General features: G+C 39.4%; 5 protein-coding genes and 1 non-coding gene across 7 annotated transcripts; 4 read left to right on the top strand and 2 right to left on the bottom strand.

Annotated features, from left to right (window-relative positions):
• The first annotated feature begins 23,633 nt into the window (after positions 1–23,633).
• On the top strand, positions 23,634–23,740 carry LOC113180715 (U6 spliceosomal RNA). The gene has a single exon (XR_003300504.2). It is a non-coding gene; the product is annotated as a U6 spliceosomal RNA (small nuclear RNA).
• Positions 23,741–27,199: 3,459 nt separating this feature from the next.
• On the top strand, positions 27,200–41,052 carry Chgb (chromogranin B). Its single transcript, XM_026385853.2, has 5 exons — positions 27,200–27,248; positions 31,693–31,739; positions 32,171–32,264; positions 38,397–40,162; positions 40,975–41,052. Exons 1-5 carry the CDS (start codon positions 27,200–27,202, stop codon positions 41,050–41,052), a joined length of 2,034 nt encoding a protein of 677 aa, XP_026241638.2.
• A 5,221-nt stretch (positions 41,053–46,273) lies between these two features.
• On the bottom strand, positions 46,274–59,227 carry Trmt6 (tRNA methyltransferase 6 non-catalytic subunit). The gene is made up of 11 exons (XM_026385803.1): positions 58,983–59,227; positions 55,103–55,230; positions 53,491–53,600; positions 52,723–52,814; positions 52,509–52,592; positions 52,118–52,242; positions 50,670–51,025; positions 50,214–50,299; positions 49,553–49,655; positions 49,363–49,449; positions 46,274–47,796 (listed from the first exon to the last, which is right to left on the bottom strand). The coding sequence occupies exons 1-11, from the start codon at positions 59,108–59,110 to the stop codon at positions 47,605–47,607; spliced, it is 1,491 nt and encodes a 496-aa protein (XP_026241588.1). The 5' UTR covers positions 59,111–59,227; the 3' UTR covers positions 46,274–47,604.
• An 80-nt stretch (positions 59,228–59,307) lies between these two features.
• Positions 59,308–93,848, top strand: Mcm8 (minichromosome maintenance 8 homologous recombination repair factor). Of its 2 annotated transcripts, none has more exons than XM_026385799.1 (19): positions 59,308–59,639; positions 60,606–60,758; positions 61,052–61,135; positions 62,767–62,849; positions 63,277–63,426; positions 66,172–66,275; positions 67,256–67,454; positions 69,392–69,477; positions 72,735–72,886; positions 73,577–73,772; positions 76,200–76,230; positions 76,767–76,907; positions 79,476–79,617; positions 84,128–84,323; positions 86,692–86,911; positions 87,282–87,491; positions 88,375–88,451; positions 92,899–93,088; positions 93,624–93,848. In XM_026385799.1, the coding sequence occupies exons 2-19, from the start codon at positions 60,611–60,613 to the stop codon at positions 93,714–93,716; spliced, it is 2,502 nt and encodes an 833-aa protein (XP_026241584.1). In that variant the 5' UTR covers positions 59,308–59,639; positions 60,606–60,610; the 3' UTR covers positions 93,717–93,848. The 2 variants fall into 2 exon arrangements, with proteins under 2 accessions (XP_026241584.1, XP_026241583.1); XM_026385798.1 differs by having other exon boundaries at positions 59,308–59,665.
• Positions 93,849–96,334: 2,486 nt separating this feature from the next.
• On the top strand, positions 96,335–116,184 carry Crls1 (cardiolipin synthase 1). Its single transcript, XM_026385787.2, has 7 exons — positions 96,335–96,818; positions 99,419–99,556; positions 104,045–104,174; positions 110,618–110,703; positions 111,535–111,603; positions 112,986–113,077; positions 115,190–116,184. The coding sequence occupies exons 1-7, from the start codon at positions 96,513–96,515 to the stop codon at positions 115,275–115,277; spliced, it is 909 nt and encodes a 302-aa protein (XP_026241572.2). The 5' UTR covers positions 96,335–96,512; the 3' UTR covers positions 115,278–116,184.
• Positions 116,185–119,205: 3,021 nt separating this feature from the next.
• Positions 119,206–127,177, bottom strand: Lrrn4 (leucine rich repeat neuronal 4). The gene is made up of 4 exons (XM_077799373.1): positions 126,520–127,177; positions 125,025–125,229; positions 121,961–122,098; positions 119,206–120,403 (listed from the first exon to the last, which is right to left on the bottom strand). Exons 1-4 carry the CDS (start codon positions 127,175–127,177, stop codon positions 119,206–119,208), a joined length of 2,199 nt encoding a protein of 732 aa, XP_077655499.1.
• Between the last annotated feature and the right edge of the window lie 17,002 nt (positions 127,178–144,179).

Genomic DNA, 144,179 nt, shown 5'->3' with positions numbered 1-144,179 from the left:
CTGCTCTTTCTATTGTGCTACAGGCATGTGGCTTGGGTTCCAGCCAGACATAAGTATGAGACTCAAAATGACTTCTGAAGAAACAGCAAAGCATGGAACATCCATTTTGTTGAGAGTGGAGGAAATGGAGACAGCAGATTTCTGAGGTTAAAAGGGGTGGCAAGGGGCTGGGGTTGTGGCTCAGTGGTAGAGCGCTCACCTAGCATGTGCAAGGCTCTGGGTTCGATCCTCAGCACCACATAAAAATAAATATGTAAAATAAAGGTACTGTGTCCAACTACAACTAAAAAATTAGAAAATTTAAAAAAATGGTGGCAATATCTTCTTGACTGAGGCAGCTGCAGTTGACTCTGAGCTTGCAGAGGGTAAGGGGAGAGATTTGCTGACCATGGTTGAGAAGCCTGGCACAGGAGTGGGACAGCCATAGCTCCCTAGTTCTCTCTAGTTCTATGGTATGAGGAGAGGGATTGTTGCTAGAACCCCCGTTTATAGCTTATTCCCCCAGGCCTTGCTTGATTTTGATTCATTTGTAGCAAATCCCATTCTGCTTAAACTAGCTGGAGTGGGTTCTGTTTTCTGTACCTTGTAATGCTAATGGATAAAATTCCTTTTTGAATTATCAACCATATGGCCATCTTGCTTATTCAAAAATAAACAAAAATGCAATTTTAAAATAAAAAGTGTAAAATAATGTGAACACATGCTTTTTCATAGAATCCCCAGTCCCCAAGCATTTCCTCTCTCTCCTGACTTGAACCTGTCCTCTTGCCCCAAGGCACAATCTTGAGTCCTGGTTGATCCATATGGAATAATCATTGTCATTGGTCCAAATAGCCACATTCCTGCAATTCCATAGAGTTCAACTTCACACATGCCATTCTTTTTGAACTGATCTTCTCGAAAAACTTCAATTATCATCTCTCTGCCAATTTTCTGGTCTTGAACAAGCTTCTGTCTGATGGCTCTAACTTCCAATGAGACATTCTACTCAGATGTGTCCATGCCACCTTAAATAAAATGTATATAAAAAACCAAGTGTATCCGCTTTCCCACAGGCTGATATTCTCATCAGATGTCTCTAATTCATCACAGACATTAATATTTCCTATGTCACTCAGGCTGGACCAAGTGTAGATTCATTATGACTGCCTTCTAAATATCTCACCATCAGTAGCACAGAGTGGTGGTTTAGAGCAGAGACATGGGAGCCAGACTGCCTGGGTGTGAATTTTGGCTCTGCCATTTATTGATGTGTGTCCTCGGGCATGTTATATCCTCTTATTGTGCCTCAGTTTACTCATCTGTAAAATAGGAATGTCAGTAGTACCTAATCTAGGAGGTGCAGATCAGTTCAGATTTGTTTGTCACCTGGCATGTAATGGTGTGATTTTTCACATCTTAAGAAGATAAAATTGTGTTTGTCTTTTCTTTCCCTTCCAACTGTCATCACCTGCTTCCGGTTTTCATCTCCCTAATTTTCTCCCTGCCTCCAGCTCTTCCTATTCCAGCTTCTCCTAAACACCGTTGCTACTACATTGACCTTCCCAGATCACTGAGGGGACCCCATCCAGTGTCCCACAGAAACCTCCAAAGCTCCTTAATGCCAACAGCACAAGGCACAACCCAGATATACGTGGCTGTAACCCAGGTGATCTGTCCTTTCCACATTTCTGGGACCCGACCTTCCAGAACATTCCATTCTTTAATCCCCAGGGCTCTCACCAGTATTTATTTGCATTTTTAGTAGCAGGATCACTAGCTATTCACATGTGTATGCTTTCCTTCCCTGAATAGATAGAAAGTTCCTGAAGATTGGAGAGCTTCCCCTACAAGGCCAGGCATGGATCAGTGCTGGGTAAATATTGATCTTGACTTGAATTTGCTCTTTAATCATGTCTCCTGTGCAGCCTCCTGGTAGAGCCAGTTTGACAATTCTTTCTTTCTAAAATCAGACAATTTTAAAACCAAAAACAAGCGCCAGAGTAGGAGGTAGGTTTGTACCCTCTGAGAGAGATTTCTGCAGAAGGAAGAGTCCAACTGTAGGCGTGAGAGGCAACAACATCATCATTAACAAGCAGTGTGTCCAGCGAGGCTCATATAATACCTTTGGACCTCATTTCTGAATCTGCAAAATGAGAACACCAACCCAGCTCCAAATCCCCATCAAGCTCAAACACTCTGTGACAAATCTCCAAGAGGGTGGATTCAGGAGACTGATTTTCAAATTGATTGAGCAGCATAGAGTTACTGCATGAAGAATTAAACTGCTGTTCCTAACAATTCATTTCCTGAGTTCAGCCTATCAACCAACGTTTATTAAGCACCATTTACTTTGCGATAGCCTGGGCTGAGTGCTATGGAGACATAGAAGTGGTATCATACAGAATCCATCCCCTGGAGGAGTTTGTTGTGTAATCAGAGTTTATTATATAATAAAACCTTACCAAGCTCATGATCCAGCAAATTACTTTTTGTTTACCTAAAACTTGTCTGGAAAACAAAGTTTGTTTAAATAATTACATGTCATCTTTATGTGAACGGTAGGTTCTGCATGTCATTTCTGTTATTTTATTTGAAACACACATATATGTACTTTATGTTTAGATATAAATATCTAAATATAACTTTATATATGCTTAAATATATGATACGTTTAAGACATACCGACTTAAAATAACTTCATTGACAGGCTGTTTTTTGTTGTTGGTTTTTTGTTTTTTTTTTTTACTTTTTAATCTACCAAATGATCTAGATTTTCAAATACTCACAAAAGTAGAGGGAAGAATGTTGAGCCCCACATGCTTATCACCCAACATCTGGACCTATGCACCTATGCACAGTCATCAACTTTCTGCTCCTTTCTTCAGTCTCCCACCCTTTTTGTGTATGTGCCAACGCATTGTTTCTAAGGCTATCAATGGCAAGAGATGTTTTCGGTTGATTTTCAGTTTGCCATGGACCCATACCAGCACACATCTCAGGCCCATGCCACACACAACTTAGCACCTAAACTAGCTTCCATCCTGGTCAAGAGATGAGTCCACCAATCACGGCTTGGATGCCATGGCAATGTCCATGTGTTACAACCATTTCTAAATACTTATTGTGAGTTCTATACTTATTACAGTTCAAGAGAACACAGTTTGCAAACTGGCACCAACCCATGGACCACACTTGGAATAGTACTGCTCTAGAGTATTCTAATGCAAACCTTGGGCGTTCTTTTATTGCACCTGTAAATTGATTCTGTATCTCTAATGGATAAGGACTTTTAAAATAACCAAAATACGTGACTTCTCCCAAGGAAATCATCAATAATTTCTTAACATCATCTAATATTTAGTCCATGGTCAAGTTTCCCCCAATTGTCTCAAAAATGCCTATTTAGAGCTGATGGTGTTTGCATCAGGAGCCACGTAAGGATTTGCCATTGCATTTGGTTGAAATACCTCTTATGCATCTTTCAAACTACAGATGTCCCCCACTCCTCCAAAAGCTCTTTTACAAGCTCCCTCCAAATAGATTGGTTTGCCCTTAACCATAAAAGTTTTCCTGACTCATAATGTTCCCACTGGTTTTTCCTGCATTTGCTATCGTGTGATCTTCCCTTTGCTTACAGGAAGGCTTAAAAATAAATGACTTCCCTGTCTCCCATAATATATGCATGCTAACAATCACATTCCCACTCCTCACCTTTGTTTTAAGGACCACACAACTATTTAGATTTCTGTGATGTAAAAGTGCCAGTCTCTCTCATTGTCCTATCATCTCTGATTCTCTTTGTCTTCAGTGGGCCTATTTGCAGAACAGTTGTCTGTGAACTTTATTAATTGTACCATGGATTTTCTCACCTTTGGTATACTAGAGTGATGTTTAGCAGGTGTGTTCACTGTTGGGGGGACCTATGCACCTATGCACATATAGTGACTAAAGACACTCGAGTGATTTGATTTGGACTCAATCCAACTATGGTTTTCACACAATGAAATGTTTTTCTGTATTCCCCCCCGCCCCATTACCACTAAGGACACAGACTCTTCTGCATCCTTCAAGTTTCTTCATCCTTCATTGGTCAACTCTTCATGTAGAGTCAAAGAATTTTAGAGTAGGAAAGTCGCCTTAGCAATTAAGCAGTTAGTCCTGCTAAAGGGAAGGAGACAAAGTCCTCCCTAACAACATCTAGATGCTCTCTGGACAAGATCCCAGGTCTCTGACCTCCAGAGGAGACTGCACATGATGGAATATCAATTTCTGTGCCTGTCAGGATACTGAGTTGTACATTAGAGAACTGAACTCCAAGTTCTGTAATGGAGAGGCAGTGGGTAGCTGATGGAATTGACTAGAAGAATGATAACCAGGTTTTAAAAACAGGATCTGAGGGAAGCTGGGCAGCACGGACACAGCCAAAGTCATGCTTCAAGGACAATCAGGTTAGAATGTCTCAAACTCTGACCCTGCTGCCACTGTGGTTGTTGGACATCCCCACACCTGAGCAGAGAGCCAGATGCCATGGTTGCTATGGAATTCGAAACTGTCCCTGAGACCAAATGAAAAGTCCTAGTGTGAGCAAGTGATTTGCTGAGTCTGGATTATACGACTGTCTTCTAGTGGCTGGGGACCAGAGAAAGGGCATCTAGCTTGACTCCCATCTATAGTAGGAAGTAGATCCTGCCTTCCATCATGATCCACATCACCAAAGGAAGGGCATTAGGTTGCTAAATAACCACCCATGATGACAAATGACCACTCCAACTCCCCACTTGAACTTTTATTAGCATATAGACATAGGCAACATTTGCTCTCCCCAACAAGCCCAAATGCATATACCCCCAAACAGCACTATTCTGAGTGCTGAATTTGCAAGGGCTTTAACCTCATTAAGGAGGAAACAGTTTCTCCGTGTGTCTTCGTGATTCTGTGATTGTCACCTGGCCCAATCTTGGAGGAGGACCAAAAATCAATCTGTCCACTTGACTTGTGCTGAGGTGTTCAGTGTGAGCACATTAGCTTCCAGGATCTTTAAAACTTGTTCTCTAAGGGTTCCATTAGTGATTCGACTTGCACTTAAAAGTGTTTCATGCACTTTCATATCAGATGGGGTCAGGGATGAAGTGGCACACAGGAGATTTCTTGAGGCAACAACAAGGATTCTGCCACCAGTTTTTCAGCGTTTTCCTGACGGCTCTCATATTCCATAATGGGAGGTGATGGTGTGTGGTTCAGTAATACGAGGCCAGAGCTGACACTGTGACAGCTATTCCCCAAGGCGCAGGGTTTCTTTGGTACGAGGAGAAGATGCCCTTGAATTTTCTGGGTGGGGGAACAGTGCTTGTCAGACCCCATTTACTCTGCTTTCTGATAGCCTCAGTGGATTACAAGATGGAAAATAATGAGCCAAAGGGACCTTCGGATTGTTTATTCACTGCCTATGTGTCTAGTTTCGATTCCCTTCATAAAAAGATTCTGAGGCACAAATTCAAGTGCAAATAGTTTATTTGAATAGAGGAATGAGGAACTGAGACAAAGGAAGGAAGGAAGCTGGTAGGAGGAAAGTTATCAAGCAATCAAGCAAGTTACCATTGTGGACTACTGGAGACTGTTTTTTTTTTTTTTTTTTGTACCAAGGATAGAACGCAGGGGCACTCACCACTGAACCACATCCCAAGCCCCCTTTATTTTCTATTCTAAGACAAGGCCTCACTAAGTTACTTAAGGCCTCACTAAATAGCTTGGGCTGGCCTCAAACCCGCAATCGTCCTGCCTGAGTTGCTGGGAACATAGGCATGTGCCACCACACCTAAACTGGAGATTGATTTTACTGGGAAACTGCAGCCAGTGCAGAATGTGAGTCTTTGTTATCTCGCACAAGGAATGAGGGAGCTGAGGCATATAAACACCAATTTCCGTCAGTCTTTGGTTGAAAGCTGCGAAGAGCAGGGTGCTATTTCTCCAGGATGGTTGGCCTACTATGTGCATGGGTAGAGCAGTCCTTGGCCACTAGACAAAGCCCTGATGCAAAGAGGCAGATGCTGCCAGTTGGAAGTGAGGCTGACCTGCATAAACTGCTAAGGCCCAAGGGCACCAGGGACTCCCTCAGCATCTGCTGCACTGGCACCCTCTCATCCTCCACACGTGGACAAACCTTCAGTCCCCCACTCATTCGAAGCCCAGCATAAGCCTCCCCAGAATCAGTCAGGAGGTACACATCCTCCGCCACCCCCTAAACTAAATTTTCAATTGGTACAAATTGCTTATCTCATATTTAGTCCTCTCCACCACATTTCAGGATCATTCTGCAGTTTAGTCGTCTTTCAAACCCACCCAATAACTCATTAGCAGCCCACAGACTCTGACCTCAGCCCTGGAGTACCTGAATAAATGCTCGCTGGCTGACTAAATCCCACTTTCTCCCATTTGGCTAATGTTCTGCCCTCTTCAAAACCCTATAGTCCACAGCCTATGTGCTTTAATTTGGTCCTTGTCAGCTTTGACAGTTTTGAAGAGATTTATGATTTGCCACACATGATGAGTTTCAGAGAGGTGGAGAACTGTGATCTTGATAGAATGGTACTTGTGCTGCCGAAGTGAACAGATCTTGATGGAATGGAATATGTTTCTTCTCTGGGGAAAGAGGCTGATTTCCTTCAGGATTCATTTAAATAAATGGTAGCATTTATTTAAACCAAGGGTCAGCCAGTTGTGGGTTGGAAACCTGGCAAAGCCTGAGAGAGAGGCTGAGATGTTGGTGAATGCAAACACACTTGCTCAGTGCTCACGTACGTCTGGTGTATGAACAGCCAACTAACATTTACCAAATGAGTTGAAAGGCCATCTGAAGTTAGCTATGTGATCTCATATTAGCGAAGAGGTCTCTTGAAATCTAATGTCTTTCTGGTTTTCACTATTTCTTTTACCAAAGTATGAGCTGTTTGTATAAATTGAATATTTCAGGATTGGGTGGCTCTAACCAAAAGGGCCTTTGTAGATCATCTCAATCAACTTCTCTTACTGCAGGCAACAGCACACTTAAACCATTTCGGACATGTACTACTTACCCATGGTTTGAAGACTCTCCCAAAAGAGGGTTGGAGATTTGCCACAGCTTGCCTATTCTCCTTAATAAACAGGACTTATACTGGCTTGGGTTCCAGATTCAAATTTTAAGCAAATACTATAGCAACTTCCTTAAACCTGCAAAGATTTGTTCTGAAGAACATCTTGCTGGCTTAGTGTTTATTACTAACATCACAATATTTTTGCTTATGGGCTCTGATAAGCAACCAAAAGGCTCTCATTGTGACTTGGATTGGAGTGAGAAGGTAAGCACATGCCTGGTGCTTTTCATTCATATTCTCTGCAGGCCTCCCAGGACCAGAGGGCATCTGGTGCAGACACTTTGTCCCACAGTTTATCACACTAGAGATAAAAAACAATTTCCTTTCAAAAGAGCAATCACTGTACTTTGAGAAACTGATATGGTTTGATCACATCTTGTTCCTCCCAGATAGATTTTGGGCTGGAACAAACACAGTGGGTCTGTGGGAAGCTGCAGAACTCGCTATTTCACCCAAGGCTCTTTGGGCCTCAGAATAGTGAAAGACATCTGATTCCATGATCAAAACGGCAACCCAGGTTGCCACCTTGCCTTAAGACTCCTTAGGCAAGTGAGCTGACTTCTTAGTCAAGACCAAAGTAAAATGATGTTTCCAGATGAAACTGAAGATAAGACAAGCAAGAAAAAAAAAATCCCTCTGGCTTCTGTAGCCTGTGACATTTGCTAGATAACGTTTCTTTCCTGTAGAAATCCATTGCCTTCTGGAGACCATTATTTTTTCTCCCAGAACAAGTCTGGCCCTAGGCAAAGTTTCAAAACAGACTCTCCTCACCTTTTTATATCCTCATTCGCTGTAATTTTCCCACATCCTTAAGACTTGAAAGTCAGAAATTTTCTACTCATTATTATAAGTTTCTTAACATTTTTAAATAAATAAGACATTTCTGTTTAGTAGTACTTATAAAGAAATTTAGCCTATAGCAAATATCCAACCGTTGCAAAATGCCAGCAAACATTGTTGAATAAGTTTTGAATAACCCAGCATTTGAATCTAATTTAGCAAAGTTAACAGCATTGCACAAAAATCACATTTCAAAGTCACTGATTTGTGGACTTTTTGCTTCCAAAAGTTATTTCTGGGAACACACTCCTAGGATCTGTGTATGGTATGCTATACAAAGTATGAAGTTATTAATATTTTTTATCTTCAAGTATGACTCTCAGTTAGCAATAGACAGGGCCAGTGTATCATTCTTAAAGAAGAGGTGGACAGAAAAACACTATGTCCCTCAATACTCTGTTCCCTTTTCCCCCCCAAACCTAGACAAATTAATGGAACAATAAGAACAAGCCTGGGCCTGGATGTCCAGATACGTACTATTTTGAAGAACACTGGCTTTCTCTTATGCACACTGGGAACTGGGGGAGATTAGCATTATCTGTAGAAAGCTACTTTCTTTCTTGTACCCCAGGACACTCACTCCTTGTGAAGCCAGAATTAGACAGGCAGATAGGCAAGGGTCAGATCCAGAGGAAGGAGGAATTGAAAGGTTAATTTCCCTTCCTCCATCCTTATCAAGATAACCTGCCGCTGCTCCAACCTGTTGCTAAGGTAACCTGTCTCAGGGATTGTCCCTTTCTACAGAGAGTTGTTAATTATGCCCCCTTCCTGTCCAGATCTCTCCAACTTGGCCCCTCCAGGAGCCCATCTGCTCCTCACCTTTTGGCCATCTCCTGGGCCTAGTCATGTGTGCAGGAAGGAGAGAGATAAGGGGAAGAGAGCAGGAGAACAAAAGAAGCTTAAGTCTTACAAAAAAGGCAGAACACCCTGGACTCTTGAGATACCAGATACTAGTTATGGCCCTCCCGGGAGAAGTCTATGTCACCTCTTTTTAAATAAACCCTGCTTTATATGCTTCTCTCATGTTATACTTCAACAAGTGAGGGAGCAGAACTCACCCATAACCGGTGCTATCACTTGGGATGATGCTCATGCAAGCAAACCAAGCAAGTTAATGCAATGATGTCACTGTTCCTTCAGCCTAACACAAAACCCCTCTGTCAGTGGTGACTCGGGTGAAACTGAGGGCACTGTGAAAAGGATACGTGTTACTCATCCAAGGCCACCCTTGGACCAAACACTCAGAAAGACTTGGAGAAGCACCTTAAGGGATGAGGTGCTACCTGTCCAACCCGCCATCCCTGAGTCACTGCAGTCCCGTATTCCCCAATGAATCATATGTCTTTCCAGGCACTTTCTTTGGCCTTGCAGCCACTTCCCCCATTGCCCTGGCACAACCGAGCTCTGGATATTACAGCCAAGAAAACACACTTCTAATAGGTAACAACTCTGAGCAAGACAGACTGATCACCCCCATGACATCTCTGGGACATTCTCTTTCTCTGGTTCCCAGAAATGTCCACCTCAGCCTTCAACTCCTGGATCACTGTTTCCTGATTTTACTTTCCGTGGATCTCTTCAAACAAGGAGTGTCTCTGATGACTGTTGAGCTTTAATTTTCCCTGGAGAATTATAATAGGTTGAGTTGGGGATGTAATTTAGTGGTAGAGCGCTTGCTTGGTGTGCCCAAGGCCCTGGGTTCAGTCCCCAGCACTGGAAAAAGAAAAAAGAAAGAAAGACAGAAAAGAAAAACCGAGAGAAAATTGAAATACTTTCTTATATTTTTCCCATTTTTCAACTGATTTGTCTCATAATTTGAGACTAGAAAAAGTATATAAATTGTCCAAGAAATTCTGGGAAGGAATTTTTTTCATGACAACACTACCTGTCACTCATCAGTGGGGACTCCCTCTCCCCTAGTTCTGTGTTCTGATTGCTCAAAGTCCTTTTCTACCTGGTCCCACTCAATTTGATCTTTCACCTGCATCATTTTTGCCTCCAAGACTGAAGCCTTCCCATCAGTAAGGTTTCTGTTCCCTCTGAGTTGGTTTTAAACTTGAGGAGAAAAGAAATTCCACTCATCATTTCAGAGGTATGAAGAACTAATGTCTCTCCCAGTAATTAGAAGCAGAATCAAGATAATGAAAGTAATTTTGCAAGTGTGGGGAAAACTGCCCAAAGCCTTCCCTTCAAGATCACAGAAGCTAATGATTTCAAAGGCCTCGTAGGTGACCAACTGTAGAAACTGCATGGCTGGCTGTGAGGCCATAATGAGGCAGAATGTGGTAAACACGAGAGTTTAAGCTGCAGTTGAAGGCTTAAATTCAAAGATTTAAAAGAATCAACCAGTGCAGACAAACATAACCCACCAGAAGGTCATACTTGGCTTTTGAGCTATCAGTTTTCCATCTGCATTGAGTGCTCCAGTGAGATTCAGGCCTGAGACAAATCAATTCCTTCTGTTAAGCAGACTTCAGACTCCAGAGTCTTAAATCACAGATAAAAGATGCTAACTATCACATTTAAAAAATCTAAATAAAACCAGGAGCAGTGATGCATGTTTGTAATCCCAGCAACTCTGAGGCAGGAATATTCATGAGTCTACACAGGAGCTTTTGAGGCCAGCCTCAGCAAGTTAGCAAGACCCTGTCTCAAAATTTAAAAAAAGAAAAAAATGGGGATGTAGCTCAGTGGTAAAGTGCCCCTAAGTTCAATTCCTGGACCCTCCCCTCTCCAATTTAAACCAAATAGGCAAATGTCAGCATTTGAAATGTTAGACTTTTAATAAATTTAGAAATCAGAAGAAATCAGCTACACTGAGATTCCATCTCACTCCAGTCAGAATGGCAATTATCAAGAATACAAGTAACAATAAATGTTGAGGAGGACGTAGCGGGAAAGATACACTTATACATTGATGGTAGGACTGCAAATTGGTGCAACCACTCTGGAGAACAGTATGGAGATTCCTCAGAAAACTTGGAATGGAACTACCATTTGATCCAGTTATCCCACTCTTTGGTGTATACCCAAAGGACTTCAATTCAATATTCAACAGTGATGCAGCCACATCAATGTTTATAGCAGCTCAATTCACAATAGCTAATCTGTGGAACCAATTTAGGTGCCCTTAAAAAAAAATGAATGGATAAAGAAAGTGAGGTGTATATATACACAATGCAATATTACTCAGCCATAAAAAGAATGATTTTATGACTTTTGCCAGTAAATGGATGGATCTGGAGACTATCTTGCTAAGTGAGATAAGCCAATCCCCAAAACCAAAGGTCAGATGTACTCTCTGATATGCAGATGCTAACACACAAAAAGGAGGGGGGTGAAGAACAGAAGTTCAGTGGATTAGACAAAGGAGAATAAAGGGAAGGGAAGGAAGGAATAGGAAAGAAAGTAGAATGAATCTGAAATAACTTTCCTATGTTCATATATGAATACACAACCAGTGTAACTCCACATCATGTACAACCACAAGAATGGGATCCTAAGTTATACGCTATGTAGGCATAAAATGTCAAAATGCACTCTACTGTCTTGTATATCTAAACAGAACAAATAAAATTTTTAAAAAGAGGAGAAAGTCATATCCCATATATAGGCTGTAATTTTGTAAATCAAGTATTATGGTTTGGATCAGAAGTATCCTTCAAAAGTGTTGACTCATGAATATTTACAGGTTAAATTATTGTATTATGCAAACTGTACCTAATCAGTCCATCCTAGTTTGAATGGGCTGGGTGGTAACTATAAATAGGTGGTGTGTGGTTTGGGAAGGTGGTCACCTGGGACTTGCCCTGGAAGGGTGGATCTTCCCATCTCTCTGCTTCCCACCTGCTCTGATTTGAGCAGCTCTCCTCTACCATGCCCTTCTGCCATGATGATATGCCATCACCTCAGGCCTAGAACAGTGGAGTGGACTGACCATGGACTGAACCTGTGAAACCATGAGCCAAAATAAGCTTTCCTTCCTCTACATTGTTCTTGTCAGGTATTTTGGTCACAGCAATGAGAAGCTGACTTACACACAAAGTAAGGTAGGGAATTCATGAAATTATAACTTTTTCTTTCCCTATTCAACTAGTGCACCTGTGTTAGGAAAGCCCTATTTATTAGGTACTGGGTTGATTACTTCATCAATATACAAATTCAATGCAATCCTAATATTATATAACTCAGAGCATTTTTTTTACATGTATCTACCAAGGGGAATCATTGGTGGCTTTTATCAGTTAAATATTTTATAAATGCAATCACAATGCTAACCACAATTGTTTGATGTGATTCCTTATAATTCTAATGGGAACATATCTATTTTTTTAATATTTATTTTTTAGTTTTAGGTGGATGCAATATCTTTATTTTTTATTTTTATGTGGTGTTGAGGTTTGAACCCAGCACCCCATGCATGACAGGTGAGCATGCTACTGCTTGAGCCACATCCCCAGCCCCAGAACATATCTATTTTTTAGTAATTTTTTCTGAGTAAAAAATGTGTAGAATTTTGACTATTGCCTGCTATTCTAAATCTTTTTTTCTTTTAACATGATATGCATTTGTGATGCCAAAGAAAAGATGTCATTTGAGAAAAGTAAAAGATTCTAGCCACCATAAACAGCAGCTCTCAGATCACTTCTGAACATAATGGTGGTTTCCATGTACATAATGAGTCTCAGTTCTCTCAGAGGATTTTTCTTGACATTTCTGTGATGATTCAAAATTCTATTCTTAAATGACTTCTGAATCTTTCTACCAGATTGAGATGATCTTTGCAATGAAAAAGGCCTTGAACTGTACTGAAGTCCTACATTAGTCAGCTTTCCATAACTATAACAAAGCACCTGAGATAATTAATTTACAAAGAGAAAGGGGGGTTTGAGCTCAATGACCTAAGGACCTTCCACTGGCCCTATTTCCTAAAATTTTCACCACCTCCCATTAGTGTCACCTGGGGAACAATCTTTTAACAAATAGGCCTTTGAGGATTGTTCAACATTCAAACGATAGCAGGTCCTAAAATCTCCTTTATGTGTGTGTGTGTGTGTGTTTGTGTGTGTGTGTTTATTTAAGAGTTTTAATATCCCATCACTGACTCCATCATTTGACACTGTTGAGATGACCCTTTCCCACCTGGGAAGAACACCTGCCAGGTAGAGTGTCACAGGGGAAGGAATATGGGTATTAAAAGTCAATGAGCTTGTTTTAGATATCAGTTCTGTCATTAAAAGCTGTGTGAAGAGGGAAAAGAAGAGGAAATGAATGCAAGATGTGCAACTTTCAGTAAGTTGCTTAACTTCTCTTAACTTCGGTATTCTTTCCTACAAAATGAAGGGAATGGCCCTACATCTCATAGGAGTATTTTAAAGATGAACAGAAATGATGTTTACAATATGGGAAGCCCATTGTAGGGATGAAGGAGATGTAAGAAGGCCCTCAATGAGTGCCAACCATTCTTATTCTTCCCTGTTCCCCAGGTATCCCTTACACCTCCCACCTTCCTGCCCCTTTGTCCTTATAAGACAGTTCTGTGTCCCTTTCCTAGGGTGGCTTAAAAACAACAGGAATTTGTCTTCTCACAGTTCCAGAGCTTAAAGTCTGAAATCAAGGTGTCAGTGGGCCTTTCTCCTTCTGGAACCCATCAAAATGGATTCTTCCTTGCCTCTTCCCAGTTTCTGGTGGTTGACAGCAGTTCTTGGCATTTCTTGCCTTGTTAACTGCATCACAAAAATTCCTGTGTCCCTCTTCATGTGACCTTCCCTGGGTCTCCTCTGTGTCTCTGTATCCAAAGCTCCCTCTCCTGTCTCTTATAAAGACACCAGTTGCAGGAGTTAGCGCCTGCATTAATCCAACGTGACATCACCTTAACTGACCACATTTTTACAAACCCTATTTTAAAAATAAGAGCACATTTGAGGTTCCAAGTAGACATGACTCTATTCCAACCAGTATATTCACTTTGACTTATCCAATGTCACCTGCCACAAAGGCCCCGCTCACCTTCTATCACCGGGTGTACTGTCTCTGATTGTCAGTTGTTATAACCATCCTCTAAGACAAGCCACAGTAGCACACCTGTCCTGTGCCTAGGAGTGGGCTAGTAATGTTTAGCAACCCGCTGCCTTGGGCAGGCATGCAGAGAGAAACCCTGATAGTCATACAGCTAGTTTCTGTGTTGTAATTTCCCCCATCATAACAAAATTTAAGCTACCAATGTGCTATTAACCCATCTTGAGATCCCTGAAAATGTATCACTTGGCTCTCCAGCTCCAACACCAGAGCCCCACTGCCTGGAAACTGCTGTTTTGTCTTCAGTGTTATGCATCCTATGAAACAATAAACTCGTCTGACATGTTTATTGAAAAAGCTCAGAATCACCACCATGGAAGCCTTGAGAGCCCCCCTGCCAACCTTCAATACCTCTATTGGCCCTAACTTGTATTTTGTGTTTTCTTCTAAGGTAGCTCTCAAAATCCTGTATTAAAATTACTGACGGTCCCTGAACTCCAATGCTAGTTTGACCTACAATTTTTCAAATTTATGATGATATAAAAGCCACGTACCTTCAGTAGAAAACACATTTTGAATTTTGGTCTTTTCCTTGGATACCCAAGTGCAGTGCAATTCTCTCATGCAATACTGGGCAGCAGCAATAAAGCACAGCTCCCAGTCACACAATCACCATGGAAAACAACTGATTCTCCACACTGGACTCTGTTGCTAATCTGGGGCATTCTGCAGATTGTTTTAAGTGCATTTCCAACTTGTGAGATTTTTCAATTTAGCAGAGGTTTTTCATGAAAAATCCCATCATAAAACAAGGAGCATCAGTATTTATTTGCTTCTTCCAAGTCCTAATAGGCTCACTGAGGTCAGTTACTGTATGACGTAATTGTCCTTGAATTCCAACAATACATGCAATATCAGACTTTCAGCAGGAAGTTTCTTGTCAAACTGAATTGAGCTCAGGGGCTACGGTCCATATCTTGTTTTGTGTGGGTACGAAAGGCCCACCTTTCCTCAAATTACTCAATGTCATAGTTTTGGCTCCCAAACTAGACCATCTGTTGGTGGACTGTCTTCCCTAATGACAGTTCCTATATCTGCTTATATATCATGCATTCATTCAACAACAGGCACTGTGCAGCCACCACAAGCCAAGTCCTGCTCTAGGTCCTGGCAGTAGACTGTAGAATGAGACAGGCAAGCCCCCATGCCCTCATGGAAGATATGGGCAACAGATAAGTAAAACATGTCTGGTGTTTTACTGATGGTGATAAATCCTTGGGAGAACAGTGAGCCAGAAGAAAGGATAGGGAATTTTGACAAAGAAAGAGGGGGAAGGTCTGTGATGGTCTCACTGAAAAGATGACACTGAAGCAAAGCTCTAAAGGAGGTAGGAGGTGATATGGGCCAGCCTAGGCAATGACCAAACAGACTCCATTTTACCCTGAGACTCCATATCATTAAGAAATGCTTCTCCTATGGGAAGGCCGCACCTCTGTACCCATTAATAGTTACCTAGCAGTTCTTATACAATGTAAAATTGTTCTCTTTGCTTTCCATATTTCTTGGACAATGTACCTTGTGAGAGATTAATTGTCTAGACATTAGTAACCATTCTCTAACTTGTACTCAACTAGGGTCATTTTGACCCACTTCCTGTCTGCTTGCTTGCTGCTATGCCAACCTGGAAAGTCCTGTGGGAAATACCAATGTACCCATTGCATTGTCTCATTAACTGCCCAACTCAGCTTCTGTACTTGCTTGTTTACATTGGCTAAACCCCCAAACATCCCTTTTGTGGTTTTTTTGGCTTAAATATGAAGCCAAATGAAGGCGGATGCGTCACTCTGACCATCTCACTTTTGGAGAGTAGAGTGTCCACCACTGGCCAGCAGTAAAGGCTTTACTGGCATAAAACTGTGTGGTCTGAGAGTTATTTGAGAGTCTCAGTGTAATATTAGTTTTGGTAAAACAGAGGGAGCATGTGGAGTTCTGGCCCTGTGTCAGGGCACAGTAAGTACAAAGGACCTGAGGCAGGAAGGTGCTTAGCAGGTATCAGGGATGGTACAGAGGCCAGTATTGCTGGAGAAGTGTGTGTGAGGGGGAGAAGTGGAGGAAAAGTGAGACAGGTAATGGAAACCAGATCATAAAGAGCTGGTGGACACCACAAGGACTCTTGCTTTGTGAGAGAGATGGAAGCCATTGGAGCATCTCCAACAGAGGAGTAGCAATACCTGACCAATCATTCTAGTATATGCCCCTTTTGGCTCCAAGTGGAGGAAAGACCATATAAAGAGACAAGAGCAACACTTTAGGGCTCTAAAGACTTGACATTTTTCAAGATTCATGGGAATTTTATTTTGAATTTTCTGTGAGAGCATTCGCTGAGGAAATACTTTTTGGGGGTGGGTGGATACTGGAGTTTAAACTCAGGGGCACTTAATTCCCAGCCCTGTTTTGTATTTTATTTAGAGACAGGGTCTCACTGAGTTGCTTAGCACCTCGCTCTTGCTGAAGCTGGCTTTGAACTCGTCATCTTCCTGCCTCAGCCCCCTGAGCAGCTGGGATTGCAGGCAGGCGCCACCACACCTGGCTCACCATGGAAATTTTAAAAAGCAACCCAAGGAAATGTGTAACCTGCCTAAAAGTAGAGTCAATAGCAGAAGGAACTTCTAGAAAATCATCAGGTATGAATACCACTGCAACCACCAATGTGATAATCATGGTGATTTTTATCTTCTTACTAGGTAATAATAATAAAGAATAATATTACTATATGTTTCTATCTACCTAATTTACTGATCTTTATATTTATTAAGTAGAATTATCAAATGTATTCTAAACTTTCCTTTTCTATTAGTGGAGTTACTCAATGAATATGAAAGCAATACAATTATATTTCTTCAAAATAAAAAAGAGAGAGAGAGAGAAGAGCAAAAGCAGGGAGACCATGAAGGATAACAGAGACTTGTGGCAGTGATGGCAGGGATGGCCCCAAAATACTTTTAAAAACCCACTTGTATGCTTTGAAATGATATATTTTGTTATATGCAAGTGATATCTCAATAAAGTCGTTATTTCTGAAAACATATTAGAAGCTGCCATGTCTTGAGCACTCCACATACCAGGCATAGTGCTAGAGGGTTTACAAAAACTATCTCATTTGGTGCATAGCCCAGGCCTCTGAGGCTGGCCTTGTTACCCTCTTTTTTTTTTTTTTTTTTGGAGGGGAGTACCAAGGATTGAATTCAGGGGCACTCAACCACTGAGCCACATTTTTTTTTTTTTTGTATTTTATTTGGAGATAGGGTCTCACTGAGTTGCTTAGCACCTGGCTTTTGCTGAGGTTGGCTTTGAACTTGTGATCCTCCTGCCTTAGCTTCCTGAGCCACTGGGATTACAGGCATGCTGTGCCCAGCTTATCCTTCTTTAATAGATAAGGAAGGCAAGTTTCAGCATTAGGTTACTTGTCCACAATTACACAGCTGTAAGTAGCCTAAGTGGGATTTGATTAGAGGTCTAAAACTCTTAACCACACGTTATATAATCTTGGACTAGAATGGAGGTGGCTAGGAACAGGACAGAGATATATCAGAAACAAGGCCAGTTAGTTATAAGAACTCAGACTCCAGATTGGGCCAGACCACATATAAATGTGACCTGATGCTAAATTCTGTGTCTCTCCTAACAGAGACCACAGAAGATTCCAAGTCTCAGATGTGGCTGAGCTCGTAAGTGTCAGGTAAAATGTGTTAGTTTTGGATAAAAGAAAACTACAGAAACAGCCAAGTGATGCTCTGAGATCAACACCCCTTTAACCCTGCTAAGATGCAGACCAACTGATCTAGGCAATCATCTCTGAGTTGGAGCTAGATGCTTCAGAGATAAACAAGAACCCATACCCTCTTCCTAGGAGTTCTGGAAGGCCTTCCAACTTACCACCTATTCTACAGTACTCACTGAAATGTCCACATGAGCAGGCTCCCCCCACCCCCACCGCCAGGCTGTTACCATGAAAGTTATCAATTCCAGGTGATCCAGAGCAGAGCTGGCCCACTCAGTTAAGAACCGTAGGTTATGAGCTGAGGTATCCTAAGAAGGTTCTTAATGGGAAGGGTGTCCCTGGTGGAACCTCTGCCCTGAATCTGAAATTCTACTCATGTTCTCATTCCACTTTGGATGTCTTCTGGAACAGGTTGTTCTGGAATGGCTTCAGGAATAATTTGAGTTTGGAGCCTCCCAGCATTGACTAGCACTTCATAATAGCACATTTTGTGCTGATTACCTTCTCACCTTTGGATATGGTATGGTGGGATGTTAATCAGGTTCTTGAGGGGCAGGCAGATGATGCAGCTGGGCTCCTTTGGATGCTTACTCTGGAGCAGAATGACAAGAAGACAGAGAATAGTCTCTGAGTTACTCCCTCGTCTTCCAAAGTTGCCTTGGTGTCTTCCTTTCATTGAGAAAGGCCAGGGGAAATGGAAGAAAAGAAACAGATCGGGGGACACTGACTGACTTGGTATTTCAACACCTGCCCTGAGCCTTGTGTCACCTTCTATGTGACTCTCAAAGGATGAAGCCGCTTCCAAGAATATCATGTGTGGGTTTACCAAGAGCAGAGGGTGGGAACTCTGTGTGACATTCTGCCTCTTACAAACACTTCCTGTTTCCTTTGTCTCTTCACATCCCCACCGTCCAAAATGTCATCCAAAGTTTTACAATGAAGTCTTGTGGGTTACTGTACAAACACATCATTGCTCTGGCCTTTGAAGAATGCTGTCTGTCCATCTCACGGAGCCTCTGGGTGAATTTAAGAAATGAGGAGGGCACGGGTTGTGGCTCAGTGGTAGAGCACTTGCTTAGCATATGTGAGGCACTGGGTTTGATCCTCAGCACCACATACAAATAAATAAATAGATAAAATAAAAGTAAAAAAAATGTTAAAAAATAAAGAAAGAAAAGAAAAAGAAAGAAAGGAAGAAACGAGGGACTCGGGTTCACTTTGAAGTGACAAGTCTGTTTATTTCCCTAGAGACAACTCCCATCCTCATGCTTCTCTGAACATTTTTTTTTCAGTCCTTCCTTGTGTTGAAATTGGTAGGACTTTATGGTTGCCTTTTTACTTTCTCTTCTATCTCTGGCCTAGAAATCAACTCATCTTCCAGCAGACTCCACATCTGGAGAACCCTGATGATTCTGCTTTAGTCTGTCAAAACTTGTTTACCACTCCACCCCTTGGGTCACATTCCTGAAAATGACCTTGTCCTTTCCAAAGGTAAATTTTCCACTGTGCTTCTGGGAGGTATGGAAAAACCACATTCAGCAAGTCTTTTATTTTTTTTAATGTCTTTTAAGATAACATACCTTCTTAAAAAAAAGAGATTAAGTTAAGATTGCTTCATTTATTGGTCATTTAACAGTTTCAAACAAGACTGTGTTTCTATGGAAGTCTAAAATTATTTGGCACTCTTTTCTGAGCTTTGTGAGTAAATGAAAGAAAGAAAGAAAAGAGAAAAGCAGCTAAGAGAGAGGAACAATCCTTTAACAAAACTTATTAGAAGTGACCCACGGTACATCTCTATTTCTGTTACCCAGAACAAAAATATGGGCAATTATATTGTGGTAGGTTTCAGACTATGAATATTTACTTAACAATAATGGTTCCTCAAGGGCCATTATGAGTTATTGGGAAATAAAATATTCATAGGTGTAAAATTGAAATTAGCCTACATGAAATTTTCCTGGAGTTTACCTCTACAGAAAGCATTTTTGTTGAGGAGAGGCCTGCCTGGGAGTTAGTATGCGCTAATATTCACCATAAATAATGAAAAATTCTGCATCAGTGGAATGCTCCTCTCAGAGCTAAGTCAGCCAAATCTTCCAAAATCACAGAGGCAGAACCAACTTACATTTTATGACTCCTGAGGATGACTGCAGAGAGAAGGGCCAGAGGAATTCAGCAGGCAGAGCAGGAGAGGGAGACCTCAAAACAATCAGCACAAGTCTGCTTCCAGATTCTTGATCTCAGCCATCTTTGACTGTAAGTGGTGTGATTTCAGGATCACAGCCCTCAATGCTGGCTGGGTGCTGCAAATGTGACATATTTAAATACATATTTGGGGATGAACTTAAGTTTCAAAAATCCTTAGGAAGAGTGCCATAGAGAGAAGGTGTGTTTCAGAGGAAGAAAAGAAAGAGGCTGTGAGTTTCAAGGCACCAGAGACACAGAGTAGTAAGCTGCTAAGAGGTGGAAAGAACCAGAATGGGACGAGGGCTTGACACCTTAGGTACTCTCGCTCAGCTAAAGTTGGAGGAAGGAAGAACCACCACACACTGTGCTTCTACCAGGGACCCCAGCCAGACTTCCCAATAGTTACCTTCAAGTCCCCTTCTGCTTCTGGGCTTGAAGGAACCCCAAAGCTCCCCCAATCTTTTGCATTAGTCCTGAGAGTCTGAGATCTTTCTTCTCGAGTATGAACTCATCTGCTTTTATTTTATTTTATTTTATTTTTGGTGGGGGGATTGTCAGAATACTTCCTCTTGTATTGTAGCATCAATATTTGTAAACAATGGGTATACATTTTTCAATCCTATATTATACATATAGCATTTTGCAGATGATGAATTTGGAAGGTACATGCAGGAAACAGCTTCAACTGTTCTCTCACAACTTCTTTCAAACATGTTCTTGAAGGATCTCCCCTCCTGTTCCTGGAACAATGATTCAGGCTTTTCATTAACTCTGGACCATCCCAACAGACTTATCTAGGCCTGGATTTCCATGCAGATGCATGTGTGTGAAGCATCACTCTGATCTCTTGTGGAGCCTAAAGTTGAAGAAGACTGGAACATCCTCTCATTCTGCCACATTGATCTAGTCTTTCTGCTGTCAATTCTAGAAATAAATATTAAAGCAAAAGATGTTAAGGAAATGAACAAAATTAATAAAATATTCTCCCAGTGGGCTTCAGTACTCTTCCTGCATTGACTCTGCATTAGCACTGAATAAACAGGAATAACTTCTGTTTCTAGGTCCAAGCTTTGAGCAAATGTGTGAAGTAAGTGAAATGTGGTTTGCATTAGTCCTTTCTGAGAGTCTGTGGTTTGGTCTTTTTCTACCCAAGACGTCCTGGAATGAAATGTCCCTACCCCCAACTCCAGGGGGTTTGCACCAGGGTGTTACATCACAGAAGAGCAGCATGGGACATCCAAACAATCCAGATTTGAAACCCAGTCTCTCTCTGGTATAGCCATTTTAGAAAACTAGTAGTGTCTGCTAGATCTGCTGAATAAGTGTACACAGAAGTGAATATTCATTAGAAAAAAGTGCCTATGTCTCACATAAGACATATGTACACAAATATTCAGAGCATTATTCATAATATTTCCAAACTGGGACCAATCCAAATATCCACTAGCTGTGGAATACATAAACACATTCTTCTATGTTTATACTACGGCATACTATGTAGCAATTTGAAAAATGAATTTTTGCTATGCATAACAACATGGAGAATTCCCACAGACTTGAAACCAAGTGAAAGTAGTCAGACAAAAAAGAGCACAAAGTGTATGATGCCATTTATACAAAATTTTGACAGGCTAAAATAATTTCTGGTGGTTGACATCAGAAGAGTGGCTATATATGGTGGGAGTGTTGGTGGGGAGACACGAAAAAGCATTCTGGGGTTCTGGGAATGTTCTGGATCTGGATGGTGACTATATGCATGTATATATGTGTAAACTCTAATGATTTATACACTTAAGATTTGTGTGTTTCACACTTGGCTCTATGTTAATACACTCAATTTTTAGAAACAAATTGCAAAAATTATTTTTTAAGAAGTTAATGAAAACGAATCTCAATCCTCTTACCAATATGTGATCATGGACACGATGTTTTGTTTTTTATTTTAACCTCATTTTCCTCATCTATGAAGTGATTATTGGAGACCTAAGCAGTCTGTTTCATCATTTTTTTAAAATATAAAAACCCAATGTGCAATATTAATGAAAGTGCTTTGAAAAACAAAACTACTCTACTTAGTGAGCATGTCTTAGAGGGAGAGACACATAGAAGAACATGAAGCACCCTCCATTCTAGTTCTGTATCATGTGATGTTTTGCTAACTCTAGAGATTTGTCAAGAGCCTGATGGTCTTGTCAACTCATTAGGCTTGAAGCACCCTTCTCCTGCCTACTTCCTAATGTCAGTGTCATATATATATATATATATATATATATATATATATTCATCTGCCACATTCCATTATATGTAAACTTCAGACTGCGAAGAATATTCTCTGACCTGTCGCACTCCAATGATTGTGGTTTTACCTCTTGCCTTCTCTTGAGAAGTGCTAATTTTTGTTAATACTTATCTACATGCAAGTTGCAAGGAGTTACATTATCTACAATTTGGTAGACTAACAAAACAGTCTCTATCCTCTCTTGAGATGAAGGTTTGGTTTGTAATTTTGTAAATACTTCTAAGTGCCTCAGGAGTTTTACCTGACATAAGAAACCAGATTCTAAACGTATGCCAGGACCAAATTACCCAAGGAAAATGATTTGTTGATATGGTGCTATTTATTAGGGAAAAAAACCCTTAAAGTCATAAGAGATAAATGTTTATCTCATTGGTCACAAACACAAGGAATTCTGTGTTTTCAGGGAGGCGGTTTCCATGGTAATGCCATTCCCCCGACATGCCATGCTCTCTCACCCTCCATCACTGGAACTGGAGTCTACTCCACACCTCACCCACCGTTACTCCCTAACTGGCTGCTGGACTCTCCTAGAGCAATAGGAGTGTACCCCCTTGCACCATTAATGTTGGGTTTGACCATGTAATTTACTATAGCAAGAGGAATATGTGTTCATCACGGTATTTGAGACATAGTCAGAATTCATACAGGCAAATAAACTGAACTAGTGATACCTCGACTCCTGGGTGGTTTTGAACTACATGCCATTCATTGTCTGTTTGCTTTCCACTTTTCTCCTCTGCACCATTCTGCATCTCTGGGGGATGGGAGAATTGGTCTTGCAAACTGTATTTTTCAGGCTTTTGTCAGTAGGTCCAAGATAGGTTCAGCCACTAAGAAGCAATAACAGTGAAAAGAAGGAAAAGCCAAGTTGTTTCTCCCTCTTTCTCTTCTTGGGAGGAAGAGGATGCATCTCTAACAGGGGCTGCTTCTCTTCTCTATTTCCAGCTCCCATCAGACAACCCTTCCTCCCCATGAATCTCGCCTTTCTGGCCTGCAGTTCTATGAAGTGGCCTGTGTTTCTGGGAAGCAGGGAGGACACATCCTTCCTTAATCCTTCCATCCCTAGGGGTGAAGCAGCTGGCTGTGGTTGCTAATCTCTGGTTTTCCTTGCCTTTCCCTATTTGCTCTTTTAATGTTTCTAATCCCTGTTATTTCCTGTATCAAATTCCCCTTATTGGTTTCATTTTTCAGGCTGGACTATTTCAGAAGCTATGTACAAAATCAGGCTTTGTCTTAAATTCTGGTCCCTTAAGGAGACATGTTTGTTTTCCTCCCTTTTTTGGAGAGGATTCCTGGAAGATATTTTTCTCTATGGCTTCTTTTCCTGGTATTTTGTACTACTTCAGATAAGACTGTATTCAGAATATTATCAGCAATCAAAAAGCTAACTCTGGTGCTCGATTTGGCAACACATATGCTAAAATCAGAACAATACAGAGAAGATTAGCATGGTCCTTGTGCAAGGATGACACCCAAATTTGGGAAGCATTCCATATTTTTTGTGTGAACTAAATAAACTTTTCTATATTGTTGTACTGTTTTTTTTTTAAAGAGAGAGAGAGAAAGAGAGAGAGAGAATTTTTAATATTTATTTTTTAGTTTTCGGTGGACACAACATCTTTGTTTGTATGTGGTGCTGAGGATCAAACCCGGGCCGCACGCATGCCTGGCGAGCGTGCTACCGCTTGAGCCACATCCCCAGCCCCTATTGTTGTATTGTTGAAAAAAAAAAAAAAAAAGCTAACTGCTCAAAATTGTGAAGATGTCAGCTGTTCATAAATTGATCTATAGATTTGCTATACTTCCTCTCAACATTCTAATGTTTTTTTAAAAAAAATTTTTTTTAGTTATAGATGAACACAATACCTTTATTTTATTTACTTATTTTTATGTGGTGCTGAGGATTGAACCCAGTGCCTCATACTTGAGAGGCAAGCGCTCTGCCGATGAGCCACAATTCCAGCCTTAATTTTTTTTTTAATGGAAATTGACAACTGATTTCACAATATGTATGGAAATGTAAAGAGTCAAGAATAGCAAATACCCACCTAAAGAAAAACAAAGTGATAAGAGCTTTTCCACCAGATAGCAAGACCTATTAAATAATATGATACAGAGAAAGTGTGGTACTGCTTCAAGGAACAAGTAGAACAATGAAATGGAGTGCATCCATGGTCTAGAAGTGTCTAGAAACATACCCATAAATGAACTCTAGATTTTTTTTTTTCAAAACAACATTGAAAAACAGGTAGAAAAGGAAAGTGACTTTAATATAAGATTTTCAGGACAATTTGGTGATGATACGGTAAAAAAAAAAAATGTGACCATATTCCTGTCTCATATCATGTTTATTCTGAACCCTGCTTCCTTAAGGAAATATTAATTTTCCTTCTTTATCTTGTTTCAGAGAATTCTTCAGAAATACTCCTCCTGATAACTTCTTTTCTTCTGGAACAAATAGATATAGATGTAAGAGGTAAAATCATAAAAAGTTCATAAGATAATGAAGAGAGAGGAAAAAAAAAGGAAAGCTGAGTCTGAATGTGGAAACTGACTATCGGCCAGGGCTGCCTCCCCCACTCCATTCCAATTGGCAATAATGAAAAGACCTTTCCAACATGAAGGTTTTCTTGATGAGTAATAAAATCAGCCCAAGCACACTCTGAAAAGCCACAAAATGATGTTAATGTGCTTACCAAGGGAGCAAGAAAAAAGGAAAGCACTGGAAAATCAGAATGCAGATGCTTCTGGAAGGTGGTGATTTAAAGGACTATTGGCAATCAGTACATTTTAAAGAGCAGTTGGAACCCTTACATAATTTCAACAGTGGAGAAAGAATCTCTCACTTATCTACATCAAGGAAGGGCCTCATTTGACATCTCCTTTTTCTGTACCCACTGCTTTACAGACGTTTTGAGCAATATTTTTTGGGCCCTTAACATTCTTTTTCTTGTTTTGAAAGAATTTCAGATTTCAGACAAATATAAAAAACAGTATACATATCCCTATACGTTGTTTATCCCAATTGTCCAAATACTAACATGTTGTCCTACTTGCCTTAGCATTCTCTTCTTCTTTTTTTCTACTTCTGTATTTTTTTTTCCTAAAAATTTGAGAGTAAGTTGTACATATGAGATCCTTTTACTTTTAGAGACCTCAATGTGCTTTTCCTAAAAACAAGGACATTCTCTTACATAATCACAGTACTAATTCTCAAAGCAGGAAATTAACATTAGACAATAAGATGATGTAATTCATAGATCATATTCCAATTTTACCAATTTTCCTACAAATATCCTTTTTAAGACGACTACTCTTTGAAATATTCTTTGGCTCTAGTTTTGGTGAGATAATTCCCAGCTTTTTCAGGAAGATGTAGCCAACCACTCAGCACATGCAAAAAGAATTTGAGCCTCATTATTTTTTAGTTGTACATGCAGGCAATATCTTTCCCCGAATGAAGAGAACCCAAATGAAACTTTGCTTTGTTCCCCAAAGCCTGTGTTATTAGAGAAGATTGTTTCTCTTCTCTGTAGGGTTCTTGCCTCATGTTTTTTTTTCCTGATTCCTCATTAGGCTGAGGCAGTTCATGTAAAAAATACTCTGTAAGATGTTTTCATCTCCTCACATATAATAACAAGATACTTTCCTATTTCAACTTAAAAGAAAGAGAGTATGCACAGGGTGTTCTAATTCCTGAAAGCAGGTTATTCCATAAGCCACCCCTAATTCTATGCTTCTGTTATAAAGGAGTAATCAAAGGGCAAAGGGTAACAACCTAAATAAATGTCCATCATTTATTTGACAAGCCAGAAAGAGAACTGGCTTGTCAGACATGGTGGCACACACCTGTGATCCCAGCGACTCCAGAGGCTGAGGCAGGAGCATTGCAAGTTCAAGGCCAGTCTCAACCTTGTCTTAAAAACAAAACCCACAAGGGCCGGGGATGTAGCTCAGTGGCAAAATGCCCTTGGGTTCGATTCCAGTGAGAGAGAGAGAGAGAGAGAGAGAGAGAGAGAGATGCTTGAATTCCAGCCTATCCTATGTAACAGTGCAGCCATTCAAAAGAAAATGCAGCTCTATAAGTTCCAAACCAAACTAAATCTAAACCATAGAAAGTGACTCTGAAGAGGGGAATTGGGGAACTTGAGAATTGAGACTGAGGTGGGAGTACACCATTTTGTACCCTCTGATTTTTAAAATTATGAGTATATATTATGTTTGGAGGGGTGGGAGAAGTCACAAACGGTAGATACATTCAAAGACCCCACATTGGAAGGAACAGCAGGTCCCATAATCCCTAGCTGTGCTTTCTATTTTTAAAACCATCACTTCCTTTTTCATTTTCCCTGAACGACCATCTAGTACTGTCTCCTTAGCAGGAATCTTTCTCTCAGCTAGGTAGTGAAGTCACAAAACAGACCGAGTCATGCACACACTCTCAGCAGAACTGCCCGCACATGCACACAGCCTCAACTACACGTTTTTAGATTTGGAGGTGTGTGTGTGTGTGTGTGTGTGTGTGTGTGTGTGTGTGTGTGTGTTGTGGGGGGAGAGACGGGAGCAATCTAAACCAGACCCCCTACCTCTCCCGGTGTCGCAGATCTACACTACCTTCCGTCACCCCTTTGCTTCCACCGCCTTACTCCCCACCCCCGCTCCAGACCTCGGAGCCTGGACTGGCGTAAATTTCCGCCTACTTGCGCCACCGCCCTGGGGGGTGCTTGATGACGTCAGGGCCGAGCGAGGGGGGTGCCGCCTTCTGGCTGCCCGCCCCTCCCAGGACTTGCGGCCCCCGCCAGCCCTTTAAAAGAGCGTGGCCTGCGCCAAACGCGCCACACCGCGGGGACCAGGACGCACAGTTGGTTTCCCGAGGCATCTCCATCTCGCCTTCCTTCCGCACCTCGCCTCCCTGGTCCAGCCGCATCCTCTTTCCGCGAAGGTTTGGAAAGTGGGGCCATGCAGCCGGCGGTGCTTCTCAGCATCCTGGGAGCCGCGGTGCTGGCCGGTGAGTGGGCGCGGTGGGCCCTTCAGCACCGCGGACAGCGCCAGCCCCGTTGTCCCCGCAGCTCCAGGCGTCCTGGCTGGCGAATAATGGGAATCGGGGAGGGTTAAGTGCAAGATTTCTCGCTTTACTTGAGGTTATTCATTTCTTCCCATTCCTGGTTGTTTCCCTTAGATTATCCACCCCCGCCAGTGCTCCCCTCTGACTTGGAAAAGCCAGAGGATTCCCTAGCCCAGCCAGGAGAGTCTCGGTTTCGTCCTGTGTGGTCTTGCAGGTAGCTAGAAAGGGAGAAAGCGTGCCGCACCTCCAAGGAAACCCCACATTTTTTGCTCACTTTAAAGCTGTCACACTCTCTCTGCTGGTCTAGAAAGTCGCTGTTGAGGTCTGGATTCTGTATTTGTTTTGACTTTTTATAGCCAGGTGACTACAGAGAGGTGGAAATTATGTAGTATGATATTAGTTGGCACCTGAATAATTTATTTTATTATTATTACTATTACTTCGTAAACAATTAGGTAAAACTGAGTTCCATATCCATAAAAGATAAACCTTTTTCTTAACATATTTATATGTATGTTCACATATATGTGTGTACACATTTAATATATTTCTGCAGTTTGTTTTTTTCATATCTAGAGAGAGGAGATTTCACATTCAGTTAATCCCATTTTTAAGTTATGAATGGAAGCTGCACTAGACCTTTGTACTCCAGAAAAATAACTAGAGTATAAAATGATCACAAAAGTATCTCTGGAGTAGTGGAAAAATATTTTGTTTTAGTCAGGTTGGGAAGATGAAAATTTTAAGTAGTAGATATTTGATAGTTTTTCTTTATGTGTGGAAGATTGTGGGTTCCTCTTTCAAACTACTCTGAACCTCAGAGAAATGATCTTGGAAGATTCAAAGTTGTGTGTGTGTGTGTGTGTGTGTGTGTGTGTGTGTGTGTGTGTTTTGAAGTAAAGTCTCAATGGATAATCAGTCTATTGAGAAGTAAGTATACCACCACCAAATTAAAATAGAGTTTTCTTTAGCTGTTTTGATGACCTATCGGAAATTATTTTCTTCTGAGGTTGATATTCCTGTCTAGAATTGAGATATTGAATATTCATAGCTATACCCATATCCATGAGTATGAAACTCTTATTGACAGCAATTTCTGTGTCAAAAAAAAATGTTGAGACAAAATTAAAGCCAATGGTAATTTATTTTATTGGAAACTACATGCATTCAGGATTTTCTAAAATCATTGTCATGCTTGCAAATTGCTAATAAATGTTCTCAATTTAATTAAAGGAAACCAAATGAATAATTTAGAATTCTTTATGGTCAAAATATTTTTAAAAAGTAATTGCATAAGAGGCCAAAGAAATGCTATCTATTGTGTTATAGACTAAAAAAAAGTGACATTTGTGGGACTTAAATAAGTGGGATCAACTATGATGATAAAATACAGATTTTTCTTTCATATAAGAGAATATTGTAATCAGGTTCATATGTTAATAGCAGCTAAAATGGAGTCATAATATTATTTTTAAATGTCTGTTAAGCTCTAATTCACACATTACAAAATCCACTCTTTTAAAGTGTATAATTCAATGGTTCATAGTATATTTACAGACCATGTGATCATTACCAATATCAATTTTGAGAACATTTTCATCACCCTGAAAAAATAACCCAAATCCCATCAGCAATCAACTCCCCAATTCCCCTCCCACACTCCTGGCAATGAGACATCATATCCTTCAATTGGAGTTTGTTATTTGGAAAAATCACAGGGCTGAGGGGAAACCTCAGAAAGCCATCTAGTTCATTTTCTACCCTTAAGAGCATCTAGAGGAAGTTCCACAACTGTCTATGGTAACTTTTGTGCATTTTAAAAATTAATGTAAGTGAAGTAGCCACATGATCACCATCTAGGTAAGATGGTTTCTGGCATCTAGAGTTTGATTGACTTTCATTTTAGGTAAACTTTGAAGTCTTTGTAGCTTATTAGCAGAAGAGCTTGCCTAATCTGTTTTGCAGTTATATTTTCAATCTGGAATCAAACCTTAATAGTCTTATGCAATATTAACATTTTAGAAGTTATTCTCAGACTTATTATATTATATTATTTGGTATAATTTTTAACCATTTGATTACTTTTAACATGAGCATTAGATTGTTTTATCTTTTGTGCTCTTAGGATCTTATTTTCTACAAAACTAAGTTTAACTACATCATTTTGGCTATAATTTCATTGTCACAGATTCTATTGGAAGAAATACATTGACACTTATACGTCTCTCCAAATGTATAATGTACTTACAAATGGAGTCTAGCTCCTTTCCATCAAAAAGAGTCTGAAGACATTAATACCCTTTGTGGAGTCTAGCTCCTTTCCATCAAAAAGAGTCTGAAGACATTAATACCCTTTGTGCATATATGATTACATGACTGGTGCAATTCTACATCATGTACAACCAGAAGAATGAGAAATTATACCCCATTATGTATGAGGTGTACAGTGCATTCTACTGTCATATATATCTAATTAGAACTTAAATATATTTAAAAAATAAAATAAAGAGTATGAAGAGCCTCAATTAGGGAAACAGGGCTGTTCTGTAATGTCATATGCAAACCCCAATTGTCTAGAATATTGAAGAAACATATCCCCCTCCATCTGATAACTGTTAATACTTTGGTAATGTCAGTAGTTAATAAAAGCATCTATTTTACAGAAGACAGAAGTATTAGCCTGAAGCTGTGTTACCAGAGAAGGTTTACTAAAGCTGAATTTTTAAAAAGGCAACTTCTAGTGTATTAGGAGAGTAATTCTTTCAGTTAGTTCTTTCCAGAGGGTTTTATAGCTTTCAATGAAAAGAGAAAGTACCAGAGTAAGTAAGTATACCAAATAACAACCATTTGGTCTATAAAAGAATAGCCCAGAATATTGGATCCTGGGTACTAAAGGTTGGTCATTGAGATCTGGTGTGACCTGTATTGCAGGAATAAATCAGGGTCTTCATAGCTTGTTAGGCACTTCTCAAACATTTTTAAATAATTCTAATAATCTGGGAAATTTGGGGCCTCTTGAAACACTTTGCATAGACCCCAGGCCCTGTTTTGTAAAGAGAAACTCAGTAAAGTAAGCAAATGAAATAGGTGTTTTATTTCTAGGCTGAACCCAATGATATGTAATTGATTTGATGAGGATGGGTTGATGTTTAAAGAGGCTTGGGGAACAAAGCATTTTGGAAGGAAAGATCTAGTTACTGGTCACAAATAAACTACATATGAGTAGCTCCCATGTTTGGTGTCTGAGGGTTTTGCTCCAGCTAGTTCTTCTTTAGTTTCAGAGACCTAGAATAAATTTCTGTACTGTGTCTTTCATCATAATACCAGGAGTGCCAGAAGAACTGTAGAGATGGACCTACATGTAATAAAAGCATTGAGCTTCTCCAATGGAAAGGGCGCAGGCAAGTTAAAGATAAAAGTGAAAGATAAAAGAATCAAAGCAGCATTGAGAGAGAAAAAATGGCACTGGAAAATTTAAATTACCTGAAGCACTTCCTACGAGTTTTTAAAGCAGTCAAACTCTTGTGAAATTTGATATACATAAAATTAAAATTTTCTTCTTTTAAAATATTCTCATAAACCTATTGTTAAACATCAATTTGCATATGATATTATGAGCTCCATCCTGTACTGGGAGAACTTGATACTTCCCACATTCTTGACATGCTTATAGATAATAGAAAGAAAGGGAAACACAACATTGATAGGGATGCATAAGCAAACTTGTTCAGAAAAAGACCTTGGGTTTAAAAAAAAAAAAAAGCACATGTGGGAATTATTACCTAATGATAATGTTTTTGTAAAGTTAGTTTGAGGGAGGATATTTTATTGGGAACAAGCATAGGAAGAGAGAACCACAGATTTGTACCCATAGGGTATTGAGGAGGGTATATCTTAGACTATATTTTTAGTTATAAAATTTTTAACTGAAATATATAGAAAACTGCAGGAATCGTGAGTATACATCTTAATAAACTTTTTGCAAAGTTAGGACAACTGTGTCACCAGCATCCAGATCAAGAAATGAAACATTACCAAAACCCAAGAAGCTCCTCTTATTTTTGTTCTGGATTTGATATATTCTAGATTCCTTATAGAATTCATTTTGAAAAGTCTGAAGCATTGCTCAGGAAAAACAACTATGTGTGTATGTGTATGTGTACATGTGCACGTATGTATGTATGTGTGGGCCTGTGTGTATGTGTGTGCAATTGCAGTTGGGGCAATTGTGGCCACTGCAGCAATTGTCCCCAGCCGTCTACACTCTGCTCAGTTCTGACTCTGTCCTTCTCTCCAAGTAATGTGGGGTGACTTGGGGAGTATGGGTGTATGGCTTCCAAAAATCAACTCAAACCAATTTTTTTCCACTCTTTTTCCTCCTTCAAAGCTGTCAGCTCTGTGCCAGTGGATAGCAGGAACCACAGTGAAGAGATGGTAAGTCAGATGTCAGTTGATTCTAGCTTCTCCTGCTCTTTAGCATACCAAACCCAACACAGTCTTACAAAGCCAGGTTTTCATCCATGAGAGAATGGTGACAAGGGATGCCCCTCCCGCACTGAGCTCCTACATCCTCTAGGGAAGGTTTAGCAACTCTGAGGATAACTGTGTCATCACAACATTTTCCTTCTGACCTGTTCAGGAAAGGAGTTTATTTCCCTTCTCGGGGTAATCACAATTCAGTGACTTCTTCCATCATTCTGGTGTAGGGACTTAAGGGCTTCATCTAGGTACTGTGAATCTGTTTCCCTGCATTAAGGATCCTGCATCAGTAGTCAAGTCTACCTGACAGCGGCTCTGGGTTGAGTCATCATCCCAATGACACCAGTTTTTCCAACCTGCTTTTGTGTCCTCCCCCACTACTCTAGGTGACTCGATGTATCATTGAAGTCCTCTCCAATGCTCTATCAAAGTCCAACATTCCATCCATCACCCCTGAGTGCCGGCAAATTCTGAAGAAGAGTAAGTATACCACGCTGCAGGCAGACCAGCATCTCTGCAGCGATTCTTACTGCTGCTCCCTCCACCTCACCTGATGAGCCTAGGGCTTAAGGCAGGAGGAGAAATAGTGTTGATTGACCAGACTAGCACCTGGGGATACGGAGATATGACTCCTATTCTCTGCTCTACCACTTGGTAACTGGGTGACCATAAGGGAAGACCCTTTGTCTCCCTATGTTTATTTCTTCAAAGTAAAATGAGGGAGATGAGCTCAAAGATGATCTTTGAGATGTTTATCAGTTCTTTTTTTTTTTTAGTTGTCAATGGACCTTTATTTTATTAATTTATATGTGGTGCTGAGAATCAAACCCAGTGCCTCACACATGGGAGACAAGCATTCTACCACTGAGCCACAACCCCAGTCCCTGTTTATCAGTTCTTAAATTCCTTGGTTTCATATTTTAAAAACACATCTTCATTTGTGTGGAAGGAGCTGTGGGAAGTACTTCTTTCGTGATTAGATGAGGAGGGGTTTGGGGAGATGCTAGATGATAAAAGGGCAGAGCTAGATTTAAAAATCACTTTGCCCTCTACTTTTCCAACGGTGAGAAGTTAGAAACTTAGAAAGGCAATCCAAAGATTTCTGGCCTGTTTACATAACAAATTAGTTAAGACATTTTAATGCAGAGCTTATTAGAGTGGAAGGTACTGCCAAATGGTACAGTAGTTTCAGTTCTGAAGACTGGAAGGGTTTATAGGGCAGAAGCAAAGCATCCTAATGAGTCAGACTAATGGCCTTCTGAGTCAAGACTGGGATGCTTTCTTTGCACTAAAGAGCTTCTGTGGGAAACAAGATTTGAATAGTGATAGAAGCAGCATTCATTGGGAACTGACATTATGAGATCAATTTTACAAAACTATGCAGTCCTTTTTATGCTTGAAGTCAGACTGAATCAATAAGTGGCCTCTGCTTTTAGGTTTTTAGTTGAGCTAGGAACAGTAGTTTGCTGCCTTTAAAATCTTTAAAATATTGCAAGACAACATTCTCTTGCAATTGCTGCATATGAGTTCTCATGCATAGAATGGTAAAAACAAGTATTCGCAATTGGCCCAAAGAGTAACCTGGGTAGCTCAATCTGCCTTTGGGGTTTTCAGGATAACCATAGTAAGTATGGGGAGCCTCAGTCATCAGGGATTCCACAAATAATGGAAGCTTTCCTATCACTCCCAGCCCACATAGCTTTCTTTGAATTTCATGTCAACTTTCCATTCCAGCCATTACAGGAAGTAAGAGCAGAGTGGATCTTCAGCAGGGAGTAAAGACTGCTCCTTGGTGCAATTCTATCTTGCTATCTCCCTTTCCCATTGTTTAGTGGATACATACAGAAGTGAGGGGTCTGTCGTGTAAGGTCAGGATGTAATTATGATTGCTTAGGAAAAGTTATTAGATGTCAGGCTCTGCTTGCCTACCAAAGTCATATGCTTATCCCTCAGGTGTAACCATAGTAATTCCAGCTTCTGCCTGTCACTAATTGTGCCCTGAGGTCTTTTGGTATCTATTGAGAGAGCACCAGGGAAAATGGTAAAAACCAAATGACTCATGTCTATAAGAACCTTGAAGATGTGGAGAGTGGCAGAATACTAAGACAGGAAAAGTTTAAGAGTTCTCCAGGGCTGCAGCCTCAAAAACCAGTCAGGGCCAGACAAACAGATAGTATAAAGAAGTAAGGCAGGACAGGAAGTGAATCACAAATTTGAGATCACATGTCCCTTCCGAGTGGAACATATGTTTCTCAACTCTTTTTTTTTTAAGAGAGAGAGAGAGAGAATTTTAATATTTATTCTTTAGTTTTCGGCGGACACAACATCTTTGTTTGTATGTGGTGCTGAAAATCGAACCCGGGCCGCACGCATGCCAGGCGAGTGCGCTACCGCTGGAGCCACATCCCCAGCCCATGTTTCTCAACTCTTATCCTTTTGTGGATATATTTAAGCAGACTCTGCTTAAATCTTGCAACTTTTCAAAAGAAGTTGCAATTTTAATTTTAATTAATTAATTAATTATTTCTCGTGCTGGGGGTGGAAGCCAGGGCCTGCTGCATGCTAGGCAAGTAAGTGCTCCAGCACTGAGCTACACCCCCAGCTAAAGGTTGCTCTTTAAGCCACATCTCCTGGCATTTAAATATTACCTCTGAATTCAAATTTACTAAAAATGCTGTTTAGGCCAAATAGAACTCATTTCTGGGCCACCAATTTGCAACATCTGTCCTATTCTAGTCTTCTATCTCTTGGCAGTATATTCTAAGCTAACCAGAAGACGGGTAGAGCTTTGGCCAATTTGATGCAAGATTCCTGCATGCCATCTCTGTTCCACCCCAAGCCCATCTCCTCCCACTCTCTTCTCCACATCTCTGAGTCAGCATATGCTCATTGAGTAAATGAGCATTTGAGGAGAAGGGAAGAATCATTGTTTTATGGAGACTTTAGGGAATACATAAACCAATTTCTTAGCAAGTCTTTTTGACTAGGGTTGATCTTGTCATTGTTGCAGCACAGCAAAAGTATAAGGTGCATTTTCCCCTTTTAACTTTAAAGTAAGGGCGAGCTTTACACCTTGGTTTTACAGATTGACAATGACTGTGTGCTGATTACCACAGCCCTTTTCCAATCTCACCTGCGGGGGCTTAGAGCTAAATTTAGGAGGAAGTGGCTAAGCTTCAGGCACAAGCTGCCACAGGCAGTACACTTTTAACTGAGAAGAAATAAAAATACTTCTGTTCCTGTCAGCAGGCCACATGGCCCCTTCCCCTGGAGGCTGAGATCTGTCTGATCTCAGATCAGCTCTCCTTCAGGTGACTTCAAAATGACATCAGCATCTGCCTGTCTCAGCTCAGGATGCTATAACAAATACCATAGGCTAGATAGCTTGAACAACAAATGGTTATTTCTGGTGTCCAAGATCAAGATGTCTAGTGAGGGCCCACTTCCTGGTTTATAGACAGCTACCTTCTCATTGTGTCCCTGTGTGGGGAAAAGAGATAAATGATCTCTCATGTCTCCCTAATTGGGGGACCAATGCCATCATGAGGGCTCCAACCTTATGACGTAAAGTATCTTCCCAAGGCCCCACTTCTTAATACCAGCACATTGGGAATTAGGACTTCAAAAAGAATTGGGAGATGAGGACACACATATTCAGTACCACCCCAAACCTCCCTGTTTATCTGTGCCCACCTGCTTGCATTGCCCCAATGCTGTACACACCATCGTGGACTATTAAAGTTCAAAGAGACCAGTGATGGAAAGGCCAGCCCTCAGGTATCTGGATACGGAAGGTTAGGAACATTCCTATTGTCTCATAAACTTGAGAATGTTATTATCATGACAGGCTTGGCTTTAAATAGAGAGGTACAGACTGTCTGCTATTTCTTGGACTTTTTTTTTTAATAGAACAGATCAATTTTTTTCCTTTTGTAAATATCAGCTCAAAATGACTCATAAGTGTCTTTCAGTAGAAAATTAATATGAGCCACAAATATAACTTCTAATTTTCAGGTAGCCATAGTTTTAAGAAGTAAAAATGAAATTAGTTTCAATCATATATTTCATTTTATCCAAATAGGTTTTATCTAATGTATAATTTTATATATCAAATATATTTGTAATATATTCTCTAATGCATTCAAAATATTATCATTTTCAACATATAATCAGTACGGATTTTTAAAAATATTTCACATTCTTTTTTTTTTTTTTCATATGAAGTCATGGAAATCTGATGTGCACTTTACACATACAGCATGTCTTGGTTTGGACAAGTGCTCCATAGTTCAAGGGCTCCATAGCCACAGGGGCAAGTGACTCCCACGATGGACAGTGGAGATGTTGATGCCAGAGGCCTTGGCTTCAGGCTTTCTATCTGTGAGATAAGTTGAAGTTCAAGTCCTCCCTGCTAACCACTAAGACAATGTTAACTGCGTATATCCTTTCATGGGAGGTACAGATCATCTTGGTTAAGGAAGATCAATAAAAGAACTGTTGATATTTGGAAACAATGGAAGAGAATAGCAACATATCAATTAACCATCTACTGCTGACTTGTGAAACAGAAAAAACAACTCAGTTTTCTGAAAAATTATACTCAACATCTAAGAACATGTGTGAAGTAGATGTGACCTGAGTGAAGGAAGAAACCGTCCTTTCCATTGCAGTGCCATTTTCTCAGGGAAAAAAAAATATACCCTTATTATCACCAACCACAGTCATGCATTGCTTAACAATGGGATTCATTCTAAAAAAATGCACTGTTAGGCTATTTTCTTGTGGTGAAAACATAGGATGTCCTTATGCAAAATAAGATAGCTATGACATCAGTAGATAAAGTGATCTTATGGGCCCATCATCGTATATTTGGTCCATTGTTGGCTGAAACGTCATTATGCAGTCCATAGTTATACTAAGTTAAGTTGCCATTTACTTGCAGGTTGTCTACACAGTTGATTGGATGATCAGGTCGTCTGATAAACAATTAAGTTTTAAATCCTCCTTTAATCTTGATATTGCCTATTTGGGCTGCCTAACTTTATTTAGCTTAAGTATAGTTAGAACCATTCATGCAATGCTAACTTTTTCACCCAACTTTGAGGAAATACAGAAAGAGTGGTTCTGAATTTTACCACTCTGAGGATCAGAGTCCTCCACATCTGCAAAAAGAGGAGGTTGGACTGGAAGAATTCTAAGATTCCTTCTAGTTCTACCCCCTAATATTTCATAAATCTATCTGGATTTTGATTTGATCCTTGACAGTTCCAATAATAAAAGCTAATTGGATATTATGAAAACTTTAAAATATATAGAATTTATTATTAAATTCAAATGTAGCTAAGGAACTTCCATAGCATTTTAAGAGGAACTGTAGTATGTTTTTTATTCATTTAAAAATTATCTAAGGGATGGGGTTTGTCGCCATGGCAAAAGGTATGACTTATGCAGTTGGTGGTGTGGGGGCGGGGGGGGGTGGAGAATGTCCACATGCTTCTGCCCTTTTCAATGCTTTATTCACTCAAATCACTCAATACGATTTCACTCTATAGGTTCTTAATCAATAAAATGACAATCCTTAAAAAAAAAAGAAAATGACAATCCTTAATGCTAGACACTGCAGTAGACATAATCAATTCACAGCAAATAATTATAGATTGATTCTAAGCACTGCAAACACACTTAACCATGACAGGCTCATGACAGACATTCCCTCTGCAGGCTAAGCTCAAGTGTCAGATCAAAAGTCTCAAACCCTAGGCTCTAAGTCCAGCAGATGCACACTCACTCAGACTGCGGTGATCAGGTCAGGAACCAAGGCAGGCTTCTCCTGAGATGGAGCTGATGGTTGGCTGAGGAGAGGGTCGTAGGGAGAAGTCGCAGTTCTCATCAGGGTCAAGATGTGGCTGTAGCGTTTGAGAGCGGTGAGGAAGATGCAGAGGATCAGGCAGGTGATGAGAAGAGTTGGGATGTCAGTCCAGGTCCTCATCAGGCTCTCAGCGTGAGGGCATCAGTGTCGGCTGCCTGAATGTCTGTTCATTTGCTCCATAATTTATACTAAATTTGAGGGCTTCTGACCATCCTTTCAAACCCTATCAGCTGCCATCAGATTTCTCAGTATGTCATTTTCCCTGGGGTTAAAGCATCTGGTCTAGTGGTCCTCACCCTGATTTTCTAGCCTTTTCCCCTTATTTGGGTAAGAATAACATGACAGACTCTGAGCTTCTCAGGGTGAGGAGAAGTGACTTGTTTGTGCTTGAGGGCCATACTGGAGGGCTCCGTAGTTGTGCCTGGGGAGACTGCAGGTTTCAAACTGGAGTTTTAAAATGGAGTTGCTTAGGTTCAGGCCTAAGGCCACCCTTACAGGGTTGTGGCTCATTGGTAGAATGCTTGCCTGGCATGTGTGAGGTACTGGGTTCAATCCTCATCACCACATAAAAATAAATAAAAATTTAAAAAGACATTATGTCCATCTTACAACTAAAAAATTTTTTTAAAGAATTATCTAAATAATTTTTAAGGGCCTCAAGATTTGAGGTGATTACTGAGGCTGGTACTTGTTGAATCACAAGCATGACTGAAATGATCTTTACTCTGACATTTTCATGGTAGGTGGAAAAGAGGTCCAAGATGAAGAGAAAAGTGAAAATGAAAACACAAAGTTTGAAGTAAGATTGTTAAGAGACCCAGTTGGCACCTTGGAAGCCCACAAGCCCTCCAGTGGGGAGGAAGCAGGAGACCTGGGGGAAGAGACCAGGAGACCTCAAGGTCCTACAAGAGCAAACCCAGAGAAGTGGGCAGAGGGAGGCAGGCCCAGCAGAGAGGGAGCAGAGGATCCCCAAAGGAGCCCCCACCCTTCCAACAGCCAAGGACCCAAAGAAGCAAAGGCACACCATTCTGAGAAGAGCCAGGGAGAGGATGGAGAGGAGGAAGAGGGAGAGAACTATCAGAAAGGGGAGCGTGGGGAAGAGGCCAGGGAAGGGAAACCCCTTGAAGAGCCAGAAGAGACACAGAATGCTTTTCTAAACAAAAGAAACCAGGCTGCAGCCAAGAACAAAGAGGAATCAGTGGCCAAATCAGATGCACTCCCTGTTGGGCAGTCTGAGGAGAAGACACACAGCAAGGAGAAGAGCAGCCAGGAGAGTGGAGAGGAGGTGGGGAGCCAGGAGAAACACCCTCAGGAGTCTGAAAGTCAACCCCAGAGCAGGGAGGAATCTGAGGAGAGCGAGGAAGACACCACCTCTGAGGTAACCAAACGACGCACAAGGCCCAGACACCACCACGGGAGGAGCAGGCCCGACAGATCCTCTCAGGAAGGGAATCCTCCCTCTGAGGAAAGAGGACACACCCTCCAAGAACCTGAGGAGGCAAAGGTTGGGGAGAAGAAGGACCACCATTCCACCCACTACAGGACTTCAGAGGAGGAACCCGAATATGGGGGAGAAGTGAGGAATTATCCAGGCGTCCAGTCTCCCGAGGACCTGGGTGGGGGGCACTATGCGGGAAGAGGAAGTGAGGAATACAGAGCTTCAAAGCCTCATAGTGCTGAGATCCAGGAGGAGGAGGAGGAGGAGGACAAGAGAAACCCCCCCAGCTCAGAGCTTGTCCCCATGGCACACAGATATCGTCAGGAAAGTGAGGAAGAGAGGGGCCGCGAGAGGGGAACGGGACACCATCCCAGAAGCCAAGGAGGGGAACCAGGGGCCTATCTGACTCCTGACACCAGAGAAGAGAAAAGGTTCTTGGGAGAAGCCTATCACCATGTTCCAGAAAGCCAGAGGGATAAGGCCAAGAGGCACCCGCAAGGTGAGTGGCAGGAGCAGGACAGAACTTACCTCAACTATGATGAGGAAGGACCCCAAGGGAAGTGGCCACAGCAGGAGGACCCCAGGGACCTTAGAGAGGACAGGGAGGAAGCGAGTCTACAAGACAAACAATACGCCTCCCATCACACCACTGAGAAGAGGAAGAGACTAGGGGTGCTGTTCAACCCCTACTACGACCCTCTCCAGTGGAAGAGCAGCCGTTTTGAGAGACAAGACAACGCAGATGACAGTTTTCCGGAAGGGGAAGAGGAAAATGGGCTGACCTTGAGTGAGAAGAATTTCTTCCCAGAATACAGCTATGACTGGTGGGAGAAAAAGCCCTTTGCAGATGATGTGAATTGGGGATATGAGAAGAGAAGCTACGCTAGGGCCCCCAAACTGGACCTGAAAAGGCAGTATGACAGAGTGGCCGAGCTGGACCAGCTCCTTCACTACAGGAAGAAGTCTGCTGAGTTTCCCGACTTCTATGACTCTGAGGAACAGATGGGCCCGCACCAGGAGTCGGAAAATGACAAGGGGACGGTCGACCAGAGAGTTCTGACAGAGGAAGAGGTACAGGGTGGTGATTTTTGTTTAAAGTTTACTTACGATGGCCAAGGTTAATATGTTCAACACTAATATGAATGGGGGAGAAACTGGGGAGAATTTGTCACCATGGGAACATAGCCCTAGAAACCAAGTGGAGGCCACTTCTGGGATTGAGTTCACATCATCCCTACCCACCTCTCTCTAGCGGGGTGTTTCTTAACCCTGTCTGCACAATGGAATCACCTGGTGAGCTTTGAACTTTATCCTATTTGGGATCCACCCTCAGGGTTCGGTTTAATGGATCCTGGGTATCAGGTGATCCCAGTGTTTAGCCAAGGCTAACAAACACTGTTCTGGTGTCTTTCCTTTAATCATTTGACTGCTCATTCCTATCTCCCAGGGTCAGGAAAACAGATGATACAGAAATTAGTTACTTTGGTATGTCTTTTTGGTTCATGTCATACTTCAATCAGAAGTTGACACCTGGGAGAGGTAATATGATTGAAGATACACCTACCCAAACAATGCTTCCCCACTCCCATTAATATGTTAGTTGGTGCTTCTCAAACTTGAATGTGCATCAGAATTGTAAGGGATTTCTAACCCTCAGAGTTTCTGATTCAGTAGGTTTTGGGTGGGACCCCCAAATTTGTGTTTCTGACAAGTCCCTAGGAGATGCTGGGAATGCTGATGCTACTGGTCAGGGGACCACACTTTGAGAATCACTGATGTAGGTTGACTTGTGTACTTTGTAGCATATCTAAAATTCATACCCCCTCAAACTATAGCAACATCAATTGATCTGGAACCTCATATTTCCACTTTTTATTTTCCAGGAAAAAGAACTTGAAAATTTGGCTGCAATGGATTTGGAACTACAGAAAATAGCGGAGAAGTTCAGTCAAAGGGGCTGATGGTTATTGGAGCAGTGGGTGGTTTTAAGGAGCAGCAGCCCTGGCATTATCTATTTTTCCACCACTACACTGAAAGACACAATTTATTTATCCAAAGGCAGAAAGTAGAATGTACTACTCATTAAATGTTTGACACAATTGAAAATGTCATTAATTTTTTGCCAAAATGCTATTGAAAATATGAATAGCATGACTTGTAGCATATTCTTTCTTGCAAAGTAGATATATTAACATGCTTGTGACAATGACTTTGTGCTACTGTCTTTGAAAATATGTTTGTCTCGATTTGAAGTAATAAAAGATTCACCTGAGACCCAAAACTTCATGGTTCTCAGCTTCCTTTGGGCTAATTGGGAGGAGTGTGATTTTTTAAATCATTCTGTAAATTCTGAAAGATGAAAGGATTTGTTGGTCTTTGGATGTGTAATAGAAAAAATGGAGAACCTTTTGACGTAAAACAATGCACAAGATCTAAAGTGAATGAGATCAGCAAAAAATATCTGCTGGCCCAGCTGAGAGAGATTAGCTAGGCTTGAAGTGCCTGTTTTTAACATAATCATAAAATACTACTTTAAAAATCCTACAAACTGGGGTCTGGGGGTTGGGCTATATCTAGCAGTACAGTGCTTGCCTAGCTTGCGGTTCAATCCCCAGCACGGGGGTCAGGTAGAGTGGGGGAAGCAGGATAAAAGAAAAAGCGGCTGATCCTCATTATCAGCTGGGTACAGTGGTACATACGTGCCTGTCGTACCATCTACTTGGGACCCTGAGGCAGAGGATTACTTGGGTCTAGGAGTTCAAGGCCAGCTTGGGCAACATTTATTAAAATCCATTTCAAAACAAATAAAAATTCCATAAACTAGAGAGCTCTAGAAGTAGCCAGCCAAGGGCCTTCTGTTCCCCACTACCCTGCCCCTGGCCCCCCTGCTGAAAAGAAAGCCTGGATAACAGGAAGAGCCCTGGTTGGCACACAGAACATCTGGTCTATTAGACAGTTCCTTGGTCCCTCTCCCATGACCTGATTTCTACCCTGTAAGAAGACAGAGCTCTGACTTTGTTACTGTGTAATAGCAGCTGTGAGCCTTTGAGAAAGTGACTTTCCCTCTTTGAATCATCAATGGGACACTTGTCTGGTTGGGTTCTTACAAAATGATACAAGTTCATACAAAACTCTCAACATGGTGACTGGTATGTCAATGGCATAGGAAATATTGGATACTATCATTTTTATCCCCGTAGCTTCAAGACAGTTGGACAATTTCCCTTTTACCTTCTAGTATTACCTGTCATTTTATTCCTCACCAATGACAGCTTCTGCTTGGCTATTTGTACTGTTTTGCAGTTCAGGTAATGAGCTGTTCTCTGAGAGGTGGAAAATAGATCTGGGGATCACAAGTTGACTTTTATCCATCTAGGAAGTCTAGTTCCCTTCCTCTGTTAAGAATTGCTTCACCCCAGCGACCCGGGAGACTGAGGCAGGAAGATCCCAAGTTCAAAGCCAGCCTAAGCAACATCGAGGTGCTAAGCAACTCAATGAGACCCTGTCTCTAAATAAAATACAAAATAGGGCTGGGGATGTGGCTCAATGGTTGAGTGCCCCTGGGTTCAATCCCAGGTACCCAAAAATAAAATAAAATAAAAGAATCGCTTTGCTAATTTAACCAGTTTCTTTCCAGATAAACTTTCAGCAACATACTTTTTCCAGGTGAGTTGCAGTTTTATAATATGGATACAAGTGAACTGGTGCTATGAATTTGACAGCAACTTGTTCTAAACCTGGGCACATACTTCTAGAAGTTTGCTTACTATTTCTCTGCCTGGGATCATTTTTCCCTGGCCATAGAGTCATGACTTTGCAAAGGCCAAGGAGGGGTGCAGGGAGATTGTGGCTTCTGGAGGTGTCCCTCATAGTGGATAAAGGACTGATATATAAGTATCATACTAGCTTCCAGGGCTACGTAGGAAAGTACCACCAACTGCTTACAGCAACAGAAACATTTTCCCTTGCAGTTCCGGAGGTCAGAAGTCCACATCAGGCATTAGCAGGGATGTGCCCCCTCCGGAGTCTATAGAGGAGGATACTTCCTTCCCTTTTCCTAGCAGCTTCTGATGGTCCCAGTCATTGCCTGGCTGGTGGAGGTATAACTCTAATCTCTGGGTCGTCTTCCTATGCCATCTCATTTTTTTCTCCGTGAGTCTCTGTTGCTTCACATGGCACTCTTTTGATAGAAGTCTACCAGTCATTTTGGTTAAGGGTCCATCCTACTCCAATATGATCTCATCTCTGCTAATTATATCTGCCATGATCCTATTTCCAAATAGGGTCATATTTTGAAGTTCTGGGGGGTGGGACTTGAACATGTCTTTTTCTGGGTCCTGGTTCAACCTATAACAAGACAGTCCAGCCACCATCTCCCTCTGGTGGAGTGACTCTGAAGCACATACTCTTCACTGCCTTCTGAGATTCCCTAGTGGGTTGGGCCCACGTGATGCCACAGGGACCTTCTCCATCATCCTGCTCCATCTTTTACTGGCTGCCTTTACCCTCCTGTTTGCAGCCTTCTGGTGACCTTACTGGTATTTCCTGGGAAAACCTCCCTCATAAACTGCTTATCCTCAAATTCTTATCTGAGGATTTGCAACTGGAGGATCTTGACCTAAGAAACTACCCAAAGTTGAGGCAGGTATCTTAACAAATAATAAAGCCACAGTTGCAAGATATCAGAGTTTGTCTATCAAAACATGTAAGATACTAAAATGTAAGTTACCAAGAAGTGCTTAACTTGTGCCCAAACACAGAGCTCAGTAAGACTCTGCCTTGGGCTGGGGTTGTGGCTTAGTGGCAGAGCGCTTGTCTTGCATGTGTGAGGCCCCTGGGTTTGATCTTTAGCACCACATAAAAATAAATATATTGTGTCCATATACAACTAAAAAAATATTTTAAAAATACTCTGCCTTTTTCCCAATTGCATTCCAATGGAAAACAAAATCATTTCCTAAGTAAACAGCATTTGAGGGGCCCAAGATGGATAGGAGTTGATCTCACTAGAAGAGAGAAAGCAAAACACTGCAGTGCACCAAATGCCAGCCTAGCAAGTCACACACTCACATACACACACACACACAAATGCATTATGTGTTGCTTAGTGACAGGGACATGTTCTGAGAAATGAGTCCTCAGGTGATTTCTTTATGTGACCATCATAAAATGCACTTGTACAACTAGGGGATATAGCCAAATACATATCTAGACTATGTGGTGTGTGTGTGTGTGTGTGTGTGTGTGTGTGTGTGTGTGTGTGTGTGTCGAAAATAGCATATGCTCTAAAGACCATGATGAAGAGAACAAGATGAGATTACATTGAGCACAGAGAAAAGGATGCAATCAAAAGACATAGTAAACTTGGGGGAGGGAGGAGGGAAGGGAAAAAAGAAGGGAAAGAGATGCAGTCACCTGTTATTTTAGAGTTTTTAAAAAATTGAGTATTTCAATTGTCATGGCCTCTATATGCTATCAACAGATGGGGAAGACTGCAGGAGGGACTAGCTTGGGAAGGAAGAGGCGGGGAGCTCAGGTTTGGATATGTTAAGTTTCAGATGAGAAAAAAAACATGTGGAAGATGAGTTGGGCATGTAGGGCTGGCTGAGGGAAAGGGCCTGTGCTGAAGACAACCTGGGACTCACTGTCCTGGAGATGGCATTTGAAGCTTTAAAACTAGGTGAGGTCCTTCACATTATATAAATGTCAAGGATGACCTCTGTGAGGTGACTCCTAGACTGCTTATTGCAGGGCCAGACTGGTTAGCTCACCTATGCCAAATACAAATTTTATATATCTATTTTAGACACAGTGTAAGCAATCTTATTTAGCCATTTAGGGTCTGCTAGTCCCCTTCCTCCCCCTTGCCAACACACACAGCAGACTAAGCCCAACAAAGGTCAACCAATGACAGACATTGATAGGACGGAGCCTTGTGGTTTAAGAACCCAAGTTGCTTCCCAAGAATCCTGCTCAGCAACATCACCAAGACAAGCTGCCTCTTTCAGGTCCCCTCTCCCTGGGGTAAAGGTAGGGGTGCCTTGGCTTCCTTCCTTCCTGAGTAGTAACCCTGGTGGTAAGGCCTCTGGCCAGACTCATCCTCTCTTCCCTATACAAACCTGTTAAGAATGTTAGTTACCCAGTGAAGCATGTGTGCTACTGCCACCTTATGGTCACATCTTTCTTTGATCGGCTCCCAAATCATCATTATCCTAGGGAACCAGTATAGTAGAAGGAAGAAAGGTGCAAGGTTGAGCTCAGAGCACACCAGAAATGAGAAGGAAGCAGTGAAAGAAATCAGGATGGGAGGAAGCTGGGAGACAGTAGGGTCCTCCAAGTGAGCAGACCGGCAAAGGGAGTGCTGGGTGGGCTGGTGATATGGCTCAGTTGGTAGAGTGCTTGCCTCACATGCACAAGGTCCTGGGTTGAATCCTCAGCACCACAAAAAAGAGGAATGGGATGCTGCTGACAGACTTAAGAGGTCTAAGAAACTCTGGATTTCCTTTTATATCTTTGCTGCCTACTCCAGACTGTCTGTGGTTTCATTCAAAACACAATGCCTATAAATGAAAATTTAATGGAACACTCTGCTTTCACACTGTGACACAGCTGAATAGTTGTGATTAAACACCAAAATATTTACTGAGACCCTTTTTAGTTTGTTGATCCCTGAAAAGCTATGAGAGGGATTATGTCAGAGTAAGTTTGTGAACCACTGAATTAAGTCATTTATACTCACAAAGAAGTTACATTTGAGAAAAAAAATAACACAAGTTCACTTTTGTTGTTGCTGGGGAGGAGTTAGGTTATCTCCCAGGGCAGGAACATGTACAGGCAGGGCCTTGGTAGCTGAGACCTGATCCATCCCTCTGAGAACTGAGAACCCATGCCAAGGGGTTAGGGAAGGAAATGGGACTTGGAAACTGGTTGAGCTCCAAGTAGAACACTGTTTTAACAGTGACCAGAGGAGACAACGCTACTGAATCTCATCTACACAGTTTTGTCTTCTTGATAAAACTGACTGGTTATATACAGATAGGTGAAAAATCTGATTGATATTTAGTGAGGTGTGCTCTCTACCAAGACAGACCATGCATCACAATTGACTGGAAGCTATCAATATGGCACCATGACTGCATCATTAATGACAGTTACACAGATCATAGTAGGAAATACTTTTATTCTTTAAAAACAACTGTTTTTAAGAAAAAGGAATCAAAATTGTACTTGTTGGTAATCACACTGGCCATTATCAGAATAGCACATGCTGTTAGGAAAAAATTTTTTTCTGTGATTCCTGATTGGATGATAACCATCTATACTATGACAATGTGAACAATACACAAGAGCATGTTCTAGTAAGCAAGACTGATTCTCAAATAGATAAGAGCTGTGGCTTGCTCAGAACACTTTTATTTGCTGCAACAGATGATTAAATAATTTGATTATAATTTTTCAGAGTTTATAAAGGTTAACCACCTAGTCCTGGCAGAGCTTTCCAGACCAGTATTTAATAATCACCAGAAAAAGGCACTTTTAAAAAACATTTGACAAGGAGCAACATCAACGCAATGAGAACTGGTCTAAGTCCTGCACAAAATTTTATCATATTTCAAATAAATAATATGTTCTCTGTCTTTGTGTGTATTAATATAGGTAGTACATTCTCTGTGTGTATATATGTGTATACACCAACACCTATACACCCATATACGTGTGTGCATGTGTGTATATATGTATATACAATCATCTATACATACATATATATACGTGTGTGCACAAGTGTGCATATATACACGCATGCATGTTGTATATCATTAAGTCTCTGGGGAAAACAATTGTTTCTTTAATTAAATATCATACAAAAATTCTAGTCACTTTATTTCAAACAGGGAATAAAAGGATTGGCAAATTAACACCAAAAAAGTACCTACTAAACCTTTCTAATGTTACCCCCCCACCCCCGCCAAAAAAAAAGACAGTAAAATGAATACTTCGAACTTTCTCAGGTTGACAACTATTAGAATAATAAAACCTAGCATTTAAAAAATGGGGAACAGAGTGGATATTTTTGGTACTATAAATCTCATATACTCACACATTCATATTGCTTATGTTAAAGAGAATGGAATAAGCAGAGGAAATTTCTTCCACAAATTCCTTCCCTTCAGTACCCATCAAGTTTTAGTTATATTGTGTTATTCCACTTAGCGTAAAATGCAAACAACGTCTTGTATAAATACATTTTCAGTATTCTGAAATTCTCAAGATATTTGCCGAGTATTTAGAATTACTCAGAGGATTTTTGTTAAATAAACAAAATTGTCTCATTAATCCACTACTGCATACTTGAGTTGTAGTTTGGACAGAGTAAACACATCTGTGTCAGAAGTGGACAAAGGCTATTCCTTCTTCCCAGAAGGCGTATACAGCCATGTTCTTATTCTCAGAATATGAAAAAGAACAGTTAACTGCAGAATGCCTGAGAACAAAAATCAAAGCCACTTGAAGAATTAAGAGCCAGATTCTGGGCATTTCTGCCTTTTAGCTGCTGGTTCTTCAGTCTTGTGTGATTCTAAAGTGCTCACGCTGGACTTGAGGCTGGTGTCTGCTCGAAGATTGTCCAAGACAACAGTGAAGCCTGACAGAAGGTACCCCCCGCCTCCACTCATCAGCAGCTTGGGATGACTTCGATCTGGCAAAACCTAATCAAAACAAAAAACAGACATTCACATTTTCCCAAGATGATAAAGTACATGCCAATGACACATTTACTAAGAATCATTAACAGTTTCTCCCTCCCTCTCTCCCTCCTTCCCTCCCTCTCTCCCTCTCTCTCCTCCCTCTTCCTCTCCCTCCTCTCCAAAAAAACAAAACAAACCAAAAAAAAAAAAAAAAGAATCATTAACAGATTCTCTTGAAGATTTAAATGGGTGAATTTCTAGAGTTCATTCCTCCACATGTCAGTGTTGAAATTGGGCAAATTGTTTGTGCAGTATTCTGGGTCTACGTGCTACTTTCCTCTTGGTTTTAGGAAGCTTCATAGCCAACATGGCACCTGGGTTTATGGAAAAGTGGCTACTAGATGCACACTCAGAACTCCCTTCCCTGCTGCCCTGTTAACTGACAAGAACTCTTCTCTCCTGTTACCCTTAATTAAATAAGACAACTTCCATAAAGGGTAAGGTCACTCAGGGCTCAACAACATCCCTACCACAGTATGACAAGATGCCAAGCAGTAGAACAGGGTGTGGTAGTATGGAAGAGCCCCCAGCCATTTTCCCCAGATGAGGGAACTGGCTTTGAGGCATCCAGGCAGCAGAAAGCTGCAGAAATCAGTTGCTGCTGCTTTGGGATCCACTACAGTAACTATACTGAGGGAGATCATGGCCTGCTCTCAGTGGTAACTGAGCAGAGATACCAAGAGTAGACCTTTCTGCCCAACACAGTACAATCTTTGTTCCTGAGGTCCTCAATAGCTGGGCTGAAAGTTTCTCAGAACAGCACTGCAGGCTCTTCCTCCCCTGTTCTCCTTCTTCCACCCTCCCACTTTAAAGGCATCAACCTGCACCTAATCCTGTTCCGTCTCACCTTACCTCTTTTTTTTTGGTGGTGGTGGTGATGGGGACCCAGCATTGAACTTAGGGGCACTCGACCACTGAGCCATGTCCCCAGCCCTATTTTGTATTTTATTTAGAGACAGGGTCTCAATGAGTTGCTTAGTGCCTTGCTTTTTGCGAAGGCAGGCTTTGAACTTGGGATTCTCCTGCCTCTGCCTCCAGAGCCACTGGGATTACAGGCATTTGCCACTGCACCCAGCTCTTTTTATCTTTCAAAGGCATTTTCCCAATAAATCTTATACTCGATTTCCATCTCAGCATGTTTTTCAGAAAACCTAACTTGACATAGACTCCACCTGCAAATCCTAAAAACATGCTGTGAAGATGTTCTAGCAGAGAGAGAGAGAGAGGGCCTCCCTCATTCACCTGAGGATTTTGCTATTATCAATTTGTCCCCTCTACAGAGATGTCGAGGTCTTGGGGAAATAAGAACTACAACTGTTTGTACTTTAGAGGCTTCTGGGCTGGAGTAATGAACCTTGAAATGAAAAGAGAGTCAAGAAAGGTAAGGGGCCCTTTCTCTGAGTCACAAGAAGAAAACATATCCATTGCAATAGCCAGAAATATTTCTACTTAACCACTTCCAGTACTATTGTAAGGAGCCAGCAACTCTGGAGAGCAGCTCCTCAGACAGACTGTAAGAACATGTACCTGATAATTTCTGAGCCAGGTTTCAGACAGCCTGAGGTTGATGACTCCTCCCCTCTCACGAAGTTTTGTGTAGCATTCCAACAAAGGCTGAAGGCAAAAACAGAGTTCTGTTAAGAAATACTTCCTGTGCTGCAGTTTGATAATCAAAATTCAGATGTAAGAATGCCTGTCCACCTTGTTCCAGTATTACCTCTTTATACTGACAGTAGACCACAAATGGCCTTGAAGGGGCCACAAAGTCCAACAAAGACAGCAGCAATGGAGTGGGATGGAAACGACTGGCTACAATTAAACTGCAAGGAAAATGTTAGACAAATTATTTCCCTAATACTCCGAAGTGAAATTTATTTAAAATAAATTTATTTATTTCACACAAGAAAGATTTAAATATGACATTCTAGAAATTCAAAACAATAAAATCATGAGCTATTTATTTCTAGGAAACACAAACTGGGTTACAGTTCTCAAATTTTTTTCTGGCAACAAGTCCAACACCAGATATACTGGTTCTGTAGACACTTAAATATAACTCTCCGTGTCAGGAGATTTTCACTAGATCTTGCCATTAGCCAGTAACACAGCTATTTAAATGTCCCACCCCTGCACCCAGTGGGACCACACAGCTTTGTCTGATGCACTGTCACTGGAGAACACTCAGATTTCTTCTGAAACAGACTAGCAACATCAATTTCCCACTTCTGCCAGATCCAGCCCTTCTTAAAAGATAGATAGAGAATCCTTATCTCAGTTCCCACTGGAATCAGAGCAGACAGGCAGAAATAGAGTGCTGATCCATTTGAAGCAGAGCCCACGAGCACCAAAGAAGTACCCTGCATTCTTTATTAACGCACCCATCTGCGTTCCTTTCACTCAGTAGAGCAGCAGCATCTAAGTGTCTCTTCCTCTGCTCTTCTTGTCTCCTTTGCTTTTCCTGAATCTTCAAGAAGAAAAAAAAAAGAAACCGATGTATGGAGGTTATTCAGTCAGGTTTACAGAAATACTTTGGTTTATCAAACATTTCAATGGTATTTATCAACTCAGACTAAAGCAACACAAGGAGGGTCTTTATAAGAATGATAAAAACCTATTATAAACTGGCACCAAGCAACTACACAATGTTTCTGAATCCTAGAGCTGCATTCCAAAGATTAAGTCATGTGTACGTGTGTGTGCACATACACAGTCTCCAACTATTTTGATATTTATCAACTTGGGCAGGGATGTTAAATAGCCAAATCAAATCTCATTACTTAAGTTAATGAAGGCCCTGGGAATATTACAAGGGATATGACTCTTGACATTCTTACATAATCTTTTTTGCTTCCTCTATCTTTAGGCTCCTTATATTCTGGATCTTGAGGAACAACTTCCATTGATTCCTGTTTTGGGTGATTGCTCTCTGGGGCCTCTGCCATGCTGTCTTCATTGTCTGGTTTAGAAGCCTGCTTTTCCTCAAGTGCACCATTACTTTCTTCAACTGATGCACTGTCTTTTGGCTCTGCATACAACATCTCAGCAGAAAATGTTCCATTTAGGAGACTGTCCACTTTGTTGAGGGGGAATTCATAAAGACCACTGAGAAAAGATTTGGGAAATCCAAAACACGCTGTTGCTACCCGAACAGGACCGTCTCCAGGGTAGAGCTGAATAATGGAGCCAAAACCTGAGCAAATAAAAGAAACAAACATCTACACAATGGAGGCAATTCTAGACTACATAAACACACAGAGAGTATTCCACAATAGTAAGACTTCCTACTCTGTTTAGAGGCTGAGGAATGATACAGCTCCTCTGGGTCTATTTGGAGCCTATGCCTATTTCAAGTGAAGAAAACATAATTCCAAAACAGATAAATAAGAAGTCTTAAAGAAGCTACCCCCACTTGACGTTACCCTTAAAACCCTGGGATCATGGGTTGGGGTTGTGGCTCAGCGGTAGAGCACTTTCCTAGCATGTTAGGCCCAGGGTTCGATCCTCAACACCACATAAAAATATATAAATAATATAAAGGTACTGTGTCCAACTACAACTAAAAAATATTAAACAAACAACCCCTGGGATCATGTGAATTTGTCTTTTACTCCAATCCTTAAGCGGCATAATTTATATAACATTGTCTTCCACAGGGTCAGAGAACAGGCAAATCAAGTTGTATTGTATTCTTCCAGGAGACAATACTTCCCCAGTAGTTTTCCCACTCAATCCCTTCAATTTGGGTCAATAAAATGAGCACCAGCTATTTTACCGAAATCTGTCCTGAAGATCCTAGCCAGCCACAGGTCCCACACTCATCCCCCACTAATACTGAAGCGGAAAAGGACAACCATCAACAAGGGTACCAACACAATAGGATAGATATACAGACCACAAAGGAAGGTCCCAGAACGGCAGTTATAAGAGTTCATGCCAAATCCCTTCATTAATCTTGAAGTAACTCAATCCAACTTTTAAATTTTCAATTTTTGGACTAGAGATTAAACCCAGGGGTGATTTACCACTAAGCTACATCCCCAGCCTTTTTTTTTAACTTTTAATTTTTAGAGTGGATCTTACTAAGTTGCTAAAGGCCTTGCTAAACTGCTGAGGCTGGCCTTGAACTTGCAATCCTTCTGTCTCAGCCTTCAGAGGGGCTGGGATTACAGGCATGTGCCACTACATAGTTTCCTCAACCCAGCTTTTTATCAGTTTACACTTGTGGGCCTCTCTACTAACGCTACAGTAGGATTTTGCTTAACTTGCAAATGTTAAATCTTACCTCCCATTCGTTCCATCATTGCACCCAGCACCAAGCCTGAACATGTTTCCATTACAATCATTTTATTGCCAGCACGGATATTTCCCAATGTCAGCATCTGGGCTAGTGTATCATATCTCATATGGCTAAAGAAAAAAAGGATGATTCACTCACTTATTGCTAAGTAAAAGCCTCAAATTTTAATCATCATTTTCAAGTTTCACTTGCTTAATAAAAATTATGTTGATAAAGACTAGTGATTGCTTTGGAGGTGACAGTAAAAGGACTTACAATTTATGAAGTAGGAGGGCACTTTATGCAGGTGAGCAAGTTTTTCATTTTATTTAAAATCATGACTTTCTTAAAGATACATTTTCCCCCAATTATACTTTTGAAAGGAAACAAAGCGTACTTAATTTTTCCAGGTTCTCTTGCATAATACATAATTGAAAGAATACGGGTAGATGGCTTCAAAATAGTTATGACAGCTTCATATCTGGGGGAGTTAAAAACAGAAACCAAGTTTTTTAACAAATGTTTAAAACATTTTATTTTTTAGTAATATGTACTTTATAAATAAAAAAAAGATCAAATATTTTTCATCATTTCAAACTAAAACTACTTACTTCTTTTTCTTCTTTTTTATATATTTATCTTGAGCAAATTCTGTCTTGTCTCGGAATGTTGTACTATTTTCAATTAACTGCTGAACTATTTCCTATAAAAAAAGGAGCAAGCAGATTTCCTGAAACTTCACTTTCACAGAACAAATAACTTCAAGGGTTTCTTACCCCAGAATATATCCACAGGTCTGATTTTCCAGTCCCTCTTCCACAAAAGTCCAAATAGATCAACTCTGTAGTTCTATACTCTATTTAAAGTACTTTTTACAAATTCATTTAAACCAAGGTAAAGAAGAGAAATATACTATAAAGAGATAAAAAACACTGTCATTTCTAAGGGCACTGGCTGAAAACATTACTAAAAATAAATAAAGTTAAATCCTAATATGTATTGTTATTAAATTCTATAGCATTAATACTATTAGTAATATTATTCACTTATATTCTTGCACTTAAGAAACAAAATCTTGGGCTGGGTTGTAGCTCAGTGGTACGGCGCTTGCCTAGAATGTGTGAAGCACTGGGTTCAATCCCAGGAACCACATAAAAATAAAATAAAGGTATTATGTCCATCTACAAAAAAAAAAAAAAAAGAAAAAGAAAAAAGAAACAAAATCTTGATTATTGAACCGCATGCACATTACAATCTATTTCTAACAAAAGTATAACATTACTTTTTCCATTTTGCCTTTGGTAAAGACTGCTTTAAAAACTGAACCATTTCCTATATACCAAGCAAAGACAAAACTTTAAAAATCCTTTGAATATTACCTCTCCTTTAATGCCCTTGTCTTTCAAAGCTTTAATGTCATCTTGAGTAAGTTTCTGAGATTTCCCATCATCAATTATATTTCGATTATCAGTGCCAGCTTCTTTGGTCTCTAAGGAAAAGAAATTGCTCTATGATAATGACATTTATTATCGGAAATTATAATTTTTTTTTCTCCAAGTAAATTACCACATCTATCCCATGGTCATTCCAGTGTGGCTTTCCAGTTCCTTTGCCCTCATTGCAGTCTACTCTCCTGTCATGCGGTGACTAATCCAATCTTTAACTCATTTTCCTGTTTCTACTCTTACCCTCTTCCTATCCACATGGATTCCAAAGTGCCCTTTTTAAAAATAAAAACTGGTGCATCTATTTGGATGTTTAACAGCATAGAGTGGTTTCCCACAGCAATGAGAATGTGTTCCAAGAGTGACCTGCAAGGTCCTATCTGATGTGGACCCTGCCTCCCTTTCCTGGCCTCATCTCCTGACCCCAAGCATCAGCTACATTGCCCTTCTTTTTGTTCCTTGAACATTCCAACCAAGGTCCCTCAGCAGAATTTTGAGACTTGTTGCTCCCCCTGCCTGGAAGGCTCTATGACAGATCTCCAAGTGGCTGTTTCTTGGTCATCCCAGACAAGGTTCATTTTGTCCAATCAGGCTCTAGTACACACCCCCTGCTTTACTATTTTCACATGTACCATCATCAGAAATCATGCTATTTGCTTGTTTCCTTGATAATTTTGGTTATTCTCCACTGGTAAATACATTTTATAAGATACCATGTCTATAAATTGCTATAATAGGGCTAGGGTTGTAGCTCAGTGGTACAGTGCTTGCCTTGCATGCGTGAGGGGCTGGGTTCGATCCTCAGTACCACATACAAATAAGTAAATAAAATAAAGACATTGTGTTCATCTACAACTAAAAAATATTTAAAAAATAAATAAATAAAAAATAAAATAAATTGCTATTAAGTACCAAATAGGTGCCAGGCATGATTAGTTCCCTAATCACGCCTGGCACCTATTTGGTACTTAATAAAAATACAGATGTTAATTTTAAAGTATCTAATTGTTCTGGCTTAGAACTTTAACAGTATTTAAATTAACTTTTAGTAATTATTTAAATATATTTTACTGGAAATGTTTATTTAAATAAGCAAGAATTTATCTTCAGTTAATAATAGCTAAAATTATAGGACCTGACTATAGGCAAGGCACTGTTGGAATCTTCCTAAGAAGGCTATGTCACTAAACACGCATCATAACCTAGGCATTAAACATGTTTATGTCCCCACTTAATGAATCAGAATCACACAAATCAAATCATCTGCCCGAAGTTGCAAGTCAAGTAATAAAGCAGGCACTAAACCTAGCCACTTTATTCAAAGCCAGATCCTAATCTTCATCCTATCCATGACTCTGCACCAGTTTCTTAGCTTTTGGATACTGAAAAAGTTTTTTGCAACAAAACAGCAAGACTCATGGGATTGACTGCCTGGTTCAAGGTTAGGGAGTCAGTTAATAGTGGGCTAGAGCCAGAATCCAGGTTATTTCATTGCTGAAAGAAGTATTTGCTTCATTCCACCAAGACACAGTTCTAATTGGTGCACCTGAAGTAGGCTCTTCCTTCTTTTTCTTGAGCTGAAGACCTCCTCCACTAGTCACTTCAAATGTGGCTCCATAATTATGGCCAATCACGTTATCCAGGTAGAACCACTGTTTTTCAAAAGTTACTTTCCTGGGGGAAGAAAAAGCAATTAATTAACTGATTTCTTTTGTATTCAGTCAAGAAAAATCTGTTCATTCTAATTTATTTCAAAAGTGGTCTCCTCAACGGATGATCAACAGCACAAACTGACAAACTACAGGAAACGAGTTTGGGGCAGAGACATAAAATTAATAAAGAAGCCAGGAAAACACTGAATTTTGGAAAGAGGAAGCAAAGACAAAAGATGTTTCTCTTCTACGGCATCATCTGAGCCCCTTTTGTACTGTCTACCAGGACGTCCAACCTCATAGGCTCTGCAGATTCCTGAATAATACACATGGTCACCAAGATTGCCAGGTCACTGGACATGCACTGTGACACCCCTCACAACTCACAAGTCTCAAAACAGAACAATCACTGAGATGACAAGGATTACAATCAAGACCAAGGAACTCCTTGGTCTTGGTCTACATAGCCACTTTACTGAAAAATTATCTAATACGAGCAAATCACATTTCAAATAAACATTAGTGGCAATCTATAATTTCTATACATTTGGAAATGGAATCTAACACTGACAATGCTCTACTGTGACTGTGGACCAGGAAAGATTTTCTTATTATCCAGATTTGTATCTTACTGTTAGGAGGGGAAATCCCATAAAAACAAAAATCTTTCCTTTCAAAAGAAGAAAACTGATACCTGCTGCTGAACATCAACCAGAGATTAGGCAGTATGTTATGCTTTTTAATTCTCATACTAATCCTGGGACACAGCTCTCTCCAAAAGAGAAATCTGAGGCTTAGGGAAAAATGTTCTGTTCAAGATTGAGTTACAAGGTGCTAGAGCTAGGATACAAATTCAGGTCTGTCTGACCTCAAGGTCTAGTTAATTCCAATATATTACACAATATTTCTCAGCAAAGGCCAAATGACCTTAGGAAGTACCATTGAGCTTCAGGGCCCAGCCCACATCCAAAAATTTCTGAATTTTGGGAGATGTAGTGCCTGTCCTATTTGTGCCCTCCTTCACTCCTTATCTTCCTTTGAGCTCCTGGAGTGTAACACAATGCATGCTGTATCACCTGGGTTCTCATCAAATGCTTCCCACCACTGCTAGTTCCCAGGTATATCACCTTCATTTTTTTGGTTCCTTATATCCTCCCACACCTTTGTATGTGTACATGTCCCATCTTCATTATATGTTACTTGACCACATGAGGGAAATACGGCATGATCCCAAGTGATCCAGACAAGGCCAATTCTTATGTTTCGCTGGGTCCCCCCAAAACTAACACATACCAGATATTCAAAATATTTGTTGACACAACCCCCTGAGAAGTTGATATACATCCGCCACCCTCATCCTTCAAACACTTTAGTGCTAATGAACCAATGGATCTAAGCTTGGGTGAGTTATGCCCCAGTCTACTTGATATGCAAAGGCAGGGAGGGGTGTCACTCAAACTGATTGGTTTGACAGGCCAATACAGGAGGTGGGAAGGGCATGTGTAGTCAGAGGGGATGTGGACACCCCATCTTCACTGGGAAGGAGTAGGGCTTGCCGTTCTCAGAGAGGCAGAACCACTTCTACTTAACCAGATGAGTGCAGCCACGAGTGAAAGATGATGGGAGTCTGGCCTGGGATGCAACTGAGCTCAGAGGGTCATTTTCTAATTAAAAATAGACATCATGGCTTTGTCAAGAGGGACCAAAAACAAGTGTTTCCAAATCAGGCCTAAAGAGAACCTATTAGAATTAAAGATGCTGCTATCTCCTTGGTAATGAAAAAGCTCCTGTTTAAAAGAGCACATAGTTAGAAACACAACTATGCTTGAAAATTAAGGCACTTACAGGAATAGTATGAAAAAAAAAGTAAAAATGCTTCACCTGGATAGTTATTATACAGATGTGTAAATTGGGCTTAATCATCAAACTGTATACTTCAATTGTTATTCTTCAACGAAAAAGTTCAAGCAATTAGTATTGGAAAGCTCCAAAAATTATGCACTTGGAAGCAGGCACAATTTTTTCCCCGTCTTTAAAAAATTTGTTCTTTTTAGATATACATAAATAGAGTATATTATAACTTATTATACATACATGGAATATAACTTTAGAATAAATCTAAATAATAAACCATTCTTGAGGTTCTACATGATATGGAGTTTCATTGGTAGTGGTGTGTTCATATATGAACACAGGAAAGTTGTTTCAGGTTCATTCCACTGTCTTTCCTATTCCTATCTCTCTCCCTTCCCTTCATTCCCCTTTGTCTAATTCACTGAACTTCTATTCTTTCCCTCCTATCCACTTGTTGTATATTAGCATCCTCATATCAGAGAGAACATTTGACCTTTGGTTTTTTGGGACTGGCTTATTTCACTTAGCATGATAGTGTCCAGATCCAGCCACTTACCAGCAAAAGTCATAAAGTCATTCTTGATGGCTGAGTAATATTCTATTGTGTATATATACCACATTTTCCATTCATCTGGTGAATGAAGGACACCTAGGTTGGTTCTGTAGTTTAGCTATTATGAACTGAACTGCTATAAACATCGACTAATTTTTAATGATACCTGCTTCACCTTAAATACTAGTTTGATGAAAACAGTAGTAAAATAATTTATGTGAAGTAAACATTTATCAGAAATTCAAAATACTTAATCTAGCTTTTGGGTCTGCAGTCTCCTACCACTGCATTCAACCTGCACCTTACTTCTTTGTCAAGAGTTGATATAAGACTGAGGTTGTAGCTCAGTAGTACAGCACTTGCGTAGCATGTGTGAAGCCCTGGGTTTGATAACCAGCATTGCAACAAACAAACAAACAAACAAAAAAGTAATATAATAACCTAGCTCAAAAAATAACTTGGTTGTACTTCTCAGTACAACCAAGCTATTAGAATTTAACAACCTCACCATTGTCATTGCCAGAGTTATCAAAATCCTACTTCACTAGTACTAACACAGAATATTAGGTAGCAGGTTCATAAATTCTGAGACCTTGAGTAAATTGCTTTTGAGCAATTCAACTTTTCTGGAATTTGAATACTTTGGTGTAAAAATGAAGCAAGCCCCATTGGACTCCATACTCTACAGGAAGTTCTCTTCTTTCCTTATTCCACGTAGACAGGTTTTCCCGTTTGGGTAGAGAGAAAAGGCCGGCCAGCCAGAAAGCCAGGCTAGGTAGAAGAGGTCATTTTTTTTTGGCCGGGGTTGTGGGGGGGTGGGGGTGTGAACTGATCCTGGCTGACGGATAAAAAGGAAGGAGACCTGTGAGGAAAAGGGGGGCAAGCAAGGAGGAGACTCTGAGAAGTAAGGATGAGAACCCAGATGAAAAGAGTGGGGGTCTGTAAGAACACAGAGCAGATCCTAAGAACCTAAAGATAGAAACCCAGGCGGTGGGAAGCGGGGACGACGACGGTGGAGAGGGAAGCATTCAAACTGATCAATCAAGGACCAATAATGGGATTCTGGGGAAGGGTCTCGGTGGCAAAACTGGAAAGGATGCCGAAGGTAGACCGCCGGGTATGGAATCGAGAAGGGGACTCTGTGGGAAGGTAGGAGGGACATGGGAGAACCTGAGTGTCGAGATTGGATAAGAATCTCGGAGGAAAAGGCCACTGTGACAGGATCATTTGAGAAGAGGCAACGACTGCAGGGGATGGAGATCCAGTGAGTTAAGAATAGGATCCTGGAGGAAGGGGTTTGGGGAAGATCTGAAGGGAGGGAATATCTAGGTGGGGAGGGAGACCCCAAGGCCAGCAACCTGACTTACTTTCTCCGCTGGACCTGCACTGCTTTCAACACATCTTCCCGTTTCAGCACCACAAAGTCGCCCTCGTGGATGCGGTTATCCCCGGGATGCGGGGGCTGTGGGCTCGGGTGTTCCCCTGAGCCCTCCATGACGCTCAGCCGGTCTTGGTGTTCCGCCGCGTCCCTGCAGTCCCAAGCGCCACGGCCGCGGCCGCCAGCCTCAATCCCCACAACACCCCGGAATCAGGAGCCCTCCGACCGGCACCGCCCCCACGTGCTGTGCGCCGCTTCCGCTTTCCGGTCCGGTCCCTTGCTTCCGGGGGCTTCACGACTTCCGGCTGGCCGAATTCTTTGATTGGCTACTCTTCGCCCTTTCCTTCTTGTTTTGCCGCTACCTGGAACGGAATTGCGTCACGGAAGCGCCAAAAAAGAATTAGAGGGAGACTGGACAGTGTCTCGAGATGCTGTTGGGTCGCTTTTCTCCGGGGTTCTTTCCCGAGGTCGCAGTGGAAAAACTGAAGGTCCTGAGCTGCTGTGACTGAAGGGATCCGGCCCTGCGCAGGGACGTCAAAAAAGCTACGGCTGAAAAAACTCAAGACCTGAAGGGTCGTCTGAGGAGCTGGAGGCTTGGTGCTTTCCACCAAGGAGGGAGGGAGAATCAGGCCATTGGGATTAGCAGGTACCCCGGAGTTTTCTCCCATGCAAGTAAGAACAGCCTGAGATGTAAATGAAGTATTTAACGACGCACAGCTGCCCTCTTAAGTTTGTTTTGAAAAACTTAAGTTTGTGTTGTGCCCTCTTAAGTTTGTATGAGAAAATATTCTCATATTTTCTCGTTTGAGAAGGGTATGGCACGTAGCGTTATCTGAAGGAGCATTTCAGCTTGGGAGTCTGAAGACAGTTTGTCTGCTGTACTGTCACCAGACAAGTTTGATCTTCATTCGTTTCCTTAATTTCTCTGAGCTTCAGTTTCTCAGTATATAATGTCTGGTTGATGATTAGAGACCTGTCGTGCCCTAGAATCGTGAACTTTTTAGTTATTAACTTATTTACTAACTAAGCCCTCTTTAAATAGGGATTTGTAAAGGTCTTTGTGATGAATTGCACTACAGTGTGTAGATATATTTTTATTTGTATCAGTAGGATGTGGAATTTTGTAAGTAGAACAATTTTTTAAAGAACAGTTTTAGTTTTTGGAAAAAAATGTGCAGAAAATGGATATGATACTGTGGGACTGGAGCTATGATGATGTTTCCCTGGTATCTCATAGTTCAGAATTATGTTCAACTATTCCTGCTCTGTAGTAAGTTTTAAACACAGCAAGCAGGCATCTTAGACTTAATTACTTGTCTTATCTTTATTTCTCTCATGGAAGCTCCTTGAAAACTGTTACAGTATAGTACCTTATTCTTATTCCATGAGAACTTAATGTACTTAATAAAACTTCTACTGTATACCTTAAAGAGTGGTGGAAATTGGAAGAGTAATTGCAGAATGTTTGAGTTTTCTCCCATAGTATACAACTTTGTAAACCTATATTCTACTCAGAAGCAGAATAAATTTTCTGTTTTGTACTACATTAATACATTTTTAAGAGCACAACTTTCCCTCCTGTTTTGGTGAAGTCTTTTCTAATATCTATTAGAAGACATGAGTGGTGAGTGCAGAGGCAGAGGATTTGGACGGGGAAGATTTCAAAGCTGGAGAAGAGGAAGAGGTAGTGGGAACTTTTCAGGAAAATGGAGGGGAAGAGAACACAGACCTAACCTGAATAAAGCCATTGGAAAAAATAGCTCTGGTATGTATGACCATGTGAGAAAATGATTGTTGTTTTTTCCTTTATGAAGCAAACAGTTCATCCCTATCAGACAAAGTAATTTAGCTCAAACTTCAATCTTTTATTTGATGTTACTCCTTAGCAAGTATTTGAAAATTAATGTGCACAATTCTTCCAGAAACCTTTTTTAGGTGCACTATTAATGTCATTTCATTGTTGAAAGGGGAAACAAATTGGAGAGGAAAAAAAAAAAAAAGCTTTGCTTTGTTTTTATTAACCTAGCATTCTAGTTTTTGTTTTGTTTTGTTTTCCAGAACAAATCCCACAGCCTTTGCTACTACAGTCAACATTGGATCAATTCATACCATATAAAGGCTGGAAGCTTTATTTCTCTGAAGGTAGAATTGAAAGTACAAAAAGTACCATAAGTTATATTTCCTTAACTTGTCTTTGTTGCATCTTATGTTTCTGTGATTTATGTGGCTTACTGCTACGTACTTCCTAATCTTTGTTTTTTCAATTAAATCATGTTTATATTAAAGAGCGTTATTTTTAGGTTTTATATCAGGTGGTAAAATACACTAGGTATTTCAGAAGAGAGATTTATTATAAGAAATTGGACATTCAGTTGAAAAACTGAAAGAGCAGAAAGGGGAGATCAAAGTAAAACCCCAGAAAGTAGTAATTTGAGGAAACAGTAGCCATTCTTAACTTTAGCAGAAGTTAAGAAATACTGAGATTATCAGAACCTAGGAATTTAAGGGTAGAGGCATAGCTGTTTGGCCTCTAAAGGGTACCCTATAAAGCTGTACTTAGGCTCCTGAGGGATACACTGTAGCACTGTGCTCAGACCACTGATATAAATGAAACTGGTTGTCACTGGTAACTCAGGGGGCATGACTTAGTTGTTGCTTGGACCTGGAGGCTAGAACTGTAGTTATTCTCTGCAGCTGTAGACATATTGAAAAGAATTGGAGACAAGAAGAAATTCCTTTCCCACTTCCTGCTTTCTTCCAGTTTTTTGAAGTGCCTCTAATTGGCAGAACCTAAAAGGAATCTGGGAGGTAGGGTGCAGATCTTGATCAGAGCAGAAAACAGACGATAGACCTGGAACCAGGAGCAAGTAACCAACACAGATTTCCATAGAAACCAGTTAAGAAATATCTCTGAATACCAATCTTTGTCATACATCTATCTGTATGGATATGGGGGTCTATCTTTTCTGTGCTCTTGTAACATCTATGTGTTCGTTATCTCTCTTATAAGATATAGGTTTTGTTTTATATGTGTGTGTGTGTATGTGTGTGTGTGTGTGTGTGTGTGTGTGTGTGTGTGTCTGTGTTACACTGCTTGAAGTCAAGGATCCTGCCTCATACCAGACACCCACGATTCATTTTATGAATGATGCTTTACAAATGTTTTCCTTATTGGCAGTCTTTTTTTCCCCCCCCTATTAAATAGACACATGTGTTTCATAGATTGTCTTGTTGCTTCAGGATACATTAGTCACCAACACTTCAATTATTCCCTTAGTGGTTAACCTCAGAACACTATAAGAGATTTTGGGACTGATCTTAAAAATAAAGTGCAAGAGATGCCTTAGGCCTGACCGGATGTACTTCTATATTACTTCATTATCCTGTTTCTTTGAGAGGGTACTTGAAAATATATAGCTTTAGGATGTTTAAAAAAAAAAAATGGGGGCTGGGGATCTAGTTAAGTTGGTGGAGTGCTTGCATTGTATGGCACAAGGCCCTGGGTTCGATGGTAAGCTATTTGAACTGATATATGTAATTAGGTTTCTAAGGCTCCTCTAAAGGTTTCCCAGATATTGGGCTTTTTAGAGAGATTTCCTGTCTGCATTTTGGATTATGCAGGCCTAAACATGTTTTAGAATCTTATGTATATGTTTATGTTAGTTCTTGTTTAAGTGTAATCAGAGTACAGAGCAACTGGAAGAAAAAAATCTGTCAAGTCTGTAGTGTTATCTAATGAAAACATAATGCTAATGCCATGTTTGTTGGATTAGTTTACAGTGATAACTCTCCTTTTATTGAGAAGATTCAAGCATTTGAAAAATTTTTTATAAGGCGTATTGACTTGTATGATAAGGTAAGATTTTCTTACAGTAACACTACCTGTTGACCTTTATGTGTCATCTTATTGAACAGTATATTTGAGGTGCTAGTGATTATGATCATATGCACTGGAGTTGGACTGCCTTCATACAAATCCCAGCTCTGCCACTTACCTACAGTATGGACTTTGGTGAATTACTTAACTTCTCTGTGCCACAGTTTTCTTTGTCTGTCATTTGGAAGTAATAGTATAAATAGCTACCTCAAAGAATTGTTAAGAAGTACAAGTGAGTTAATATATTGAAAACATTAGGACTGTGCTTGGTGTAAAGCTTATATGGTACTTAGCATTTTCACCATATAAACATGGTATGCTTTCTCAAAGTGTATAATTGAATGCTCAATTATGATAATTAACTCTAAAAGACCAATTGTTACTTTCAAACTTTAATCTTTTCTAGGATGAAATAGAAAGAAAAGGAAGTATTTTGGTGGATTTTAAAGAATTGACAAAAGATGATGAAATAACTAATTTGATACCAAATATAGCAAATGAACTAAGGGATGCACCTGAGAAAATCTTGGCATGCATGGGTCTGGCAATACATCAGGTAAATATTTATCTTGTGCTGACTTACATCAGAATTTTAAAGAAAGATTCCAGTGTCAAGACTTTCTTTAAAAGATAATAATATTATACCTGGGTGTGGTGGTACATGCCTGTAATTCAAGCTACTCAGGAAGCTAAGGCAGAAGAATTGCAAGTTTTGAGTCCAAACTAGGCATCTAGCAAACAAGACCTTTAAAAAAATAAAAAAGATTTTACTAACAGATAGTGGTTACTGGCTTGAAATGAAGGTTCACAATCTTGTGTTTAAAAATTACCATTCATTCTATGTATAAAAGCTTATCTAAATATAACATTATTTCTAATGTATTTGAATTAGCCTAATATCATTAAAAATGGGGCAGAGATTAAACTTTATTTTGGGGGAACTGTTCAGTCTCATAGGGAAGATAAGACAAGGCATCATGATGTTGGCAGTTATGAACTTGGAGCAAGAAGATCAACTTCAGATCTAGGTTCTGTGGTATGAAGCAGATCACTTCATTTCTCATATGTAAAATAGAAATAACAGTTTGTTTTGTTCTTGCCTGAGTTTTTTCTCAGGGTCAGATGGTATACGTATATGAAAGCATTTTTCAGGCCAGCAAACAGGTAAATGCATTAAGGTAAAGAGTTGCAGATCTTAGGACAGACATAGATTATATTGCTGATTGCAGTCAGAGGCAAAGGTAATACCCTCACCTGTAGGGGGAGAATGGGGAAAACTCAGAGATTATAAGAGTGTAGCTAGAATTTGGACACTGAGCAGGTACAAGGAATAGTTTATCACAAAGGTCTACACTCCTAGAAATTCTAAACTGTAAACCTTGCCTGTTGTTTTCAGACTCATTCAGCACCTTATTAACCATATCCTTTCATTTCTCTTTCTAAAATGTCTCTTAAACTGGGTGTAGTGGCATGCTGCTGGAGTCCCAGTTACATTGGAGACTGGGGCAGGAAGATTGCTTGAGCCCAGAGTTTGAGGCAGGCCTAGGCAACATAGCAAGTTCAAACAAACAAAAAAATGTTTATTAAGTCTACCTCCTTTCTATCCTTACTACCTCTGTCTCAGGCTAGGCCTTTATTGTTGTTCTTAAACAATTGCTTTTGTAAAATATAATTTGTTCTTGAAAACTGGTTATCCTTTTCTTCTAAGTGAAGTCAAAATCTTTTATATAAAATGTTTTTGTGTAAAATGTTTTATATAAAATCTTTTATGTAAAATAAGTAGTTGTAATCTTTTATATGACTTTGAAAACCTTCCAAGATCTGGCTAAATTTCATCTCTCCTGTCTTACATTGACTATGATCCAACTAAACCGAGCTTCTTCCGGTATTCTCTAAGTACTCTTGTACATGTTGTCCATTCAATATAGCATTCTCTTTATCTCGCATATCCAAATTCTTGTGGGCCTAACTCCTTTCACTTTGTAAAAGCTTTCTTAAAAATCGTTTTCAAACTCACATGGCATTTTATCTATAAATCTTTATGGTCCTTATAACAATTATAGCTATTTATGGGCATCTAATTTTGCCTCTTAGGTTGTCAGCACGCAAGTATTTTATATTTATTTAGTATCAATGCCAACAGAGCTGGTATAGGGTATTTTATTTTTTTAAATTTATTTTTATTTTTTATTTATATATGACAACGGAATGCATTACAATTCTTGTTACACATATAGAGCACAATTTTTCATATCTCTGGTTGTATACAAAGTATATTCATACCAATTCATGTCTTCATACATGTACTTTGGATAATAATGATCATCACATTCTACCATCATTTATAACCCCGTGCCCCCTCCCTTCCCTTCCAACCCCTCTGCTCTATCTAGAATTTGTCTATTCCTCCCATGTTCCCTCTCCCTATCCTATTATGAATCTGCCTCCTTATATCAAAGAAAACATTCAGCTTTTGGTTTTTTGGGATTAGGTAACTTCACTTAACATTATCTTCTCTAACTCCATCCATTTACCTGCAAATGTCATGATTTTATTCTCTTTTATTGCTGAGTAATATTCTATTGTGTATATATGCTACATTTTTTTTTATCCATTCATCCCTATTGAAGGGCATCTAGGTTGGTTCCACAATTTAGCTATTGTAACTTGTGATGCTGTAAACATTGATGTGGCTGTATCCTTGTAGTATGCTGTTTTTAAGTCCTTTGGGTATAGACCAAGGAGGGAGATAGCTTGGTCAAATGGTGGTTCCATTCCCAATTTTCCAAGAAATCTCCATATTGCTTTCCATATTGGCTGCACAATTTGCAGACCCACCAGCAGTGTATGAGTGTACCTTATCCCCTACATCCTTGCCAAGACTTATTGTTTGTCTTCATAGTAGCTGCGGTATTGGGTATTTTAAAAATCATTATTTTTTCTATCTTGATTAATCAGTGAATATGGAGAAGTAGAAAAAAATTTTTATAGAAATCAAGGTATAATGGCTTTGGGGACTATTATAAGGAGTTAATAATGTTAAGTTTATTTGGGACAATAGGTAGCAGACAAGGATGCTGAACATTTCCAGTTCAGGGACAGCAAAATGCCAAGTAAAACAGTCCACTATAAAATAAGTAGTTGTAATTAAATATCAGACTTTCTAAGGGCTATTAGAGTCTTGTTCTTATTCTGTCTTGTTCTGAACTGTTTATATTGGTAAACTTGAGATTCTCTCTATATAAAGTTCTGCTTAAAGAGGATACTTTATTAACTTTGAGTAAATGTTTGTTCTGTTTAGGTGTTAACTAAGGACCTTGAAAGGCATGCAGCTGAATTACAAGCCCAAGAAGGATTGTCTAGTGATGGGGAAACAATGGTAAATGTGCCACATATTTATGCAAGGTGAGCAACTTACTGGTGTTATTTAGAAAATGGCCTAATGACTGTTTAAGGATGAGAACCTTATTTTATACAAACAAGGAAATAGTAAAAATGGTGTGAGTTCTTGCTAATTTCATAGATCATCATACCCACAGTGAACCTATTGAAAATTATTCAAAATGATCATGACAGAAATCAACATTTTCTGCCCAAATAGGTTGACTTTCCAACCTGTAAATATTGATTTTAGATATGTACTTAATCAAGACTCTGATGTACAAATTTAATAATCCACATAATATGCTAAGTGGTATGTATGTGTATTGTTAAATTGTCATGTTTCTACTAGACACAGGGAATAAATGAATTCTTGAATTCATCTTTATTGTATTCTACATTTTAAATTCATTGAGATATATAGGAATAAATAGGGAAATCATCAGGATTTTATTTTTATTTTCCAAATTTATTGAAGGTATGCTAAGAAGCGGGTGTTTAAAAATAAGTTAGAAATCCAAAGGTTGTTGAATATATAGGTTTTCCTATATGCATTATATTTTTGCTTTTGTCTTTAATTTTTTTTTTTTTTCCCCTATAGACAACAGCCTATTGGAATAGGAAAAGTGAAGACTTAACATTGTTTTGGGGGGAGGAGAAATTGAACTCAGGGACACTTGACTACTGAGGCCACATCCCCAGCCCTATTTTATATTTTATTTAAAGATGGGGTCTGAATGAGTTGCTTAGTGCCTCGTTTTTGCTAAGGCTGCCTTTGAACTTGTGATCCTCCTGCCTCAGCCTCCTAAGCTGCTGAGATTAGAGGTGTGTGCCACTTCACCTGGCAACATTTTTATTTTTAAAAATAATTAATTCTTGGGAGATTTCTGATATATAAATGGTGATATTGTTTGGGAATTCCATAGTTGTTCCTAAAAAGAACTTGTGAAAATACAGACATCAACTTTCTGTTCATTATATATATGTTCCTGTTTTATATTTAGGATATACAACTTTGAGCCCTTGACACATCTCAAGAATGTCCGAGCAAATTACTATGGAAAATACATTTCTCTAAGAGGGACAGTGGTTCGTGTCAGTAATATAAAGCCTCTTTGCACCAAGATGGCTTTTCTGTGTGCTGCATGTGGAGAGGTTCAAAGTTTCCCTCTTCCAGATGGAAAATACAATCTTCCAACAAAGGTGATATATTTTTATAATTGTTTCTTTATTTATCTTGGTAATAAAGGCAAATCAGTTTACAGATACTATTTCCCAGTGTTTGTGAACACAGAGATTTTTATTTAATTATTAAATACTTCAGGATACAAGAAATACAGAAATAGACATTTTTCTACCCACTACCCAGAGTTTATATTTTCAGTTCCAGGGTGTTGTGCATGTGAGGCAAGCACTCTACCAACTGAGCTATATCCCCAGCCCTAGAAATTTTTAAATGACATCAGATTAAATTTCAGAAAGATGGCTATTCCCTAAAACTTAGGAGCTTAGGATAATAATCATGTTATTTCTGTGGGTCAGGAGTTTGGAAGAACTATTCTCCTGTGTAGTTAAGGCTCCAGGTCTCTGGAGATATAATCAGGTAGATTGTGGCTGGAGTTGGGAACAATAAGATGTTGTGTTGCCCAGGCATCTCTGTTTTCTCTGTGTGGCCTCTGCATGAGCTGTTTGTTTTTCACACAGAGTTTGGCAGATCAGAGTGCTTGGTCTGCTCATATGGTGCTGATAGCTGTAAGGTGAGAAAGTCCAGTTGATAGACAGAAATTCTAGCCTTTAGAGTCATACAGCATCACTTTTGTCAACATTCTGTTGACTACAGAGTGCGTCACCAACTTGCCCAAATTCTAGGAGAAGGAATTAAGACTCCATATGTGTTTTGTGTTTTCTCCACTACTAACCTCGCCACCCCCAATACTGGGAATTGAACCTAGGGCTTTCGGCATACTAGGCAAATGCTCTGTCACTGAGCTACATCTTCAGCCCTTTTTTTTGTTTTGTTTTATTTTGAGACAGAAACTCATTACGTTACCCGTGCCGGCCTTGAACTTGCAGTCCTCTGCCTCGGCCTCCCAAGTAGCTATAGATTCTATCTCTTGATGGGAGAATAGTAAGGTTCTGGAAAGATTTGAGGGAATACATTATTATTTTTTTTGACATTAATTTTAAAGTAATTTTATTCTATTATTGACACATAACTTAACCAATTAGATGCAATTGTGAAGTTTAAAACAAAAGTACAGTCACACTGTTTACCTCTCCCCAATATCCTCATTCCTCTGTCCAAGAGGCAAATACTTCGGAATTTTTCAATTATTTAATCTGGAATTATATACATATATCCACAGTCCCAGCAAGTATCAGCAGAAACATAGTGGTCCTATAGTTCTAAATCTTCCCATAGCTCCTAAAATTATAGAGATAAACGATGTTGACTCAATAATGATTTAACTAAAATATGTGTGATAATAATGGGCATTTGAAAGAAGAAAAACATCCATGCAAGTGTGTGTATTCTGTGTTTATTTCAACCTAGTTGTAGGAAGTACTTTACTATGTGCTGCTATAGTTTTATCTTGGCCATGAGGGAATGTATTATTGTAATCATATTTGTAAATCTGCCACTGTGTCTGAATTTATAATTGTATCTTGTGGTCCAAATGCCAAGCAAGTGACTTATGAAAACTTGACCAGAACTTGCTTTTATTTTGAGGACTGTGTGGTACAGTGAAATATACTATGTGAACAGCACAAAAGGAAGATAGACAAAGAGTTGGGGATTAAAGACCTAGGGAAGGCTTTTGGGGCTGGACATATAGACTGAAGGAGGAGGAGTGTTCAAGGAGCCTATGGAATTAGGAGACTACATGGGCACAGAGGTAAGAATGAGTGCCTGGTCTAAGGCAGAGCAAGGTGCCTGCCTCCCTACAGCTGAAAGAATAGGAGCAGGGGGAGAGAGAGACCAGCTGGACAAATGCCTTGAAAGCTTATGACATTAAACTGTTTCTGTAGAAATGGAACATTACAGCTCTTAGTCGGTTTACTTTAATGAAGTATATCTTGAATTTTCCTGAGATATGGTTGTAGTTTATCAACATCTGAATGTGAATTACTCGTTGCAGTGTCCTGTGCCTGCATGTCGAGGGAAGTCTTTTGCTGCTCTCCGTAGTTCTCCTCTTACAGTAACAATGGACTGGCAGTCAATCAAGTAAGCAATCAAGACTTAAAAAGGGGCAGGTTTTAGGATCTTTCATACTGCTGAGTAAATCTATAATTTTATTGTATTGTACTGTAGTTTTTATCTGTAAAAATGATAAGTGTATAATAAGTCTATTCAGTGACAAGTTTGTATGTTGAAATGGGAACTGTCTTTATTTGAAATTTATTCTCTACTGGATGCCAGAAAGGATGTAAACATTATGAATTATTGCTACTGATAAATAGTTCATTTTATATTTCAATTATGTGATTCATTGAACGAAGATATATGATTCATTGCATAATGAGTTGTGATAGAAATAGTATTGAAGTTTTCAGAAAATCTCTTAGAGGTGGTCCTATTTGATTTCATGTTCTCATTGCCCACTAGGAATTTTATACTATGTTCCTATAGGCTCCCCCCACTATCCACACAAATCTATTAGTTGTTTCTGTTTATATTTTTCATCCATTAATTGTCCCATTTTTTTCCCTAGCCACAGGCCCATAACTCATCCCTAAATATAAAATAACGGATAGTTTTGAAGCCTAGAATGTTCTTTAGGAAACCTGGCTGAAATAGGAGATGGTCCTAAAAAATAGAACCTAGGAAAAAGATGAGGTGGCTTGCTACTAAGCCCTGTCCTAGCTTCTCCCCATTATTCCCTGTAAAAACCAAGACTCTAATGTATAGCATATATGTATGTACTATTTATTCAGAGATCTTTATAAATAACTCATTTTATAAAAGAGGAAGTGTTTAAGACTCTTGCATAGGATTGTGTCCTGCCTCCACCAAAGGAGGCAGAGGCATTTTATTCCTTCTGTTTACTTATGTTTTACAATTTTTCCAAAGGAGATACATGTAAAACTATGCTATTTTAATAAGAAATAGCTATAAACATTTATTTATGGCAAAGTGATCTGAACATGTGTTATTCTGAGACTTCTTATTTTACTTTGCTAGTTCTCCCCCCACAGACACACGTTTTCTATTGGTGCAAGAAAGTTGTACATAATGAAGCAATTTGTTACATATAACAATATAATTTGGCCAATGGTACTCCCCAGCACTTACTCTACTAGTTTTGAATGTACAATTAGGGTGAACGAAGCTAACCATGGAGCCAGGTTTGAAGTTATGAAGATTAGATGGATGGTGTCTGGCCATTCTCTGAAGAAAATTGGGAGAATGTATTCCAAAGTTAATATTTTAATGTTGTGATTATACTTACATTAACTATTTAAATAAAAAATGTTACACATATAAATTTTCTTTTTAAATCCAATTATTATAAAGGGCAGTTCTATACAACTTTGAATAATATTCTTGGTCTCTCTCTTCCTTGGCTTTATTGCATCCACTTTTGGTGAGTAGATAACATTAGAGATGCTATACTAACTTTCATGACTTCTACTTCTAGACATTCTGATGTTACATTAAATCGTCAAAGTTTATTTTCTGTTTTCTAATTATAATAATCTCCCAAGGAGAGATTGCATGGCAGACGTGGAAATCAGAGCAAGAAGGGTAGGCCCCATCTCTAGGCGGAGTCTCTGAATTCTTGAATCCTTGGGGGATATACCATATCCAAACCATACATTCTTTCTTAAATATATTATTGAATGCATGGAGTTCACCTTTTATTTTTTAATAAAATGAAAATTTTAAAAATGTACCTTCCTGAGTTCTACTTGAGTCTGGATCTCATGTTCTTTAGACCTGCAGTCCTACTTCATCCTGGAATTTTCTTCATTGCACAATTGAAATTAGGCCTCTCAACTTGGACTTTGTCTTCTACTTTTAATAATTCTAAATATTATTTTTCTGGAGAAATTATTAAGTAAATTTTTAGAAAGTGTGCATAGCTGGTAAAAAGTTCTGGGTTCTTGCATGTCTGGAAATATCTCTGGATCCTAGCTTGTGTAAGAGTTTGCCTGACTACCAAAGTAGTCTGTTTTGTCATCATTTCCCCTGCTGTCGATGAGAGGTTTGATTCTTATTCCTTTGAGGGGATTGGACTTTCCTTCCTTTGTAATCTCTTTAAAGGTTCTGAAACAGTTTATCTGGTTTTGAAATAGGTTATCTAGTCATGTCTTCATCCTCCTAAGCCGAAGGGTCCTTTTGTCCTGCAGTCATCTTCAACCATATAGTGTCTTTTTTCTTCTCTTTTTGGGTTTCCTATGGGATGCATCCCTTTGATTGTTCATTTGTCTTAACTTTTGGTTCATGCTTCCATTTTCTTTATGCTGTTCTCTAAATTTCTTTGGCTTTTTCTTGTTTTCTATAGTTTGACTTTTATATACATATTTTTAATTTTCCTAATTTTACTTTTTTCATAATTCCTTTTTATAGCAGCTTATTTTTGTTTTACAACAGCAACATTTTCTCAAAACTCTTAGCTGTTTTTTGTTTTTAATATTCTTCTCCTTGAATTACTGCCATTTTATTCTTAAATATATGATGAAAAAAAGAGGAATTATTTTGAGTAGGATAAGTTTCCTTTGCTATTTTGTAGGCAGAAGTCTTTTCTCATGAGGCCTCATTCCTGAATAAGAAAGTAGAAATTTTGACTTATGTGTTTTTGAATTGGTTTCAGCTTCTCAAATGCCAAATGAGAAGGCTTTATTCTGGAGCATTGATTGCTTCACTGGACACTAACTTTCCATATATAGGGAAGAGATCCATTTCTGTAGAACTATGCTCTAGTTTTTGCCAGATACTTAAGTCCTCATTATTTCCCTACGTGGCTGTCTACCTGCCTTCCAAAAAAATTCTGAATAGCTATTATCTTTTAGTTGATAATCCTGTTTCTTCCTGTTCTCCATTCCTGCCATCTTCAATTTGGAACCTCTTCTAGGGTTCTGCTGAGAACATTGAGTGCCACTTCTCTTGTATCCTTATAATTTTTGTCTGCATGCATTCTGGATTTTATTTGTTTTATCCTTCAGTACTTTCCTACTTGCTGTTTTCAAAAATTTTACTAACATTCTATTTACTGATGATACCTCTGCATGCCCCAAAACAACTTTTTGCTTTTTTAGTATCTTTTTATTTTGATTGCTCCTCAGAGGAAGGCTAGACAAATGCGCATGTTCATTATGCCATCCTGAATTGGAAACTACTAAAGCAATTTTAGATATGTTGTTGATCTTATTTAAACTAATCTGCCCTTTAGCTAAGTACTGTGTGAATCTGGAATAGTTAATATGCTAAAGAACCCAATGTAAGTATGTATTCTAACTGAAAACTTTTCACCTTTTTAGAATTCAGGAGCTTATGTCCGATGCTCAGAGAGAAGCAGGTCGAATTCCACGAACAATAGAATGTGAACTTGTGCATGACCTGGTGGATAGCTGTGTACCGGGAGACACAGTGACTGTTACTGGAATTGTCAAAGTCTCAAATGCTGAAGAAGGTATGGGGTGGCTCTTTCTTTTCTTTAATATTCTCTCAAAAATGATTTGTTAGTATTCATCTTTTCTCTTCATACTTCTAAATCTCAAACCATTTAGTAAATTCCTTGTTGCTTACATAGATGAAACTTCCTTTAAAATAAATTCAGCCACACGACCAGTACGCTAGCTTCATACTAGAGGTTCGAAACAGAAATTAACTAGTGAGTTCAAATTAAAGATACATAACTCTCAATTTACCTTTTTCTTGCCCAGCTCAGAGACGGCTCCTCCCAGCTCCTGCCTGTAGCCCCTGACGCATAGCGAGGTTTACACAAGAGGCCAGCAAGAGAGAGAGAAGCAAGCCAGGGAGTGAACTTTTATTGGGGAACAAAAAATTCAGGGGAAAATTCCATCCAATGAAGGTCGTAGGGGGCAGCATTCCAAGGTCAGGGTCAGTGATTGTTTTCAGTTCAGTGGTCAGTCACACCCCCACACGGACAAGCCCTGGCCCCTGGGGAAGGGTGGGGAAGGCTCTGACATAGCTTGTCTAAGCGCCTCACACCCAGCTAGGGAGGTGGCTCAAATCACGTGCGAGAATGGTTTCCTACAATAAATGTTTACTTACAGCTCTTTGTGACTTTAACATTTTAGTTAAGTCATTGTAGGGCAAATGAATGCCAATTATTATATTTAATATTTTGAATTTACAGGTTCTCGAAACAAGAATGATAAATGTATGTTCCTTTTGTACATTGAGGCAAATTCTGTTAGCAATAGCAAAGGACAGAAAACAAAGACTTCTGAGGATGGCTGTAAGCATGGAACATTGATGGAGTTCTCACTTAAGGATCTTTATGCTATCCAAGAGATTCAAGCTGAAGAGAACCTGTTTAAACTTATTGTCAAGTATGTATGAGGGTATCTGAAATTTTTTTTTACATATATGCAAGTTAGGGGAACTCTTTGGTTACACATTAAAAACAGCTAGTCAAAATGGTCAGCAAACTAGAGTCCATAGACAAAATCCCAGTGCATTACTCATTTGGGCATAGCCCATTAACTAAGAATGGTTTTTATATTTTTTAATGGTTGAAAAGAAAGGAATATTTCATGACACATGAGATTATGTGACATTCAGATTTCAGTGTACATAAATCAAGTTTTATTGGAACACAGCCACACTCAGTCATTTACATTGTGTCTTTGGCTGCTTTTGTGCTACAATTGTGCTACAGGCAGAGTTGAGTACGTGTGACAACTCAGCTCCTTTAAGAAAATATATATTTAGCTTATAAGGTTGCCACTGGCTTTTTACAGAAAAAGAATTTCTGATCTCAAGTTTAAGTAATAAGGAATATTTACTATCTTAAGAAGTCTACAACAAAAGGTTGTTCTGAAGGTTTAAATCAGATTTTGTAACATGCTTAACAGTGCATGCTCTTTTTTTTTGGTAGTCCCCTATACACACATCAATTGGGATCAAACCCAGGGTCTCTTGCATACTAGGCAAGGGCCCTACCACTGAGGTACATTCTTAGCCTTATTTTTGATACTTCTATGACAATTTTTTGAGGAAATAGGGGCAAAACAAGAGACTGAATAATAGATGTACCTAAGAGAGATAAAGAACTGAGAAAATTTCAAAATGGATTTTATCAGAAAAATTTTACTTGTCTTGCTTTCCTTTTCACCTATACTTTGGGCTCTAGGAGAATTTGATGTTTTTTCTTTCTGCACTTAGGGGTTATTTATTCTTAACTCCTCAGAGACTTCCATCTAAATAATGGTCCATACCTACCATGAGAGAGAGGATGCTCTAACCTAGGGTTGGGAGTGATCTGGGTGTGAGTTGTATGTGAGCAGGCACGCAAGGAGAATCCAAACACCTATTTGATTCTTCTTATTGGTTATAAATGAAAACTGAATATTTTCAATGGTCCTTCTGTCATGCTCGTAGAAGATAAGTTAGTGTGAAAACTTGGGTTTTCTTCCCAGAGTTTGTTTTTATCTCCCATGTTTGTGATTTCAGCATCAGAACTAGAATTTTTCATGGTCCTACATTTATTAATCTAGCAGATTGACAAACTAGGCCAGTTGCCTATTTTTGTAAATAAAGTTTTAGTAGAACATAGGCCCACCCAGTTCATTCACATATTGTCAGTTGTTGCTTTCACTCTACACATTGAGTAGTTATGACTGAGACAGGGTAGCCTACAAAGTTGAAAATATTTACTTGCTAACCCTTTAAGAAAAAATTTATTGACCCATACTAGATAACAAATGGAGGACCATGAAAGGAGTAGGGAGAAGACAGTGAAAAGCTGTATTTAGATTCCTTTGGAAGGAATGATTTGGTTAAACATCATTTATTTGGGAGGTGGTCCTGGAAATACTGATATAGGAAGACAGAAGTAATACAGAGAAAGATATGGTGCTTTAATGAACACGTTACCACTGGCATTCAGGACATAATCCTCCTGAGGCTTCTGGAACACTATATAAAAGTAGCCTCAATTTCCACCCCCCAAGGCCCTAGTTTGAGGATCCTCCTAGGATATGAAACACACCAGCACTTCTGGCCTGCCTATCCTGCGTGATGGTGCTTTTGTGGCCATAGAAAGCCCTTTTGAATACAGGTATAGGTGCTTGGTAGGACACCAGCAGTAATCAGGCAAGGACATGCACAATAGTGAGTACCAATAGGATTATGACCAGGGCACCAACTTCTTCTGTGTTTACACATATTAAAGGGGATAAAGAGTTTCATTTTACTCCTGATTGTATTCTTCTATCACCCTGTCCATTTTTGTTTGTTCCTTGTATATAAAATGGACAAATGTAAATACACTTCTTTATATTCAGATTCTTATTTAATCTGACCCTTTCAGAATTGAACTAAAAAAAAAATGAAATTTTATCCCATCTTAACATATTTTGTACTGAGCTCACTCCTTTGTCTCCTTCTTTCATTGACTTGGGTATATAGGTCTAAAGATGCCTCTTCATATAAAATACATGTGATGATGGGTCTAAAGTGGAAGATCTTAAGTATGGTACATTTTAAAGGCTAGTTCTGTCAGAAAATCAATAGCATATTTGGTTACTTTACAGTGTTTTGCAAATATCAAGTCTCTCTTCCACAAGCATACTTTTTAAGGTATTCTTCCTTTTATAGATTAAGAACTGTTAGAAATTTACTTTTGAGGGGATGTAAATTTTTTATACTTGTCTTTTTTGGTTCTAAATAAAACAAGTTAAGCAAATAACTCTAAAATATATCAACTGGATTAAGAATTATAAGTTAGAATTTATAAGTTGTATTCTGTTTTCCAGCTCACTTTGCCCTGTGATTTTTGGTCATGAAGTAAGTATTTTACTTCATCTTCACTTAAAAAACATATAAAGTCAACAAAATAATACTTTATAAAAAAAGCTACTCTGTTAAAAAATAGCTACTCATTTTAACATGAATTTTTATTCTCCATGAATTAATGATACGGGAGGCAGACTATAGCCCCTTGTAAGAAAAAGCTGCTTATCAAGTACATTTATTTCATAGGAATGAGTTTTTTTAAAAAGTGACTAAGTTAAAGTAGGGACCATAAATATTTCTCACTTTTATGGAATGGATTTATGTCTTGCAAATTAGGCCTTTACTTAGCAGTTTGTAAGATACATTTCTTGTTTTAATGCATTCAGGCTTTTACTTTTTAAGCATTTATGTTATAGTTCATTTCTAGATTTTTATTATAAAAAAAGTTAAATTTCAATTATGTTTTAAAAAAATCCTCAAACATATCAGTGTTGAAGAATACTCCTTTTGCTAGTCATCTTTGTGGTTGTTTTTTTTTTTTTTCCTGGTTTTTATTTATTTATTTATTTATCTCTTTTATACCTAAGCTCGTTAAAGCAGCTTTGGCATTAGCACTCTTTGGAGGTACCCAGAAATATGCAGATGACAAAAACAGAATACCAATTCGAGGAGACCCACACGTCCTTGTTGTTGGAGATCCAGGCTTGGGAAAGAGTCAGATGCTACAGGTAAAAAAAAATCAGTCCTTTTAGTGTTCGATCTTTTGCTTGTAAAAATGTATGAGTTATTGACAAGTGAATTTTCTCAAAGCATAGAATGTTTGTGTTTTAGAGGATCTGCTTTGTTTGGTGGCAGAAGTAAGCTGGAGTTTGAATAACATATAACTTGTATCTGACCCTATTTTCAAATTGAATCAGTCTCCTGACATACAAGCTGCACAAGCATTCTGGTCTGATACTTCAACTATAAAGAAATGAAATGTTAACTGTTCTTTATTATTGTGATATGACCTCTTATATAAACAGGCTAGTTAAGGAGGTAAAACAGAGTCTCCCATTCTGTCTCCATACAAACACATAAACATTGTATTGGGCTTTAAGAACAATCTGATAGAAGCAAGGGATCTGTCTTTATACTTCTCCATGTTTCTCCCAAATATAAAGCAAAGCAACTTTTTTTTTTAATATTTATTTTTCAGTTTTAGGTGGACATAATATCTTTATTTTATTTTTACGTGGTGCTGAGAATCAAACCCAGTGCCTCATGCATGCCAGGTGAGTGCGTAACCACTTGAGCCACATCCCCAGCCCAAAGCAAACTTCTTTGATCAGTTAATTGTTGGTCACCGAGAAGATTTTGTCCAGTGTTTTTTCCCTCCTGGGTTTGTGATGGCCCCAATAGATGCTGTTTGTTGGAGTGCTTGTGGTTTCCTCAGAGTGGTGCCTAGTAAGCCAGCCATACATATTGGTTTAAATCAGAATGCCCTTGACTCTTTTCCTCCCTGCCTAGTGGGGAAAATGTGGCCAGGCCAAGGGCTCCCTGTGAGTTGTAGTCTTGTAGTTCCTGAATCTTTGGGAACCCTGACTTTCCCTAAGAATCACCTTTGGAGCTCTTTGAAAATACTGTGGCCAGCCCAAGCCAATTGAATTAAGAGTCTCCAAGTTAGAGTCCCAGTATCTGTTCATGTGTAATCCCACATAGTGATTCTGATATGCAGCCAGGATTGAGAACTGCTTGGATCTTGCCATTGCAACTCCAGTGTCCCTCAGGTGTGAGTCATTCTTTATTCCCTATGCTTGAATATTAAACCAGTCTTTATTTTAATTCCATTTAAGTATTGCATCCGTGTTTGATTCCTTTTGATGAGCTAAGCCTACTTTAAAAAAATCTATTCTGAGCCCTTGCCACAGCATGACAATGGAGGCACAATACATAGTTGTAGGTGAAACAAAGTTCACAATAAAAATGAAAGCAGAATATTTCACCAAAATATGCAGGAGAAGGTATATGTGGAGATTTGCATTGTTACAGCTTTCTTTTCTTTTGTACTTGTGTGTTTTAGTACCAACAAGTGTTAAAGCAGTGTTGGCATTAGCACTTTTCTTGATGTTTAGAACCAGAATAAATGCTTTTGTGACTCTTGACTGAATTTTAAAATAGAAGCTGTAATATTAATGGAAATTAAACATTGTAAAAAAAGGAGGGTATTGCATATAAGCCCCACTAAGCCAGGTTTTTAAAAATTAGGCTAACGCAGTTAAGAGCTGTTTACCTCTTAAAACTTGTTTTCCTCTGTTTAGTAAACTGTCTCACTCTCAAGAGTATCCTAGAGTTGTGGCTCAGTGGTAGAGCGCTTTCCTGGCATGTGTGAGGCTCTGGGTTTGATCCTCAGCACCGCATATAAATAGATAAAATAAAAGATTCATTGACAACTAAAAAATATTTTTTTAAAAAAGAGGGTATCATAGGTTTTTCAAAAAGACTAAAAAATATGGAATTGCAAGTAACAAAAAAATGATAACTGTTTTTGACCCAGTGTCATAGGGTCTTTTGGGGTGTTCCCTGTACAAGTCTAGAGTGTACCACTGACAAAGATGACAATGTGATCCCAACAGTATATACAACTATAATGCAGGGGAAAAAACAAAATAATGCAAATGCTATCTCCTGAAGTCAGGCAGTGCATATCCACATACCATGGCTTTGAGTTGATGTGCTTGTACCAGGTTAAGTGCCTTGCATACACTATTTCGTAAGTTAAGGTTTGGTGAGATCCAAGAGCTACATAGCTGGTATATGGTGGATCCGGGATTTTAATGGGTCTGCCTGACTTCAGAGATTGGTGCTTTTAATTCAGTACTATTTACTTTTCTGACCTATCGTAACTTATCTGCTTAGAAGGTAAACACATATTGAACAATTTTATTACCTGATCTTTAAAGCATTATTGAGCTTTTAAAATTAAAATTGGTATTCAGGATTTGCTGTTTGTACTTGAAAAATGAGCATAAAATGGAATTGTGTTAAACATTGACATGACCACAAACTCTAGGGTTAGATTGCCTGGGTCTGATGGAATCCTGGCTTCTCACCTTCATAGCTCACTTCATTCTCACTATAAGCTTTACTTTCTGCATCAGTAAATAAGAATACTTTTCCCTTCATAGTGGTAAAGATTGTATAGTAAAGCTCCTAAGAGAATTCTGAGCATGTAGCTAATATTTGTGAGCAATTAAGTATTTGCTATCATTTCTCTTTTACTCTGAGTTGATTCTTTTATATGTTTTGTTTTGTAGGCAGTATGCAATGTTGCTCCACGTGGTGTGTATGTCTGTGGTAACACTACGACTAGCTCTGGTCTAACTGTAACTCTTTCAAAAGATAGTTCCTCTGGTGATTTTGCTTTGGAAGCTGGGGCTCTGGTACTTGGTGATCAAGGTGAGAGATAACAGGGATATTAGTCAATAATTATTTTTTGTTGTTGTTGTTTTTAGATATACTTGCTAGTAGAGCATATTTTGACATATTATACATACATGGAGTATAACTTTGTTTTTGTGGTTGTACATGTTATGGAGTTAAACTGGTTGTGTATTCATATATGAACATAAGAAAATTATGTCTGATTCCTTCTACTCTTTACTATTCCCCTCCCCCTTCCCTTCCCACTAATCAATAATTCTGTGTTTTTGTTCTGTTTTTTTTTTTTTTTTCCAAAAAACGGTTTCTTTTTTCAGTTTACATTTGGTCCAAGAGGCATTTGGATAGCATTGCTTAACCAGTGAGTTGCCAGTGAATGTCAGAATTCATAATTGAAAATATGGTACTTATAAAGTTTTTAGACTATAGAATTAAAACTGGAACTTAAGTCCTTTATTTTCAGAATCTCTTAGCACATACAATTATGTATAAAAATTAAAAGTTTTGGAGCTTGTAAGCTCTCTATAGAGTAGGATTTAGATATTTTGTTGATTGACTATTCACATTGACTAGTATTTAGGTGCTCATTTAATACATATTGAATGTATTAATGTTACTTAGCTCAAAATAGTCTGGTTACCTTGAACTCAAAAGAAAGTGGATGTCATCCTATACTAAAAAGAGACTTGCCATATAAGTTTAGAGCTGTCACTTTAGAATTTTAGTTTTTCTATATTTCAACCCATCTCATTAGGGTTTTTCCAGGGTTTGAGTGATAGTAGGACTCAGCAAGAATGGATCCTCACATTGAACGTTAGTACTTAAGGAGCCTTAAAACATGTTCCTTATGCATGTGTCAGGAAGTGTCCAGATTCCAGTCCAATGGAGAATATTCTTTGAGTTTGCTAGTGATCTCATTATTTCTAAGTCCAGTATTGTCATCCACATTTGACACAGCGGATCACTCCTCCCTTTTGAAACACTTGAAACTCTGATGTCAGGCCACCATACTTTGCTAGGTTTCTTCTTACTTCACTTGCTATTCCTTCTCAGTCTTTAGTGCATCTTCATCTCCTCAGCCTCTTAACTAGTAGGTACTTTAGGTACTTAGTTCTTGAACCTTTTGTCTTCCAGGTCTATACTTACTTTATTGGAGGTCTTGAACTTAGTTTCATGGCTTTGCTTACCTACTTGTCTGCTAAAAATTCCAAAATTTATAATCTTTTCTCCTTTGAACACCAAGCACATATTCTTATCTATATAGTATCTCCATCAATTTCTCAAACGTAACATGTCTAAAGCCAAAATCCTCATCTTGCCTTTTAAGCCTATTCCTCATCAGTAAATAATTTCATAGTTCTATTAGCTTAAATCAGGAAACATGGAGGCATCCTTGACTTGTTTTTCATACACACACCTAACTTCTTAGCAAATCTTCCTTTACATTTAAAATCTATCCAGTATCTACTTCTTCATTGCTCCTACCCTGGTCTGTGACATAAAATCATCTCTCACTTGGATTCTTACCTTTAATGACTTTACCTCTTTCTATTGTTTTTAATGAAGTAGAGTAATCTCATAAAACTTTGATTTATGTTATTCTTTTGCTCAGCTGCCTATCTTAATCAGAGTGAAAGCCAAAGTCATGAGGGTAGTCAAGGGCCATTCACATTCTGGCCATTCATCACCTCTTCTGCCTCATTACCTACTGCTTGTCCTCTTCTCTAGCTATACCAGCCTCCTTGCTGTACCTTGAACATTATCAGAATTCCAGGTGTATCATATTCCTGCATCAGGGCCCTTGTTATTAATCCCAGGAATCCCACGTATGTCTGCAAGCATTGTTCCTTTCCTACCTCATGTTTTTGCTCAAGCATTCTGCCCCAGCAAGTCTTTCTAAACATATTTTAAGTAGTCATAGCATCATCCTTCACACTGTTGCTGCCTTAGCAACTACTTTTTTTCTTTACACTACTTTTTCTTTCCATAGTACCTACCACTTCCCATATGATTTACATTTTTAATTGTCTGCCTCCTGTCAACTGAGAATAATGTAAGCTTCACAAGGGTAGGGAATATTGTCTTTTTAGTAGTATATCTTGCATGCCTAGAATATAGTACTGGTATGTAGAAGTTATTCAATATTTATTGAGTTAATGAACTCAAAATTATAAAATAGCATATCAGAAGTGAGAGTATTTTTGCTGAGATACCAGGTGAAGGAAATAAGTATATGAAAAGAATACTTTTTGTTAAATCATAAAACTTCTCATTTAGAAGTTGAAGGTGATTTGGAGGTTTAGCTGTATAGACAGTTAATGGAATTTGGAATTTAAAATGCAGAATGTGAAGAACCAGTGTCATCTCTACCAAATATAAGTAGATAAGTTAGCGATAGGATGGTGAACATAGCACTGTTAAAATAAAAAGACAAAAGAAAGGTCAGCAAAGATTGGGTTCTAGAAACAAACACAGGATCCTACTAAAATCTTTACTGAAGACTTTCAGGGGATAAAACAAGTAATAAAGCTGTGTAATACTTCCCTTCTTCAGCATCTAATGAAATGACCAAAAAATGTTAAATTGCATAATTTTACATTTATATTTGAACAGGAAAATGAGTTTAATGCTTTAAAATCAGGGGTCAGCAAATTTCAGTCTATAAATCAAGTTCAGCCTGCAGTCTCTGTTCTAATACAGTACACAAGCTAAAACTGGTTTTTATGTTTTTAAAGGGTTGTAAAGAACAAACAAACCCAAGAATGTACAAGACAGTAGTGGCCTGAAAAACTGGAATATATATATATATACATACATACATACATACACACACACACACACAACTGTTCCTTTATATTAAAAGTTTGTTGTCTCCTACTTTACAGTCTGCAAAGTAGCAGCCAGAGAAGAAGTAGCTTTGATTTTGTTCCTATCCCATCCCTACCTCTGAGGAAAAGTACTAGTCATTTTGAGAATTTCTAATAACACCATTGATTCCAGGGAGGTGTGGGCAGACAGAGTAATAGGCAACACATGGAAAATTTGAGATAAAGCTTTCACATACCCTACTGCCAAGTCCAAGGAAAAATCATAGGGAAGGCTCATTATCATTCAGAGTGCCTTACTGAATAGCTGAGACAATCTAATGTACAGGGATCTTCTGTAGTGAACATGGACACATTCTCAACAGTGAGGGGTGAACCTTTTCAAAAGAGAGATGAGTAAGAAAGGTGGCCCAAAGTCCAACAAAGCCCCCTTGCTTCCTCTCCCAAATGTTTGGGATACTGAAAGGTAGGGTTAACACCCTAGTCTGCAAATTGTAGATAAAGAGGAAAAAAATGGGTCAAAAAAGTGCCCAGTCTAGATAAAATTGTAATTGAAGGAACCAATGAAAATTCACCCTGAATTTTTCAAACATTTAATAAGTTCATGAATTTAATGAAATAAAACAAGTGGAGGACGTGGTAAGGACACTATAGATAGCAAGTTGATGACTAGCAATATAATTACTAAAGCAGCATATAGCACTAATCCTGCCAAAGGAGAAATTAAAGGTACAGAGGAAGGTTTAAGATAATCTCAGCAAATGCAAAAGAAAAGAAAAAAGTTTAAAATAATTAGAGGGGCAATTATAGAGACAAATGAAGGGCATTTGACATAAAAGATACTTAACTCCATGAATTAGAGAACCCAGTAAATGGAACAAGAAGTGGATCATGGAATCTTGAAATTTATACAGAAGACTAATCAGCAGTTATTTCTCATAGCACCCCTGAGCTAGCTAATAAAGTTTACCTGGATATAGAGTAGATATACATGAGGTTAACCCACAGCAAAGTCCTTCAGATATGACCCCTTAACAGCTAATTTAACTGATCTGGGGAAGTGGGAAGAAGATATTACAAGATGATATTAGGAGGTTTTCATTAACTTATGGATTATATAACATTCTTGCCCTAGCACATAAAATGCCTTCAGTCAGTGGTGGTGCTTTGTTTTAGATTTAAGTTGGTTAAGTGATTTCCTGCAAGTGTATGATTAGAACCTGGTATTGTTGACAGCTGTCCCTAGATTTTCTGTTCTACAGGGCCCATACTCTTCCTCTCAAATTATGCTGTCCCACTATCCCTACAAGATCTCCTTTTAACCACTCCCCACTCCAGAAAACTCATCTTACATAATTATGCATATCTCATAGGATTTTTAAAGTATTTTTTAAGTATTTTTGAATTAAGTCCATAAGCATTTTGAGTATGCTTATATCTTCATTTTTGCAACTCTTACAACATAATGCTATGGAAAAGTGGTGAATAAATAAATATCACATAAAACTTAAAACAAATATAAAGCAAACAGTAATTTTCCATTGTATGACCTTTTTTTTTTTAACCATTGTATGACCTTTTTTAAAATTTTAACTAGGAACAAATTGAAATAATTATTTATTGTAGAATAATCTATCTTACAAAATTTGGAACTTGACCAAAGAAAAATATTTTTTGTCCATATTATTCTACTGTGATTGTAGGCATTTGTGGAATAGATGAATTTGATAAGATGGGGAACCAACATCAAGCCCTGTTAGAAGCCATGGAACAGCAAAGTATTAGCCTTGCTAAGGCTGGTGTGGTTTGTAGCCTTCCTGCAAGAACTTCCATTATTGCTGCTGCAAATCCAGTTGGGGGACACTACAATAAAGCCAAAACAGTTTCTGAGAATTTGAAGTAAGTCTTTTCAAACTCAAATATTTATGACTTTAAGATCATGAACCCTTATAAACCAATAAAAATAGGATATAAATGGATAGTTCACAGAAGTTAAAAGTTCTAGTATACAAAATGTGCTTGAGTAGTGGAAATTAAAAACAATGTAGTACCATTGATAGCTACCAGATGGACAAATATTTTAAATTTCAACAGTCATTACTGGCAAAGGAGTGGGGAAATGGATTCTCACATACACCATTAGTATTTTGAGGGAAGACCTGCTATGTTTATCACAATGTTGTAAATATATAATCACATTTGCTTCAACCATTTTACTTTTGGGAGTCTTGGTCACAGAAAAAAGGCATAAAGATATACTTTAGGGTGGCTATTGAACCACTCTTATCACTGGGAAAAAACAGAATACTTAAAACCATATTAAAATTGCACAGTAGAGAGTAGCAATTTAAGAATGAAAGTGGCTTTGAATGAACTGATAGAAAAACATTTTTATGCTTTGTTATTGAGAAGACCATGTTACATACTTACAAATATATTGTGATCTCACTTTTTAAAAAAACAATGTTTATAGGTTAAGCATGTGTACTTTCTCTTCTAATTAGTTTTGAACAGTTTGGATGAAATATGGAAAGTGGAAAACAGATTTAAGTATTGCAAAAGTGAGAAAAAGACTAGAGTACTTCATATGAAAAATTAGAACCTTAAATCTAGTGAGGGGAGAAAGCTAATTTTCTAGTTTTTAAAATTTTATTTATTTATATTTGGGGGGGTGGGTACTAGGATTGAACTCAGGGGCACTCAACCACTGAGCTACATCCCCAGCCTTATTTTATTTAGAGATGGGGTCTCTCACTGAGTTGCTTGGTGACTCACTGTTGCTGAGGTTGGCTTTGAACTTACGACCCTCCAGCCTCAGCCTCCCAAGCTACTGGGATTACAAGCGTGAGCCACTGCATCTGGCTTTATTATTTATGTTTTTGAGATGAAGATCTCATTGTGTGGCCCAGGCTGGTCTTGAACTCAGGGCTCAAGTGAACCTTCTGCGTTAGCCTCTCCAGTAACTGGACCTACTAGGTGTGTAACATCACCCTGGCTAACTTCTTAATATTTAATGATTTATACTTCATATAAAAATAGTCTTTGATACATCATTAAATACACAATTATACTTGAGGATCTGGAGCATTTCCATGCTACCACCACCAAAAATGTCAATCTATTAGGAATTTTTCTTTAGTGAAGTATTATAAAAATCAGAAAGGTCCTCTTGAATAAAAATATAGGACACTTGGACTCTGATTTTAGTGGCATCATAGACCTGTTTTGGAGCCTTCATCACATTGTTCAGTCGCTCCAGATTTCATTTCTAATGCCTTTTAATTAATTAATTTTAATTAGGTATGCATGGCAACAATGCATTTTGATTCATTGTACACAATTGCAGCACAACTTACATTTCTATGGTTGTACACAATGTAGTGACATCATAAGTGCAGTCATACATGTACCTAAGGTAATAATGTCCATTTTGTTCCACCATCTTTCCTGCCCCCTTGCACCCTCCCCTCTCTACCCTCCTTCCCTTTTGCCCAACCAAAGTTCCTCCATTTTTTCTCATGCCTCCCTCATATCCATTATGGATTAGCATCCACTTATCAGAGAGAACATTTGGTCTTTCGTTTTTTGGGATTGGCTTACTTTGCTTAGCATGATATTCTCCAACTCCATCCATTTACCTGCAAATGCCATGATTTTATTCTCTTTTAATGCTGAATTATATTTCATTGTGTATATATGCCATAGTTCCTTATCCATTCATCTATTGAAGGGCATCTAGGTTGCTTCCACAGTTTAGCTATTGTGAATTAAGCTGAAGTTACCTGGATTGATGGGTTCAGAGAAGATGACTAAATAGAACATTTTGCATTTTCTTTCTAATGACTAATAGACTTTGAAGAAAAAGTAGGTTTTTGCTTCTGAATGAGACAAGTACTTTGAGAATCTCAATGTTTTGGTTAGAAAAAAGATATAAAAGCTTAAGACTCAATTAAATACAGCCTCTGATAGAAAATATAACATTGTCAGTTAGTAATAAGAGAACATAAAGGAGAAGTGGTTTTGAGGGTATGGAAAGGGCAATGTATCCTCAGCCTACCAAGGTTAGGGTCATCTTTGTCTCATGCATATACTGAAGGTTGTAATAGATATGTTGAATCCAAAAAACTATTTGCTGATGTCTTTAACCTAAAGCTTGATTTAAGTTCTACATGGAACTTGGGCACTAAACAAGTGAGTAAATAGTAATCTAGATTTTCTACTTGTTTTGATTCCAATCATTGTTTCTTCTTTCTTTCATACTTCCTAGAATGGGGAGTGCCCTACTATCCAGATTCGATTTGGTCTTTATCCTGTTAGATACCCCAAATGAGCAGCACGATCACTTACTCTCTGAACATGTGATTGCAATAAGAGCTGGAAAGCAGAGAACTGTTAGCAGTGCCACAGTAGCTCGTATGAATAGTCAAGATTCAAATACTTCCATACTTGAAGTGGTTTCTGAGAAACCATTATCAGAAAGACTAAAGGTATACATGTTTTTCCTTAATCCTTCAGTTTGGTTCTTTTGAAAGTTCAGTGTGTGATGGAAGCTGGGTTTATGGCACCATAATGGGACCTAGATTCAATTCCCAGCAACCAAAAAGAGATTAAAAAAAAAAAAAAGTTCAGTGTTTGGTTTATGGTAGAGCAATAATATATAAACTTTCATACAATGATACTAGAGTTTATGTAAACTGAAATCATCTAAGTCAGTGAGAATGAGAACTATAGCTATAATGTTTTCTTTGTTTAGAAGTACATATTTTAGAATTATATATTTCTCTAAACAAGTTATTTTAGCAGGAAGATTTTATTGCTGCTTATTCTGTAATCTTGGGCCTTTCTATCATGCTTTAGGTGGTTCCTGGAGAAACAATAGATCTGATTCCTCACCAGCTATTGAGAAAGTACATTGGCTATGCTCGACAGTATGTCTACCCAAGGCTGTCCACAGAAGCTGCTCAAGTTCTTCAAGATTTCTACCTGGAGCTCCGGAAACAGAGCCAGCGGTTAAATAGCTCACCAATCACTACTAGGCAGCTGGAATCTTTGATCCGTCTAACAGAGGTTTGTTAATTTTACATTCATACTTTTTTTTTTTTTTTTTGGCAATAAGAGGGTGGATGTAATTTCCATTTTGATCAAATTGCTGCACAACTGACTTAGTTTTTCTTCCTATGGAGAGATGTTAAAAAGATGTTAAAAATTGATCTATAAGTGTTTAAAAAGATTAGTCACAACTGTAACATGTCAACATATAGTGATTTCTTTCTAGGCACTGGACCAGTTACTTACACTATGTAACTTTTCTTTTTCTTTGGAACATTTGACCACTGAGCCACATCCCCAGCCCTATTTTGTATTTTATTTAGAGACAGTGTCTCACTGAGTTGCTTAGTGCCTCACTGTTGCTGAGGCTGGCTTTGAACTCTCAATCCTCCTGCCTCAGCCTCCCAAGCCACTGGGATTACAGGCATGTGCCACCATGCCCAGCCCTTATTTTTTTTAATGGCACTTAGGAAATTCCTCAAGTGTCTGAAAAGTCCATGTTGGGTATTTGGTAACATGAAATGTGCCAAGTACTTAGGTGTTTGATTTGATTACATAATAGGTCTGTAAGGATAATACCTATTTTTCTAACAGCAATATCTTTTCATTTCACATTTTGGGATGCTACAGGAATTTTGGTAGTTCAAATAATAAAATCTTCTGAAATGAACACTCTTAGAAAAAGATGTTAGTAGGTAGGAATAAGTTTTATCAGTATTTTAAATATGTTATTTTTATACTCAAGCTTTTTAATTATTTTTGTAATTCTGACTTTTCCTATCTCCCTCAAAAGTCAGTTGTTATGTACAGTGAATAAATAAGTTAGACATAGCATACATGCTCAAACAGTAGTAAACATATTTAACTTTTGTTATTTTAAAATTCTTGTTTCTTTTCAAAGGCACGAGCAAGGTTAGAATTAAGAGAGGAAGCAACCAAAGAAGATGCTGAGGATATAGTTCAAATTATGAAATATAGGTGAGTTTAAAATTTTAAATGTTTTTAAAATGAAAAGATAGTTATCTATCTTCCCATCTCAAATTATATTGTTAATAAGGTTATTTTGCCTATGAGATTATTTATTTTCCTTCAAAGAAATTATACTTTCTTGGTTTAAAATATTTCTGGCTGTGAAAATCTTTAGGTAATTTTTGAGCTTGGTGTGGTATTTCATGCCTATAATCCCAGCAACTTGGGAGGTTGATGCAGAAGGATTGTAAGCTAGGAAAATTTAGGGAGACCTTTGTCTCAAAAAAAAAAAAAAAAAAGGTTGGGGATGTAGCTCAGTGATAGAGTGCCTCTGGGTTCAATCTCTAGTACTGAAGTTGGTGGGGAGAGTTAAAAAAAAGAAAAAAAAATTTAATGGGTAATACATTCACATGGTTCTGAAATTAAAAAAACATATTTTGAGAATGCTTATTTTTATCCCATTTACCACTCATCCTTCTCCTGAGACACCCATTACTCCCCTTAAATAGCATACTGTTTACACTGTTCTGTACCATTTTTTAATTTAAGGCTGTATCCATAGATCATTCTTTATTAAGTAATAGGGAACTTTTTAAATAGTTACATAGTATTCTGTTGTAAGATACATTGTAGTTTATTTAATCAGTCCCTCATTGCTAGATTCATGAATATTTTTGATTCTTGGCTATTAGAAACAGTGCTACATAAGTAATATTCTATATAAGATGCTTCACTTGTGGGTAAATTGTATTTTAATATATTCTTAAAAGTGATATTACTGCTTACAAGGTAATTATATTTCAATTTTGATAAACAGTGCTCTCTTGTATCCTTTGCATTTTATATCATTAGGCAGATCATGATTTTTAGAAGGTAGAAAAGTTTTTATTTTAATTGAGTATATATGGATACCTTAGACATGTATTTATTTTTTTAATCAGCAAAAGTAAAAGCTAATTATTTTAGTGTTCTTTTCCCCCAAAATTTTAAATTTTAAATACATTTATAATAAAATTCAAAATTTCAAAGTTAAAAATTAGGTAGTAGAAAAGCTTTCTTCTTAACATGCTTAATAGCTATCCAGTTCTTCCTCCTCCTGCCTTAGTAGCAACAAATATTACCAATTTTTTGTGTGACTTACAGATACAAAATACTCATCACAACTACATATGTGTATTTTCTTTTTTCCCCTTTGCAGACAGATGGTTGCATACCATATGCAATTGTATATTATATATGAATATTGTATATATTGTATATGTATATTGTATATAAACATTGATTTCATTTAGAATGTATTTTGGTTATTGTTCCATATCACTGCCTAGAAGAGTTCCGCCCTCATCTTCACAACTTTATCATAATTTAGGTATTAATTTTATTTTTTCAATATGCTCTCACAGCAAATAAAATTTAAATCAATTAGGATTCTATTTTTGCAAGGCCAAAAGTATGTTAAAGATTATTTTATCTTACGCTAAGTCATTTCTATTTCATCAAAGGTAGATGTATTAGTTTTCTAGTTGCTGATATTCTGGGGCTTGCATGGTGTCAGAACTAGGTGGCTTTGCCCAGTTGTTTCTCTTTGTGAATTATAGTGCCTCACAGCTGGAAAAACAAGGCTGTAGAGTCCAATCTGGAGCTGCTAGGCAAGTTAGACTCTGCTCTCAGTCTCTTGTATAAAACACACCACAAAGGATTGTGCTCTGATGTGTCTTCAGTGATGCTATTGAAGGTGATAAATGTGGTTCTGGCATAGTAGTGGACACTCAATGACACTATTTAGTCTCAGTGCCAGCTTTAATATTGAGAATATCCCCTCTTTCCTCTGGCTCATACCATAAACTGAACCCTTCAAAAACTGGCAAATTTTGGATCCCATATTAGAAGATTGCAAAATTAAACCATCAAAGAATTTCTAGGGTCTAATTCTCAGTGCTGTCATTCTAAATTGTGCAACAGCCCTCAACTAGAGAACCTTTTTTCTCTTTCCTAATGGGGAAAGACTTTATCTAGTTTTCTTTATCCTCAGTCTGGTACTGCCTCATACATGGAGGCTGCTTGGTTCCCTCAGCTGTCTCTGCAGGTATGCATATGATTAGAAGAGAACCCAAACTGCCTCCTGAAGGCCTGAGCAATAATCTGAGCTTGTTTTTTTCTCTTATAAGTAGCCTATAGAAGAGGAGGGACTTTTTCTTTAATTCAGTATGTTAGAGTTTGTCAGCAACAGTGAGGATAGAGAATGGATTGCAAATGATTTGAATTGTGTGTAGCATTATTTCCATGGTAGACCCAGTTAAACATATTGAGATTACATTGGATTATCTGTTTTCTATACTAAATGTGCTTTCTCCTTAGCCTATGAGAGCAGGGACCTTCTCAGTCTCATTTACCACAGTGTATTTCCAAGACCCAGAATCATGCTTGGCACACAGTAGGCCCTCATTTAATGCTAAAAGTGAGCTTAGTAATCATTGTTCATTCTTTAAATTTTCTGTTTTAGAGTTTCTTATCTCTTCAGCTTCATTGAAGGTTTGCCCTTAAAGTGGTTTTTGAAACTGTAAAATTACATTTTAATTGGGAAGCCTAAGCTTGACTAAAAAAAATGTAAACTGTGACATAGTTCATCTGAGTTAGCAGGACACATAGCTGTATATTTTTTGAAAATTAAATGTTTGCATTTAGTAAATGGTACATATAAGATTCTTCTAAAATTGAAAATACACTAGGAAACATAACAGAATAGAGCAACCTTTAAAGGTTGGAGATTATTTTGATTTTTTTTCTATTTCAGGAAAGTAGCTCAAATATCTTACATATTTTTATTCATATCTGCAACATTGTAGCATGGATTAAAATTCCAAATATGCCACTTATTAGTTGTGTGACCTTTGGCAAGTCACTTAACCTTACCAAGACTTTGTGTCTTCATATGTACAATGGAAATAATAGTCTCTAAATCATAGGGTTTGGGGAAGGATTTAATTGGATAGCCTATGGTAAAAAAATATATATATAATTAAGGTTAGTGTTACCTAATTATTAACCTAAAGCATTTTGACACCTTATAAGAAGCATACTATAATCATAAAAGCCTAAGTAAAAGTATACTTTTCAGAGAAGAAAATACTCATCATAAGTTTTGTTGTTTTATTATAGTCTTATATTCCTATTAGTTCAGTTTGTTTTCTTTAATGTAGGCTATTATCTGTTCAAGGAACACCATGAAAGTTTATTGTTAGTGACTGTTAGGGTTTGTAAACAAGTCAGGATGGCGCCTGGCATTTTGCCAGAGGGAGTAGTTTGTGAAGTAACGCCATTGAGCCATTAAGTGTGGAGATTCCTTATTGGTTGACTGCTGTATCTAGTTTATGTTAATTAAGATAAGCTGTGTGTAATGTATATATACCCCTCCTGTCCTACAATAAACGACTCCCACTCCTGCTGTGTCGATGTACACAAGTTGCTCCTCACCCCCGGTTATTTTGCTGCAGCCGGGCTGCGGCAAGTGACTTTAAGATCATTCCTATGAGCTTCGTAAGTGCAGGGATTGTACCTGTCTTGTTCACCAATATAAACCCACTGCCTAGCAGGTGACTGATACATAGTTGATTAATTTCTGATTAAATAACACCTTTGCTTCTTAACCTGGCTATGAGTTTGTATCTGTTTCATTGTACAGTTAGGGAATTGGCAATAAAGCTAGGTTATAGGCTGGTTAATTTAATCTCTAACTGGTGTTTTCAGACTTCCAGCTAAAAGTCACTGTCAAGTGCATATTTCTTTCTTTGGTGATATTGTAAAAATACGAGAAAGTGAAAGAGAACTGGAGGTAATATCTAACCATCATTACTGCGCATCAGCATAAACCTAGTTCATTTGTAGAGTATTTTAAAATGTCTTTTCTTTGCCAGATGCCGCTTCTCTAGGAAATAGGAACATATCTTTACCAAATAAAACCTAAATTTAATATGTTTAGAATTTCTTCTTTTCATAATTTAAAAAGAATGTTTCAGGTGTTGTTGTAGTTTATCAACTCTGCTTTTATGTGTTTCTCTTTTCAAATTTAAAATTTTCTTAAAAGCAGTTGTAACTGTGTCCAAATGTTCTTATCCTAAACAAATCTATACCATACTGGATTTCAAAATGGTCAGTCAAAAAATAAGTGAGAGTCTCATGGCTACTTCCAGGTTTTTCTGTTTTTTTTTTTTTCCTTCTTCTTTTTTTTGTACTAGAGATTGAACCCAGGGCTGCTTTACCATTGAGTTATATCCGCAGCCCTTTTTAATTTTTTATGTTTTGTTTTGAGACCGGTTTTTGCTAAGTTTCTAAGGCTGGCCTTGAAGTTGTGATCCTACCTCAGCCTCCCATGTTGCTGGAATACACTTAGAAACCCAGAACAAAAATTCCTATAGCCATGCTATATTGGATAACATTTTCTTTCCCTTTCCTTAAGCATGCTAGGAACTTACTCTGATGAATTTGGAAACCTAGATTTTGAGCGATCACAGCATGGCTCTGGAATGAGCAATAGGTCAACAGCAAAAAGATTTATTTCTGCTCTCAACAGCATTGCTGAAAGAACTTATAATAATCTGTTTCAATTTCATCAACTTCGACAGATTGCCAAAGAGCTAAATATTCAGGTATGATAAACTAAATACTTAATCTTTTTTATTAATAATTTCAGGAGTCTCATTAATGTATAATAGAACAAAAACAGTTTTTATTTAAGATTTATACCTACCTCTTTACAAAGTTATTTCAACATCTTCATAGCTAGAGGGAAGCATCATAGCAAGACCCAGTCTCCATATGGGGATTGCTGACAATCCCTGTGGGCAAGTCATCTTATTGTCTTTGAACCTCAGTTTCTTCACCTGTTATATGTACATCATTCCATCCGTTCTTCCTATTTCAGAGTTCTAGGGAAAAATCAATGTAATTGCATTTTTAAACATATAAAACAGTTTACATGTTTTGGTAAAATTACTTAATTTTAAAAGCTAGTCTAATTTTTGTTTTTACACTAAAAAATATACTGAGGTACAGTAAAAAGTACAAATAATTTTATTTCCCCAAGAAACTTGATAGTTACATATTACTATTGGAGAGATTAAAAAGTCATATTTTGGCCTATTACTTAAAAGGCTAATTTTTTTTTTTGATGTTTTCTTCCAGGTTGCTGATTTTGAAAACTTTATTGGATCACTCAATGACCAAGGTTTCCTCTTGAAAAAAGGCCCAAAGATTTACCAGCTTCAAACTATGTGAAATGGCTTTGCCATGTCAAGGACTCCATTTAAAACTGTCTCAAAAATGAAGACTATGTAAAAAATTGTTCTGAAAGATAATGATCTAAAAGTAATACATTAGGAAGAAAGTGTTATAATATAAAAAGTGATAGTCATGTGTTAAAATTTTATAGATTCTACAAAAAACAAATTATTTACATTGTTTTATCTAAATGAAATAAATTATTTATAGTTGAAATTTTGAATTTTTTTAATATTTCAGTTTTACATATATTAGATGTTCATCAGGGAAAACATTCAGATAATACCTAAACAAATGAGTCTTTCCATGTTCCAATAAAATTTTCAACACTAAAATCTGAATTTTATAAAACTTTCATGTTGAGAATATAAAATATTCTGAATTTTTAAAAAATAACTATTTAGTAATTATAAGCAGGGTGTCTGATTTGACCCACAGGCTAGTTTTTGTAGACTCTTGGTTGCAAGCAGTAGAATTTGATTAAGTAAGAGAAGAAGTTTTGGGGAAGAATTTTGGTTACCTTACAGAATTGTAAGAAGGCAGATGATCCAAGAGGATAAGCTTCCAGAAGCAATTTGTAAAACCATGCCTTAGAACTGGCCTGAAAAGGAAACTGCTACCATCCTACTGCCACACTGGATGCTGAATAGGAATGTGCTACAGCCCCTATGCCCCACTGATGTCACTTACATACCAGGAACCTCTGCAGAAAGACTAAAGAATACTCCCTACCCACACCAGAAGAGCAACAAAGGGATTCTTCATGGGCATCTTTAAATTGCTGAATTCTAAAGAGAAGCCTCATCCAGAAACAATTAAAGAAGGCTTTTCATAGGATGCTAAAGGAGTTTTCCCAGTTCTACTTCAGGAGACTGGACCACTTATGTCAGAATTTTCCACATTTTGTGAGTGAATTAAAATGGATCTAGGCTGCCAGCCAAACTAGCATTTGTGTATGTAGCCAGCAAACACTCTTAACATACAGGCAGTGTGAGCCATTTGGAAAATACTAAAAGTCAGCAAACCGGATGAATGAAAAAAAAATTTATTAAAAAAACAATGTACATTGAATATTTAAACAATAATAAGATCAAAACTAAAATGAATGTGGGATTAATATTCAATGTGAATATTAAAAGCTGATTTTTTGAAAAGGTAGATGGTAATGTAACTATGTCTTTAAAGACTAAACAGACTTAGTATGTTTCATAAGAACTCAAGAGATGACATCAAAAGTAGTAGACATTAAAGAGGAAATAGGATCTTTCGGATCTTTGAAAGATCAAAGGGTAATAATATTAGGTAAAGTTATAGGGGAAAAGATGATTATAAACCAAATTTATCAGAAGAAATGTTTCCAAATTCTTTTAGAATCTGTATTGTCTATTTGGCATCCACTAATTACAGGGCCAAACTAACAGCTAGTTGTTTACTTCTCTCTTGCAATCAGCTTAAAAGTTTTATTTCAAACCCTTCAGTCACAAACCCCGAAGTTTATGTTTCACTTCCTGCCCAATAGGGGGCCTCCCCTCCTATAAGCTTTTATTACTATTTTATTACTGGACTAGGCTTTCCTCTCCTTTCTTCTGCCCAATTTCCCCTTACCAGGGTTATTCAAAATCCATGTCTATCTAGGAGAATTGTAAATGTCTGACTCCAGAGCTTGTTTCTACTATGCTAGAACAAAAAATTCAGTTTTTCCCTCAGTATCAGCATTTCAACATGTGCATAAGAAATTAAAGATAATCTTGATAAAATGCTCAGGTCTATAATTATGTTCAATTTTAAATGGTCTTTAAGGTCAACTTTAAAGTGGGTATGCCATCACAGACCACCCCCTGGAAGGGTGTAATGGAAGCCACAAGACCCATTCATATTGTTTGGTACAGCAGAAGATGTAGCTCCATGGTAGTGGCACCTCAAATAACCAACAATGTTAATGTGTTAATATGTAACATGTTAATACTGAATGCATAATAATCAATGATTAACTAATTCATGACTACTTGGGATTTTCTTAGAACAAGCAAGTTTTTTTAACCTCTAAACCTAATTGTTTTCTATAACTAAAAGTAAAGGTAATACTGGAGCCTGTGTTAGAATTGGAAGGATTAAATGAGATAATAATGCACTTTAGCCTTTATAGTAAGTTCTCTTCCCGGGTAAACAATTAGCAATTTTTATTACTGACATTCTCCATTATTCCTATTTTACACCTAGATATATATGTTCATTTTAATAAAAGCAGGAAAGGAAAAGAGAGCTAATACTTAAGCTACACCAGATACTTGACTAATATTTTAAGCCTCCCACAAGGCCCCCAAAGTTCCACATACATCTCAAAGGTTGTTTTATGTCGACCAGCCTCGGAGGATTTCACCCTGCTACCTTAGATGACGCCTGCTGTCTTCCAGCCACTTTGGCCAAACAGTCACATGGGTCCCTGCTCCTCTCCCCCTTTCCCAGCCCACTGGCTTTGGTTCTGAGGCCGCGCCAGGTACCGACCACTTCCGCAAAGCCCGCGGGATCCTAACGGTACACACCTCCCGTTGCCGCCCGGGGGCGCTGGGGAGCCGAATAGCGTCGGTGTCGCAAAAGTGTCGCGAAGGCGTACTTCCTTGGCGGTTCCAGGCCACCTGTATAAGCGGAGCGTGCTGGGATTTGAAACTAGTATGGAGGCACCAGCGGCCGTGCTTCCCCGGCACTTCGGGGTCTCTATGGAGAAGCGGCTCGCCGGTGACCCGAGCTGCTGAGCTTTCGCCGCCTCGGCCCTCGCGGCACGGCCGCAGGGCCATGCTGGCCTCGCGCTTGGCGCGCGGCTCGTGGGGGGCCCTGCGTGCGGCCGCCTGGGTGCTAGGGGTGCGGTCGGGTAAGGGGCGCTCCCGCGGGGCCTTGCTGCCGCTCGTGCCCTGCTGCCTGAGCTGCCAGGCCGAGCGCTGGTCGCTGCGCCCGGCCGCGCTTGCCCTGCGGCTGCCCAGAGCCGGCCCACGGAGCCACTGCTCAGGCGCGGGCAAAGCGGCCCCTGGGCCTGCGGCAGGAGGGGACGCCGCCGCGGAGGCCCCGGGCGGCGGGTGGGTCCCGGCGAGCGCCCCCAGTCCGGTACGTACCGAGCGGGGCGCGAGGGGCGTCGGCTTTCCGGGGTTGGTCCTGGGCGGGAGTGGTGGACGGTGGGCTGTCCCAACGGTTTGGTTTCAGAACTTTTCCACCATTTCCTGAGAAGTATTCGGCCAGGATGAATTTCAGGGGTACCATCTGGGTCGCCTCCAGTTTAGGTGGTCAAGTTAGAAACCTCGTTCTTATCCTTTTCTATCTGCACCCGTTGCCGAAAGCGCCTATGCATATTGCATTGGTTAAAAAAAAAAAAAAAAGTCTTCGCTAGCCTTATCGAAAGTTTGTTTTTAGTTTTCTAAAGCGAATCCCTAAGGTATAGGGCGAGTCTGTGGGAATCTTCAGAAAAGTATACAGTCCCTTCCCTTTGCTTGTGCATGTTTGATTCACCGTAATTTGACCTGACACATTAGGATGAAGTATAATTAAATAGTTTATTAGGTGTAATTTTAAAAGTCCTTTCACCTTGAGTTGTAGAGAAAGATTAAAACTGTTAACGGAAATAAATACCTGTCCACTTACCTGTTGAAATACTTCTCAGGCAGAAGACATCAGAGCATGAGTGAGACAGCTTTTGATGTCATGTCAGCAAGGCTGATGCAATTATTACATCTTCAATTGTTAGGTCTTCAGTGGGCCCCTGTACTGCTTTCATCAGTTGTACAGCATGGGTTGAGGTGGCCACATCCTGGCAGGAGTCTCAACTCCACTAATAGCTAAAGCATGTTGGGGTTTGAATGCTGGATGCTTTGAAATTGCCCTGTCCTGGCTGAAGTCCTTCTCAGAACGGCAGTAGTTGGTCGAGTATGCCACAGGTTATCTGGTTGGGTAATCTGAGATTAGCTCTCCTAATATTAACTTTGAAACTTACAAATTTAATAGCTAGAAATTAATGAGGTACTTTATTTTACTGAAATATTTTATGTAGAGCTTAAAAGAACTCTTTAACTGTTCCAATAACTTTCAGTTATTTATTAATACACCAAAGTGAAAGTGGCTTTTTGCAATTTTGTGTTTAATTTTGTCTGATAGGTATCTCTGAGATTATTATTTTGGGGCTCTTCATTGTGATCTTGATTTGCTATCCCATTTTTCTCAATCATGAATGTTCCCTCTCCCACCCCTTCTGTGAGTTGTTGTACCTTTGAATCAGTATTTGACTTCTCTGTACCACAGTATTGTCAACAGACTTTATCTTTTTTTTCCTTTGGACTCTGACACACTATGATGATTTGCAGGAGTGGAAGATACTGGAGATTGAACCCAGGGGCATTTTACCACTGAGCTACATCCCCAGCTCTTTTAATTTTTTATTTTGAGATGGTCTCGCTAACTTGTGAGGCTGGCCTCCAATTTACAGTCCTACCTCACCCTCCCAAGTTGCTGAGATTACAGGTGTGCACCATCACTCCTGGTTCTAAAACATCGTAATATTTGAACTTAAATTTGGAATATATTCTTAGAATGTTTTCATATAATTATAATGTGTCCTATTTTTAATAAAAGATCTCAAAAGTAGAGGTTTGATTCTTGTTTAGTGACTGTTCACTGGGAAATATGAAGTTGTTCTGTAGTTTTCAGTTACAGTATTCTGCCACCTGACCCCTTAAACAGTCTCTCTTACCCCTGTGAACTGAGATGCTTTCTTGCTAGATTCTGTTTATAAACTCAAACTTAGTATTTTTAGAGATGCTTTCTTTAGAGAATGCCTTTTCTTACACAGTAGTTCATGGTATTTTGAAAGATGAAAGATTCAGGCAACTTGATTACTGATTAAGAAAAGAGTTAAGTAGGGTTAGTTCTTTAAAGTCTCATGGGGTGAAACTGTCAGTCTTGATTCAGGAAAGGCATTTTCTTGTTATTTCTGTACCCTGTTGTGCCGAGTCTTAGCTCTGTTAGGCTGAGGTTTTTTTTAAATTGAAATACCTTCTTATGAATCAGATTCTTTTTGGCAAGGAAGGGGGTTGTTCTTTAGAGCAGCTGCCAAAGAGCTCTTTGGTAAATGTCAACTTCTAACAGCTTGGCTCCAAATGAAGTTTCAAGGAATCAAACTTCCCATATGGAACTGTGAAAGCCCTGGGTTTCTACTTGAGGCTGTAACATTGCCATTGCTATTTTGAACATATTTACAAATGACTGTCATAGGAAAATAAAGATATCCCAGTCTGTATTTCCTTCCAGCAATTCTCTTAGTGATGAGATTATTGAATTAAGTCTGTGTAAGGGAATGAGGGAAGTAGATTGCAATAAATGTTTGAAGTTGCAGTGCCTGGGTTGATAATTTGACTTTTTTCTAATGCTATCTAGACTTGTCTACTTAATAAGATCATTCAAAAATTTAACTTTTAAAAGCAGTGTTAAATAATAAAGCTTTAACTTACATGATAATACATGTTGTCTCTTCAGTCTTTAGAATGAAAACTGTCTATACACACACACACTTATATATATGAGTACAAAGTTTAAAATTTATGTAGCTTCTTATTCTTAAGTTTATTAAGTGGACTTTTTGATGTATAAAAAAAAGTGTGAATTTTTTTATTTAAAGTGTGAATTTTTATTATTTAAATTTTGTTATCTTTGTGTTTCAGTATGAAAATCCATGGACAATCCCAAATATGTTGTCAATGACAAGAATTGGCTTGGCCCCAATTTTGGGATATTTGATTATTGAAGAAGATTTTAATGTTGCACTAGGAGTTTTTGCTTTAGCTGGGCTAACGGATTTGGTAAGTTGTAAATGCACGGGTTTTTTTGCTCCCTTCCTACATTCCATGCTCTCTACTACTGTCCTGAAATAGCACAGCCTTAGTCAGCTTTTCCTTGGAAGGAAATCCTCAAGATGAATTTGACCTAGTTCTTTATGTAAGGACTTGTCTTTAGCATCTGTGTGGAACATTTTTATATAAGTCTAAGGGGAGGAAGTAAAGGTTTTAGGAAGGAATAACACTTTTTACTGTTGGTTTTAAACTTCTTTATAAAAGGAGTACCCTTAGAAGTTCCCAAGAGCTGAGTGCTTGCTTTAGGATAGAAATAAAGAAGAGAGGTTATGAGATTGTTTTTCTATTTATTGTGATAGAAATTCTCTGATCTGCAACAAGAGTTAGTTTTCCTAATGGAGAAGAAGACAATTGTTATGGCCTAGGGACTAGGATATGCCCCAAGAGCTTGTAGAGGTCAGAGCTCTTTTCAGCTTTAATGTTAGCATGAGGCTGCAGTTACCTCACAAAATTGGTCCTTGATTCTGTTCCATACCCCTCTGAGTACCCAGCAGAAGACCTTACTTTTGGAGGAGGCATTTGTGCATCTTTCCTTCTTCCACTGTCCCTGGAGATGGACAAAAGAGAGAAGACCTCTTTGACACCAGTATGTCAGTTTGGGGGAGGGTAGATTTATTTGATTCATCTCAAATTAGAACTGGGGAAATAACCTTATAACAGAAGGCTATATTAATTTTGTGGACTGTCATCATCTATGACATTATTTGTAATTATCACCAACCTTGTTTCATAAAAGATTTGAAGTAACTTATAAAACTACACATGCTATAAAAACAGTTGGGGGCAGTACAGAAAAGGTAGAGGAAAAATTACAAATCAGGACAAAATTAGTGTGTGGATGATAATTTCCTGCACAGGGCTGGTTTGAGGTCCATGTGAGCACCTAAATAGGCAGTAATAATTTGGTGCCTCTTCAAACCAATTTGCTTTTGAAAAGTTTTGCTTGGTATTTATTCAGTGAGAATAGAGAGAAACTAATTTATGATAAATAAAAGTGATACAGCATCTTTCTTTGTAATGTCAACTGTTTCTTTTGAGGTTCGTAGAAGCAAAATTCTACCTTCCTAGTACTAGTACATTGGTGTGTAGTATAGAATTAGCTGATGGTTTTAAAGGATAAACAAAGGACATTGTTTGCATTGTTATATGGTATTTCCAAATATAGCCTCTCAAATTAGCTCTTTTTTTCCATAGTTTAGCTATTTTTTTGTCACCTCCTTGTCCCATTCTTAGAATCTATCTCCCTTTCTTTTATGCCTTCTTTTATTTCTGAAGCCTAAAGGTCTTCACTCATTAGTGTGATCTCTAAGTCTGTCAAAGGTTATTACACTGATAATGAAAATTTTTACATATTAGGACAACAACTTTTTCAGTTATTGGATTCACCATTTTTGTTTGCTAGTTTTTTGTTGTTGTTTTTTGAGGGAATAGTTAGCTGCCACATGAGATTGCAATATTCACTACAAGGAAGAGAGGTTCCATTAATATTTTTCTATGTATATGATGTGTATGGAAACCTGAGTTGACTGATATCATATTTCTCGTTTACTCCATGGAAGTTTTGATGGCTTCAGATTGGCCACAAATCAGATGGCCAGACTTCTGTTTTAGCAGGGGTTTGGCAGGTCTAGATTGAATTGTATATAGGAAATGGACTATAGGAAGGTAAGAATAGAAACTTTCCTACGAAAGAAATAGTGGTAGCTTGGACTGGGATGGGAGTTAGAATTGGAAGTGGATGGGTTTGAGATAATATTTTGAAGATAGTATTGATATGTTGACAAAGTGGATATATGGAGTGAAGGAGGAGTCAAATATGAACACTAGACTGTTACTTTTTAAAAAATTTCCTCTTTTAAACAGCCAGGTGTGTGGAAGTAACATTTTCTAGAATGAGCAACATTTGGGGTTTAGGGAAAAATAGGAAGAATTCTGATGCCTGTCCATGTAGAGGCATCATTTGGAAGTCAAATGTAGTGTGGAGTTGGAGGAAGTCATCATTATAGAAGTACAGATTTGGGAGCAGTCAGGTACATTTGGTGAAATATCTAGGCTGAGGTAAAAGAAGAGAAATGAGAGGTTAGAGAAATGAGCAACAAGTGGAAGAATAGGGAAGTCAGTGAAGGACACTGAGAAAGGAATATTTGGTGAGAAAGGAGGAAAATTAGTCGGTATTCCAGAGTGAAGAAAGTGTGCTGCATGTATTGAGGTCAAATAAAAATGCAGAATTCATAGGTGACCTTTGTAAAAGCCATCTCTAGAGGAGTGGGGGGGGGGCTAGTGGAGTGGGTTGATGACAAATGTGAGATGGTAAGATGTCCTTACAACACACCCAAATGTTAGGTGGTAACATCTAATTATCTTACTACCTCATATTTGAGTGTGTTGTAAGGAAGTTTTGCTTTGCAGTGGGATAGAGAAATAGGGTCAAATAAGGTAGTTTTAAAGATACATGTACAAAGTGGATTTTTTGTTAGCTGATTAATGTGATGGGAAGGAATTGATTAATGATTCTGGGGAGATAGGAAAGAAAGGAGATAAATCACAGAAGGTGAGGGCTTGGTATACAGATCAGGAAATACAGTGAGGATAAATGGATGCATCTTGGAGGTGGGAATATGAGGGAGTACTAAAAATGGCTTTTTTTTTTCCCCCCTCAAGGAAAATATAGACATGGATATGGGTTAGAATGAGAGAGTTTAGAAAAAGTGAAGTAGTGTGGAAATAGAAGGTGAATACCATTGGCAGATATAAGATTGTCAGGTGATGTTGAGTGCCACCAGAGATTTGTGGTCATGAATTTGGAGTGAAACCAAATTTTGCTCCAACCATGTATGTATTTATCTTTGACAGTATTGAGCTGCTTGCCTATAGTCCTGGAATATATGGATGGTTGTTTTGTGGTGGTATCCAGGGAGAATAGAGTTTACAAAGTTGTAGATGTTTACTAAGGAATGGTGATGGTTGACCTTGAAATCTAGTGTGAATCCAAGTAGTGAGAACAAGAAGGTAGAAGTTAAAGAAAGAAAAAGTGGGAGGTTAAGTCTCCTGAGATCAAATAACTAGCTTGTAAGTTGGAACTTATAAGGTCCCAGCTCCCCATTCTAGAGGCTTTCTGTTAGACAACATTGCCTTTAGTCTGCTTAAGAAGAAAATGGATTGTTTCCATTGAGAAAATAATAGCTAGTAACTGCTTTTTTTTGTTTTGAGGATTTACTAAGAGCTGAGCACTGAACAAATATTAAATCTCATTATGTGCTGAAGATAACCAAGCCTCTGAGGTAGGTGATATTATCTGTTTGACAGATGAGGAAACTCAGAGGCCAAATAATTTGCCCAGGGTCACACAGTAAGTGGCAGAGCTAGGACTTGAGCCAGTTCTATTCTGCTATATAAAGACCACATTTTTAACCACTGAACTATTGCTGACTCCTTTAACTCATGGAATACTTGAGATATGGAAGACTTTTTAATCCTTTAAAATGTACTGTATTTAATTATATCTATTTTATTTTTCTTAGAAATAGGAATAAAAAATTCAAACATTTATTGAAGGTTGATGTTAAATAAAATGAGTAAAAATTCTAGTAGGAACTGGGATAAACCAGAAAATGTCTGCTTTGGTTAGTATGGGTAGGCAGTATTTGGTTTTGTGGCCCCTGCCTGACGAGGTCTTTCTGTCTCAGGTTAGGCTATAGATCTGGATTTTTATGGTAAATATTGGCAATTAATTACTATTTTTAAAAGCTTTGGCAGATCAAATAAAACCAGGCTTCAGGACCCATTTGACCCACTGGCAACTGGATTTTAGTCTCAGCTTTAAAATATGTTTTCAATAATAAGTAATAAAAATAAGTATTTTAAATGTCAGCATTATAACTAGGCCAGGTATAGAGGACCAAGCTTTTTTTCAAATACAGGTATTGCAAATACAGACAGAATATAGATTTAACAGTGGGACTGAACAAAATAAATTATAAAATTAAAAATAAGTTGTAAGGAATTGAATCATATTATGGAAAAGTAGACAGGAAGATGTTTGGTATCTCACAGGTAGAGAAATTCTCATAAATAAAGGCAGCTGTTTTGGCTGCAGTGAATGTAACCCAGGGCTCAAAAGCTCTGTTAGTCATGCTTTCTGTGAGTTTTGCATGGCTTCCTCTAAATTGGTGTCTGGTTTCATTCCACAAAGAGACACTGTGAAATAGTGAGAAATAAGACCCTTGAAGGGGGGAAAATAGTAATGTAAATCTGAAATTATTTTCAGACCAGTTGTTAATTTAAAAGAATGAGAATACTGTTGGTGGGGGTAAAGAAACAGAGAGATTTTATTAACATTTTATGAAAGTGTAGTTGTGTTTCTGGTATCTCTTAAACTTCAAGGTGTCTACTCTGTTCCTATCATGACATTTATAAAAAAAACACTTCTATTTTCAGTTGGATGGATTTATTGCTCGAAACTGGGCCAATCAAAAATCAGCTTTGGGAAGTGCTCTTGATCCACTTGCTGATAAAATACTTATCAGTATCTTATATGTTAGCTTGACCTATGCAGATCTTATTCCAGGTAAGAATGCCATCATGCAAACTTTTAAATAGCATAGGGAAGAATGACATTGGTCTTAGGATTTCTCTTGAGAGACATTATTTTTGTTCCAAAAATTGATTTTGCAACTTTAAACTGTTTCCTTAATTTTAAACTGTTGAACTGTTTTGCTAATAAAACTGTTTATTTTAGAATTTACATCCTTGTTATACTAATAAAAGCAGTTGTTTTCTTAGTAAGATTGTTTAAAATTTAAATTAATCAAATATCTCATAGTGCCAATTCATATTATTTAAAAATGTTTTGGTGCTCTAGTATATATTTTTAGTGCTTAACTTTTTAAAAGTAATTTAAGGTTTTCCTAAGCCTCTGGTTATCTTTATAAAGTACAGTTTAATCATAATGAGAACTCTGAAATCCTGAAGGTATCTATAAAATTTCACGCTATGATTATTTAGACAGTATTGTGCAATTTTCAAATCACACATATAGTTTGTATATTATCTTAATATTTTTTCTGACATTTTATGAACTTTTGCTTTGTGTTTTTGCATGTTCATTTTCTACTTCAATTGTACTGTTCCCCCCTCCCCCGATCCAGATTAAACTGTATTTTTTTCCCCAAGAGTTAGAAATCTAAGAACAGTGAAGCTTCCATATGGCCCTTTAGTGTCATGGCCCTTTAGTGTCACATCACTATTGATATTTCATGGAAAGAAGTATAGTGGCAGTTCAGTCTAGTGTAGTCTCCTCAAGCTCAAAGTTCTTTTTCTCTTTTTCCTCAGTTTTCTAAATTATCAAACCAAATTAAAAATAACAGATCAATGTTTATATTTATATGCTGCTTTGAAAATTAGAAGGTATGTATATAATTGGGAGGTTTGAAGAGGGAGAGGGTGCTCCCTCATTCTAATGCATATAAATTTCTAGGGAAAAAAACCTGTAGAGCATTCTGTGGACATTCAAAATTCAGTTGATCTTTTTGTTTTTTAATTTTTTTAGTGTATTTTCATACCTCTCATTTTTTTTAAGTTACATTGTATTTTGTTATGTTGTTTTATTCAGGTTGGCCATTTCATTTTCCTGTTTAATATTGTTTCCAGGTTTTTGGTATTATGTAATGTTGCTATGAACTTCCCTTAAGTAATTGGAATGGGTTGCTTCCAAGTTGATTTTCTCTTCACTACCATTCTGTCTGTTTTTCCAGGCTCTCACGTCTTCCTTTTTACCAAGTATCCCCTTTGGTGAAGTTCATCCTTCACTTGTTTTCTATAAAAGGATGTAGTTTGGCAGCAAAACTTCTGGCAGTTTTAGACATTTAAAATATCTTTTGTTTACCCTCTATACTTTATTGGCAGTGGAACTGGGCATAATTTTTCAGTTGCAGATCACTTTCATACAGAATTCTGAGGATGTTCTTAAACTTCCAAATTTTATCTTGCTGTAGAGAATTTCATGCCATTCTGATACTTTTTCCATTATATGTGATTGTATTTTATATTAGAAATCTTTAAGGATTTATTTTCCTAGTTGATTTTTTAAAAATAATCGAAATCTTATCATTTTCTTCCTACCTATATGGGTATTCAGTTATCCCAGCACTGTTTGTTCATTAATAAACATGTATTGTCCAAACTCACTGTAATATCCATGTATACCTGGGTCCATTTCTGGGTTTTCTATTTTTTTTTTTGTTTGTTTGTTTGTTTCTGTTGATTTGCCTGTCTGCACCACTAACACTTTTCTTGTTGTTTTGCTAAAAGTTCTGATAAGTGATAGAGCAAGTCCTTCTACCTTGGATATTCTTAGACCATTCAATTTGCTTATAAATTTTAGGATTATTTTTCCCAAATCAGTAATTCTATGAGCTGGACGGGGACAATCTGTTGATTTTGATTAGAATTGCATTGAATCTATAGATCTATTTGAAAGAATTGACTTTTTTAATGAGAGTAAATCTTTAATCCATTTGGATCTTTAATGTCTATTTGGATCTTTAATGTCTCCGATAGTTTTTTACTATTCTCCAGAGAGGTAATACATTTGTTGATAGGTTTACTCCTAAGTACTTAGTAGTTCTTGATACTTTTATAAATGGTAGCTTTTAAATTTTTATTTTATAATAATTGCTGTTATGATGAAAGTCAGTTCTATTTCTAATGTTGATTTATGTATAGCAAAACTTAATTAAAATGAATTCTGTTGGACTTTCTACATCTTCTGCTATGTACTGATTAATAACAATATTTTTCCTTTTCCAATCCTTTCACCTTTTCTTTTACTTACTACACCACTCATACAAGGAAAAGGAAAAGTGACATCTGTCTTATGAGACAGATGAATCTCAGAGAAAGCATTTAACATTTCAGTATTGAAGGTTCCTGTAGGGATTTTTAGAGTTCCTTTTTTTCAAGTTAGAAAGTTCATGTCTGTTGGGAGGTTGTTAAGTTTTAATTACAATTGGATATTGAAGATTCTTTGTGTAAATGTGATGAACAGATCATTTTTCCCTTTTAGCTGTTAATGTGGGATCAAGTACATTATTGATTTTCTAGTGTTAAAACAACCTGAAGGGCTGGGGATGTGGCTCAAGCGGTAACGTACTCGCCTGGCATGCGCAGGGTTTGATCCTCAGCACCACATAAAAATAAAAAAAATAAAGATGTTGTGTCCACTGAAAACTAAAAAATAAATATTAAAAAAAAAATTCTCTCTCTCTCTCTCTCAAAAACAAAACAAAACAAACCTGAAATTGCTGGTTTAAATCCAGTATGGCCGTAGAAAATAATAGAGATATTGTTGGATTTAGTCTGCTATAATTTTGTTGAAGATTTCATATACAGATTCATGAAATTGGTCTGGAATTCTTTTCTCCAAATATTCTGGTTAGGTTTAGTATAAAATTTATAACTAACCTCATAAAACAAGCTAGGGAATTTTTGGTTTTGCTTTTGTTTTCTTTCCATTATTGTGAAATGTTTTTGTGAGATTGTACTTATTTTCTAATTTTAAATGTTTCATATAATTTGTTGAAGGCTTAGAGTTTTCTTCAAGGGAGAGTTGAAAGAGGTGATTCATTTGTCTTCAGTTGTTATAGGATTATTCAGTTTTAATAATTCATCTTTTTAATAGTTTATCTTTTGATCATTTTTAAAATTATGATGTTTTTCCAGAAATTCATCGACTTCATCTGTATTATTAAAATTTTATTATAAGCTGTTGACGCTTTTCCTCTCCTTTAATGTTTTTCCTGATCAATCTTGCCAGAGACTTGTCTATTTATGAGTTAACCAACTGTTTTGTCAAACCTCTCTGATACGTTTACTATTTCATTAAACCTTGCTCTTTATTCTGTTTGTTTTCTCTTCTTTGAGTTTTCTTTGCTGTTCTTTCTCAAAAATTCTTTAGATCAGTTAGTTCTCTCTAGTAGAAATAAAGTAGGAACCACATATGTAATTAAAAATTTTCTAGTAGCAATGTTAAAATTAAAAAATAAGAGGAATCAGGTGAAAATAATTTCAGTGAATTATTTTATTTAACCTAGTATATTTTAAACCATGTCATTTCAACATGATTGATAAGAAATGATTGACTTTTTAAAAAATACTATGCTTTTGAAGTCTGTATTATGTTTTGCATGTATTGTCCCTCTCAGTTCTAACATTTCTGATACTTAATAGCTACACATGGCTATTCTATTAGAGAGTGCAGCTATAGATGGATATGTATGTAACTCACTTCTTTTTACCTTTTTTTTGTAAGAGTGAGAGAGGGAGAGAGAGATTTTTTTTTTAATATTTATTTTTTAGTTATCGGCGGACACAACATCTTTGTTTGTATGTGGTGCTGAGGATGGAACCCAGGCCGCACGCATGCGAGGCGAGTGAGCTACTGCTTGAGCCACATCCCCAGCCCTCTTTTTACCTTTTCTAAAGTTTGCATGTAAGACTTTACATTTCCCCCTAAATACACTTTTGTTGCATCTTGTATATTGATATTAGTGTTTTTATTGTCCATTATAGAATATTTTCCTGTTTCTATTATGATTCTCTCCTCTACCTGTATAGTTAATATTAAGTGTTTTTTAATTCATTGTCAATTTGTGGAGATCTTTCTAGCTTTCTTTTCCAGAGAACATGTTCTGTGATTTCAGTCTTTCAATCTAGTGTATAAATTTGTTAAACATTCCACATGTGCTTCAAGTGAATTTATATTCTGCAGTAATTGGGTCTGATATTCTGTATATGTCCATTAGATCAAGTTTTCAATCCTGTTAAGTCTTCTATTTTTTTTTTTTTTTTGATACTGGGAATTGAACCCCCTGGGGTGCTTAAACCACTGAGCCACATCCCCAGCCCTTTAAGTTTTATTTTGAAACAAGGTCTCACTAAGTTGCTTAGGGCCTCCGCCTCCTGAGCCGCTGGGATTACAGGTGTGCACCATCATGCCCTGCAGTCTTATTTCTTTATTGATTTTTCTTACTCTTTGTTCTGTTAGTTACTGGGAGAATGGTTAACATTTCCTTATGTGTATCTCGTTTTCTGTTGTTTTTCTTTGCAGTTCTGATTTTGCTTTGTATCCTTTGAAATCATGCTGTTAATATCTTCTTGGTGAATTGAATATTTTAATGGTGACCCATGAGACAATTGCAGGTGGTAAAATGAATTCATAGGTGATAATCCCTGGGTCCACACTGCTGGGTTTCAGCCCAGTGCACTGCCCAGCATAGCCTGAATTCCATAGACATGAATTTTAATTGGCATGAGTTTGCTGCATTTTTAAAAAAGTATGATTGTTGTTAGAGTTTACCAGCTAATGATTGCTATAGAAAAGTTTGTTCTATAGGTTTAAAAAGGCTTCTAAAAATTATGGTTTGCTGTTTTTTTAGCTTGGCTAATATGCTGTTACTTGAGTGCATAAGCATTTTCTCCTTGGAATAGTGTTGTAATAGAGGACTGGGCCAAGGATCAGCACTTACATCATATCTATGACCAATAGAGCTTGAAAGTTTAAATCTGAGCCAGGTATGGTAGGTAGTGCACGCCTATAATCCCAGCAATTTGGGAGACTGAGATAGGAGGATCACAAGTTCAAAGCCAGCCTCAGCAACTTAGTGAGGCCTGTGCAACTTAGTGAGACCCTGTCTCAAAATAAAAAGGGGGGGGGGGCGGGGATGTGGCTCAATGGTTAAGAGCCTCTGGGTTCAATCCCCAGTATGTACATTTGTACATACATACATTTGTTTAAATCTGCAATTAGTGAGATTTGTTCAAATGGAAGAGCCAAAGCCAAAGACTGGATAGGACCACAAATACAAAGTCATGTACTTCATAAAAGGGTTGTTTAAAACTGTTATGGAAGAGATATATATTACACACACACACACACACACACACACACACACACACGATTCTTTTATTTCGATAATTGAAACAATTTGAACTGAGTGACTCAGGATTCTTTTCCCTTAAAAAAAATTTTTTTTTCTTTCTTAGAAAAGATATAGGGTCATGGTTAAAACTTCCTTTAGTGCAGAAGGATATAAAGTGAAGTGTCTGCCCTCCCATTTCTATTCAACAAAAAGAGTAGGGATGCCTTGGCTATCCATCTAAAATATTCTTTTGGCTCTGGTTATAGGACCATGTTCCAAAATCTAAGGAATACAGCATCTCTGATGACATGTTCAAAAAGTTTTGGATTTTGGAGCATTTCAAATTTTGGATATTTAGATTGGGGATGTAGCTGATAAAGCCCAAGCAAATATTCCAGAATCTAAAAAACTGAAATCTGAATCACTTCTTGTCCTAAGCACTTTGAATAAAGGATATTCAACCTGGATTAAAAATTAAAAAAAAAAAATAGACAAGTTAAATTCCTTCAGTGCTTGTGTGGGGAGAAAAAATAATAGTTGCCTGGGTGGAACTTTCTGGACTAGACTAGAATGAAAATATTTTTTGTTTTTCTACAAGTTGTACATATAGCAGGTTTTACTCTTCAGAGAATAGTTTAAAATGCAGAAGCAAGTAACCAAAGCTCCAGATGAGTTTAAAGTCCTCCTGCATCCTTCTTAATTTCATTATCATCTCTTTCCATTTAATTCTAGTGGACATGGCATTTTTTTTTCCTGAATTCCCAAAGCTGAGAATTAAAAGATTGAGGGAGGAGGGGCTGAGTAAAGCTGTCACTGATATCTGCAAACTTACAGCTTATAAACATATGAAGGAAAAAAACAAAAAGAGGCAAGAGGACTGACATTCTGAAAGGCAGATGGAGACTTTGAAAATCTTGTTTGCATTTCACTTTTGTTAAAAAATGAATCTAAAGATCATCAATGAGTGTTTATCATGAAATTTTTACTTATAGAAAACATCAGCTCATGGTAAAGCTGAATGAGGCTTTATTGTTATAGTTATATTAGTAATTTGCAAAGTCCTTGTTAAAATTATTTTTTATTTAATTTTCAGTTCCACTTACTTATATGATAATTTCAAGAGATGTAATGTTGATTGCTGCTGTTTTTTATGTCAGATATCGAACTCTTCCAACACCGGTGAGTATTTTTCCAAAAATGATTCTTTTAGCATTATTTATGATTTTAGGCAAAAGTCAAGATTCATTGTATTATATGCTGTTTTGCTTTGTGGGTTTAATTTGTAGCAGTATTTTTTATTCATTTACCATAGACTTTTAAAAAATTAACTATGCTATTTAGATCACACTAAAATATTTATTTATGGAACTCATGAATGGCCCATTTTAAAAAGGCACATTTCTGTTTAAGTCCAACTCTTTTTCAATCACTGGTACATGAAATCTTGCACAGCTGGTCCCCATCCTTACTTAACAAACTGTTAAGAGGAATTTCACATGGTCCTAAGCCATATTGTTGTCTTATTTATTAGCCTTTACTATGGATTATTTAGAACTGGTTTCTAAGATCACAGTTGTACAAATATGGGATGATTTGCTTACATACTTGGTCATTGATTATGTAAATATAATCTGAGCACGTAAGCATAGCATAATAACCTTTTTTGATTACCAGTCCAGTGAAAATAAAACAGTATTTTATTCATTTTGTTTTTTAAGAAAATAGTGATAAGAGAATGTCATTAGTTTATTTACCAAAAGATGTGACTTAGGATTTTATAGGATTTGAGAAATAAATTTGTAATATTTAAAGAATTGATTTTCAAGAGCCTGTGTATTTGTAAGGAATGTAGATGCTCTTATTTAACATAATTAGAAGAATGCATATAAGGGGTTCTCAATCATAGAGCCAGGTGTATGCTAAGTATTCAGTAACTGTTATCTACATATAAAAAATGTTTTAAACTTGAACAATAAATTGAAACTTTGTCCTTTTTTTGTCCTCTGCCAGCGAACACTAGCTAAGTATTTCAATCCTTGTTATGCTACTGCTAGATTAAAACCAACGTTCATCAGCAAGGTAAGAGACACACAAAATCCTTTTTAAGTTATTCCTTTGTGAATTTTTACATTACAAACCTCAAGAGCAACTGAAGCTGGATCAAATTAAACACACTGAGTAAAGGGCATAGAAAAAGGGGTCAGGTAGACAAGTATAACACAATTCTTTTGTCCTCCAAGCTTTTGGGGTTCTTATATTACATTTTGCCTCATGTTGGTGGTCTGAGTTTAAGCTTAAAGAGTCACCACAAAGTGGAAAGGGATAGGAAAAAAGTTTCATTTTTTTAAAAACTGTTACTCTTAGTTATCCCTTTTGTTTTCCTTCTTTTTCAAGGTAATGACTGTACACCTGTCTTTGCACACAATATTATGAAGCCATATATATATACATACACACACACACACACACACACACTTTTTTTTTTTTTCTGGTAGCCTTAATTTGCTCAAATCTTTCCTGTTTCATCCCTTAGGAAAGATTTATTAGGTTAGGAAAGCTGATCAGCTTCAAGGCAGACGAGCCATTGCGTTTGTTAAAGACTTATGGGATGGACTTTTACCTACATACATAGGAGCTTTTTTGGCTTTGAGTGACTTGTATTTATGTCAAATATAGCAATTGGAGTGTAGTACTACATAGAAAATGGCTTAGGAGGTGCTGGGACAAATTGCCTCAAAACAATTTGTTCTTTAAGGAGTCTTCCAGATAGAATTTATCATTTATTTTTTAAACGAAATGTAATCCTTATCATTTGGCTATGGAATGATTGCTAGAACTGAGGTGCTTCTCTGCACACATCACCTACTACTTTGTAATCACAGACTCTTTCATAAAACACTTCTCATCATAATAAGTGGATGGTGTCTTCAGACTATTTCTTGTTTTGTTTCCTTTTTCCCTACTGCTATCTTTTAGGGTAGGGCTCTACTTTCATGGAGATGAGTATATTTCTGTTTTCTAGCCTCATATGATCTAATAGGCAAATTAAAGGAACACTGGATAAGGCAGTGGGGAATCTGGATTACAGGTTTGATTCTTCTGTGACTGCAGGCAAATCACCTAATTCATGTCCTCTCAGTTAGGAAGAGGCAGCTTGATACAGCACTGTTTTAATGGGCAGCTGGTAAAAAGGGAATGAGTTTTACAACATTATATGGATTGCTGTGGAAATTCAAGGTGGTAGTATTTTTCTGATAGTCATTACCCTCACTATAATAGGCAGCTATGGAGACAGATGGGTGAATGAAGCTGACCCTTTTATGTGTTCTCACTTGTGAATGCCAACTTCTTTGGCATGGATATTGCAGACCATCTTTAAGCCTGCTGAGTGTATGTCATGATGGACTATGCTTGAATCAGGATCAACTCACACAATAACTTTTTTTTTTTTTTTTTTTAAGGTAAACACAGCAGTTCAGTTAATCTTGGTGGCAGCTTCTTTGGCAGCTCCAGTTTTCAATTATGGTGATAGCATTTACCTTCAGATGCTTTGGTAAGCTAACTTTAGCATTGCTTTTGGAGAATGTCAACACAGTAGCTTACTTTGATAATCCTAGAATGACTTTATGTTTAATGGACACCTAACTGGAAGTGGAGACCATATTTTATGATTAATAATCATTTTTAAGAAGCTTACTCTCAAGAATTGGGGAATAAAAGCTAGTTTTCATGAATTAAAAGGAATAAGGGGTACTGCTAATGCATTAGGGTTTGAGCAGAGGAAAGATTTTTTCAGGTAAGAGGAAGAGAGGGAGGTTAGCTTCAGGGAGTAAGTAGCATTGAGCCACGAGATAGAGGTAGATTTTGTATAGGGTAGCCATCAGGTGGAGGACAGATCCTCAACAAGGTCAGTTTAAGAGAGCGGTAATCAGGGAAAAGGAGTCCAACCTAGGGAAAAGGTATAGTGAGAGGGACCCCTGGAGAAAGGAGTTTGAATCTTATGTTAATTGTTTATTTATATAGTCTTGAAAATTCAAACTTTAGGAGTTCAAAATGTGCCACAAATTTTTGGTCCATTTTTACCAATAATTAAAACTGTCTTGCTTGGTGCAATCTGAGCCAGAAAGTGTTGGTTAATCAGAGAGTTAAACCAAAGAATCTTTTTAAATGATGCATACTCTAATTTTTTTAAATTTTAATCTAAAAAACTTACTCTGGTTCATCTTATGTGTTACGATATAAAATGAAGGCTTTTTCGGGGCTGGGGTAGTTGCTCAGACGTAGAGCGCTCACCTAGCATGCGTGAGGCACTGGGTTCGATCTTCAGCACCACATTAAAAAAAATAATAAAAGATATTGTGTTGACCTATAACTAAAAAATAAATATTAAAAAAAATGAAGGCTTTTTCTTTGGATATAGGCCTCTCTTGAAAAAACCATATCCATAATACAGCCTCTCTGATTTCCATATTTTGTTTCTTTCAGATGATGTAAGAACTTTATGATTGTTGATTTGTCTTTTGTTTTGGGGGGTTTTTTTGTAGTGCTGGGGATTGAACCTGGACCTTGCATATGCTAGGCAAGAGCTCTAGCACTGAGCTACACCCATCCTTACACAAGAACTGCAAAGCAATCTAAGTATAGGATACATCTAAATGTTTATCATATTTTTCCAGATTTTTTTTTCACAGCCATCTTATATTTATTTTGAATAGTATTTTTTAAATCAACTTGGCTTTTGATTTTCTAAAGCATCCATTCTAGTTCTCAGTAGCAATTCTTCGTACATTTGTATTTCATTGTTTATATATGAATTTAGAATACCAAACTGACATGAACACAGATCTGGGATCAAACAAAAATGAGTCTTAATGATTCTACATCACCTGGTGGAAACATAATCAAGTGGGTACCCGGGAAGTAACCTGTTAATTGGCTCGTGTTCCTCATGCCAGGGGCATCCCTCATGTCATCCCAAGGGGAATTTGATTAACCTGGCAGTTCGCTTAAGGAAAAGTAAATAAAGAAAGTTGAATTTTATTTAAATGATGCAGATATCCTTAGACTTTTAAAAAACTGTATTAAAAAAAAATAGAATCTAATATTCTAAGCAGCATGGAACAGTGAAAAGAGTACATGGGCTTTTGAGTTGAAACCAAGCCAGGTGCCTGCTTAATTCTGTCATATCCCTAAGCAAGTTTTCTCGTCCTCATTTCTCATCTGTAGGTAGAACTTATTGTGAGAATAAAATAGGAACATGAGACATCTAGAATAATATCTGCCTAAAAATGATAGTTGCTGTCCTGGGGTCATGACTTAGTGGCACAGTGCTTGCCTAGCACGGGTAAGGTACTGGGTTCAATTTTTGGCACCATATAAAAATAAATAAAGTAAAGGTATTGTGCCCATCTACAACTAAAAATATTTTTTAAAAAAATGACAGTTGCTAATATTATCATTAACTTTTAGGGTTTATTAACTAGATTAATTTGTTTGACATTAGTAATTCAAATGAGGTCTTGAAAAAATGCTATATAGATTTTTATAATTTAAAAAAATTATGACAGTCTTTGTTTTTAAATATATCTTTTACTAAGTTCTTTTTGATTATATGGTTATTGTTTTTTAGATTTGATGACTCAATCTTTCTTTCCTTCCATAAAAGGTATTTTACAGCTTTCACCACAGCTGCATCAGCTTACAGTTATTATCATTATGGTCGGAAAACTGTTCAGGTGATAAAAGGCAGATGAGAGTCACCCATCACCATTAGCAAGGAAGCAATACACATCATCCGTGGCAATGCCAGCGAAAATCTACAGGAGTTTCCCTATTTTGGTGTTCAGCTTGTAAAAGGACTTGTCAGAACAAACCATGTCATCAAAATTGAAGTAATGTGCATTGAAAATAAGCTTGATCATGGGCATATGCAGAATTTCCAATGTATTTTTAAGTATAAATAAAACTATAATTTAGAATTTTTAATCTTAGGTTTCTTGGATATAAAGAGATGAATTATTCCAATTATTGTCAGTCCTTTTTTATGTTTTTTAAAAATATAGTTCCGAGCATGGAAACTGAAGTGTTGACACCTGTCTCTACAATCTAAGTTGCTCATGAAGCCATAGGGACTTGCCTGGGATTAAATATATATCTTATATAACTTGGCTATTCATTTTTATGTTTGATTTTTAGATTCATGTATACATTAACAGTTCATATGGTTATTATTTGGTCATTTAGGGTAGTGAGAATAAAGTTAGCTGTGAATGAAGCAAAGTTGTAAAGAGATAAGTGTGGTAAGTTTTAAAAATAAGATCAAACAAAATAGAAGGTATTGAAGCTCATCTCATGTTCAGTAGTCTTCCAGCCTCTCAGGTGCCTAATAGTTCATATATCAGGATAACAAGTAACAAAGATAGTTGAAATATGAGAACTTGTCCATTAGTCTTTCATCTAAAAGCAGTGAGTTACATCATGCCTTCCAACTGTGTTTCTAACATTACAATATTTGTATGATATTGGAACCTGTACTCATATATTGTGTAAATAATATGAAACTGTATATTTTTCAAAGATTTTTTTAAACTTTGGGAAATCATCTTTTGTTAAGATGTTAAAGGAATAAAAGCTGGAAAAAAAATAAAACTGTACCTTCAACTTGGGTTGTTCATGGTGTGTATTCATCCTCTCCCATTTATATAAGTTTTCTGATTCATGAAGTCCATTTTCAGTTGTACTTAATTGTAAAAGTCATTGATTTGGGACCATCTAATATAAAAGACCTTATTGCTACACTATCATGTTAAAGAGAGTGGGGAGTACAAGTCGGGGAGGAGAAGACTAGCTGGTGCTGGTTGGTTCCTATTAATAGTGGAGGTCTGTTGCTGCCCTTTGTTCCTGGTTTTAACCCAAGTATAACATGAAATCATACTGTGAGATTATCCAGTCCACAGCCTGTTGATCTGCTTTAAGTTAAAATGGGAAGTTAGAAGTAAAGCTTGTGCCTTTTTAGCATTGTGCCTCAGTGTGCCCCCTCTTGCTTGCTGGTCCTGGCTTTCCTGTTGTCATATAAGCAGCTTAACCACTCTAGGCTTGGAGCTTTCTGAAGCCTGCAGTCAGAAACACTGCCACCACTGGATCTTACGTGGAGCCAGGTAAGAAGGAAAAGAAGATGGGCGTGGAGCTGGCTGTTCGCCCTCTCATAGGCTGGAGGTGGGAATCCCACTGACAAGACCATCCAAGAAGTACGCAGAGGGCATCTCAGCACTAGCCAGGTGTGAGCACAGAAAAAAAAAATATATTTTTTTTTAAAAGGAGACTTGTAGTTATGGGGAAATTTAGGATTTCATGCATTGTTAACACTTATTTACATTTTAGTGTTGCTGTTTGGGGTGACATGAGTTGGATCCATAATCTTGTTGAGATTAAGATCAATCTGGCTCTGTTCTATATACTTTTTCCACATCTACCATTAGAAAAAAATGGTCCAAGTCTCCTCAGATTCTTGGAGCCTGGATTGTTATAAATTCTGCCATTTTATAAAACATTGCAATTGTAGTAAATTAGGCATATTCAAGTACATGTGCATATAGACTCAAAACACAAAGTTGAAGTCTTCACAGAATAGACAATATTAGTAAAAACATTGGGATCATTTAATTACATGTCAGGATTTTACATTAATTGTCACATTTTTGGCTTTTTTTTTTTTTGCAGTCCATGGGAGGAGGGATAATTTAACCCTTATGGCAAGGGCAGAAAATGGTTGGTCAGAGCTGTTATTTGTACTTTTATATAAGAAAGAGAGATCTGTGAGGATGTAAACTTTTAAGAAATAAGCCTGTGAGAAGGGTGGAACATCCTTTTAAATGTTGGCAGCTCGGTCTTCCATCTCCAGATGATGATAGTGGACCTGTATGGGCTTAGAGGCTAAAATATTAATCTATTCTTTAATAAATTGTACCAGCCTGTTTATAATGTAGGAGCTGGGAGAGATCAGTCTAAGTCAGTCTAATTCTCTTGGTTGCATATGTGATGAAGTTAGAGATACACATTAGAATTTCAGGAAACTTTCAAAATTTCAAACACCTAGAAATATATAGTGTTCAGTTATTCAGTTCAAAATTTGATATGCTTTAGTTTCTGCAGAATGTTTTGGGAATGAAATATATAGGATTCAAATGGCTTTTTCTTAGAAAAGAAAAAAATTGCTGTATGATTTATGGAGTAAATCATGTCCCCCAGAAGATATGGTCAAGTCCTTAAGAGTACCTGTGAATTGACCTTGTTTGGAAATACGGTCTTTGCAGATTTAATCAGGTCAGGATGAGGTTTTACTGGATTACAGTGGGCCTTAATAAATGACTAAGTGTCTACAGGAAAAGGGAAATTTGGACACAATGTCATGAGATGATGGAATAATACCTTACAAGCTAAGAAGCACCAAGGATTGCCACCAACCATCAGAAGCGAAGGGAAAAAGAAGCAAAGGTTCCATCAGAACCTTCAAGAGGAGGAACCAACCCTGCTAACTTTTGATTTTGGGTTTCTGGTCTGAACTATAAAAAGTAAATTTCTGCTGTTCTGAGCCATTTAGTTTCTGGTAATATGGCAGCCACAGAAGATTAATGCTAATACAGAATATCAAAATCTAGAAATAAAGGCCCCAGTTATAATTTCATAGAATCACTTTCCCCCACTAAGTTTGTCATAAATGAAAGAGTAGATGCATCCTACACAAAGACATAAATCATAAGACATTGATATAATTGAGAGATGCTTTGGCTTCTGGCCAGAGCTTACAGATTCTCTTTTGCTCATTTATTTTCTAGATCTAAACAAAGTTTGTAAAAGTAAGCTTATTATGCTTCCTTAAATAGGAATTCATAGTAACTTTGTCCACTTAGACTTGGGTGAAATGCAGTAAGTGCTGACTTTAAAGCTAAGAGCCTTTTCCTGCATTTCAGAGATGTTCCCAGAAGACCAGTTTTAACTGTAAGGCAGGAAGGACATTTTTTTGCAATGCAACTAATAAACCCAGAAGGCCTTCAGGAAACCACAGTAGCTCTTTTCCCTGGCTGCCAGTTCTCAGATTAAGAATCCACTGGAGTTGAGTCCTTGAATAATTCAGCTCATTAATTGTGCCTTAGCCAAAGGTAAGGGGACTTTAGCTAAGAAGACCCAAGGAAGTCATTTCCCATATGACAGAAGACATTGGGTTATGTAATTTCTGTTTTCTCTCTTCCAACTTCCATATATTATTCTACTGGATACTGAGGAGCACTTAACTGCTGAAAACCCAATGAGACCACACAAAAGAATGGCAGGTGCCAATGAGAGTGGTCTGGCATTGACCAGGTTTCTGAGCAAAGTAGAAGAAAGGGAAAGCAGTTGTTCCTTGAGCTAAGAAACAGTATGGCAAGTTCCCTGTGTGCCCCGGGCATGCTGGCTTCATGGAATTGGAGCCCACTGGGCCATTGTTCTGTTGTCCTTTGTTTAATCCTCTGTATCTTCTTCTGCCCGTAGATGGAGTTTGATTAGAAGGAAGCTGGGCTAATTGAGGATCTGGAGCTCCAGCAGATAACCAAAGGCTGGTTGTTTGATTTTGCTGTTGTTCCCGTTGTGTATTTTTGGTAATGGGGATTGAACCCAGGGCCTGGTACACACTAGGCAAGTGCTCTACCACTGAACTACGCTTTCAGCCATCACTGGGTTTTTGAAGGCCACCAAGTGTGTATCGTAGCACTGTCTGTGTGACGTCCAACCCCGCCTACAGAGACACACAGACAGCACTAACGTGCTGATGAGCAGAAGACTGCTGGCTGCACATAGTCCTGCCAAGATGCCCAAGTAGCTGGGCTTGGTGGTGAAGTTGGTGCATGCCCTCCTCCAGCCTGAGGCCCGAGGCAGGCTCAGGCCAGCCCTGTTGGCTGCCAGCACACACACGTGGTATGTGGTGCCAGGCGAGAGCCCATACAAAGGGTGCTGACGGGCAGTGGCATAGATGTTCTCTACCACTGACTGGTTCTCTGCCTTGCCCTCTGCGAAGTAGCGGATCTGGTACCCATGCACCACTGAGTTGGGGGCACACCAGAGGATGAGTGCTGATGTATCTGTCATCTCTGACACCCCTTGCAGCCTGGGGGGGTCCGGGATAGTGTCTTCCCGGCTGAGGCCAGGGCAGCTGCACCCTGAGTGCCTCTGCAGTTCGGCGCATGGGGTCTGCAAGTGCTTGCAGGGATGGTAATCACAAGGGACATACTGTTCAGGTGCTCGAACCTCTTCCTTGGTCCCTTCCTCTTCACCATAGTCATCCAACAAGATGATTGGAATCCCGCCCGCCGAAGGACCCGGCTGGGGAACCTGGGGAGTGGCCTGTGACCTCTGATCAGGCTGAGTTGTGTGCATGGGGTTCCTTGAGGTGGGGAAGGGACCGTGGTGTTTGCTGGCCTGTGGGGTGGAGGCAGCTGAGACATCAGTTTCAAGGACAATCCTGGTAGTATATTTTCCTCCATGATTTGTCCCAGCTGTGCTGGCAGCATTGGGTGGAACACTGAAGTTATAGTAACTTGCTGTGGAGTTCACACCGGACTGGGCAGTCCCCTGCCCAGCATCACCATGAGTCCATGCAGCTTGTAAGAGGGAAACTGCAGTGTGGGAGGGGGTGTTGGTGACTCTCTGATGGCCTCCCGAAGGCTGGGTGGAGGGACCCTGTGAAGATGGTGCATAGGCTGAGTGGTCAAAGGAGGGTGGGTCTGAAGCCAGGACGGTGGTCCTGTGGTCTGACCTGCACAGATCAGGCAGCTGGGAGAGCAGAAGAGGGACCGAGAAGGGACCTCCAGATCCAGCAGCTGGTATGCACATAGTGTCTTTGGCCCTAGAGAGGAAGCCAACCAATTAGAAGATGCCTGCCTGGCTCTGAGGCTGCATGTGAGCTGGGTTTCAAATCCTCAGAGCATTTGTCCCGTCCTGCCAAGGCTTGTCAACATGTCTCTTGCCAACACGTCTAACTTGGCATGTGCTTCTCACACATGGCCTCACTGAACCTCAAGATATCTATTCAGAAGGCTTCTATCACCACTTCCATTGGGCAGAGAGGGAAACTGATTTTCATAAAGAAGAACCAACTGCCCAAAATACCATGACTAGTCAATGGCAGAACCTAACCTGGGGCAAGCACTCTGGGCATCCCAACTCTCTAAGGGTAGTTTGCCATTTTGTTCTCACCTGTCCGCTTCCTGGCAGTGAGTGCTCATGATAATATTCACACACTTGATAACATTTCTGAGTGCTTGCCACTATCCTTCACACTTTATACTAATTTAAACTGGACACTATCCTTCACACTTTATACTAATTTAGTCCATGCTATTTTATGAGGTAGGCACCATTATACCCATTTTCTAGTTAAGGCAGTAGAGGTACAGAGAGATTAAGTGACCACCAAATCAATAGTAGGAGGTGGTAGGAAGCCACACTCTAGCTCCAGCCTGTACTCTCAACTCCTTCATCAATACCACAGCAAGAGACCCTGGATGGCAGAGGGCCTTGGGCACCTATGTTGGGAAGCAACCTGGGGAACAGGAGTACAGATTATGTCTCACATTACAGCTGCGCTTGGATGGGAGGTAGAAAAGAATCCTGCAGATGGGAGGATTGTTCCCCAAATAGGAGCCGTTGGCTGGTGGAGCTGGTTGGAGAGTACTCATCATGGGGGGATATTTCTAGTGCCCCAGTCCCCATCTTCTCCTGGTACCAGCCTGGGTGTGGCTCCCTCACTGCAAAAACAGCTCTTCCAGCCAAAACTTGCATAAGAATTCTTTTTTTCCTGTCCTGCAAGACAGCTCTACAGGCCTTGAATTGAATGGCCCAGGAGCAGGAAGCCAAACTCCATCTGGGAGATTCAGCAGGGTCTGGTGGTTGAGAGTCAATATCTTGAGGAAGATAGAACCTGACTTCTCCATCCAGTGGCTGCATGAATTTAAGCAAGTACCTCATCTGTTCGGGTCCCATTTCCCTCATCTGTAAAATGGGTCAAAAATACATCCACTTGCTTTAGCAGAGACAAGCTAGCTGTTCACCTGACTCACCTCCTTTTCCCACTGGGCACATGGTGAGACTACAAATCCCAATTTTCCTTGCAGGTAGACGTGGCCTGTTGACTGAGATTTTGAGCAGAAGTGAGGTTACCACCTACCAGCTTGATCCATATAAAATCTCCCAAGGCAGCTCCTCCATGTTCTTTGCCCCTTCTGGCTGGCAGGAAAGGGGACAGAGCCTCCACCACCCTGGTGTAACTAAATGGAGGAGGGGATGCTCTGCGCAAAGCTGCCCAAAGGCCCAGTATCATCATATGAGCAAAGATGCACGCTGAGACAACATTCCCTCCTGTAGGCGAGGTAACCTCAGTCATCTTGTTTTGTAAGTGTGTTACCTGCTTAGGATAGTTCTCTTTGCATCCACAAGGAGCCAGGACAGCTCACAGCTGCAAGTGAGAGGGTTGCCGAAGAGGTTGATGGATAGAACCTGGGAGGAATTCATGGTCCAAGGAGGGAAGGAACTCAAGTTGCAACTGAATAACACACACACACATACACACACATATACACACAAAAAAAGAAAAAAAATCAATTAACTCAGGCTTTTACAGACATTTTTAAAAAGTTCCCCAGAGAGCTGGGTGTGGTGGCTCACGCCTGTAATCCCAGTGGCTTAGGAGGCTGAGGCAGGAGGAACACAAGTTCAAAACCAGCTTCAACAAAAGCAAGACACTAAGAAACTCAGTGAGACCCTGTGTCTAAATAAAATACAAAATAGGGCTGGGGATGTGGCTCAGAGGTCGAGTACCCCTCAGTTCAATTCCTGGTACCAAAAAAATGTTTCCCAGAAAGGCATGGTGGTGTTATAGAAAAATCATTCTGTTAGGGGTTAGAGGATATTGCTTTGGATAAAACATTTGATGATTTTGAACCTCATTTTTTGCCAACCTAATGGAGTCAATATCATTTCTCATATAAAATAAGGATAACACTTTCATGCCAATAGGTCATATCATGATGAAGGTATTTATGAATGAAAGTCTCTATACATAAGTAGATATTTTTATTATAGACCAGTGACAATAATTGGTAGATTATTTTTTTTTCTTTGCAGTGCTGGGCATCAAATCTAGGACCTCTCACATGCTAGGCAATTGCTCTACCACTGAGCTATACCCCCAACCCAAATTTCTTAATGAGAACTTTATTAATGGATGCAACTGCAGCTGTAGCATAGGTGATGGCACATGACACCAGTCCTAGGAAAGATGCCTCACTTAAGTGTATCAGTTAGCTCTGGCTAAGTAGAGAACTGTGCCCCAAAACTTAATAGCTTGATCCAATAAACATTTTCTTTCTTTCACATGATTCTGAGGGTTTGCTTGGTGCTTCTTGTAGTCCAGGCCAGCTCGGCTGAGGCCATAGGATCTAGGATGTTCTCACATGTATGTGGCCTCAACAGTGTGTGCCAGGACCTTTCTCCTTGCATCTCATCACTCAGGAGGTCAGCCTAGACTTTTACATGGGTCCCCAAAACAAGAGAGGGCCAGCCTGTGTTCAACTGTGTTCTAGTTTATGCTTACATCACATTTGCTAATATCCCATTGGCTTAAGCAAATCACAGAGCCAAACCCAATTTCAAGCAGTGAAGAAATAGACACCACCTTCTGATGAGAGAAACTGTAACCATGCGGTGGGGCAGGCCGACAGGGGTGAGAGGGATTACCATGGTCATTTTTTGCAAATAGTCAAATCCATTCTTGGTTCTCCTTCCTTTATTCCCTAGAGTCCCCACAGAGTATTTGGCCTCAACTCCTTCCTCTCCAAGTGTCCTGGCCCTCATAGATTTTGCATCCTTTACATGGATTCAGTTAGAATTCATCATTAACATGAGCTGTGCTTTTCCTGAAAGCCCCGTCTTATCAAAGGATGCCTTTCTTCCATTTATCTGGGAACCTGCCTCCTCTTACTAGTCCTCTGGGGCAGATGCTAATGTTCTGGGTAAGGAATGACATACCACCCAGCTCTGCTCTATCACTTCTGGCCACCAGGAAGGTGAAAGGCATCACCTCTGGAATGCCAGCTCTAAGTGTGTGCCATTTATATTGAAACTTAAACCATGCCCACATATACAAGCTTGGATCCACCTTCAGACCTATTCTTCCCAATCCAGTCTGATGAATTGTTATTTCCATCTACTTTATAACACAGCACATGGCATGTGCTTCTGCTATTGGTCACATATTGAACTGTGAGCTCCTTGAAAGCAGGGGCCATCACCATCATCACCATCACCACCATCATCATCTATATTTCTATAAGACATCCATTATGTGCCAGAAATTCAGTGTTCCACACGCGAAAAGCCCCAAGGTGAAGTATTATTGTCATATCTTTGTTTTACAGAAAAAGAAACTTTATGTTGTTGATATTCTGGCACATTACACAGTTCTTGGATTTTTATCAAGTTCAAAAAAAGAGTTAGAGCCAGACACATACAGTGTTTTCCCTCATAATGTTGTGTGCTCAATGAATGAAGGAAAGAAGGAGTGAACGGCTCTGTCTTTGAATAACTATTCAGCCTTTTTGAAGAAAAATTCCATCTCTAGTGACTTTGTTGGGTAAGACAGAACTAACAAGACCCACTTCTAAACTTCCCAGGGATTTTTTTGTCAATAATACATCCAGTGATATTTGCAGAATTCTTTGATATTTTCATAACAGTATTTTCATCCACTGGATTCTGGAAGGCAGGTGGGGAAGTATTATTCTTCTTTTACTTAAAAATATCAGGCTGTGCCAGGTGTAATGACACATACTTATAATCCTAGTGGCTCCGGAGGCTGAGGTGGGAGGACTCCAAGTTCAAAGCCAGCCTCAGAAATTTAGCAAGACTCTGTCTCAAAATAAAAAGGACTGGGGATGTGGCTCAGTGGCAAAGTGCCCTGGCTTCCATCCCTAGTACCAAAAACAAACAAAAACAAACAAAAAGTCGTCCAAGTCAGTGGTTGCTCCTGGGCACCAAAGTAGGACACACTGGATATCCACCATGCCAGAGGGCACCAACTCCAGATCTTAGCTGTAAGTCCTTCCCTCCCAGACCTGCTGAAACCCTGCAAGGGACTGAAAAACTTATACTTATATGATGTGTGGGAAAGGAGGTGGATCCAGTAGAGAAGAGGCCTGATGTTTTCACCCCCTCTTCCCGCTGCACATTTCTCAGCCTGGACTGAAAAGAAACTTATTCTTTAATATGACTATGAACTGGACTGAATTGCTGGGTGGGTCATCTGAGACCTGTCCCAAATGCCTCAAAGGATGAGGAAGAATAAAACCCCAAAGAAGATTTGGAAGAGCAGGGAGAGAAAGATTAAGATCCAGTTTGTTCTATAAAATTCAACACAGTATAACAGAACAAAAATCAATTCTGTGATTAAAATGCGTCTTAGAAACACTTACTTCTGGAACAGGAGGACCTGTAGACAAGGAGTGTCTTGAAAGATGTGTGTATGGACGGAAGTAAGTGCTGGGGAGGCCTGACAATCCAGATGCTGGAGGTGAGGGGTCATCTTGAAAATGTCGCCCTCCAGGATCCTCAGCCTGGGCATCTTCCTCAGGTAAAGGGACATGAGCTTCGGCAGGTCTCTGATCCACCCAGGTTCAACTGAAACACAGAGGGGACACTGTCCTTTACCCCAAAATACACAAATTCAGATCAGCCCATTATTAAGGAAACAACAAAGTGACAAGATGAGTCACAAGCATGGGTGCAGTTATTGATTTGGGGGATCTCAGAAGAATGGCCATTTTAGCTGGAAGGGCCCTCACAGATGACCAGTCCTTCCTGTCTTCTAGCCAAAGTTGTCCAAGGCCCAGAGAGGAGAACTGTTGGCCCAAAGCCATATAGCTGAGAAGGGACAGAGTAAGACTGGTACCCAGGACATTCCAAGCCCACTGCTGCCTCACCTGATTAAACTCCACACACAAAATAACCAGACTTCACTGTGGTGGCTCCCAGGAGTGAGGAACCTTTGAGGCATGTAAGTAAGGAAAGGGGATCAGCCCAGAGTAGAACTGGAAGCCAATTTTTGTGGCTTTCCCAATAAATGGAGAATGTGCTTCTTCTCCTCTGTATTTTCCATTCTTGTTCTTTTCTTGTTTCCTTGTCCCTGACAGACAGGTGGTTACAGACACATGAAGTCTTTTTTTTTTTTTTTAAGGAAAACAAACAAACAAACAATAAAATCAACCTTGCAAATCAAAGTAAGAACACCAAGCACAAGAGAACCATTTTCCTCACCTCCTGCCTGGGTCCTGTTCAAATGACTCAACATTCACGGAAACAATGTTATCCAACGGAGTAGAAAAATAAATGAATTAATCTTGAGATCATCAGTTACTTCACATTAACTGCACCAAACGTGCCAAGTTCATACATCAATGAATCCCATGTTGGGATGCCGGGCAGGATGGCGCACGTTTGTAATCCCAGAGGCTCAGGAGTCTGAGGCAGGAGGATCACGAGTTCAAAGCCAGCCTCAGCAACTTAGCAAGGCATTAAGCAACTCAGTGACACCTTGTCTCAAAAAAAAAAAAAAAAGTATTTTAAAAAGGACTGGGGATGTGGATTAGTCGCTAAGCACCCTGGGTACATCGGTACCAAAAAAAAAAAAAAAAAGAGTGACTACGTTTTGGGCTCTGGACCCAGAATGGCTGGCGAGATAGGCTCCAATTTGGGAGCACCAAGCATTAAATGACCTGTGCCATTCCACCTTCCTGTGATTTGGTAACCTCCTACTTAAAATGGAGACTGTAAAGTTCCCACTGCTGGGGAAATGCAACTGGTGTTACTGTTGACCACTACTGTGAACTTAAACACTTGGATCACGCCTAGAGGAACCCTTCCTGTCCCTGGCAGCGTGTGCATAGCCGGGTTCTGTGCTCCGGGACTCACCTCGCTCTAGGTATGTGCCGCTGAGATCCAGGGTTTCGAGCGCGGCCAGAGGCTCGCCATCCGCCCCAGCGAACGCTCCGTCGGCGATGCCATCCTGGACTCCGAGGCCCAGAGCGGAGGCCGAGAGGTTGAGGAGCTGTAGCGCGGGGAAGCAGGCGAAGGCTCGAGGCTGCAGCGCCTGCAGTGGGTTCCCGGCAAGGATCAGCACGCGGAGGTTGCTTAGCGCAGACCCCGCGCAGGGAGGCAGGGCGGCCAGCTGATTGTAGCTGAGGTCCAGCGTGTGCAGCCCCACTGGGCTGCCGGGGCCCCAGCTCATCGCTGCGATGCGGTTGTGGCGCAGCGTCAGCACCTGCAGCTGCGGCAGGTGGCGGAGCTCGGGCATGCTCAGGGCCCGCAGCAGGTTGTGGCTGCCGTCGAGGCTGTGCAGCGAGCGCGGCAGGCAGCTGGGCAGGCGCTCCAGGCTGCGGTTGGCCAGGGTCCAGGCCGAGGCTCCTGCGGCCGGGAGCCCCTCGCAGGGTGAGCCCGTGGCGTTGCTGCCGTCACTCTCCCAGGGACCCTGCTGAGTGAGTCGGAAGAGCGGGACCTTCTCCTGGAAAGTCTCGGCCTGGCTCTGGTGCAGCACATTCAGCAGCCGCAGTAGCAGCAGGGTCCACCGCATGGTGAGTGCCTGTGGGAAAGACAGCCGGGCCACCGGTTAAATCTAGTGAAACCCCCAAACGAAGGGCAAATGTGTGTTCCCACCCAGGGTGCAAGCCCTGGATGTTCATTGTGGACATCTCCTGTGTCGCCAGGTGCGCGGCGATTTTGCCCCTGTCTGCTTTCCCCCTATCGAAAACCCCAGGCACTATGACACTTCTTGCCCTTTCTTCTCTTAGCAATGCCCTTCCCTCTTCTTGTGGGAGGCCTCCCTCATTGGTCCGCTGTGGTCCTGAATCTCCCAGTAACCCCCTCCATTTATTTATTCCTATCTCTTGAGCTTCAGTAGAGAAGGAATATTCCCCTTTCTGCTATAAACAGATTGTAGATTCATAGCCATGAAAATCCTCGGTATTCTTCTGGGATAGAAATATGGGACTCAAGGAATATTTCTGTCATACCCAATAACACTCAATTGTCACGATTTTCCCATTAGAACTCCCCAGCCGTGGGTGAGTTGTAGTTTGCCTAAAATAAATTCTGAGGTCCCTTTTTTAGGGGCAAGTTGAGGTTTGCCTTCAGGATAAGAAAACAGCCTTGGGGATTGGGACATTGGAGTCAACGATTTCCTGGTCCTACATAGGTTTCAACAAAACCTCAGGCCTTCAGTGTCAGCACTGCCAGGGAAGGGTGGTTGAGAGCTGCTAGGTGGGAGTTTCAGGAGTACCTGGGATTGCACAGAGAAGCTGGGAGACCGGGTAGTGATAGATCACACTGCTGTGGACTGGCTAGGAAGTGGCAAAGCTACCTCTGTCAGGCCTTGGTCTTGAAGTTACTGTGTGATACCACTCCCCCTTCCCCTCCTTACTACAGATGTGTGTTTCTGCCTTGGCTGTGGGCTGACTGCTAGATCTGAGCCACCATCCAGGCTCCTGGGAAAGGACCTCCCTGCTGCTAGTTGGGGGTCAAGGCAAGGAGAAAGATCCTAGAAACTGAGGCCAGAAACACATTCATCCAGCAATGTGTCATACTCACCCAGAAGCTGCCTTGTGGAGTGTGGCACCCCTGGATACCCCTTGACAGTCTTCGATCTTGTTTTATGTATTCCAGGAACCAGTGACTTAGAGAGCAACGCAGCTTTGAATGCCAGAGGGATTACTTTTTCTCAGCCACCCTTCCCCCTCCCTGTCCACTGAGAGAGCCTGAGATTCTCCAGACTTGCAGCCCCTCCTTCCCCAAGACGTTGTTGACTTTAGCCAACACCACATTGCCTGTCTCTCTCCTCCCTTCTGGGAAGTGGGCTGCCCCTCTCCAGATCTAGCACCTCCTCCCAGCCCTCCCCATCTCCACCTTTCCTTACTCCACCTCTCCAGGCCTGAGGAATGGAGGCAGAGAGCAGCTAGTGGTACATGAAGCAGAGGCAGCTCAGTCATCTCTCAGGAACCCCATTCTGTCTGCCAGGTGCTTCTCATTTCTTGGGATGGATGGAGGCTGAATGGTGGGCTAGTAATGGTGAGCTGAAACCCCCTCTCCCAAGGAAGGTATGGGGCTCTAGTCTAGGGAAGGGCTTGCAGAGATTCACAGGGACGTGACAGGAAAGGGGAGCTTCAGAGGAGACAGAAGACAGATCTGCCTTTGGTTGCTCTGAGAACCAGTTCAGTGACAGTGTAGATGTTTGCCTCTCCTAAGGAATGGGAACAAATAAAGGAGGCAGAAGTGAGGAAAGAGCATCCTTGCCCAGGGACTGGAATGATGACTCCTGATTACCAAAGTCCCCAGGTCTCTTAAAGATGTGATGGGACACCATGAACTTTGTTTACAGCCTTGTTTAGAGCAGAGAGCACCCTTCTTCCGCAGAGCTTCGGAGAGCAGAGATGACTCATTTTACTTAAGAACCTTTGATCTCACTCTCTCCCTTCATTTCTCCCAGCCCCCCTAGAGGCCTGAGAGCAGGCCTGGGCTCATTTTTCCCAGTTCTGTTGAGTGCAAATCCTGAGACCAGAACTTTATATCTTTCCTTCTGTCACTCCTTATCTGGGCAGCCCTGAGCAGTCCCAGGACACCGTTGGTTTATTTGGATAATTGTATGTCCTAGAGGTTTCCTTTGACCTCTTCTCTACCCAAAGCTTCAAAAACACCCTTGTCATGTAGATGTCAGTGAGGGGAAGAGGTGTTGCTCAAAAATATTGCTTAGTCTGTCCAAGCTGGGGCTGGTGGTCCTGGGGAGGTCTGTTCTATGCTCAGGATTGGGCCAATGCAGTCTCCACCCAGAGCGCCTGGGCCCTGGCTCCAGAGCTAGAAATACTGTACTGTGCATGACCAAGAGTCCTAGCAGGAGGGAGAAGTTGAGAGAAAGGTGGGATGGGGAGGGACAAGGGGGCTGGCCCAGAGGGACCAGCCAGTGGGCAGCCTGCAGTTGAGGCCCTTCCCTCTGCCTTTGCATCAAGAGTTCCCCAACCAAGAATCAAAGCCTGAGGCTTCCTTCAGAGTTGAACCAATTCAATCCACCCAGGTGAGATGATTGGCCACCTTGAGGCCAGCAGGGGCTTGGGGAATCCAGGCAAAGCTGGCCAGATAAGAAGAATCCAGATCCACTGAAATGTACCCTGTTCAAAAGAGATCCCAGGAGGAAGGAAATTGGTGAACCAGGAAGGTCTATAAAATAGGACCTCAGGGAGCCACGTCAAGGGCACTCCTCTGTGAACCCCCAGGGTGAGTGGTCTAGAGAGGCCCTGGCTGAGGAAATCCCTGAGGTTATCACCTTGTGCTTGCCTGGTGCTCAGGCCCTCCACACCGGCTTCTTATCATGGGTTACTTCCATACTCCATCAGTGGTGGCAAGGGTCTGGCCTCTATAGATAGCTGACGTGCTGTCTGAACTTGGCTCTCTGGGCTGTTCTATTGTTATGATCCCCCCACTCCAGCAGATACAGCCTTGGTGGGCTGTCCAGTCAGGTCCTTGAGCTAGGAAGGTTAATGAGGCAGAGGCAGCTCTGTGTGGAAGAGTTTGCTTATTGTCCCTCCTCAGGTAGGGAGGTGGCTTTGCCCTTGCCTCCTCCAGTGACAGTATACACTATCATCATCACGGTCACTTTTTAAAAAGATAGAGCCTAATGCCATATGCATTATCTATTGAGTTCTCTCCAAGTATGATTTTTCTCATGTTACAGTTAAAGAAACTGAGGCTCACAGAAGCTGAGTAGGTTCTGGAGCGCTGTCTGACTTAACTAGTGAGCTGTCTGATTTAAGCACGGAGTTCAATCACCTTCCATGGGCTTTATTTAGCATGTTAAATTACAGAGTTAATCTGTGATATTCCCCTTAAGCACAAAGAAATTTCTCCAGATATTTAGATAGACCCAAATCATGAAAGAAGTCATGGTTGAGCAATATATTCTTAAAATACACTGATTTGACTTCTTGGGTCACTGGGCACAGGACTGCAGAAGAATCCTGAGCAGGGTCCTTTCTCCTCTTCTAGCATGTCTTGGAGGTCAGGAAAGGGTGACTGAAGTCTTGTTCCCTTCGTGGAAGGATGCCAAGAAGTATATGAAATTTCCAAGTGCCACACCAAATGTCACATCACACCCAATGCCACACTGGGTCCTATCCCCCATGGCTTTCCCTGAGCTGTTCCTCCTGCCTGAGTGCTCCTCCACTCTTCCTTGATTGACTTAGTCTCTTGCATCAAGTGGTGAGAAGCCAGCCTCTGCTTCTGATTGGATCCAGGGTGCTTCAGCAGCTTCAACCTCTGGGCACATCTGCCTTTTCCAGAACATAAGTCAGCAACTCCACAGAGGGCTATGGGACCATGGATGGGTACTGACAGCACCTGCTATAGCTCCCATCAAGATTTTACCCAAGCAGTCCCTCCCTTGCCTCCCCCACCTTGCTATATTAGGTGCCCTTCCTTGTTGTTCTTTCTCAGGTGATATTGGCTGCCTGCCCTGGGTGCTTGACATGTTTCTTCCAACACTTAGGAATGAACTTCCTGACAACAGGACCCCATTGGTTATCTCATTAGCCCCAGAGACGAGGACAGAGTATGGCACTTAGGAGAATGTCTGACAAGTAAAAAGGAAAAGGCATGGGAGGATATGGTGGATCGTGATGTTCTTCAGTGTCCAGTGGGTGGACGGAGTGGGACTCAAAATAGGACAAATTAAACCCGAGAGCCTAAGATTTGCAATTCAAGTCCTCCAACATCCCAGTGTTGAGAAAGGCTAAGGTAAGGGTAAAGATGATGGAGGTGGAAAATTGAGTCACAGAGAATTTTGCAGCCCACTTTCCAGCACACTCATGGATCTTGGATGGAAATTTCTCTTGGAAGATCTATGTTAATAGAAACAGCAGCAGGGGAAGAAAGAACCAGTGATTATACACTTGGCTAACCTTCCTTTTTGGATTTAGATAAAAACCAGGGTTAAGATCCTTGGCTTCAACAGGCACTTTAGAACTTATCTGGTCTCATCACCCTACATCATCAGAGGGAGAAAACTGAGCCCCAAAGAGGGATATTGGCTTGTCTGAGGTCGCATAGTGGGGAGACCCTCGTTGTGCAGTGAGAAGGAAGGGAGACTCATTCTCACAATTCCGTTCTGGGTTATTTACATAGCTGACCAGGTCACACCTATCCAACATTAGCAATGTGTGCTTATCCCCATAGGAATGGCTGAGTCAATTTTCCTGGTGGGAGCCAAGCCCTGGAAAGAGTTTCTAGTGGTTTTGACTCCTGCTGTACCATCCCATCCCATAGATCCAGGAACAAATAGCCCTAACACAGGTTGCCCCAGAAAATAAGAGAGCCCTATTTGGCTCTTTTCAAAACTCTGGCAGCCCCAGGTGGGGTGAGGGGAACTGGCCCAGGTGACAGGTGACTGCCCAGCCCTGCTCTCCCCATGCCAGCTGGCTCTGCTGCAGGTTCTTTCCCCAAATGCTGGAGCTGGAATGTGCAAACTTCAAACTACATTCTTCTCTGACACTAGAGATAAACCACAGGAATGGGAGGGCGACTGAGGGAGGAGATGGTACCAGGTCGATAAGTCTCCTAAGTCTCCTGGTACCAGGTCGATAAGTCTCCTAAGTCTCTGGGAAGAGCAGTCTCCCCTGGAGTGGAATGCAGTTAAGAGGCTTTCAAGAAAGAAACCAAGATAACCAAGTGAGTTCACGGATGTCCCCAACCTGCCTGCAAGGAAGTGACCTTAAGGAAAAAAACAGAGTCATGGGCTGAGAATTGGATTTATTTTCCTACTGAGGTTCACTCATTAGTAGTACTACGACTGATAAGATGGCAACCTGAGAATTTGTGGTAAGTGTTGACTGTAAAAAGATACCATTCGAGATCTTAAAAATCTGTAGCAGCAGAGGAAAGGTTCAAACTGCAAATGAGAGGCCAGACTCCAGTCTACCACTGGAAGGTCATGTGGCTGAAGGTCATGAGACGAGACAGTACGCGGACTGTACACACATTCCGGAATTTACCCCAGGCAGAGGCAGCACATTAGAGGGAAAACAAACAAAAAGCAAACAAACCTTAAACTGGGGCACAGGTGGCTGGATTCTCATCCCCACACTGCTCCCATCTTACTATGTTCTTAAGCTTCTGACAGTCTCAGTTTTCCTCAAAGTAAATGAATTGATTTAGCAATACACACACACACACACACACACACACACACACACACACTCAGAAATCAGTAAGACTTGCACCTGCCCTCAAGCAGCTCCCAGTCTAGAACAGGCAGAAGACAGAACAACCATGCACATTGTGTGCACACTATCAAGTTCATATGGGACTGAACCATGGGCTCTGATAGCTCGGGAAACGAGTCCAGCTTGTTTAGTGCTCTATCTCCCCCAAGGTCTTGGCAGTTCACTCATACAACGCATGTGCCATAGTTTGGGTATAAAATATCCCCCCCAAAGGCCCACGTATTATTAAAGGCTTGGTTGCCAGCCAAGCACTACTGGAAGATACTGGACCCTTGTAGGAGGTAGGGCCACTAAACAGAAGTTACGTCATTGGGAGTGTGCTCTTGAAGGGGACATTGGGACCCTGGCCTCTCCTTTCTCTTTCTCTGATTTCCAGCCACTATGAGGCGATCAGGACTGTTCTACCACATGCTACTGCCATGATATACTCCCGCCTTGTCACAGGCCCCAGAGCAACTGGCCAATCAACCATGGACTGAAAACCCCAAACCTTGAGCCAAAATAAACCTTTCCTCCTTACAAGTTGATTATCTCAGGTATTTTGTTATAATAACAGCTGACTAACAACAACATGCTGAAGACAGTTGCTGCAGGAATGAGTGTTTATTATCTGTTGGGAGCCATTCTCACACGTGATCGGGTGCCTCCCGTTGAGGGTCTGAGGCACTTTGACAAATGTCGAAGTTTTTCCCGTCCCTCTCCTGATGAGAGAGCCCATCCGTGTGGGGGTGTGCCTGACCACTGACCCCGGGGACCCAATCGCTGACCCTGACCTTGGAGTGCAGCCCCCCCTCAACCTTCATTGGATGGAATTCTCCCCTGAATCTCTGGTTCCCTAATAAAAGGCTACTCCCCGGCGCGCTCGCTCTCTCTCTCCTGCTAGCCCTGAGTAATCCTTGCTGCCCTGCTGGGCGGCTAGAGGAGCGAACCAGAGAGGGGAGCCGTCTCGGACCTAGCAATAGAATTAAGGTAATTGAGTCTTGTGTTTTTATTTCGATCTCGTCTAACTAACTTTATGCCTAGAACCTCATTAATGAAACCACTGCGCAGGCCGCGTGGTAGATTTGGCGCCCACGAGGGGGGCATTCTAGATTAGTTAGATTGAGTGGGAGCGCGCTATAAAGATAAGGAAAAAAGATATAAGGACAAGGAAAAAGGAAATAAAGAAATAAAGGAAAAAGATAAAGATAAAGGAAGAAGTGACATTGGGTCACAAAAGTACCTAGAGTTATTGAAGGAAAGAGACGTTAAATTAATTAAAATGGGAAATTCAACTTCTACTGATAAGGAAATGTACCTGACTATTTTAGACAGTATAATTAATCAGAAAGGGAAACAGATTAAGAAAACTCAGTTATTACAATTTTTAAAGATTGTAGGTGAATATTGTCCTTGGTTTTGTGAACAGGAATCTCCAAATTTACTTACTTGGGAGAAATTAGGAAGGAAGTTACAGAGAGTTTGTATTTCTAATGAATTACCTGGAGGCATTGAAAATATACAGAAAACATGGACAGCTCTAGAAGTTTGTCTTTTTGAATATATGGGCCAAAGTTCGTGGCCCCCTGAGGACCTTTTAAAAGGCATTCAACGAGCTGTTAGGTCTATTCAAATGGAGAATGAGCCTGAGGCTAAGTTAATTCCCTTTCCCTTAAGCCATTTAAAAACAAAGGCACTAAGGGCCAAGCCAAAGGTTAGAAATGTGAACTTAAACTTGCAGCCCCATGTGGAGGATTCAGATGGCGCGGATGAGCCCGCCTTCTCGCCGCCATCATTCCCTCCTAGCGGGAGCCGAGCAACAATATGGGGAATTCCAGGGAAGATCGCACAGTATGACGTCACTGGCGCCGACCAGAGCAGTCCGCAATTTTTACCGGGACAGGGACAGAAATCACAGACAGTTTTCTTAGGACCTTCAAGGATAGTTGAATTAAATCCTGAAACGGGGCCGAAACAAATTCCTACTGGAATTTTCGGGCCGCTTCCTGATAATACTGTAGGTTTAATTTTGGGACGGAATAATTTGAAGGGAGCCATTGAGGTAATACCTGGTGTGATAGATTCAGGATTTAAAGAACAGCTATATGTTACTGTAAAAGCCAATTATCCCCTAAGACTCACCCCAAAGGATACTTTTGCCCAATTAATATTATTGCCTTGTGTCTCTGAAAGGCACCTGCCGGCAGATTCAGTTTCTAAGCAGCTGGACAGAGTATATTGGTCACAGTTAGTAAGACAAGAACGCCCTTTATTAAAACTTACAATTAATAATAAAAATTTTCTAGGAATAATCGACACAAGAGCCGATATTTCGGTATTGTCTAGTCGGTTTTGGCCTAGAAACTGGCCTTTGCATGTAGCACCAGCTAACCTAGAGGGAATAGGACAGGTTTCACAGCCTGCTCAAAGTGCCAACTATCTCCATTGGGAAGATTCTGATGGGAACAGTGGAGTATTTAAGCCTTATGTGTTAGAGTCTTTACCAGCTAACCTATGGGGAAGAGATATTTTAACCAAAATGGGATTATTATTAGTTACTCCAAATTCTATAAGGTCAATTGAGGAAGTTAATCAGAGATATTTTCCTAGAGATGATAGGGAGACCTTTCAGGAAGAGTATCTGTTTACAAGCCAATCTCCACGACAAAGATTAGTAAATGCTCCAAACCAAAATTTTTACTAGGGGCCCTGAGCACTTCCCCGATCCCTAAGACAGCTGAAAAAATCACGTGGCTCACAGAGGAGCCTATATGGATTTCTCAGTGGCCCATCTCAGGGGAAAAGCTTAAAATAATTCATAGATTAGTTGAGGAACAATTTCAGGCTGGTCATATTGAACCAACGCTTAGTCCTTGGAACACACCTATTTTTGTTATTAGGAAAAAGTCAGGAAATTGGAGATTACTACAGGATTTAAGGGCGATAAATCATGCAATTCAGCCTATGGGATCATTACAGCCAGGACTTCCCTCCCCCACAGCCATTCCCTTAAATTATAGCTTGATGGTAATAGATTTAAAAGACTGCTTTTTCTCTATAAGGTTACATCCTGAAGATTGTGAAAGGTTTGCTTTCACTGTCCCAGCAATTAATTTTAAGGAACCTGTTAAGAGATATTGCTGGAAGGTTCTTCCTCAGGGAATGAGTAATAGTCCTACACTGTGTCAAAAATACGTTGATCAGGCAATAGATCCCATAAGGAATAGCTTTCCTGATGCATATATTATTCATTTTATGGATGATATATTATTGGCTCATGCTAATCCAGAGACACTTTCAGAAATTTTTACTCAGTTAGAGGCTTCACTTACAGCAATGGGTTTATGTATAGCTCCTCAAAAAATTCAAAAGGTGTCTCCTTTTCAATATTTAGGCCAGATAATTCAAGGACGTACAATCCGTCCTCAAAATCTTCAGATAAGAGTTAAGGAGTTACGTACCCTTAATGATTTTCAAAAATTATTGGGAGATATTAATTGGCTAAGGCCATCCTTAAAACTAACTACTTCTGAGTTAAGTCCTTTATTTCAGATATTACAAGGGAATCCTTCTCCAACCTCTCCACGTCAGCTAACTTTGGAAGCTAAGGCAGCCTTGAAAAAGGTTGAAGTTGCAATTAAAAATGCACAGCTTACTAGAATAGATCCTAAAGAAATAGTGTATTTATTAATATTTCCAACTGAGCATACCCCAACAGGAGCCATATGGCAAAGATTAGGAGTTATTGAGTGGATTTATTTATCCCACTCTCCTCAAAAAACATTAATTCCTTTTCATGATTCTATAGCTCAATTAGTAATTAAAGGTAGAACTAGGATTTTACAATTAATTGGATCTGAGCCTGATATCATAATTATTCCATTTTCTGCTCAACAAACTAATTGGCTTTTTCAAACTTCTAACTATTGGCAAATAGCTTTTACTGATTTCCCTGGACAAATAGATAGCCATTATCCTCGTGATAAGATTGTACAATTTGCATCATTAACATCACTAATTTTTCCAAAAATTGTAAGAGCTCACCCAATAGAGGGAGCTTTATCGGTGTTCACAGATGGTTCTAACTCCGGTAAGGCAGGTTTTTTCAGTCGTGTTCACACAGAGGTGATACAAACTTCTTATACTTCTGCCCAAAGAGCAGAGCTTCAAGCTCTGATCTGTGCCTTAGATTACTTTTCAAATGAGCCTATTAATATTTATTCTGACAGCTTATATGCAGTCGGAGTTACCAAAAATATTGAAACTTCAATGATTGGGTTTACTTCATCACAGGAGTTATTTGAATTATTTCATAATTTACAAAAGACAGTGCTAATGCGAAAGTACCCATGTTTCATAGGACACATTCGAGCCCATACTAATCTTCCTGGACCTCTAGTTTCAGGTAATGACAAAATTGATAAGTTAGTAGCTTTTTGTCAACAGATGTCTTCATATGACTGTGCACTAGCTTCCCATTCCTTGCACCATCAAAATGCTTCTAGCTTACGTAAAAAATTTAGTATTACCAGAGAACAAGCTCGTCAGATTGTAAGCCAATGCCCAAAGTGTGTTATTCACACTCCATCTCTGCCATCAGGGGTAAATCCCCGTGGATTAAAACCAAATCAGATATGGCAGATGGATGTAACTCATATTCCTCAATTTGGTAAGCAATGTTATGTGCATGTCATAGTGGACACTTATTCTAGATTTATTTTTGCCACAGCACATACTAAGGAAAATGCTCAACATGTAATTTCTCATTGCTTAGCAGCTTTTTCCGTTTTAGGGTGCCCCATGCAGATTAAAACAGATAATGCTCCAGCTTACGTAAGCTCTTCTTTTCAACAATTTTGCCAAAAATTTAAAATTAATCATAAAACAGGAATTCCTTATAACCCCCAAGGTCAAGCCATTGTGGAACGAGCTCATTTATCTATTAAGCTTCAATTACAAAAATTAAAAGGGGGGAATAGGATTGTCACTCCCCAAAATAGCCTTAATCATGCCTTGTTTGTTTTAAATTTTTTAAACTGTGATGCAGAAGGTCACACTGCTGCTGAGAGACAAATGTCTCCTTCAGTAACAGGCCCTTTAGGCAGAGTTCTGTGGAAAGACTTACAGACTGGTCAGTGGAAGGGTCCAGATCCTGTAATAATGTGGGGAAAAGGCCATGCTTGTATCTTCCCAGAAGGCTCTTTCCATCCTATTTGGGTGCCTAAACGTGCTATCAGACATGGAGGAGATAGAACCCAGATTCAAGCGACTGAGGATCGACCCAGAGGAGCCACTAACCAGAAGGAGGAGATTTCGGAAAAGGATGAAGAAAGACCAGATTGAACCAGTCGAAAAGCTGATTTCGTGGAAAGACATAAAGAAGCTAACAACCCAGGCTTCCCAAATACTTCGACGCCTAGGAAAGAACAGGACCCCAGTCTTGATGGTAGCGACAATAATTGCCCTACTGGGCTGTCAGGTAAAAGGGAATCAAGTAGACACTTATTGGACATATTTCCCAGATCCACCCCTGGTACACCCAGCTGTGTGGACTGGAGAATCTATTCCAGTATTTACTAATGACTCATTCATGATGGGAGGATTTACAGATACTCATATTACTCCCAATCATGTGACTAGATTTAATTATTCTGGCTACAGTGCCCAATTACCTTTGTGTTGGTCACATGATAAACATGCTGGCTGTCTGAAAGTATCATTTGAAGAAAAGACAGCGATTGGTAAACCTAGATTGACAAATAATTCTATTTATGGGGACTTAAAACCTAATATTAGATCAGTAATTAAAATGGGACTTTCCCATAACAAGCCAGTCATTTCTGCAAAACCTCCACAGATACCCCACTGTCCAAATAGTTCTATAATTGAGATCGGCACCTTTCCTAAATGGATGGATTGTGTAAATGCCTTTCCTGTACAACATAAGGTGTCTAAAGATAGTGGATATATTTTAGACTGGTCTCCAAAGATTGATAAAAGACAATTACGAAGAAATTCTGCTATGACACCTGCAGGATTTGTCAGTAATATTTTGACTTATAGTGAAGGAGGTATTCAAAAAGATATTTGGCGCTTAATTGCTGCCTCAGAGTATTTGCATTTTACAGATAAGCCTTTACCAAAATAACTGTAAAGAGGGATCTTGCTATGGCTTAAGAGCTTGTGTCCAATCTCCTTGTGTTTTAATTATTGGAAATGTAAAAGTTAAATGGATGGATGACAGATATGTTATTGCTTGTAATAAGTGCAACCTAACCAATTGTATTACTAGGTATAATGGAGGAAAAGGAGTACTGATACTTCATCAGCCCTCTTTTGTTTTATTACCTGCTAATATCTCAGAGCCATGGTATGCTGATGCTGGTTTACAAGTCTTGCAGCAAATTCATGCTCAGCTAACAAGACCTAAACGTGCTATTGGAGTCATAATTATTGGTGTCTTAGCACTGGTCTCATTTATTGCCTCAACTGTCTCTGCGTCTCTGACGTTGTCTCAAAATATTCAGCATGCAAAATTTCTTAATAATTTAGCTCAAAATACTTCCAAGGCTCTGCGTAATCAAGTAAATATTGATGAAAGGATTGAGACTAAATTAAACGCCTTAGAGGCGACTGTTATAGACATAGGTAATGAACTTTCAGCCTTAAAATTTAAGGAGAGGCTTAAATGTCATGCTAATTATAAGTATGTATGTGTTACAGCTGCCAAGTACAATGCTTCTCTCTGGGATTGGGAAAAGGTTAAAAACCATTTATTGGGTATTTGGCAAAATAGTAATAATAGCTTGGATATTCTGGAACTTCATCACCATATCCAAGACATTCAAAATAATAAAGCTGATTTTTCAGATCCTTCTTCTTTGGCTAACCAAATTTTAAAGGAGTTAAATGGATTCAACCCTGGAAATATTCTTAAACACTCCGCTTGGTACATTATTGGATTATTCTCTTTGCTGTTAATTCTCTTCTGTATTGTAACTATAGGATGGCGAGTCTTCCAATCAAGAATCCAGGAACTCCAGAGAATGAACCGCCGCCTCATTTTTAAGACAAAAAAGGGGGAATATGTTGGGAGCCATTCTCACACGTGATCGGGTGCCTCCCGTTGAGGGTCTGAGGCACTTTGGCAAATGTCGAAGTTTTTCCCGTCCCTCTCCTGATGAGAGAGCCCATCCGTGTGGGGGTGTGCCTGACCACTGACCCCGGGGACCCAATCGCTGACCCTGACCTTGGAGTGCAGCCCCCCCTCAACCTTCATTGGATGGAATTCTCCCCTGAATCTCTGGTTCCCTAATAAAAGGCTACTCCCCGGCGCGCTCGCTCTCTCTCTCCTGCTAGCCCTGAGTAATCCTTGCTGCCCTGCTGGGCGGCTAGAGGAGCGAACCAGAGAGGGGAGCCGTCTCGGACCTAGCAATAGAATTAAGGTAATTGAGTCTTGTGTTTTTATTTCGATCTCGTCTAACTAACTTTATGCCTAGAACCTCATTAATGAAACCACTGCGCAGGCCGCGTGGTAGAATTATCTGTTTCCTTCCCTTCCTCTATTTCTTTTTCTCCCCTTTCTCTATTTTTGATCAGTTGTATTTCCTTATTTGAATTTTCTATAGAAGAGCAGTCAGGATTTGCCTATGTATTCATTTAGATTTCTAATATGTTAAGGAAACATAAAAGTGCTCAAGTTGTACAAACAAAGCCGTGATTCAGAATCTTATGGAACTTGAAAGTTATTTATTCCCCTTTCCTATAATAACTTGCATGTGCAATGTGAATTTTGTTGAGTAAAGAAATGCACGTGGGGGGCTGGGGATGTGGCTCAGCGGTAGCGCGCTCGCCTGGCATGCGTGCGGCCCGGGTTCGATCCTCAGCACCACATACCAACAAAAGATGTTGTGTCCCCGAGAACTAAAAAATAAATATTAAAAAAAAATTCTCTCTATCTCTCTCTCTCTCCTCTCTCACTCTCTCTTAAAAAAAAAATGAATCTTTAAAAAAAAAAAAGAAAGAAATGCACGTTGTCCAGTAAACATCTGAGCATGGGTTAGACATCATTACTCAACAGGAAAATGCAACTTTAAGCCACAGTGAGATATCAGTATGCACCACTCAAATGACAGAATTAAAAGACTGGTGATTTCAAGTGCTTCTTCAAGGATGTGGGGCAAAAGGAATTCTTATGCACTGCTTGTGAGAGTGCCAAATGGTATAGTACTTTGGAAAATGGTTTGGCACTACTTATGAATGCTAAGTATATGTCTACTCTATTACTCAGCAGTTACACTCCTGGGTTCATACGCAAGGGAAATGAGTGCATATAGCCACCAAAATGTTTGCAGCAAATTTATTTATAAATGCTACAATCTGGAAATAATCTCCAAACGCTTTAATAAATAGAGAAATGGACGCATAAACTATGGTATGGTCATGCAATGAGCTACTGCAGAGTTACAGAAAAGAAGGAAAAATGCTACTCTCAATAACACAGATGAGTCTCAAAACATTATGTTTAACAACAGAAGGCAGGCACACAGAATATGTACCATATGGTCCCACTGATACAAAGTTCAAGAACAGGCAAAAATTAACTGATGAGCACGGTGGTGGTTATCTCTGAAGAGCACCCCAGGTGGGGATCCAGTATGTGTGCAAGACTGGAGGTATGGTGGCATCTAGAGGTGTTGAAGGGATGGACAATTCGATATGGTGGGAGGATAGCAGAGGCGACAGAGGAGGAGGGCAGGGAGAGAAGAGAAGGATGTTTGGGAATCTTTTTGTAAAAGGCTCTGCAGTAGTCATTGGCACTGTTTTCCACATAATTCCATGCCGTCTCTCTTCTGGTTCTTTGGTAGAATTGTACTTCCTGGCTTTTGTGATTGGGAGGGGCAGTGTTTCTATGCTTTGTTCTGATCAATGAATTCAAACAGAAAATGATGAATGTCGCTTCCAGACAATGCATTCAATTGTTGGTGTAAGATCCTCCAAAACTCTTTCTTCTTCTCTGGCATGATAAATGATACCATCTGGAAAAAATAAATAAATGATACTATTTGGATTGTGGTTGCTTCATCAGCCTGGATCCCCAGGAAGACCAGAACTCCCCTGGGCTGAACCCATAGATACACAACATGAGAAATAAAACTTTGTGGTTTTAGGTTGCTTGTTATGGGAGTATGATCCATTTGCTTGGATGCCTGCAGACTTTGATTATGGTGTCAAGTTCATTCATCATTTATTCATTCATACATTGAAGGTCTGCTCTGTCCCCAATACTCTTCCAAATGCTGGAGAAGACAGTCCTTTCTTTCCAGGAGCTTTTATTTTGTTGGGGAATACAGACTATAAGTAAATAAATTAACAAGGTAGTTACAAGAGCGCAGCAAGAAATATGAAGGAAATAAACAAGGTGGTGTGATATAAAGGAACTGGGGATGGGGGGAAAATGGAGATGCTCACCAAGAAGGGTTCCTGCCTTTGAACTGAGAACCGAGGGTGAGATGGAGATGTCTTGCACAGGATCAAGTTCCAGGGACTGCAAGAAAGAGCCTTCTGTGTCTGAGTCACAGAGAGCAAATCCTTGGGCTACAGACAGTGAGGGAGTGGGAGGCACACAGAGACTTTACCATGTGAGCAAGGTATGTGTTAGCAGGTCACCCTTCATGTATTCAAAGGTCACCCTTGTTGGCTGTGTCGATTGCAGGCAAGAGCAAAGCTGAAGAGTTACATTAGGAAGGTGTTATGAATGACTCGGGGAGGTGAAGAGGCTGGCTTGAGAGTAATGATAGCGAAGGTGAAAAGCAGTATACAAACTTAAAACATGTTTGAAAAGCGGGAGGAACAGGACCCATTATGGATTGGAGGTGAGGTGTGGTGGGCTGAATAATGGCCCTGAAAGATATCCATATCTTAATCCCTGGAGAGTGTGAATGGTTCCTGATATAGCCAAAGGAATTTTACACATGGGTTTAAAGTAAAGATCTTGAGATGGGGAGATTGTCCTGGGTTATGCTGGTGGGTCCTGCATAATCTCAAGCATCCTCATAAGAAGGAAGCAGAGGGAGATTTTACTAGAGAAAAAGGAGACTGTGGAGACTCCAGGAGGATGCCACAGTGCTGGCTTCGAAGATAGAGGGAAGGGTCGTGGAATGTGTGGAATGCAGCTCTGGAGGATGGGAAAAGCAAAGAAATAGATTCTCCCTTGCGGGAGGTGGGGGTGTGTGTGACTCTGTTGACACCTTGATTTTGTCCCAGTGAAAATGATTTCGGGACTCTCACTTCCAGAACTCTAACAGAATAAATGTTGCTGTTATTATTTTTATTTGGTAAAATATAGATGACGTAATATTTATTATTTTAAATATTTGTGAAGTTCAATGGCATTACATACATTCATAAACCATGCAACCATCACTACTCTCCATACCTAAAACACTTTCATCAACCCTAATAAAAACTCTGTACCATTAAACAATAACTCCTCTTCCCCACTGTCCCAGCCTCTGGTAACGTCCTTCTGCTCTCCATCCCCAGACTCACCTGTTCTAGATACCTTATATGAGTGCAATCATATTTTTATCTCTCTCTTTCTGGAATATTTCAGTAAGTGTAATTTTCAAGGGAAATCCCTGATGTTTGCAAATGTCCAAGATTTCATCCCCTTTTATGGCTGAATATTATTGTGTGTTGTTTTAAGCCATCAAATTTGTGGTAATTTGTTACAGCAGCCACAGGAACCTAATACATAAGAGATGAGAGAAGCTAGGCTTGGTGGTGCACTCCTGTAATCCCAGCAGCTTGGGAGGCTGAGGCAGGATTCTGAGTTCAAAGCCAGCCTCAGCAAAAGCAAGGTCCTAAGCAAGTCCGTGAGATCCTATCTCTAAATAAAATATAAAATAGGGCTGGGGATGTGGCTCCGTGGTTGAGTGTCCCTGAGTTCAATCCCAGTACCCTCTTACCACCCCCCAAAAAAAGAGATAAGAGAAAAGAAGGTACCAAGGATGACCCAAGCTTGTGACGGATAACTGGATGGACTGAGATGCTATTAAATGGGACAGAGAAATCTCAGAGCACAATAGATTAAGGGTAGGAAAATCACAGGCTCAGTTTGGGGTCATACTACATTTGATTTTCTTTTTTCCTTTTTTCGTTTTTAGGCCTTGCTCCATTTCAGATGTCTGTTAGGTCCTCAAAGGACATATGGAAGAGACTATTGGACCTCCAATACTGGGATTCTGGTTGGGGCTGGGAAATTCCATTTGAGAAATATCAGTATGTAGATGGCACTTAAAACTAGAAGGCTGGTTGAGCTCACCAAGGGCA

The sequence above is a fragment of the Urocitellus parryii genome, chromosome 6, assembly GCF_045843805.1.
Source record: "Urocitellus parryii isolate mUroPar1 chromosome 6, mUroPar1.hap1, whole genome shotgun sequence".
Taxonomy (NCBI): Eukaryota; Metazoa; Chordata; class Mammalia; order Rodentia; family Sciuridae; genus Urocitellus; species Urocitellus parryii.
The sequence above is the reverse complement of the archived record's forward strand: the minus strand, read 5'-3'. Positions and strand labels throughout refer to the sequence as shown.

What these genes read in the sequence shown, in the direction of transcription:
- Mcm8 (XM_026385799.1), top strand. Translation starts at nt 60,611, where the DNA reads ATGAGTGGTGAGTGCAGAGGCAGAGGATTTGGACGGGGAAGATTTCAA. An exon ending in CTTTGATCCGTCTAACAGAG is followed by an intron (nt 87,492 to 88,374) that starts GTTTGTTAATTT and finishes TTCTTTTCAAAG; the next exon opens with GCACGAGCAAGGTTAGAATT. An exon ending in GTTCAAATTATGAAATATAG is followed by an intron (nt 88,452 to 92,898) that starts GTGAGTTTAAAA and finishes CCTTTCCTTAAG; the next exon opens with CATGCTAGGAACTTACTCTG.
- Crls1 (XM_026385787.2), top strand. Translation starts at nt 96,513, where the DNA reads ATGCTGGCCTCGCGCTTGGCGCGCGGCTCGTGGGGGGCCCTGCGTGCG. An exon ending in CGGCGAGCGCCCCCAGTCCG is followed by an intron (nt 96,819 to 99,418) that starts GTACGTACCGAG and finishes TTTGTGTTTCAG; the next exon opens with TATGAAAATCCATGGACAAT. An exon ending in TAGCTGGGCTAACGGATTTG is followed by an intron (nt 99,557 to 104,044) that starts GTAAGTTGTAAA and finishes TTCTATTTTCAG; the next exon opens with TTGGATGGATTTATTGCTCG.
- Trmt6 (XM_026385803.1), bottom strand. Translation starts at nt 59,110, where the DNA reads ATGGAGGGCTCAGGGGAACACCCGAGCCCACAGCCCCCGCATCCCGGG. An exon ending in ACAAGGGCATTAAAGGAGAG is followed by an intron (nt 52,815 to 53,490) that starts GTAATATTCAAA and finishes CTTTTTTTATAG; the next exon opens with GAAATAGTTCAGCAGTTAAT. An exon ending in CCTGGCTCAGAAATTATCAG is followed by an intron (nt 47,797 to 49,362) that starts GTACATGTTCTT and finishes TGTTTTGATTAG; the next exon opens with GTTTTGCCAGATCGAAGTCA.
- Chgb (XM_026385853.2), top strand. Translation starts at nt 27,200, where the DNA reads ATGCAGCCGGCGGTGCTTCTCAGCATCCTGGGAGCCGCGGTGCTGGCC. An exon ending in GGGAGCCGCGGTGCTGGCCG is followed by an intron (nt 27,249 to 31,692) that starts GTGAGTGGGCGC and finishes CCTCCTTCAAAG; the next exon opens with CTGTCAGCTCTGTGCCAGTG. An exon ending in GAGTTCTGACAGAGGAAGAG is followed by an intron (nt 40,163 to 40,974) that starts GTACAGGGTGGT and finishes TTTATTTTCCAG; the next exon opens with GAAAAAGAACTTGAAAATTT.
- Lrrn4 (XM_077799373.1), bottom strand. Translation starts at nt 127,177, where the DNA reads ATGCGGTGGACCCTGCTGCTACTGCGGCTGCTGAATGTGCTGCACCAG. An exon ending in CGGCACATACCTAGAGCGAG is followed by an intron (nt 125,230 to 126,519) that starts GTGAGTCCCGGA and finishes TCTGTGTTTCAG; the next exon opens with TTGAACCTGGGTGGATCAGA. An exon ending in CAGGTCCTCCTGTTCCAGAA is followed by an intron (nt 122,099 to 125,024) that starts GTAAGTGTTTCT and finishes TGTGTTATTCAG; the next exon opens with TTGCAACTTGAGTTCCTTCC.